This window comes from Eucalyptus grandis, chromosome 1 (assembly GCF_016545825.1).
Source record: "Eucalyptus grandis isolate ANBG69807.140 chromosome 1, ASM1654582v1, whole genome shotgun sequence".
Classification (NCBI taxonomy): domain Eukaryota; kingdom Viridiplantae; phylum Streptophyta; class Magnoliopsida; order Myrtales; family Myrtaceae; genus Eucalyptus; species Eucalyptus grandis.
In genome coordinates, this window is record NC_052612.1 from 42,442,026 (window position 1) to 42,556,195 (window position 114,170).

Sequence of the window (114,170 nt, forward strand, 5' to 3'; positions counted from 1 at the left end):
CGTACCATGCGTAGGGTTATTCTGTTGATAATTTAAGTTAGCCATGAACTGGTGATCGCAAGATCTGAACTTTAGATGAATATCAACTGCTGAATAGCAAATCCACCATAGTATTCATAGCCCACCAAAACACGCGCACAAAAATTGTCAAAAGCAATCGATGGCTCGAAGCGCGCTAGTAGCTGGTGTCTGGTTATGGATGCCGACCTACACGAACGATTCCTTGAGTAGAGTCTCTCACGTCCAACCACTTTCATGAACTTGGTAACCAAGCCTCCCTAAGAATCGATTCCATGTTCTTCAGTACAACCATTGCAAATTTAACTAGGAGTTTGATTTATTGGAACTCGTACAGATGATGCGGAAAGCGACTTCGACATGGGTAGATCGATAGAGAAGAAGAAAAGGAAAGAAAAAGCACACCCTCTTCGTTTCTTGGCTGAATCGACGACGAAAGGGAGTACGATGAGATGGTGCGCGCGAAAGACAGCTTTAGTTGGAAGAGATCACGACACGGATCGATTTCACGACTCGAGAGAATAAGTAGCTCAGTTCAAGTCGTAAATGGCAATAAAAGGCCTCATCACCGACGCAATCCATAACTTATCATCCCTCTCTTCAACTTCGCTGAGGAACTGCACGGTCTTCCCCTCCGCGTCTTCCACCACTTCCAGAATTTCTCCTTCCTCACCCAGCTTGATGGCGATGGCATCAGCTTTCCCTCCCACAACTAGCGAGTGCAGCTGCTGGAAGCTGATCGGCAGTCTTAGAGCGAAATTCCCAATGAGTGAACTGGAAAGAAAGAACCTACTGGCCGGTCCTTTCTTGGAGTGCAAGGCGACCCAGAACTCGCCTCTGGAGTTCCTCCTGATGTTGTCTGGGAAACCAGGCAACTCAGCAAAGATGTCCAACTTTCCTGCATTAGGGCCCTTAAGCCAAAGCCTCAAGATTCGGTAAGTAGCGGTTTCCACCACCAGCAGAAACAAACCGTCTTTGCTCAACGCTACTCCGTTGGGAAAAGTGAGCCCTCGCAATAGGACTTTCAGTTCCTTGCTCGACTTATCATACTTCATTAGCCGGCCAGTTTTGTCTCCACTTAGACATGCACTCAGGAATTGTCTGGAAACACGAATTAGCAGCGATAAGTAGCTTCTTGTATGCATACGGAGAACAGGTTACAGTATCGACTATTCAGTCATTATAATGAAAAGAAGTTGGGTGCTGCTGTGGAGGTGCGACTATGACACTGAAAATCAGTTGACTGAACCATGACACTAATACGAATAACTTCCATGTAACAATTGGTTATCTTGTTTTCACATCCTAAACATGTAAAACTCGATACAGATAGTTATCTTGTTGAACTATCCCACGTTATTATGGACATAAGAGCCCATCGATATCCAGACATCTTTTTCTTAGTATTGATGTTGTCCGTGCTTTACCTTCTTTGGAAAGTTGTGCTCGAGTCTGTGAAGTAAATCACATCTTCGCTTTCATCGATGTCCAGATCATTGGTGAGCCGGAAGGGTTTGCCTTCAGCTTCACTGGCCACCAGAGTAGCCAAACCACCATCTGGACCCACCACCATTAGCCCGAAGTACGCATCCGCAATATAGAGATCTCCAGTTTTCTTATCGAAACGTAGTCCTAGAGGCCTTCCACAGACATGCTCCAACTCCGGTGCAAATGGGCGAATGCAATCCTTCCTAGCAGCACAGCAAGTTGGTGACAGTCCGGACATTTCTTGACAACAATGGCGTCTAATGCTGAATATACTAAGAGCGCTCTAAAAATTAATATAATAAATGGCGGGGCTGACTGCATTTGAACAGATTGGTCATGTTCTCAGCCATGTTACTCAAATATATGAAATTTTGTGAATCAATATTCGCCAATGTACTGCGTGCCGGCTATGGAATGGAAGTAAAACCACGATGAGCAAACATGTCGACGATGAAGAGCGAAATCGCCATTCTATTGATTTAAATGTCGTACCTCCGTGAGGAAGTGAAAGCGAAGTCGACCCACCCACGCTCGTCGCCCTCCCACTTGAGGATCCGGCCGTCGGCGACGCCGGTGTACGGGCCACCGCCGCTCGGGTCGAAGGCGAGGCTCTCGGGCCCGAACGCTCCCGTGACGGGCACCACCCTGGAAGCGTGGAGGCAGTCGCGGGCTCCTGGGACAGGAGGCGGGTGGAGGAGGTGGGTCGGCGGGTTCAGAGCTAGGACGACGGCTGCGATTGCTAGTGCTATCCCGACTACCCCGAGCGTCGAAGCCATGGCCACTTTTGCTCAGGCTCGAGCTCGAGGCTTGTTAAGTGAGCGAGGCGAGTCAAACGAACTATTATCAAGCTGATGGGTCTTCGCAGAATGACAGAAGGAAGGAGGGGCCGGTGCTGCTAGACTGCTAGAGGGTAGACAACGATCATCTACTTCCCGTTGTTGAATAATTCATTGATCGTTAATCCCGGACGAGATTTCTTGGAATTTTTTAATTTTTTTTGCTCTGAGGACAAAAAATGGTTCATCTGTTATTTAGTATGTTTAATGAGCACTTTAGAGACACTCACTGGCATTTATCTAATTTATAAGTGATGATTGGTCGAACTCGTAATCGGGCTATATTTTCCTCCATCATCATCGGTGCTTTACAAGATGTAGACATTGCACATGCAAATCTAATTAGGATTAAAATCACGAGTGTCCTTTGTCCGTGTTCGTAACAAATCAATTGGAGACTGGGAGAGAGGTTTCCTCGAACAAGAGACGCAAGAAAACACGAGCCCTAGTGACAGTTGTGTATATGGAGTCTGTAAGTAGAAACCGCATGTGAAATGTGGGGGTGATGTTTGAGGAGGGATCACAAAGCTTCGACATCCATTGATGAGAGTTCTCGAAATCCGTCAAACAAGCCCCCTAAGTTGAAATTGAAGAAATTCGTGGCAACGAAAGGCACGAAAACTAAAAAGCACGTGGAAAAGACAACACCTTCAAATTGACAAATTTTCTTTATTGAGATGGGGACATTTGTCAACAAAAATTCTACTAAAAATTCATGTCTAAGACTTCTTCTTTTCCCTAATAGGTGGCGTTGTGTATCTTATGTAATTGCCAATTACCGCCCACTATCATATCAACAAAACTGGCCTCAAATTTCTCGTCATATGTCTGCCCACTAATTTGTCCTTTTTCTATGTTCATTGGAGTCCGATTGCCTTGTCTGCGTGTGTTTTTTTTTTTTTTTGATAATCTCCCTCGATTATTTATACATATATATATATATACAGTCCAATCCTTTTTGAGGGCTTGCAAATATTATATCATCATTGTCATAAAATATGGACCGTGAATTTGATAATACATACAGTGATAGGATCCCTTTTATGTCCTTAAACTTGTTATGTGTGCATTTTCACTGTCATTTTGCCATAACTTACTTTCTTTTGGGTAAATAAAGGACTAGTTCCACTAGTACATTCTTCACCTCGACAATTGCTTTAATTATGTTACCTTCAACAAAGTTAAGCGAGATATAAATATCAATTTATGAAATTTAACTTATAAAATGATACGACAAGACTCTTGTTGGATATATGAGCGTGACCAACTTATTATTATTAATTTTGGTCAAATACCAGCTTATTCAAATGCATGGTTGTAATCTAGCCTGTTACTTTGTAAATCGATTTCATGAACTGAACTTTACTATTCTCGACGCTGCTCCTGCTAATAATCTACGCAAGCCATTAGCCGGTGATGGCAAGATCTATGCTCTATATGAAAATCTACTGCTGGGCAGTTAATCTGTTAGTATTCTTAGCCCACCACAGCACGCGCCCCCGAATTGACAAGGCAATGGATAGCTCGTAATAAGTAGCTGGTGAGGGATGCCGACCTACTTGAACTGATACATTGAGAATAGAGTCGCCGTACAAACGTACTGCAACTTCTGCGAGGGAGTAGGTTTGGGGGACCTCGCACATCTAACCACATGCATAGACTAGGTAACCAATGGCCTGTTTGTTTATTTATATATATATTTTTTTCAGGAACAAATTTTTTTATTATTTTGTTTATGAAAAATAAATATAAAATAGAAACGCGTTCGTTTATATTTTTATTTTCGAGAATAAATTTGTAACAGAAATAAAAGTAGAAAAAACTTATTTCTTATTTTTTAGAACACTTTTGAGAAACACTTATGTTTTTTTTTTTTCATTTTTATTCTTCTTTTTTTCTTTGGTTGGTTGTCGGCCTCGGCCATGGCCGACGATCTCGTCGGAGCGTCGCAGAATTTGGGCAAGGCCGCTGGCCATGGCCGAGGCCAGCGATTGGCCAAAAGAAAGAAAGAAAAAAAAAGAAGAATGAAGAAAATGAAAATTATTTAAAAATTAAAAGAAATAAAAAAAATTATACAAGTTTACCAAACGCATTTCTGTTTTTAGAGTATAATTTTTTTGTAGTTATACTAAAAATTGTTCTCAAAACAAAAACAAAAAAAAACTATTTCTGTTCAAAAATTATTTTCCGGAATAGAAACATTATCAAACGCATTCCAAGCCTCCCTAACAATTCGTTCCAAGTCCTTTGGTACAACCATTGCAAATCTAACTAGGAGTTTGATATATTGAACGCTTACGGATAACACGAAAAACAACTTCGACATGACTAAGTCGATAGCGAAAGGAAAAACAAGGAATGCCCGCTTTGTTTCTCGGTTGAAATGACGATGAAAAGGAGTATGATGAGATTGTGCACACGATGGACGCTTTAGCTGGATGAGAACAGGACACGGATCAATTTTACAGCTCAATAGAATACGTAGCTCAATTCAAATCATAAATGCCGATAAGAGGCCTCGTCACCGACCCGATCCACAACTTTATCATCCCTCTCTTCAACTTCGCTGATGAACTGCACGGCCTTCCCCTCTTGTCTTGCGCTACTTCCAGAATTTCCCCCTCCTTGCCCAGCTTTACAGCGGTCGCTTCGGCTTTCCCTCCCACAAGCATCAAATGCAAGCGTTGGAGGCTAACCGGCAGTCCTAGAGCAAAATTACCAATGCGAGATTCGGAAAGAAGGAACCTCAGGAATGGTCCTTTCTTGCCATCCAAGGCGACCCAGAGCTCGCCTCCAGAGTTCCTTCTGATGCTGTCTGGGTAACTGGGCAACTCGGCAAAGATGTCCAACTTTCCTGCATTAGGTCCCTCAAGCCAAAGCCTCAAGATTCGGCCAGCAGCGCTTTCCGCCACCAACGGAAACAAACTGTCTTTGCTCAATGCTAAACAGCAACAATTCGAACAATATCGAATCAACACAACGGAATAAAATAATCTCTCATCTTGTGTAAACCTAATAGGAATCAATATAGTAGAGTAAAATAAATACCAAGCATGCGAATACAAGACAATTTTTTACGTGAAAAACCTCCTCGATGTGAGGAGATAAAAAAACCAGAGTCCGCCCAAAATTCTTCACTATCAGCAAAATTGTTCTTCTCTAGCAAATACTAAAGGTACATAGCAGCAAAGATCTCAAGAACATAATTCTTGGCAATACACATAAATTTCGCAAGAGATCAAGGATAAATCTGATCAAAAACGCAGGTTTAAAAACCTGATGTAGGGAGCTTCAAACAAAAACCAAACCGCTCATATTAATAAAATTGCGCCACGAACATGCTGACAAAATTTCAACTCAATCGGACCACGAGTCAACCTCCAACGCTAGCTTGATGTAAATCAGATATTGCCCCAAATCCCAGATTTTTTGCTTTCTCTTTTTCTCTTATTTCTGTTTCCTTATGCGGCTACCACTCTATATATATAGTAAGAAACCCTATATCATCATATAACTTATCGTATGAGCTCAAGTCCTTTTTAAGCTTGCAACTAATTGGGCCTCCTCCACATAGGACTTTTAGTTCCTTGCTCGACTTATTGTACTTCAATAGCCGGCCAGTTTTACCTCCACTTAGAAATGCATTCATGAAGTGTCTGGAAACATGAATTAGCAGCGATAAGTAGCTTCTTGCATGCATCAATAGACATCACTGAGAACAGATTAGAGTATTGATTATTCATTCATCATAAGAAAAAGAAGTTGAGTGCTGCAATGGAGGCATGACCATGACACTGAAAATCAATAGAGATAGTAATCGGACTGTAACACTGATACGAATAACTTCCATATAACGATTAGTTACCTTGTTTCCACGTCCTAACCACGTACAAATCAACAAAGATATTTATCGTGTTGAACTATCCCACATTATAATGGATATTGGACCCATAGATATCCAGCCATCCTTCTCTTACTATTGATGATGTCTATGTCTTTTTTACCTTCTATGGAAAGTGGTGCTTGAGTCTGTGAAGTAAATCAAATCTTCGCTCTTACCGATATCCAAATCATTCATGAACCGAAAGGGTTCGCCTTCAGCTTCATTGGCCACCAGAGTGGCCAAGCCACCATCTGGACCCACCGCCATTAGCCCAAAGTATGCATCTGCAACGTAGAGATCCCCAGTTTTCTTATCGAAATGTAATCCTAGAGGCCTTCCACAAACATGCTCCAACTCCGGTGCAAATGAGCGAACGCACTCCTTCATAGCAGCACAACACCAAGTTGGTGACATTCTGGGCAAAATAAGCAAAAGGAAGCACAATATTGCTGGGAATATAGTGGATGAATGCTGACACTAAAGTTGGTTTTTGTTCGGTGGCCCCGGCAACTCCTCAAATTAGGGATGTTAGCGCTCCTGTGCTCTGTCCCAATGTTATGGATTTTCACCAAAATTTAATGATTATAATACTTTCTGGAGAAATTAGCAGCGGCAGCAGAGCTTCCCATGCTGGGGCCTCTCAAATGTAATGCAAGTTACCATGAAACCCAAAAGGAACAAGCACTCAATCGAGCCAGAATTAGACCAGGGCTAATGTGGTCGGAACCATTTTCGTGTCATCCTTGTGCGGCAACTATTGATCTCTCGGGAGAGTCTAATCTGATAGCAACTTGATCAAGGACTCTATTCAAACAGAAAAAAGGTCATCAATCCAATCTAGAACGCTTTATGAACTGCATTTGTTTCTTGGACTGATAGTAATACGCACAAAAGCTGAAAAGCACACCCGTCGGAATCACTTGCCTGGCAAAAAATAACACAAGTCTGTAAGTGATTTGGTGTATGGATTAGAATGGTCAAACATGTCAACGATGAAGAGTAAAATCACTATTTTATTGGAAAAAAAAGGGAAAGAAAAACCAAGTCGAGCACGAGGTTGAACGTCCAGCCTCCGAGAGGAAGTAAAAGTGAAGTCGATCCACCCGCGCTCGTCGCCCTCCCACTTCAGGACCCGCCCTTCGGCGAGGCCGGTGTATGGGCCCCCGCCGCTCAGGTCAAAGGCGAGGCTCTCGGGCCCGTGCGCTCCGGCGACCGGCACCACCATGGAAGCGTGGAGGCAGTCGCGGGCTCCCCGGACGGGAGGCGGGCGGAGGAGATGGGCCGGCAGGTTCAGAGCTAGGACGACGGCCACGACTGCCAGCGCCATGGTGGCCGCTCCGAGCTTCGAAGCCATGGCCTCTTCTTGCACAGGCGATCGAGACGGAGCTGCTGCTGCTGCAAGCGAGACGGCTCGAGCTCCAGGCTTTTTCAAGGAAGCGAAAGGGAGTCAAACGTAGTAAAATCCAACCGACGTGTCTTTTCCAGAAGGACGGCAGGACTGATGATGAAGCTGGCGGGAGATCACCCATCTCCATATCGAATAACTGATCCGTCATTCATGCTGTTATAACTTTTTGTTAAACGTATAACTTTTACTCAAACTTCATGAAATCAGCAATCATCCAACCTTTCGCTAAACAGAAGTTAATCAATTAAATAAGCAAATATTTCCAAGAGATTTCAATTTTCGAAGCGCTAATCCTTTTTGCTGACGCAATATAATTAGCCAAGTACAGAAAAATTTGCTCCATAGAAAAATTGGATGTGATTTAATGTGAAAGAAAAAACTAATTCAGTTTGATGTGCAGCACAAAACTGAGTACAATGTTCGAGGTTGGGAGTCTAAACAAGATTCGACCAAGAGATTCGTTTAACTTATTCGGTTCCGCGGTCCTTGGAATATTCAAATTTGTCTGATTCGATTTTGAGTATAAAAAAATAGTTCCGAGCTTGAATGATTACATGTAAAATATGAAACAAAGTTAGATGAAGTTTCGTGAGCCTCTTCCCATCCGGGCTTGAAAGATTACATGTACCTGAGCTGAGAAATCGCACTCCAAAGAAGATATGAGCTCGACCCATCTTGCGGAAAACCTGCAACTTCAAAATAAAAATCTTGCACGTCTTCCCATCTGAAACCACCTTGAACTCCCTCCTCCATCGCCCACTAATGCATAGCAAACTCACAACCACCCCATTGATATTTCTCACCGGAAAACCCAATAAAATCCTTACAAATTTGGTTGCTTTTGTCCCCTTAATTTCACCTGATGATCCCAACACCCCCAAACTCTATCTTCAATCCATTCTCAATCCAAAGTCCTTTTCTCGTCATGTATCATACTCTTCCTCTTGCTCTGCCTCTGCCCTGGCCGTGCCAGAGCCGCTCTTACCGCCCCCCACTCCTTCCTGCACTGCTGCCCCCTACCTCTGGAACCTCTTGCCTCTCTTATGCTCCTGAGTAGGTGTCAAATGTGCTCTCGGTTGAGTGGTGGTCGAGCTACGAGTGCCCAGGATGGGCCTACGCGGTGAACAGTCAGTCGTATGCCGTCATCCGGCAACCTCGCCGAACTCCAGGCCCTTCGTCTCTCCAGTTCAAACTTGCTGCGGTGAGCTCGTTGGAGCGGAGCTTCCTCAGGGGTTGACGACCTAGAGGGAGGCGGTGCCAACGTCGGCGACGAAGAGGAGACCGATGAGATAGCGATCAAGGAGTGAGGGTGAAGATAGGAAGGAGAATAAGAGAGTGCTACAGTGCTTATGGCCATTTAGTGTGGGGTTTCAACTAAGTATACGGGAAACGTATTTTTGATCCCCGGAAAGGTTGTATTTTTCTTCACTTTTGTCATCCCTCTTATTGGTGATTAATAATATATAAATATCATACATGCGAACCTAACTAAAAATTTGGGTAATAGTTCTATTTGTAATCAACAAATTAAAAGCCTTTCTTCCGACAAGATGAAAGGGAAATATAACTACTTATAATAATCTTGCAGATTGAGTTTGTATGTGAAAAATAAAAATTTGGCCATTTAACATGTAAAATCTTCGCACATTGTCTTATCAACCAAGGGTATTAGGCCGACAAGTCGGTTAATAAGACAATATGCAACAGGTCAACCTAGTAGGAATCTAAAGCTTTCAATAAGGGTTTCTAGCAAGAGTTTGGTTTCTTGACATCTGGCCTAAATGCATTCCTTATTTTAATATATAACTAGATGGGAATACAAGAAGTGACATTAGGAACTCCCATCCCTCGGGGTTCTTCCCCTATTTCTTCTCCTTTAAGCCTTCTAAAGACCCACTCAGGTCCAACATATAAAGTTTGTATATGAAAAGTAAATATTTAGCCATTTAGCATGTAAAATGTGAGGTCACATTCGAGGAGGTTCACCATGCTTCATCCATCATTGGAGGTAGGTTCCCCAAATCCCTCAAACTCTTCCTAAGTCCTCAAATAAACTCATGAAACTGTGACATCTTGTGCTCAGTTCCTATTCGGTACCATCACTTAGGAGGGCCAAAAGAAGTAATTAATTCATCACGGATCTTCTAGTCCGGAGATGAATATCGCCTCTACCTTAGACGGGATCGGAAAAACAGATGTAGTTCGGTATGCGAAAATTAACTCGCGATGTCACGGTTCATCCCTGTCCAGCGAGATGCAGCAGCATGTTTTCTTTTTGCGTCCTTTGGTTCTTGTCTGTGCATGCATGCATGCACTCGGGGCCCACGAGAAGTCACAGCGAGCCCAAAATCCGAATCACCAGCCGACCCAATGGTCACTACCAAAAGCCCATAATCCTGCCATGTCTTTGTGAACATCCACTTTACCTGATCTTCATCGTTCTAATCGAGATAAACACATTTAGTTCTTCCCAATGTGAGTTTAATAAAGCAACAAGCACGCTTGTACTCCCAGTCCAATGACATGGGGTTCGAATCACTTCATTCGTGCATCCTTTCAAGGCCGAGGACTTGGATCTGTACGCTTTGATATTTATTCGATGCAAACAAAATTGAAATCTCGAGTTTGTCTTAAAACATTTGTTTCACCATTAAAACTTTTCATACCACCTCAAGCTACAGATGAGGATCCTCAATCTCGACAAGGCAAAATTACAATATGATTACTATTATATATAATTAAAAAAAAAAGGGGGGGAGGGGCCTCCCTTTTCTCACCTTTGAGAAAAGGGAGATAAATCTTCTTTAAGGGATTTTTACCCTGGCTATCCAAAATTACCAAGATAAAAATGGGACCTACGTAACTAGGCAAAGCAAAAAAACAAAAACCTTCAAAATTGAATCATCAAAAGGGCTAGAGAGAGAGAGAGAGAGAGAGAATGGGAAAACGATTTTAAATATAACTAGGAGTTCTACTGATTGAACTCTTACAGATAATGGGAAAACGACTTAGACAAGTGCAAATCGATAGAGAAGCTAAAGAACGAGAATACCCTCTGTTTCTTGGCAATGTCGACAACAAAAAAGAGTACAATCAGATTGTGCACATGACAGACGCTTTAGTTGGATGAGATCAGGACACGGATTGACTTTACAACTCGACAATACATAACTCAATTCAAATCGTAAATACCGAGAAAAGGCCTCATCACCGACGCAATCCACAGCTTATTATCCCTCTCTTCAACTTCACTGATGAACTGCAGGGTCTTTCCCTCCCTGTCTTCCAATACTTCCAGAATTTCTCCCTCCGTGCCCAGCTTGACAGCGGTGGCATCAGCTTTCCCTCCCACAAACAGCGAGTGCAGCTGTTGGAAGCTGATCGGCAGTCTTAGAGCAAAATTCCCAATGAGAGAATTGGAAAGAAGGAACCTCGCGACCGGTCCTCTCTTTGCGTGCAAGCCAACCCAAAATTCGCCTCTGGAGTTCCTCCTGATGTTGTCTGGGTAGCCAGGCAACTCGGCAAAGATGTCAAACTTTCCTGCGTTAGGTCCCTTAAGCCAAAACCTCAAGATTCGGCAAGTAGCAGTTTCCGCCATCAACAGAAACATGCCGTCTTTGCTTAACGCTACTCCATTGGCAAAAGCGATTCCTCGCAAAAGGACTTTCAGTTCCTTGCTCGACTTATCATATTTCATCAACCGGCCAGTTTTGTCTCCACTTAGACATGAATTCATGAATTGTCTGGAAACACAAATTATCAGCGATAAGTAGCTTCTTGTAGGCATCAATAGACATCACTAAAAACAGATTAAAGTATCGTTTGCTCAGTCATTGTAAGAAAAAGAAGTTGGATGCTGCAGTGGACATGTGCCTACACCGGAAATTAGTTAAACTGCACCATGACACTGAATGAATAACTTCCATATGACAATTGATTATCTTGTTTTCTCGTCCTAACCATGTAAAAATCAATAAAGATAGTTGTCATGTTGAACTATCCCACATTATTGAACACAAGACCCATCAATATCCAGACATCTTTCTCTTAGTATTGATGTCTGCGTCTTACTTACCTTCTGTGGAAATTTGTGCTCGAGTCTGTGAAGTAAATCACATCTTCGCTCTCATCGATATCCAGATCATTCGTGAACCAGAAGGGTTCGCCTTCAGCTTCATTGGCCACCAGAGTGGCCAAACCACCATCTGGACCCACCACCATAAGCCCGAAGTACGCATCTGCAATGTAGAGATCTCCAGTTTTCTTATCGAAACGTAAGCCTAGAGGCCTTCCACAAATATGCTCCAACTCCGGTGCAAATGGGCGAATGCATTCCTTCCTAGTAGCACCACACCAAGTTGGTGACATTCCAGGCAGAATATGCAAAAGGAAGCACAATATTACTGGAAATATAATGGATGAGTGCTGACACTTAAATTGGTTTTTGCTTGGTAGGCCCAACAACTTCTCCAATTAGGAGCGTTAGCACTCACATGCTCTGTTCCAATGTCATAAATTTTCACTGAAGTGTATGAAAATGAAACTTTCTAGAAAAATTTAGCAGCAGCAACGGAATATCCAATGTTGGGGCTCTCAAATTCAATGCAAGTTACCATGAAATCCAAAAGGAACAATTACTCAACAAGTCGGATTTCGATGATCGCTAATCTGGTCGGACCATTTATGCATCATCCTTTCGAGGGCCATGCTAATCTTCTCCATCATTCCAATACTATCAGATCTCTCTGGAGAGACTAATCTTGATGGCAACTTGATCAAAGACTCTAGTTAACTAGAAAAAGGTCATCAATCCAATCTAATGAGCACCTTATAACTGCATCTGTTACTTGGATTGAAAGAGATACACACCAAAGCTGGAAAGCACACATAGGGTTACTTTGATGTGATGGGCTGAAATGACAGAAATCTGTATACTTTCTTGTAGAGTCCACCATAAGTGACACTTGATTTGCAAATCATGATTAATCTAGTTTTCACATTTGCAGTAAACAAACCACAAAATCGTCAACCGGGCTTTGGACGACATTTATGTGCATGATCAAGAGTCCGGTCTGATTAAGCTTTCGCAAAGTGGCATAGAATCTCACCTCAAATAAAAACAGAAAAAACAAAGAGAGAGAAACTAACATGGATATTGCTTTAGATTTATCTCACATTTCTCCCCATTTCTCGCCAAAAGCAGTGAGTGATGCTTAGTATACTAAGATTGCTCTGCGAATTAGCATACTGAACAGCCTGGCTGATCGCATTAGAACAAATCGGCCGTGCTCTCTACCATGTCACTCCAAATATATGAAATTTTGTGAATCGATATCGCCAACATATAGCAAGCCAGCAATGGAGCAAGTCGAGCACGAGCAGAACAGTGGCTTAAACGTCCTACCTCTGGGAGGAAGTGAAAGCGAAGTCGACCCACCCGCGCTCGTCGCCCTCCCACTTCAGGATCCGGCCGTCGGCGACGCCGGTGTACGGGCCCCCGCCGCTCGGGTCGAAGGCGAGGCTCTCGGGCCCGAACGCTCCGGCGACCGGCACCACCCTGGAAGCGTGGAGGCGGTCGCGGGCTCCGGGGACGGGAGGCGGGTGGAGGAGATTGGTCGGTCGGTTCAGGGCTAGCACGACGGCCGCGACCGCTAGCGCCACCGCGGCTCCTCCGAGCTTCGTAGCCATGGCCTCCTTTTGCTCAGGCGATCGAGAACGGCGCCGCTGCCGTCGCACGTGAGAGGCTTGTTTAACGAAGTGAAGTAAAAGCTGATGGGTCTTCCCAGAAGGAAGTAAGGAAGGAGTAGGACTGATGCTGCACGACCGGCAACAGGTTAGATAACGAACGATCACCTACTTCTTCCCATCGTTGACCGGCAGATTAGGTTAAAAAAAATTCCATGATCTTCAATATTGTTTGCTTTTGTTATGTGTAATGATCTTTTGAAAAATAAATAGGTCGTTATTTAGTGTGCTTAATAAGTATCCCAAAAGCACTTGTCAACATGTTTCGATTTGTGAATAATGATTGGTTGAATTCGTTGTATTTTCCTCCATCTTTGCCATTCCTTTGGTGGTTGGTTTGGAAGATAACATACTTACAAGCTTAATTAAGAGTGTGTTTGTTTTATGAAAAACGTAACATTTTTTCAAAATATTTTTCGGAAAATCATTTTCTAGTATTTTTTTTGTTTGGTGATACGTGACTAAAAGTATTTTTTGATATTTGGATCGCATTTGAAAAATGATTAAATGGTATTTGACCTAACAGTTGACAATAGTGTGCCTCTTACTTCCAAATTAATTTGGTGAGTCCATATTACTTAATAAACGCATTTTTCTGGATCAGTTTAGTAAATCTAGCATTTTAACTTGCAAAATGAAAAGGAAATCTAAATTCATATACATAGTTATTTTTATTTTTTGAAAATGGACATGATTTCCAGTTACAAGAGCAAGTCAAAACAATCTCATTAATTGTTTCAATACATTTGGCTCTCTTCAAATGGATGCGCCTCTCGTGCGGCTTTCCGCAAGTTATCCTGAATTGCCCATGGACACCACAAAGGATGCTTCTAGTTTTGCCGAGCAACTCAAGTTGATAAGTTTTGCCCTTGTTAAAGCCGCCAAGCAAGTTCATGTTTCTCAGGCACAATGTCCCATGTAGTACATGAGCTAAACATTTCATAGTTTAGTACTAATGTCTCTATCTACCATGACACATTAGGATAAATTGTGCCACAAAAAGCTACTTGGATAGCTACTACAAGTTACCAAAGGTCCAATGTTCCGACAATATTAAGAACAAACATTCAGAGTCCGATGCTTATGCTTAGCTACTTGAATAGCTACTACAAGTAACCAAAGAACAAGTCTAATGTTCAGACAGTATCAAGAACAAACATTGAAAGTCATATGCTGGTCAATATCCACTTTCTCTTCTATTTAAGAAATCTTCAAGCCATAACTTTTTCAGTTTAATACTCTTGACAATGAATGCTTTTGCAACTCTTTCCTTGTCCACTAGATAATCAAAGGCATGTGCAAGGGTAGCTTCATCAAAACCTTCAACCTCCGTCACTTCTTTGTAGAGCTCAGCAACATCCAATTGATTTTGACACATCTTTTTCATTGCATTAGCAACCTCTCCAATTTGCTCCGAGAGCATTGCAAACCTATCATCCTTGTTAGTGGCATGACTTCGCTTTCTATTAAATCTTGAAGGATCTTCTATTCCTTCCGTAGTATTGTCATTACCATCATCTAGTTCAATTGAGAAGTCAATCGCCAAAAGAAGGTAAGTTGATGTCTCCAAATTGTTTTGCAAAGCATCCTGTGGCCATATCTTTTCTAGCCACCAAAGCGAGTTCATCATACATCTTGATTTTCTTGTTCAAGTACTTCTCATGGATAGGATGTGCCTACGAAAAATCACAAAAACACAAGTATATAAGTAGGTAGATTTGCCATTTATGATTACAACAATCCTTACAATCTCCTCGTCATCTATCTCTCTTAATTTTTTTTTTTAAATATGTAAGGAGCATATGACACATAAGCAAACAAAATTATTGTAGCCTCCAATTCCTACATATCTCAACATGCTGCATGTATAATAAAAATCTTCAATCAATGAATTTCTAGTTGCCTAAACAAACTGTAGCATACCAAGGTACATAAACTTAACCCACAATTTTTGGATATCAAATGCTAAGAGTATTAAGTTATATAGAAATCTGAAAAGCACATTACCATTATTTCTTCATCATAAACTTCCTTCCGAACAACTGTGATCATCTTCAAGTTATGGTCCCACTGAAATTCACTCTTAACCTGCAATTTTTGGATGGTAGCCCAATTGTTTTTAATAGTTTTAAGATAAATGTCCACATGATCAGGCTCACATTCAATCCTAAATTTCTCATTTATAGCTTGAGCAACTCGAACAAAGGAAGATGGTTTAAAGGTGGCCGAAGGTTTGTTCCCTCATCAGCTAGTATCTCTAAAAACATACGCTCCATAGGTCCTGACCATTTGAAATGCTTGGACTTCTCTTCTCTAGTCTTGCCCATTGCTACATTATCAAACATGTCCCACACAAGAAATTTTGATAAATAAAGAATAACACAATAACAGACATCATTTGACTATTGAGACAAAAAAAACATCAAAGTGATATAGAATAGTAAATCAAGTTCACATTTACAAGAACTCCAATCACAAAGTATTCATGTCACATCAAAAAACATCAGACAACTTCTAAGAAGATACAAATACTAAACATTCATTCTATGCCTACTATAGTCATCCCATATTAAACATGTGATACTATCTCTTTTTGCTGCCCACTCTCTGTGTTCCTCCCTCTCCTCTTTTTGTGTTTGTCGATGTCTTCTTTCTTGACTTTGAGATTCGATCTCTACATTTAGTTCTTGCATAAATGGATCATAAGGGTCAACTCCCATAATGAAGTTATGTAAAATACAACATGCTAAGACCACATCAACTTGAGTATCAAAATACCAAAAGGGTTTGTGTCTAATACACAAAAACGCCTTTTTAGGACCCTAAATGCCCTTTCTATTGCAAACCGTAAAGATGAATGGCGATGATTGAACAACTCTTTCTCGTTCTCAGGTGAGTGGTCACTAAACTCCCTCCTATGATATCGAACTCCACAATATGGAGAAATTATTCCCGGTTGGATGCCATATCCGACATCAGCAAGATAGTATTTACCTACCAATTTTATGTAAAGTTTCAACAACATGTTTCAAGAAAATAGGGTATAAATTTTATAGAAAATATTCCATATTTATACCTTCAGGAATTTTCATTCTTCGAGGCCTTGAAAGTGCATTTATAAGAATACGAGAGTCATGGGCCATGCCTTCCCAACTGGCCAACACATAAATGAATTTTAAATCATAAGTAACAGTTGCAAGAACATTTTGTGTTGTTTTCTCTTTTCGACCATGAAATTTTCCTTGAATTTTTGGGGGAACCGATGCACGGACATGGATATCATCAAGAGCTCCAATAGAATCCTAATGTACTTAATATGTAAGTAAATGTAACAACAGAGTAGGGCATTCAATTGGAAATATTCGATGTTCACCAAATAAGTAAAACATTTTTAAACAAGCAAACAAAAATTTCAATAGAAAATCACAAAACAGAAAAGAACTTACTGCAATTCTTCGGTAATCAAAGTGTGTCTGATCTCCACTTCCATATTTTGAGAGGAGCGCACAATTCTATCACCTCTCAAGATGTCGAGATCCTCCAAATGCCACTCCATAATAATTGTGAATGCTTGAGCTTGGGAAACCGTGTATATAAGTAGGAATTCTCCTTCACGCAATTTATCCAATAACAAATCCGGACCTACTTCCTCTCTACGAAGAACCACTCAAGTGGCATCGGCTTTGCCCTCCTTTACGGTAAAGTGAGCAACTCTTTTACGGTTTGATTGTACTCTATTTCTGCTTCTCTGGGTGCCCTCTCAACTTGTTGCGGACAAAAGGATAAAGGGCTAGTCGTGGCTTATAAGAGATGAACATAATTTCATCTTTAACCGATGAAGACCAAACTTAATCTAACTCAGATATCTAATGCGACAATGCAGGGTACAGATCTGTGAGCCATCAATGCATGCGTAGATTAACCAATGAAGATCAAACTTAAGCTAACTCAAATAGCTAAGGCCATAATGTAGGGTGCAAATTCATGAGCCATCAAATTCGAGGTTTTCAAGATATGTAATCCATGAAAATCGAGCAAAAGTTGGAGAGCGAGTCTCAACTAGTTCAACACGTGAAGAGAATAAGAAGGAGAGGGACTGAGAAACAAGAACAGAATGAACAGAGCTAGCAAACGTTGATGTCACTTGAGTGAATCTTCTTAGAGAGGAAGCATGTCTGGATTTGTTATTGAATGAATTAAGGGAAGGAAAATTCCTACTCATATACACGGTTTCCCAAGCTCAAGCATTCACAATTATTATGGAGCAACATTTGGAGGATCTCGACATCTTGAGAGGCGACAAAATTGTGCGCTCCTCTCAAAACATGGAGGTGGAGATCAGACACACCTTGTTCACCGGAGAATTACAATAAGTTCTTTTTCGTTTTATGATTTTTCATTGAAATTTCTGTTTGCTTATTTAAATATGTTTTACTTATTTGATGAATAACGAATATTTCCTACTGAATGCCATGTCTACTATTGCGAATAGGGTAGGGAATGAGCCTAACAAGAATCAAGAGGGTGGGCCTGTGGCTAGAAATTAGGAGGTTGATGGGAGAATTGTGGGGGCTGATGTGAGGATGGGTGGTCCTATAGTTGCTGCTAGGGTGGTTGATGTGGGGGCTGTTGAGGATGCTGATATGGGGCTATTGTAGGGGCTGCTGGGGGAATGTGTGGGTTGTTGGGGTGCTGAGATGGGGGCTGTCGTGGTGACTTGAGGGAGGTGGTGAATGCGAGGGCAAGTAAGGGAATTTTCATCAGGCACAAGCGGACATGGGTGTAACTAGGCTTTATTATAGAAGTAATTGTCATGGGTCAATCTACGAGCAGCCTTATTCACTCATATTCTCAATAATCATAATAACATAAACTCTAGATAAAAAACCTTTAAAATGTATTTTACTTATAAGATGGATACAAATGGAGAGATAAGGCTCATATATATATATATATATATATAAGTACAAGGCTAACCACAACCGTAGATTTCCAATTGATTTGATGGTAGAGATTACATGTGCTCATCTACCCAACTATCCGCATTTTATAAATTTACCATATTGTCCGCCTCCATGAGAATTCTAGAATACTCGAGAACTCTAGGATTTGAGTGACAATCGATGATCGCTCATTCATGAATCGATCATGGTCTTTCATATAGAAATCCTCTAAATTATGTCACTTTCTTGAACTGTGACATAATAGATAGAATGTTAATAGATAGAATAACCAAATTGTAACGGGACTGATTAGTAAATTAGAAGTTTGAAATATAGAGAATGAATTTCTCAAATGATTATCAAATTAACAAATCGTTGTTGTTGGGCTAGGTGAAGGTCTTTAATCTATTGGTGTAGCAATCACCTTAGCTCTACAATAGTATTATAGAATGTTAATATATTGAATAATCAAATAGTAGTGGGATTGATCGGCAAATTAGAGATTTGAAATATAGAGAATGAATTTATTATTTAGTCCGTGATTGTTTTTGTGACATCCATAATGCAACGCCTAGTAAGTGTTTGCGTCCTTGTTCTTCTAATCAAATTAGTTTTTGGAGTTAGGGCTTAAATTCGGAATTATGCGATATTCGAACCGTGGAGTTTGATTTTTGAATTGTTGAGCTATGAAACTTCATGGAATGATAATTTAGGGCATTGTGGAGCCGTAAGACTTTATGAAATTTGATTTGAGTTAACGGTTTGCTAGAAATAAATTTGAGTTGACGGTTTGCCAAAGTTTGTGACGTGTCTGGAAGTTTTGCGGAAATTATTACGTGTTTGCAAATCAAATTATTAAAGTCCTACTTTAAACTAATGAAAAGTCTAACATGACCCATTTAATATCCTAAGAAGTCGCCACCCTCTTTTGCCTTAATCCCAAAAGCTGCATGAGAGAAGGATTTGACTGAAAATATTAGCTGCAGCCATATTTGAATAGGATAATGATGCGACTCAGTTTATTGTTAAATTACCACTCGAACATATAACTTTGTTAGAATTGGAATATACATCACGAATCAGACATTTTAGCGCCAAGTCTTCTAGGGCACATACATAGAGTTTGTACGAGAAAACTACGCCATTTAGCATGTGATATGTGGGGGTGATATGTGGGGTGATGTTTGAGGAGGATCACAGAGCTTCAACAACCATGAGATGAGAGTTCTCCAAATCCATCAAACATACTTCACTAGCTAGACATCGAATACATTCATCATAATAAGTGGCACAAAAACTTGATGGCATGGCGAAAAGCAAAACGTCCGGATCTCCTTGATCGAGCGACCGTAATTTTACGCCCCATGAAATGTGAGGTCTTGTGCTCGGTGTCAACTCAGCGCAACCACTTAGGAACCGGGCCAGGAGGAAATAATTCATTTCGAATCTTCTGATCCAGCCACAAATATTGCCCGCCCTAGAATGGATCAGCTTTTATAAATTTAGCCCGGCATTCTAAAATCAACTCAGGATACAACGTTTGTCTCTGTCTAGTGAGATGCACCGGCGGCGTTACCTTTGCTTCCTTGGTTCTTTACTACGGATGCATTTATGGGCCCATAAGAAGCCACGTCAAGCCCAAAATCTGGACCACCAGCCAAGCCCACTTACTTCCAATTTCTTCCGATCCAACTAAACACGAAGCCCGTATCAAAAGCCCAATAAGCCCATGTCTTTTCACGTTCCTGTTTTACCTCCAGTTCATCTCATCTTCATCGTTCAGCCGATATTTAGGACATTCATTTTTTTCACAAGCGAGCTCGATAAAGCGATAAGCACGTTTCGCGAATCATGCCACTCACACATCCTTTCAATGCCGAGAGCACGAATCCGTATGCGCCGATAATTGCTCGGTCCATATAAGATCCGAAACTCGAGTTTCATCTGAAAATATTTGTTTCGCCATCTCTCCAATCTCATATCAAGTTAGAGATCGCAATCTTCAATCTTTATAGGGAATTATAACAATGTAATTGCAAGCCTCCTTTTTTCACCTTTAATAGGGACGACATAAATTTGACCGATTCCATTCTCTCCCTATAGACTTACTCCGCACATGATAAATTCACGAGCTATTATGTGTTTTTTAATCCCAATATGATAATAGAATTCATTAATCGAGAAGATTGAAAACTTCGAAGGAACCCTCTCTTCGAAACCCTCTCTCGCGTAGACTGAATTTTATTAGTTAGGCCAAGTTTAGTATTAGTGTCCTTAAACGATTTAATAAGTATTAGAATCTCTGGAATTGAGGAGAAGACAGCTTCAGATGCACTCCAAAAATCAAGACTCTCTGTCTCACATGCTTATCCATATCTAAATTTGTCAAAAAAAAAAAAAAAAGAACAAAATTCTTTTTGAATGGAGGTAGACTCTGACCCACAATGCCCGGCGAGAATCGCGACTTGGAAACTCAACAGCCTAAAAAAGAGGTTCCCTTGCTTCTGAACAACTAAATCTTTCTGGGAATAAGAGATTTACGTTTGCATATTTTATATTTTGGACCACCCTTATTTTGATTAGAAACCACTCTCATTTGCTAGTCATGTTGATTATACTCTGTCCTTGAATAACTCATTTTTTATGAAAAGATGTAGTTTTTCGTTCTTAAGTCGGTTGGGTTCTTCGTATCATATGAAAATTCATTTCCTATTATTTATTATGAGAAAATTACAACGTGATTTTGAGAAAAAGTGTTGAATGTAATCTAGATCTCGAATTTGGGGGCAAAGGTCTCGAGCCTAGCCTTGGGGACTCGGATTGGGCTCTTTGGGTCCCAAGCCTGGGCATGAGAGCAAGGATCCCTAGGCCAACTGTCGGTGACTAGGTTAATTGTTTTGGGGTTCATTCCCAGTCTTCGAAAACTAGGAACGGGCCTCAAGAGATCGGAGCGCAAGAACCGGTGAATCGAGCACAAGACCTCGGTACTTCGGCTCCACCAATGGGATCTTGAACTCAATCTCGAGGTTCCATATGAGCTCAAACTCAAGGAATTAGGCTCGAGTGCTAGGGTCCAATGGTATTTTTGGAAAATTACATTTGATATTTTTAAAGGGAAAGTCCTTTTATAGAGTTTGAGTATAGGCTTTCGTCAACTATACAAAAAATAAATTTTGTTGACTATTCCTAAGTGATCCAAGCATCGGAAGATGAGGAAAGTATCTTTAACTATAAATTTTCCATCCTCAGGTTCACTATAGTAAAAAGCAAAAGATAGTAGGATTGGTGTGTGTTGTCTTGTCGAACAAATTTCTTAAACCAAACTTGAATATAACAGTGAGAGGGGACAAAATAAACCTAGTTGGCTACAAATACTAAAAGAAAAACACACATTATGTTCTTCACGTGATTGACATTCTAAACCTAGCTTAGTTACTGTAATTTAATTTTGCCATGCCTAACAGCTGCTTTCCAAATTTAGATTTTCACCTAACCTTTTCTTACCTCGCATCACGAGAAGTTATTGCTTCATCTAATCCGAGAAACGAAGCCAATCACACACCACAAACAGACAAATACCCTTTTTGGATTCCAAGAAAACAGTAACACCTGTTCCATTCATGCATTACAATTACCGCTGTTCATCACATCACGGAGCCTCGAGTTTCTATATTATACTCTTTTCTTTTTCTTTTTCTTTTTCTTTTTCTTTTTCATATGTAGGGGCACAAGTGCACAAGTCCAGTAATTCGATCGCCTATGAAATGCCCTGCAAATCTCATCAGCCGATTACGTCTAGGCATTTGGTCCGTACCGGTGGCCCTAACTATAATCGGTATATAATTAGTGGAATTGATCGTACGATCTTCAATTCCCAAGCTGAAAATTCTCCCCGACGCCCTAATAGCGCCGACACAGATGGATTATGTTAACGAGTGCCCTTTGGATATTTGTCAAGCAAACAATTAAGGAAATTCTCCAGTTTTTCAATGAACTAGTTGTCGCCACTTTATGCACCGTGAGCGAAAAATCGAATTATTGCAAATAAAGTGTAATTTAACAAGTGTCTGTGCAAGGAATAATTATTGGTTCAATAGGCAAATAATTATTGCCACTCCACTAAAGCAAACTCGTCAATCAATCGATACTACAGATTAATTAGTTATGCGATGATCACCTTTCTCGAATCCCACGAAGTGCACTTTCCTTGCCGGGAATAGCAAGGATGGCTGGCCCACAAAAAATGGCACGGAAATGGGTCCAGAAAGTTTCCAACAATGGCAACTTGGATTAGGGCTCTTGCATTATTATTATTATTATCATCGTCCCTACTTTTAGGTTGGACAAAGCCACTTTATTTGGTGTCCAATGTGCAAGATTATCCTTCCACCCATCTTGCTTTTCCAATAACTTATAAGAAAAACTCGTGATAATCTCCCTCCTACTTTCAATCTCTCTATCTCTCTTTTGTTTGTAGTAATTAAGAGGTACTCGGACCAGATTTCTCGTACCAAATCAAGTGCACCTCCTTGATCTAATCGGCGCAAATCATTCATGTGGCGATTAGGAAATTCCTTGAAACTTTAGTAATATTTTCGGCGCCCGAGATGTCGACCGCGTTATTACTAGACCAAATTAAATGAAGCCAAGCTTTTTAATGAATTGCCTGCATTATTAATCAGTAAGACTTGTGGGAAGAACGTAAGATAGGTGAAAAGCACGCAGAAGTGGAGACAAGTGTTTCTGGGCCGGCCCGCGACAGTTGAAATAAAAAAAAAAAAAAAAAAAAAGAAGAAGCACGATACCCCATCGTCAGTGATTTACAAGTTTAATCACCGCGAATCAGAGCATAATCATAGGATGCTTCAAGACATCATCTGAATAAACCTCCTCAGAAAGACAGCAAGAATCCGTATCTTTTTTCCAGACGCGCTCGAGATCGCTATGGATTTCCAGCTTGAATTCATCCATATTTTATAAGATCCTGTGACCAGGTTTATCCCGCTAGAAATGATCGGTCGGTACATCGTACTCTCCAGCTGACTCCTCAGCCGTCGAATGCCGAGAGAAAAAAAAAAAGAAGAAGAAGAAGAGAAAAACTCATTAGAAAACTGATTAGCAGTAGAGCAGAGACAAAGGTGATCCGCTGGCTTTAATAATGCACAGCATCAAACCAGATCTCACTGCATAACTAGCGTATCTCCTAGAATAATGTCCGAACGGTGGGCGATTCAGTGTATTTCAGCTAACCCCGATGCTCCTGACCTTTTATAAATCTATCCCGAGCTCCTTCTGGGATCGGTTGTACCTGCGGTTGCAGCATTCGAGATAGGCTTCTTCTCTTCTTATTTTGTTCAACAACAAAAAGAAAAGAAACAAAAATCGATCTCGGTATTCTGTTCCATACGAGATGGTATATGCGGGCAAGTCAAAAGGAATTATAATACACGGAAGATGATTCTTCTGTTGACTCGGAACTGATTCTCAACGGGTTCCTTGAATTTGTGAAAATTTCTGCAATATCATAACGTTAGTCAAACCCCTAGTTGCACCAACGTCTCCTCGATGCCTTATCGTTCCTACTTCCACCTAACAAGTGGACTCAAACTATAGTGTTTCATATTCTAGTTTGATTTAATATTTGCTCGAGCTATGTACAAAATTCATGCATATAGACAGGTTAGATGACTCGGGAATCACGGCGGTGGGGAAGTCCTTGAGTAATTTTTTGCTCAGAAGTTAAATTTTCAATTGACAAGGCCTAGATTCTAAGTCTAATACCAAATTTCTAAAACTTCACGAAATGAAAATGGAAGAAATTGTTCCATTGGGCATATGAATTGCCTTTTGGTCAATGTTTCATGCTCGCAAGGACAAAAAAGAAAATTTCTGATGCAGCAGAAAGCCCCCTGGCTGGGATCCTTTTACATCACCATGAAAATGACATTTCAATTGCCAAAAACTAGTTTTTTGGGGGGTCGAGTTAAAAAAAGTCCACGGATACGTGTCTTGTCTTGATTAATTAGCTATCATAAATATGTTTAATTTCAACAATTTTGGGAGTTGATTTGACCACGCACCCCGTTCTCATATTAACTTTGAAATCGTCGTTTTCGTTGACATTCGGACAACTGACTATTGAATTGAAAGTCAAGCAATTAAATTAACAAATCAAATCAGATAGTATCGGCGACTTTTACGTACATTACGTGACTGATATGAAGGTCGCACGTTTTCTCTGGCCAAAAAAAAAAGTTGATTGGGCAAGGAATCACAAGAAAATTTGGTTTTCGTGGGTTTTGTTGGGGGGTAAAAATGAACCGCAAAAATCATCCACTATCATTGAGCAATAATGATGAATTATCGTTTTTAACTAAGATATATATATATATATATATATATAATCCAAATTTTCGTAATTAAGTGGTGGAATTAATCTTAGAAGATAATGGTTTTAAGCTGGATCTAACTCAAATCCTCAAAGGAAAAAAACCCCAAAGACATGACGAGTCATATCATGAGAACAAATAAGCCAATGGGAATTATATTGAAAAATGAATTAGGGTACAAACCATTAAATTATCCCACATTGCTTATTTACATAATTTATATACTCTTTATATACATGTGATCTTTTTCGGTAATAAATTAGAAATACAAATATGGTATCGGAGTCGGGTTCCATCTTAATTTGTTTTGCATAGTGTATGATGTATTAATTTAAACTTCTGGATATAAGCTTTCAAAGTGGCAAAGTGTTGTGTAATTTTCTCGATAACATGGAAAGTTGACGCACGATTTTATCTTTGCTGCTAGAAATAAATACGATATATTAGTGAAAAGGCCACCCTCCCATCTCTATCAAGATTGGTCCAAACCACTTTTAGTGTTTTGGCTCTTGGTCCAGACTTCTGTTTCCTCTTTCTTTTCTTCTTGCTTTTTTTTTTGGGGGGGGTCGATCTTTTCTCCTTACTTTAGGCGGCATCAAATGTATGGGTAATAGAAAATTGTTACCTTTGTCCCTTTATTTCTTTAATCTATGTTTATTAGGTGCTTAAGATAGTCTCGCTTGAAAAAGATCTAGACGTGGTCCATACATAAGTGAATGGTTGCTATCAATGTGCAAGGTTCCTGGGCGTGTACTGATAGGGTATTAGTATTACTCTATGCCAGAACCTCCACTATGCATCCCAATTCTGAATCCTATAGGATCATGATGTCATCCTGAAATCCGTCAGTTTCACGGGTTTCAAGGTACCGTGTATTACTCTGTCTTTTCCTCTCTCTTTTTTTGTGGAAAATAAAAATTCACCAATCGAAAAGTTGTAACGATTTAGGTTACTAACACATTGAATATTCAACACCCAAAAACACTTGAATTGCAGGTTAATGTACATGCCCATGTCTAGTGATAACTTAATCATGTTACAGTAAAACATACAAAAAAATAGAAATAAATCAGCTTCTACCCATCATTTAAATTTATGAGTTTACATGAAACCCCACAACACCCTACCAAGAGCATGAACAAAAATGGATATGATTATATGACATAGCCAAGCTGGTGAGAAAGACAGAGGGGATATATTTGTCAAATAGAGTTGGAGATTGTTTCACGTATTAATTTAATGCGAAACTTTGATTTGAAAAATGACAAAGTCATAAATAATCAAAATGGTTAAGTCTGATAAAAAAAAATGATGATCTTTCACCATTATAAATTGGGTAAATTGAATCGGAAACTTTCCTTAAAAATTAAGACACCCCAGGTTGCATGGAATCCAAAGCTATTATCGATACAATGAGAAATAACTAAATAACCCGAGTAAATTTGAAGTTGAAAGAAAAAATGACATTCCACGTTTAACTTTCGCCCCCTTTTTTATTTTTATTAGATATTATCATGGATCGAGCAGCTTAAGGGTGCGTTTGGAAAGACTTTTGGGGAAAGTCTTTAGGAAAATGCAAAGATCTTTGAGTTAAATGTGTTTTCCAAAATGCAAACTGTGTTTAGTAAATTATAATTTAAAAGCCCTTTGTGAAGTACCTTTGAGCAAAATAGCGTTTGGGGGCAAATGACTTTTGTAAAAAAAAATATCAAAAGAAGAATAAAAAAAAAATGAAAACCAAAGAAAGGCGGGCGGCATTCCACGATCAAGCGGCGACCCCCGGCGACCTCCGGCGACCTCCGGCGACCCCGGATCTGGGCCGGCGACCCACCGCGCCGCAGAGGTCGCCGGCGACCCATCTGGTCGCGCGTGAAGGTTGCGGCCGGCGTGGTCGCGACCAGATCTGCGACCAGATGGGTCGCGCGAAGGTCGCGACCTCCGCGGAGGTCGCCTGAAGCACGGCCGGCGACGCAGATCTGCGTCGCGACCTCTCGCGAAGGTCGCCCGGGTCGCGGCCGGCGACCCATCTGGTCGCAGCGCGAAGGTCGCGGCCGGCGACCAGATCTGCGACCAAATGGGTCGCGGTCGCGACCTTCGCGGCGACCTCTCGAGCGGGGTCACGCGACCCTCGCCGAAGGGTCGCCGGCGAGGGTGGTGCTGGCGCGGTCGAGGGCTGGCGTCGCAGTGGTCGGCGGCTCGGGTGCCGGTGCGGGTGGTGCTTTGCGCGGTCGAGGGCCGCCACCACGGTGGCCGGGCGCGAGCAAGGTCTCCCGAAGAAGATGAACAGTACCCAAAAAGAAGAAGACGATGAGAGGGCAAAACCGGAAAAACGAAGAAACAACAAGGATAATTTGGGAAGAAAATTTTTTTTTAGCCCCTCGCCCTCAGCATTTTCGGCATGCTGAAAGCCCAAGGCAGCCTCCCACCTGCCTTGGGCTTTCAGCCTTCACAAGGCTGACATTTTGCAAAGGGGCCTTGAAAATTCTTTGCCAAACACCCCATACTTGGCTCAAAGATCCTTGGGGCTTCAAAGTAGCCTTGAGAAGCTACTCCCAAACGCAGCCTAAGTCCTTGAAAACGTGCTGAATAATGATGTCTAAATAGGTCCATGAGTGGCCAAACATGTCCTTCGGACATTGATGGGGTCAAAGCAAGCCATCACGAAATTTCCGAAGGCTTCTTTTGAGCAGACATGCACACTGTGTGGAAAAAAGGTTGATTTTTCCTTCAAATTGAATTACAAAACAAGAAATGGAAATAACATTACCATTCGATGCATACTTGTTAGATGTAAATTTACTCGAACAAGCACCATCTAATCGATTTGTAGCACTCCAAGTCGACACGAGGGGAGCACATGATCGCGATTGTTGAATTGGGATTTCGAGTTTGATCACAAAAAAAAAAAGAAATGGCTATGTTTGGTTATTGTGATTTGGATCAATTGAATCAAGTAAATTTTTTTCAAAATTACGACATTTGAATTTGTGCGACGTTGAAAGCTATTTTCGAGAGTAAAAAAGAAAAAGTATCCCCAGTGATTTTAAGGTTGAAAGAAAGGACGAGTAGGCAACTAGACATATTATAGGTCGCACACCTTAAAACCTCGAAAAACGTGCTGATAATGATGTTTGCAGTCGTCATATTTTCTTCTTTATTATTTGGTAAATAGCAACGTTTTGACAGAAAAAGCTCAAAAAAGAGCCTTTTGCTTTTTACTCACCGACCCGCCATATTAAGTTATAAGAAAACATCAGAAAGAAATTTGAACATTTAATTCGACTCTTCGTTTGGTCAAACTCTAAAGATCGCATCATTAAAATTCTAAAGATGACATTATAAAGTTAACCAAAATCGAGGAACTATTCGTATTGTTATCTCGGGTGATAATTATCGTGAATTTATCAAATAATCGACATTTTTTTTACTATGCTCAAATGGAAGAGCGAGTTGGGGGAAACTACTTTGCCTTTTACGGGACGAGGCAACAGAACAACGACCGGATTCGAGGATTGACGGACGACGACGACGACGACGATGATGATGATGGATCGGGCGTGTAGCGGGGAGCATCGTAGCGTGCGGTGGAGGCGAGCGAGATCTCCACGGAGGCGCGTGGGCCCCGCGAGATCAGCCTTTTCTTTGGTGGTGGTGGGGGGAAGGGGAAGGGGGATATCTTTGGGAGCGTGGATCATACGTGACAGGCTGTCCCCATGCACCTCAAAAGTCTGTCGGGGAATCTTCTCCTTCCCCTCTCTCCTCCCTCCCCAAGGACACCCCCCCCCGTCTCGCCGGATTACCTGTTCGACAGCGTTTCCCTCCCATCGATTTCAAGGGGGGGTAAAAGTCCATGGCGTCCTTGGAATCTTTCGCCCTTCATTTACTTGAGCTAGACCATTCACATTTTTTTGCTTATCGATCTAACGGCGAAAACCCCAAGACAGACGCGATGCCTCTTCAAATTTTATGTACGTTGTTTGATTCTGTCTCGTGAAAATTGGAATGAAGCTTGCACATTTTTGATATTTTCTTCTTCGTCCTTTTTTTCAAATTGATCGACTGGGTTTTCGAACTTTTCTTTATGTGCGATGAAATACTTGAAATCTAATTTTTTTTGTTCGGCTTGGTCTATTTGTCTTGAGTGAGGCTACATGTGCTCGCATGGTAACTGACATAGTCGCTTATGGCATGATGTGGACCTTATTATGAGGTGTTCTAGAAGCATGTCGACTCCGCTCATCTCGACTTAATATCAGGTGTGAAATTTCATTACTTATGGACGAAGGAATACTTGAATATGATGGTTGGAATTCAAAGAGGAACCATGGTGCTCCATCACTCTATCCAATCTGGGGATTTCATTATGTCCAAAGGACATCGATTTTCTTTTTCTTCCCTCCCGTCAATTTTGATGGCAGTAAAAGTTTGCAGTGTCCTTATAATCTTTCACTGTTCATTATTTGAGCTAGACTGTCAATATTTTTTGTTTATCAATCTAACGGCAAAAACCCCAAGATAGACACGGTACCTCTTCAAATTTCATGCACAAAAACAAAAGATGTCTTACCTCATATGATTTTGTCTTGTGAAAATTTGGAATGAACCTTGCACATCCTCAACACTTTCTTCTTCTTCTTCTTCTTCTTCTTCTTTTGTCAAATTGTTCCATTGGGTTTTTAAACTTTTCCTTTCGTGTGATTAAGTACTTGAGATCTAAGTTTTTTGTTCGGCTTGGTCTATTTGTATTGAGTCAGTAGATGGAATTGCCGGCATCGCTTACTGAGTGAGGCTACATGTGCCAGCATGGCTTGCTAACATTGTCACTTACGGTATGATGTGGACCTCGTTTTGAGGTTTTTTAGGAGCGTGTTAGCTCCACCCATCTCAACTTAACATCAGGTGTGAAATTTCATTAATTAAAAAAAGCAGTTTCTACATGTAACTTCGAAAGAATACTTGAATATAATGAGTGAGCGGGGGATTTGTCTACTTTAGAAATTTGTAAAATTTTATCTAATACAGCTTGCATATCCCTTATGTTTTTTCCTTTTTAAAAATTGTTTGATTGGGTTCGTAAACTTTTCTTTTCTAGGCAATGAAGTGCTTACACATGGAGTTGTCGGCGTCGCTTACTGAGCAAGGTTGAATGTGCCGGCGTGACGTTTGTTTACAATATGACGCGGATCTCATTTTGAGCTGTTTCGTGAGCATTGCTCAATTCAAAGTTGACGTAATTCATTAATTACACATGTAATTTATATGCATGACTTCAAAAGAATCGCTGAAGATATTGGTGGGAATTCAAAGAGGAATCACGGCTCTCCGTCACTGTATCTAATCCAGGGATTTCATTACGCCAAAAGCCCATCGATTTTCTCTTTCTTTCGTCCCTTCCCTTCCCTCCCTCCCTCCCCTGCTTTTTCACAGCGCTCTCTCCACCTGCTCATGGGCATGGCGAAAGGCCGTAACAGCTCCGCCACCACCGCCGCCGGCACACATGCCGGCGGTCCAGGCGAGGGGACGATGACGCCATCTGTATCTGTTTGGAGGATTTTGGCGGGCCCCACTTCCACCCCCTCCCTCTCTCTCTCTCTCTCGCCCTGCTCTTTCGGCTTTTGCCTTCGCTTCCATCCAAACTCTCTCTCTCTCTCTCTCAGTAATCTCCTCCTCTCGTCATATAAAATCAACCCACCCCCACTTTGCACACCTCAAATCTACTCATTCTCTCTCTCTCTCTCTCTCTCTCTCACTCATCGCATTGCCTTTCCTTTTACCAAATCTTCACGCCCCTCGCATTGCTCTCTCCGTTTCTGTAAAGGAATCGGCCCGGGAGAGCGTTGCTTCGGGGGAATGAAGAAATATGGTCGGATCTTGCTCTGATGGATGTGGGTTCTGCTGGGTCTTCTTCGCATGACGACCCCGTGCTCCCCCTCCTCCCCTGTCGTAGCAGCAGAGGAAGAAGGCGCCGTACCCTCGTGAGAAAGTTTCTGCTCTCGGATCTCTCGCATTTCTCTCCATTCCCGCAAATGAGCAGTGCCGCAGAGTCTCAGTTCCACGTCTTGGCCGTCGACGACAGCCTCATCGATAGGAAGCTCATCGAGCGGCTCCTCAAGATTTCCTCTTACCAAGGCAGGCACTTTTCTCTCCCCCTCTCTGTCCTTTGTGTTTTCTTGTATGAAACGAAGAATGGGTTCTTCAAGAAGTTGGCTTAGTTCTTCTTGTTGCTTTGCTTTGTTTTTTTTTTGTTCTTTTTTTGGGCGCTTTCATTTCTCATTCTCTCTCTTTTTTCTTCTTTTCTTTTCTGATTTTGTTCGATTCTTTCACGTTGCCATTTGCAGTGACTACCGTTGATTCTGGTAGTAAAGCTCTGGAGTTCCTGGGTTCCCGTGTTAACGATGACCGAAGCAGCTCCGATTCTCTCCCGTCCGTTTCGCCGAGCGATCATCAAGTAATAATGCGTCCTCCAGTTTCAGCATTTCTCCGTCTTTCTTTCCCTCGGGAACTTTCTTTTTCCTGCCATTTTTCGATATTCTGGGGTTCTGTTGCGCGACTCATTTTGATTTCCTATGGACTAATTAACAGGGAGTGGAGGTGAATCTCATCATCACAGACTACTGTATGCCCGGAATGACTGGCTACGACTTGCTCAAGAAAATCAAGGTACGGCCTATCCCCTCTTTTCACGATTACAGATATTCTTTCTTTCCCGTTTGCCCTTTCCTTTTCGTTCCTTTTCTCCTCTCGGTCGTCTTGTAGGCATCGTTTTTCCTTTCCGGGAAAATTTGGCCCCAGCCGTGTCTCGCCAGATTGATTGTTTTGCGTTCCATAGATCGACAAAGTCAGAAAGTGGCTAACATGCATGATTCTGAATGTTTCTGGTCGTGGGTCCTTCCATTTTTATCGCTTTTCCCCCCTCTTCCCCGCCCACTTGCTCGGGAATTTCCATGAGTAATAATCTCCAAGAATATATTCCCTACCCATCTTCGAGTAATAGTAAGGCTGACTGATCAGATCTGTCAAGCCAAGAGAACAAAGAAAAGCTGAACAGAGTAGGGCAATCTGGTGTAATTTACAGGAACCTTTCCTTTTGGCAACCCCCTTTTCTCCTTTCAGATTTCTAGTGTCCCCTCGAAATTGAATTTTTTATAACTCATAGATAGCATCTCCTTTTCTTTTCTTGTGCAGATTGATAGTACACACTTTTACTTAATCCCTAGAGAGTACCGGAAAGAACTGGTGTACGCAAATCTCATATGACTTATGTTCTTTCGCAGGAATCTTCGTCTCTGAGAGACATCCCGGTGGTCATTATGTCATCCGAGAATGTCCCTTCAAGGATCACCAGGTGAGAGCAGCACATAATACTGTTAGGAAAAGAGAACCTCCTCAATGTTTGTGCTCAGATGTTACGACTTTCAGGAGGATGATGGATGGTGTTTTGTTAACGGGGTGTGTTTGATTTGGGACGACGCAGATGCTTGGAAGAAGGTGCGGAGGAATTCATCCTGAAGCCGGTGCGATTAGCGGACGTGAACAAGCTCAGACCCCACATGATGAGAACCAAGAAGCTCAAGGGTCAGGAACAGGAACAGGAATTGCAAGAAGAGTCGGTGACACATTGTGAGGTTCGATCACAACCACCGCGCCAACATGAACTCGAGATCGAACAGAGTCAACAAGATCAATCCCAGCAGATTCAACAACACCAGCAACAGAAATCCGGCAATAATAACAAGAGAAAGGCCCTCGACGTCGAAGAAGGCCTTTCGCCCGACAGAACGAGAAGCAGATACAATGGAGTCGCCACTTTCTGATGAATCATCATCACACACACCCTTCGATTTTTTTTTTTTTTTTTTTTTGGTGACCATGTATCTTTTCACTAATTTTCTCTTTCACACCCCATTCCTGCTCACTGCTGGCGCATACAGATTAGAGAGAAGCGCTGGAGATTTGTTCTTTTCTTTTTCCCTCTTCTTTTCGGTTGCTTTTTTTTTTTTTTTTTTTTTTTTTTTTCTGGTATATAGATCTTAAATGAAGTAGTTAATTGACAGTAACTCTTTCTCATTTTGTCCGATCTCAATGCAAGGAAAACGAGAGTAATAGAAGGAAGAAAACGTGGGATGTATGGGAACAAGGGGGCAAAGAAAATTGGGGAGGAAAATGATGCTACAAAGTTCAGAAATTTCCCCCCAAAATTTATCTCACGGGAATTCTTAATTTCTACCCAAATTAGGTTTTTAAGCAACATTTCTCTAGATTTTTTAGCTGGGTTACCTCGAATTAACATGCACCAGAGCAAACGATAGTTTGCATCAGGACATCTCTACTCAAATGATGATGTGTTGATCCTTAAATATGCCACTTGACTCTTAAAAAAGCATTGTTCTCATTTTTAAGTACAACAAAAGATTTGGAATGCAACTCGTGAATGAGTGTAATGTCGCAAGGGAAATCATCCTTACCTTTAAATGCAGCGATGAGGTACGTCAATAGAGAAACTCTTCAATGGCCATCGCTTTTCTCAAAAAAGAAAAAAGAAAGAAAACCATCGCTGAAATGCTTGCAATGGTTATCTCTTGTCTAGTCCAATCCTATATATATATATATATATATATATAAAACTAAAAAAATTTGCAAAGAGCCTAAATTTACTGCACTTTTATCGATTTAGTTATAAACTTTTTAATTTTGTCAACTCAGTATTATATTTTTTCACATTTTGCTAATCGAGTCCATCCATTTAATTTTGATAAGAAGTCGCTAACATAGATGCCGAACATCATACATGGCACAAACTTTTAATAATATTTTAGTAGTTTTTTTTTTAATTTTTAATTTTTAATTTTCTTCTCTTTTTCTTCTTTTTTCCCTTCCCATATTCCTCTTCTAGCTAGTTGCCAAGCCTTGACGATGGCTAACGATTAGCTAGAGATGAGGGCTAGTGAGGTTGACCTCAATGGCCTCGGGCGGGGAAGCCTCACCTAGCCACTGATGAGGCTCCTTACTAGGGGCAGGTGAGGCTTGCCCTTGCCAATGGTCGATGAGGGTGAGTTTCGCTAGAGGTTGGCAAGGTCAATCTAATTGGCCCTTGCCTATGGCCATCGCCGAGGCCTAACGACTAGCTAGAGGAAAAAGAAAAGAAGAAAAAAAGAGGAATAAATAAATAAATCCAAACAATTATTAAAATATTATTAAAAATTATTTATGTTAGCATCGATTATATCACTCGGAACCCGATGCTCAAGTTAGTAATTTCGGAAAAATTGGTTATATGAATTTAATCGACAAAATGTGAAAAGATTTAGAATTTAATTGAAAAAATTAAGAAAATTTAGGATTGAATTGGCAATAGTGCAATAGATTTATAATTTTTTTTTTACAACTTTTGCTATATAAAATTGCATAAACTGTCAAAAGAAATACCAGCCAGGGATGCATATTCATTCCAATTTAACTCGAGAACCATATCGAATTGACCTTATCTAACAGTTTGCACGTAGTTGCCTTGACTGGTCTAATTCTTGATTTAGAATCTTGAATTTAATTTGAGGTGAAATTTGGATTGAACCAATTTTGATTGACTCGCAAGCTTCTTAAGTTGTCATGTTTGGTTCTTTCTAGTTTCTAGTAATGGGGTCATTTTAGACATGCTTTGTTTTTGTTTTGTGAATGCTGTCGGACTGTGATTGCTTCCAAAACTTGATCAAATTGCTGATGAACAATTAATTTCCTTCTAAAACTTGGTCGATTATAATACTTTATTATTCATTTGACTTGTAAACATCTATCTTTGATCGTAATAAATCAATGTGTACATAAATCATCGCACTTTGTTATTGTCCGATACAACATGCAAAAATAAAATTCAATATCGATGAAAACAATCCGATTATTTTGAAATAATTTAACTTAATTTTTTTTTTTTTTTTTTTTGGATAAAAGTTAAAATTTTCAATTTGCACCACTGGCTCAGGTGGCTTTGCTGGGTAGGCTCCAGACCTCCACGGGGAGGTTGGGAGTTCGAAACCCCTGCAACGTTGCAGGGAGGCTTGTGGATCATTAAGCGATTTAAGCGTAGCGTCACTGGGGTTTACGGCACTGTCCATGAGCCCTTAATTGGAAAAAAAAAAATTCTATAAAAAAAGTGATTATGGAAATATATTCTATTAACTAAAGAAGGCGTTCCGCAGAAGATTTAACTTTGACCTAACTTCCGCCGCCCAGCAATAGCATCGCACGGAATGGATAATGACAATTACCCCAGGGGACGCTGCGTTGACCTAATTTGACCCCGATCTCCCACGAGGGCCCCACTCATTCCTCCACGTCCGTCCGACGCGTCCCGCCCCTCCACGCTCCAATATGCGACTCTCTTTTATTTATTTTATTTTTATTTCAATTGGACGGGGAAAATAAAATTTTAAAAATTATAAAAAGCAGCAAAAACACGCCAGAAGCGGACAAAAGACAACAAGAACCGAACCCCTCCAATTGCGTCACCGAAAGAAAGCTCGATCGCCCCCTCAAAAGAAAAAAGAAAAAATTCTCTCTCTCTCTCTCCCCAATCGCGGCCGAAATCCGAATTCCGAAATTCCGAAATTCCTCTCCTCCGTCGCGGATTCCCTCCGAGATCGTCCTTCAGGTGAGCTCCGATCCCGCCTCCTCCCTCGCTCCGATTCGGCGCCTGTTTCTCTCTCGATGATCCCGCCGTCCTCCTCGCCGCGGTGAATCGGACGTGCTCCTCGTCGGTGGGTTTCCGGCGCTTCATGCATGGCGTTGTCGGTGGTTTTCTATTTCTCTCGTCCTCGTGTCTGCTTTTCCCGGCCGCCGGCGCTAGGGTTTTAGGGGAATCGGCGTCGCCGTGGGGGGCGATCGCGCGTTTTTCGGCCGCCGTGATCGGGCGCGGTCCCGCTCCCCCTCGCGAAACCCTAGGGCTCCCGTTTCCCGTGTCGGGGAGTCGTGCGGCTCCGCGATCGGATTCCGTTTTGGCTGAGTAGTAGGGAAAAGTAGTCGGAACGACGGTTTCTTGAGTAGTTCTGGTTTTGTGTGAGGCGTTTTGTAGCTAGATGGAAGCGGATGATCCCGTGGGAATCGGAGACCGTTAGTGATGGTTTTTCTCGGTGTGGTGACGGTCTTACGGCTTTTTCAGGGTTTGGAGATTCTATTCATGATGTAAGGTTGCATGAGTTATGGGATTCTAGGCGGGGTGGCAGAGGCCAATTACGGAAATTACGGAAATTACGTTTTCTCACTTTCTCGCGAGAGGAGATATCTATATCTCATCCGTAGAGAGTACATACGCACTTAATAATGTCGTGATCGCGACTTAGCTCTCCAAGTTAAATTAAAAACTTTGCTTTTTACACGTCGACGATAATTTTAAGATAACAATTTATTGCTGGCGATATGTTTAAGGCTAATACCATTTCTAATACAGGATCGAATGCAATGGGACGGCAGAGGGTTCAGTCCACTTAGAAGGATAAGGTTGTTTTTTTTATGTAATTTGTTATTTGAAAAGAGTTCTCTGTGATTTTGGATGCTTGACTGACAGAATCATGCCAATGACCCAAATGAGTTTCAGCATAAGAAGAAATAAACCATTAGAATGATTCTCTTGACCTCAACTTCTTGAGTATATTTGTTCACACGGTGCACGCGAAATGTCTGGAAAACAGGAAGCCCTACAATCAGCAGTTACTACAACTAAAAGATTAAAAAAAAAAAAAAACCTTTATTTCAATTTCTGTTTTCTCACTTCTAAGTTAATCATGTCTTTATGTACCATATTTGTACTTTTTTCTGTTTTAGTGGAGGAGTTTCCTGTGAAGTTGCCTTTGTTGCGATCTGTGATGGTCTAGATCATTTGCTTCTCCGTTCAATGAATCTTTCCTGGAGGATAACTTTTTCTATGATTAGATGAAATTTCTAAAAGTTTGGATGATTTTGCTGCCTTAGTTATTACATTCAAGAAGCAATTGATGTCCCCTTGCACTTCATATTCCACATTCTGCTTATGATTTGTTACTGATTCTGTGGGTGTTTTTTTTGCTTTCCTGCATTTGGTTGCAGTTTTCTACTTGCTGACATATTGTAATCCTAACATGAAGATCTGAACTTTGTCCGTCTTTCAATGTGGCTCTAGCAGACAATTTCTGCAATCTACACTTTACTTTCCACCAGTAACCATAGAACCTTCAAGCATGTCAAGTGGAGCGGTTAGAAGAGTCTCACGTCAAGATATACAACTGGTAAGCCGGAAAATGAGTTTTTAACTCTACGTGATCTATTTGTCAATTTTTCATATCATTCAGAGACTCTTGATGTAGAAGTCTGATATTTTTCTGCCTGATGTTTCTCTTTGACAGGTTCAAAACCTGATTGAACGATGTCTACAGCTTTACATGAACCAGAAGGAAGTTGTGGATACACTGTTGGCGCAGGCAAAAATTGATCCTGGTTTTACTGAACTTGGTACCCAACCTATTTTACTTTTTACTGATTGTTGCATCGACATTTGTTTTACCTGAGTCATGTAGGCATCGTGTAAAGACATCACGCTATGCCAGTCACCGGCATTTTGTTGATATGTTGGAGGCATTTATAGCGTATCCTGAGAGCATTAGGTAATATGTTGGAGGCATTTGTAGTGTATCCTGAACACAATCAGATGTGTTTGCATGTGGAAAATTCTTCATGGCTATTAGTTTGAAATGATGTAAAGGTTAGACTTAGACCTTAAGTTCCATCAAGATCGAAGGTGCTGACGTGTTATTTTTTTCTTTATGGAGAATTGTTTGGAGAAATAATGTGAACAATCTGAGATGCTTCTAAACATCCCAAGACATTTCTACTCATTTCCTATATGCACTTAGAGGAAACCCCTTGTTTCCCAAGAATTTTCAGCATCCTGTGTGAGAATTTTAACGGATGAATGTCACCATTGAAGTTGAAGTCGAAAGCATGTGATTATTAGGGATTATCTTTCCTCATGAAAGCTCTTTCGTTTCTTTCCGCAGCAGGCGATATGTTATTTCTTGGTTTTTTTTGGGGGCGGGGTATGTAACTAAATGTCCTTCTGTCCTTTACTGCTTATTTCCAAGCCTGCTCCCTGACTGAAAGAGAACCTGGCAAATAAATAGTGGGGCTTGCATGGGGAAGTTTCCTGAGTTATCGCTTTAAGAGAATTGCAAGTGATGGCTCCTGTTGCTTCAATATGAAGATGACAATATATAGACATGGCCAAGATCCTCTCCTTTTGCTTATCTGTAGTTGAGGAATCCCTATGTGCTTTCTGGGGAATGAAGACCAATTTAGACAGCTTTTCTGTTTTCTTCCCTGAAAATTAGGGCAGAGGAAGATACTTTTTTCCTGAGGTATCTGGCCTCTCATAAAGTACTTTTCTATGTTTGCTTGAGAATATTGAATTTGACCAAATCTCCGACTGCCTAGTCCTGAACTTTAGCGTTCACAATTTAACTTGGGGCTGTACAGCAGAATAAAGATTTTAAGCAATGTCCCTCTTTCATATCGTGGATATTGTTTTTGAGCTGATAATCCAGTAGATGTGGTATCCTATTAAGATAGGAAGCAGCAGAACAGACCAACTCCATCTCTGGCAGGGAAAACTGTATTGGAAATTTCAGTTTGTCCCTACATCACCAATGGTCTTGTCATTGAAATGCAGAAATTGGGCATTTTTCTTAATTGGGTATAATCTAATGCATTTTGAATCCGTCAGCATATTTACAAGGCTTAGATATTTATGGATTATGGATTTGAGACCTAGCCATGATGATTGATCTTCAGAGTTTTCTCTCAAGCTTTATTTTCTTTTTTTATTGGTTTATCTATTCAAGGAGACATCATGAAAATGTAACATCACTATCTTCTTATTCTGTGTGGTCTGAGAAATTGAGTTCTTAAAACTTGAGAACATCAAAGGGTTAGTAGTCTAATTATTTCTATATCTACTTGATGTAACATAATTTCCCAAAAGCAGTTATGGCCAGATGAAAATATCTAGCTGTATAATGGTTGGACAAAACAACTGAGTAGAGCAACAGTGATGTCATGTTTGTAGTTTTAGTATTCAATCATGCGTTTCCTAATGAGTATTTGCTTATTATCTGCTTTTTCGGTGGCTGCTAACTTTTAAAATTTGAGTTTTATGACATTCGGAAAAGGCATACTGTTCTGGTTGCAAGAGTCCTATTCAGATAGGTCTTTCAATAGTAAAATACTATTTGTTGATTTTTTTCAGTCTGGCAAAAGCTGGAGGAGGAGAACCGAGATTTTTTCAACGCCTATTACTTGAGATTGATGGTAAAACAGCAGATATTGGAATTCAACAAGTTGCTTGAGCAACAGGTTCAATTGATGCGGCAGATGCAATCTAGTGGAGCGTCTGCTCTTCCAACTTCTAATGGAACTCATATGCCAACATGTAAGATTGCATCTACTATGGTTTTGTTTCTGTTGACTGTGATGAACACTTTCCGTGGTTACCGTGATATTCAGGATAAGTTTGTTGTCTACCCTCAAATAATATGTTTATTTTTATGGTCAAACAAATGATATTTGAAGTGTGCAAATTTGCATTTGAAACTCTTATTCTGTTGTTATCTTATAGTATTATTACCGAGGTTAGTGGTTTTTTTTTTTAAGTATTATTTTTTAAATAAATAAAATTATTTATTTATTTATTTAAATTTTGTTGTCGTTGTTGGTCGTGCATATGGTCTCATATGGGTGAATCCGAGGAACAAATGTTGTTTTATGAGGTGAACCTTTTAAATGTCTCTGCTTATTGGCTTAGAACTTTTAATGTAGATTGTTCTCTCCCTTTGTTTCTGCTCTTTTTGTGGGGGAAAGAAGCAGATAATTTAAAAGAGAAAAACTGTTGAAATGGAAAGAGCAGATGTTTATTCACGGCTAAATTCCGTTCACATTGATCATTTCTGCTTTTTACATCTTCTGGGTTTTACATCTTGCAAGTTCCACTCCCCAACCCGCCCGCAGCCCACCCTCCTTTTCCGTTGTTTAATTCATACCTTACTCTACTAATATTACTTGGCAATGCGTTTAACAGTGCCTCAGAATCCAGCATGCTATGCGACAGGACCAGCATTGGGTGCGGAAAACATTCAGCGACCCCTTGCTTCTGGTTTAACTAATGCATTCACCAATGGTGGCCCACCACTACCTACAAGTTTGCACGCTGCAATGCAAATGTCTGCTCATGCCAGTAGGATTGATGCTCCACCTAATATGCTTTCTAGTCAGACCTCAAACATGGGGGGTCTGGTGCAAGGGATTAATGGGGGAATGATTAAAACTGAAGCTGGCTATTCTGGTGCTTCACCGTACATGTTTGGCTCTGATCACAGTGTCCTGGAAACACGCCCACCTATTGGCGACACATCTGTTGCATCTTTCAGTAGTGTAGACTCTACATCGCAACCCATCAATGAAGCCCTTTTGGATGCAGACAGTTCTTCATTTGGTTTTTTGGGTCAAATCCCCAGAAATTTCAGTCTATCAGACCTGACAGCGGACTTCTCTCAAAGTTCTGGTTTGTCCGGTTTGTCCTTTTCTCTTTCCATGTGTGGCTAGATTTGATCTTACATCATCCTTTTGGCATATTAATGTCCACTGAGATCCAACTTTTCCTAGACTTGAGAATTGTTAGTCTCGCTACATATGTGTCAATAGTTTGCTTTGCAATAGCCTCATGAATAACACTTCTGGCTCTAAATTTGTTCAGATATACTGGAGAGCTATCCTCGTTCACCTTTCTTAGCAACAGATAATGAGAACTTTCTGGATTCTCGTGAAAGGGGAGAACAAGGTAAGTATCCTCTGGCTCTATTTTAGGATTTGGTGCCATCCTGCAAAGACCTATTCAGATAATATGTTGGTGTTACAGGAGACAACAGGCGGTTGGACCCTATATCAGAAAGCTTGAATTATGGAGATTTTGGCAGTGAATAGCAACTATTTGAACGGTACGTTGTTGCTGATCATGCTGTATATAGGGTCCTTGTTTTTTGGATGGATGAGAGCATGTTACCCTGAGCTGGAACTCTTTTTCCTAAGCTCGTGTCACTTGTTTTGTGTTTACAAGCAGGTATATCGTCATCGTAGGAGAAGAGAGTGTGTACATAGTCACTTAGGAGGAAGATGCTTAAGACTTGGTCCTCAAAGACATCGATTGTTTTGTAAAAAAAGAATTGCTGACTGACATCCCGGAGTAGTGATGATGACGATGGGAGCACACTTGTCCTCGAAGAAACAGAGATGAATAATGTGGGAACATGGACCCATATATGACTCCGGAATTCTCATCGAGATGAATTATCTAGGCTTGTACTAGGATTCATTTACTGTGCTGCGTTTGGTGTGTTGAAGGCTTAGCGTCTGTGATTTGACTGCTTCTTTTAGGTATACTCACACAGGTTTTGATGTGACTGATGGTTTGCATTTCCTTTTGTGCTCCCTGTTGGCATTTTGTAATTGTTTGATATGGTGTCAAATGTATATATCAGTTTGGTACTTTTGGGGAGAGATTTAAACAGGTGGTTTTGTTGTTCTTCCGTTGCTTCCCTCCGTGTTCTTTTCATTCACCTGAGGCATGGTTCCTGCATGAGCTTTCGTTTTCTTCCAAGCGTCGAAGGAGTTGGGGCTCTTGACTAGGCTGGGAAGCGCATGCGTCGGCCTACTTTTTGATGTGATTTAGAAATCAAAGTAAATCAAACCGTATCGTAATTAGGAACAAAAACAAAATTAGTTTTTGCAATTGATTTCATTGGAAAACGAACTGAACCATTTTTCTTTGTTTTTTTTTTTTTTTTTTTTTTTTTTTTTGTTTTTAATTCGCCATACTAGCTTAGGAGCATTTACTTCAAGAACAAACCGAAAGTCTGCACTTAACAATACATAAATTGGCAACAAATGGAAGTAAAACCTCCTTCGAATTTAAAAACAATTAGACTCTTCATAGGGAAGTGGGCAAAGCACTCGAGATTAACAGGTCATACATTTTAAGTTATAAAAATTTGGGCCAGTTTGGTTTAGTTTGTGAACCATTTTCTCGAAAACGTCCTCTTCAGCCAAACCAAATAGCAGAAAACAGTGCTTCGGTTTGGTTAAATGGTTCGAAACGTTTTCTGCTAACCCATACCCACGATCATGTACCGGAGAGGAGTTAAATAAGAGTTCTCGGTAGATCAAGCCATGTCTTGTTGGAAAGAATTGTCTTGAAACCTTCCGTTGCTCCCCCAGAGTGGTAAAACAACCACCCAGAGGTGAACACTACTTTTACCAAAAAGAAAATATGGCGAGAACCGGAAGCAATAGCTTACATAGACAAATCCTGCTCCCTCTCTCGTACTCGTGGCTAAACTCATTTTCTTTGTGGTAGAGAGCAACGGCCAAAGTAAGAATCACTGGGAAGCAGGGAACCATAACTTTGACATCATTTTCAGAGTTATTACACTAGGAATAGAAGCCAGGGCCCAGGACAGGGCAAAGCACCTACGAGATTTCCCAATTTGGGGCAAGCAACTAAGCTGGTCCAGTCCTAAGAGCAGTGTCCAAATCAGATATCAGATCACTCACGTCCTCGATTCCCACAGATATTCGAATGAGATCCTCTGTCAGGCCCCGAGCTTCACGGACCATGGCCGGTATGCTGGCATGGGACATAAAGCATGGCATGCTGATGAGGGACTTCACGCTCCCTGTCAATCAAATTCAACAAGTGAAAATTCAAGTTACCCCCAACGGTGGTTGTGAGCACCGGTTGGCACAGTCCACACACAATCCAATTAAAGCATTCAAAATGTTCATTTCATGTGTGCATAACTAAGACATGACATGTTCCAAATTTTCGATCCACTTAGTTTAGGAAACAGATTCTTCTGCAATTTTAATCAACTGAAAGGTGACTGCAGGTGACTGCATCACATTTCTATGGATTTTTTATTTTTTATTTTTTTTACTTTACTGAATGGGGACTGAATTGGGACTAGCTAGATCCCATAAGTATTAACCATAAATCTGTTAAGGACCAGCTGCCAATGATATTTTGAACTTGAGGTTATATAAGATGAGAAAGAACTAAGCCAGACTCACTCTAAGAAGCAGATTACAAACACCGAGTTGTGTATGTTGCTTCACAAATGTTATGTTGAAAGACAAAGTAGCGCAATATTTTACTATGCTATCTTTACGATGAAAGGAACTAACTACACAGAATGGTAAGAATTTAATGCAATTGTCCACCATATTTACTGCAAAAATCCACCAAGTTCACTTAAAGATGAAACTGCTAGAGTTTGGAGCAAGTTTAGTTCAGGGAAATTACCAAAACTAACAGTTATACTGAAGTACTTGGTGGTCTCAACAATATGCTTTGACAGTGCCACTGATCCTGTTAAAAAGCTAAACACAGATCCAGCACCCTTAGCCTGCAATGACAATTAAGGTCAATATGGATTCTTCAGCACCAAAGTGGAAGTCTCAGTTCCACTGAGTACCTGAGTGTAGTGCAAGGCACGCCCAGGATGATCAGGGAGACCAGCATAATTGACTTTCTTTACTCGGGGATGGGAAGATAGAAACTCGGCTATTTTCTGTGCATTCTCCTGCCCAAAGATGTATATTGGTTTCAAGATTAAATTTCTAGGCATGCTTAGATTAGCATACTGGATGCTAATTCAAATGAAAGTGGGAAAAGCACAATCAACAGAAAAAGCAGGTATAGTCTTAAAGCAGACTCGAAGCTGCACCTGTTGCTTCTCAATCCGTAGAGCCATGGTCTTAATACCTCGCAAGCAGATCCAACAGTCAAATGGAGCTAGACCAGAACCTTCGGCATTTTGGAGGAAATATAGCTGTTTTGCCAAGCTGGAACACATGAAAACAGGGAAATAAAACAAGAAAAATTTTGTAAGGGTTGACAGGGGCAAAAGTCAGCAACAACCAAATGTCAGAAGGTAAATAAATCTAAGAAAAGCATTTTGACACCAAGCTAACATCATCCAGTGGACTATGGCATATTTATGCAACTCCCCACATGAGGATGTGTTCCATTGGAAAGATAAGAATTTCATGCAATCCAAATTTGATAATGCAAATACCATATGGAACATAATAGGTGCTTTCACCAAGAGACTGGTTGGAGAATAAACTGAAATTACACCAGCAATACCAAAGGCAAGAGACTTGGAATGAAACACATGATGCCAGAGATCCAGATAGAAATGGTGCCAAGCAATATAAAAAACATGTGCAACAAATGAAGTTTCAAGTTCAGTTAACTCTGGGATATTATCTTAAAACTTAAAGTTCAGATAACCAATTACTGAAAAGCCCATCCAGAAAGGGAAATCATGGTAACTAAGTACTTAATTATCCGAACATTGAACTTTCATACAGAAGACCAATACATGGAAAGCTTGTATTAAAGTGCAAATCTGGTAATACAGTTTTTTCCTTTTTGCCAGACTATTAAGCAAAGTTAAAGCATGTAAACAGATAATTGTCTGCATCAAGGACTTCAAAAGGGGTTTTGCAAGAAGCAATTTAGGGACTTGAAGAAAACCGATGTTGAAGCCGCTAACTTTTCACATCTAACAGTAGCACCTAACAGTAATCAAGATTAAAAAATTGACTTCCAGATCTACAGCCGTACAGATACCGAGGTGGGTTTCCTCTATTCATAACTATTTGCATATGCCTTCTCAAGAGAACTAGTTTCGTGTTTGCAGTTCTTACCTTTCCCCTTTCACCGCAAGCACACCCGCCATGACATCACTATGCCCAGATATGAATTTAGTGGCAGAATGCATTACAATATCTGAAAGAAAGGACACATACAAATAAGCAACATGCAATTTGCATTGGGTACATATTCATATAACATCTACTGCAAAATCTGGCCACCTGCTCCCAGTTCCAGTGGTTGTGATAATACAGGTGACATGATACTATTATCCACCAATACAAGGGCACCATGAGCATGAGCTATCTCCGCTATTTTCTAGAAGGCACAAAAAAAAGAAGCATTTTTCCATCAGAGATATGCAACAGGACAGTACTCTCAAAGAAACAAGAAATCAAGTAAAGAGCCAGAAAAATATGCTGTATAAATTGTAAATGCATCCACAGTCTGCATTACATACCATGCGTGATAAGGATTTTGCCATTTGTTAACAAGAAAACATTCCTATTTGTTTACGGGTAAGAGGAGTATTTTTCGAAGACAGAATTGATATTCCTTGACCTCATTGCAAAAGACCTACTAATAGAAACTTTACGGGCATAACGAATGTTAACTTTACAAATTACTAACAGCACTGACAGTATGAAGCAAGGGCTCTAGTGTATGAATAGGACCTCAATATCCACATTATTTATGAACATGCACATATTTTATCCAATGTTTGCATTAGAATTTACACGAGTTCAACCACCTTTTCTCATATATAAGTCGCTTGACAAAGATTAGAACTCATGCTGCTACTTAAGAATTTTCAAGCAAATTTTCAGAAAAAAGACAACAATTTTGTGGGGAAAACTTAAAATGAATGCAAACAAGCACTCGCATAGAAGTGCACATGGATGTGTATTCTAAAAGTACTTCTGCTATCCTGATATGCAAAGAAATCTGTGATGAAGGAGAGCACTTACTCGTATATCCGAAATTTGTTGCCGTGGATTGGTGGGACTTTCTAACCAGACAAGCTTGGTGGAGGGACCAACAGCAGATGCCACCTCATGTAGATCACTTGTATTTACCCGCCTAAAACATTAATTTGGCAATTAAAATAGGTAAATTGTATTCAGAAGAAATGAACAAAAGTAGAAATGAAACTGACTTCACCACAACTCCAGATTTTGGAGTTACTTGGGACAACAGACGATCGGAACCACCATAAAGGTCATCTCCAGCAACAATTTCCTCACCTGCACATTTTTTTTGCCCACCCTGCTAATTGGCACATGAAACAACAAAAAACATCTTCCAAGCAACCACAGAAAAGAAGGGAGAAAGAATGCCTTTGCACATATCCCAAAATTCATTTTCATCAAGCTGAGTACTTAGAAAAGAGAAGCGAAACATATAAAACAAAGCATGCAAAGAGTAACTACCATTTGAAAGGAGATGAGTGACGGCGGCCAAAGCAGCCATTCCACTAGTGAAGCAAAATGCTCTATCGGCTTTGTCCAGCTTTGCGAGGAGGCTAAGGAATCCAAACATCCCTTAAACATAAGTAAGCTCAAGAAGAAAACAGAAGACTGCGAGATGCTTTGTCATAGCAAGTTGCGAATCTAGAAGCATCAAGCATGATCATACCTCTCTAGCGCATCCCGAGTGGGATTTCCACTCCTGGTGTAATCATAGGGACCATTTTCTGTGGCTGAAGGCTGCAAATTTTAGCTAGTTGAAAGTCATATAAGAAAGAATTCACTGCAGTATTTGCAATGTTACACGTACACACCAATACATTCCCCTTTCGAAAAAATTTCAATTTCATATTTCTTGGCTAAGCCCAATCAAATAGGAACAAGAAGGAGGCATCGATCACAGCAAGTTCCGACCGAATCTTACTTGCTTAAACGTAGCCGTTTGGTAAATCGGCGTGCTGATCGCCCCGTAAGGATCGAATTTGTTCTCGAAATTCATCAACAGCGTCGACACGCCGGGCTCCTTCACTTCGATTTCTGAAAGCACAACAGAACATCAGGCAAAAAAAAACAAAAGAGCAGGAGTCGCAGCTAAAAGACAATCAGACAGAGGGAGGGAGGGAGGGAGGGAGGGAGGGAGAACACACCGGGAGAGCACTCGGCGACGCCATCGGCGACGGCGGAAGCGCTCACGTCCATGTCCCTATCAATACAACACCTCAATCCCGGCTTCCTCGCCCGCGACACCAATCGCTTCCCCTTCCCCGCCGAACTCGCTCTCTCCTCGAATCGGAAGCTCAAAGGGAGCCTCGCCGCCGTCGCAAAACCCTGCGAAAAGCCAACCACCATCAGAGCCGCAATAAAACCAGCCGAGAACCGCGCGCCTCTATCCAACGCCATTTCGGTCGCGGAAACTCGGGGAGAGAGAGAGAGAGAGAGAGAGAGAGAGAGAGAGAACCGTGAAACGAATGGGAAGAAGAGAGATCGGGGGATCGGTAATGACTCACGCGATCGTCGAGCTCGGACGAGAGCGGGCTAAATGCGGCGGACCTCAGCGAAATGGAGGACAGAGACATTGTCGAGCGAGGGAGGTAGAAAGGGCGAGAGGGTTTTGGCGACACGACGAGAGAGAAGACGAAGAAGACGACGGCAAGCGTGCGAGCGCTGACGTTGTTGTTGAGGTCGGTCGGACAGGGTTTTTCGGCGCGACATAGGCGCCCGGCTGCGCCAGCGACGGAGGGTCTCTTCCAGCAACGTGCTTCGAGTGCGGACCGTACTGAAAATAAACACGACATATTTTCAATAATTCCATTTTCTTTACCCCAAAATAAATTAATTTATTTTTAGTACGTGGAAAGCCGGACTCGGAAATCACGGGTCAATCTTTTCCCAATTTGATTCTTATTCATATATATAGAACTCGAAATTCATCTTTTAAGTGATATGGAAACGCATTTTTTAGGGTGAACTTGGTTTTTTTCTTACAAAAGTCATCTTCATTATTATCGTGGATTTAGTTAATTAATTAATAGCTGCAAGTATAGTTTTCTATAATTTATAACAATGGGGACGGGTCTCATTTCATTTAATTCATTGTCCATCGCTATTAAAAAACGGTCTTGTCATTAGGCAGAATTTGATAGTCTTGTGCCAAAAAAAAAACACGGATCTTCTTCCTTATTGGTATATGTAAGAGCTAGCGATTAATGGTGCTTGTGAGAAAAATAAATATGACATAGTAAATAATAACAAAAATTGATAGATCTAAAAAAATGACCAAATGAACATTTCCAAATAACTAAAAATGAGAGCTGATAATCAAAAATCAATTAGTAATTTAGTCAAAAATAAAATTGATCAGTCACTCAAAGAAAGATAGGCAAGTTCACATAAAAGTTTATAAATTTAAGGCGTTGTTAAGAAAGACAAACAAAAAATGATAAAAAAAAAAAAGAAAAGCCAGCAATTTGCTCACCATAAACAAGAGTCGTAATATCATAAAAGTGTCAATAAATTAATAAAAAATTAGATTGACCACTAAATTTATATTTATTTTAATAGGATCAATTTCTTCATAGATTTGCTAATACGAAGAAAGTCCTTTTTACATGGCAGCTGCAAATGCCATTAAAAGGCTCAGCTCCCCGAACGGGTTATAATTAGTAAGTCAACTCACATATATTATCTCACATGTTCTTTTGTTGGCTAGTTCACTATCTCGCTTGGGGGAGAGAGAGAGAGAGAGAGAGCAATCAAAGATGGAGCAGTAAAACCAATCGTTTTACATTCTCTTAGTTCTTTGGATAATCTCAATATCAAAGGGAAACATCTCATGTATACATACAGATACAGGCTACGCAGTCGCATTGTAACAAATATTCAAAAAGAGGTGTCGCCACAAAGATGATGGCTTCCCTCCCTCTGAATTGACCGATGGTGAAATGCTCCAATCAATTTACAACTCTTCTTTTGACCTGCAGATTTGAAAGCACATTAGGTTGGCAGTATAGTTGTAAAAAAAAAAACAGTCATGGCTTGATTTCCTTGACTATAGGAAATGAGAAGGAAATGAGCCAAGCCAGCTCTCTAAAAATCACTGCCTCTAGCCTTCCACATGAAACTTACAGGATTCGGAAAAGGCATAAATTGACAGCACATCAGAAAAGAGCTACAAGATAGGAAGTCCATATGATTGCTCCCCTTTTGTGCCCAAAGACTAATGAATTATCACCATTTCAATGATATTAATTTTGGTTAAACAATAAGTTCATTAGATTCGAACAATTCATGTGGGTATAAGCTGTGACTATCACGAATAAGTACTTGCAGAAATGCAGGGACAAGAACTGAAAGAGTGCAACTCTACCTTCGCTTTACCCTGAGATTCTTTCTTGTGGATGTGGAAGCATTGCTACTTTCACCCCTAGTTTTGGCTTCTTGGCTCTGGATTTGGACCCTGTACGTGGCACGTATATACATCCAATTGAAAGTTAAAGACGAAGTACACGGCTTATGTTCTTGCAGGCAAATTACAAACAAATTTAACTGAAAGCCAGATAAATTGCAGTACCTCTCACGACAACTTTTGGCGATTGAATTTCCATGTCTCCTGATTCTGATTCTATTACCTCACTGGAAGCACCCGAAGATTCTTCTGATTCAATGGTAGAATTCGGATTACCACTGAGAGATCCCTTGGTATCTTCTATTGATGCGTTAGTAATTTCTCCCTCTGTGCATAATATAACAAAATCAGAAGTTATTTCCATATACAACTGTGCAGCAAAGCATCCAACTCATGTTAACACCATTTATTCCCACTAGCGGGGTCATTGGGACAAGAAACACATCATTTGTCCCAGTCATGAGATTTTCATGTATACAACGCTGCAAGATTACAAACAACAGTGATGTATGGAACTATAGAAATGCTTAGAATCATATGCACATTCATGGCATTCATTTTTTTTTTTTTTCTTGGTTGCATTACTGAGACTGACATTGTCGATGTAGCAGAAACAAAACTTCGAGTTACAAACCATATCTCACCTGGCTGAGTTACTACCAAATGATAATTGACAGGTTGACTTGTCCCACCTTCTCATGATTTTGCCTCAACTAGGGAAGAACAGAAAACCATATGCTAACTTCAATCATTCGTTAGACAACATGGTCATCTGGCAACGGCCTCCATATTGTTCAATAATCTAGATTAGACTTTATGAAATTTTAGGGCGTTTGATTCTGGTCAACTGCAGCCATGACACTTTACTAGGAGAACACACAAAGACAGGTGATCCGTTGAAACTTCTCTATCTCGGGCTTATTCAGCCTTTCACAACAACACTAACATAGAAGATGCGTCAAGCTTAACAATATTATCCTGAACTAGTATGACAAAAATCTGACCAAACTCATACGATGCAGATGCTTCCATCTAACTTGTGAGCCTAGAAAACAACAAGCACACGTCCTAGATGTCCAAACACCAACCTTCAGTTGAGTCAACTTCCACACCTTCCACTCCAGAACTACAAGATGACGTAAAGGTTTCCAAGCTACCCATCTTCTCTTGATGAGCCTGAGCATTTTTTGCAGTAACTTCTTGTTCCTTCTTCTCGGCATGGACTTTATTAAGTTTCTCTTCAAACTCCTCGAGGCATGTTTTCAATTCTGGTTTGGCAAACTTCTTCCCCTGCTTCAAGCAAAGTGTACAAAGATATGAATAGCCAAACAGGAAAGTATCATACTAGAAGCAGATATTTTACTAATAAGTACCTTGCTTAAAATGCTTTTAAAATGATCCATGACGGAGTCCTCCACGAGCGTATGTTCATAAGTCTTAGATAATTCAATGAGCTTTTTGAGTCCCTTTTCAGTAAAACCCAGCTGAGAAAGACAATAAGAGATGCATTCCCATTGCCTGATATCTGCATTGGAACCACAGAGAATGATAAAAAGTTATCATGTAATAAGAAATTTAAAACTCCTCCCATCACCTATTTAAGTGCAAAGAAAATCAAGTTCCAAGTGATCTACTCCAAGAGCAGAACTGAGAGCGGGGAGAAGTTTCTCAAAAAGATAAAATGAGTCTCCACAACCTCCATGTCTCTCTTGCCCAAATTAGGGATTCAACTGGTCAAATCATGCCACGAGGAACTCCAAAGGTGGAATACAAAAGAACATACAATTATAATTCAACACTTTACCCAAAGGCCGATAAAGATTACAATATACCACATCATCACATACCCAGCCACCGTCTTATGGCTGAGGTGATGTTGATTCAGTGACGCTTTTCATGCCATAAATTTACAAATAAAAAGCAAGTTGTTTGGCACCCACCTGTCACTCCCCCAAACCTGTGGCATAGCTTCTCGACAAGAGCTTCCATTTGCTTGTCCTAAAATTTCGAAAGATGATAAATTCGATGTTTTGATTAAAGAGAATTTTCTAGAAGAATTAGGCAAAGCAAACCTTCTTGATGGAACTGATCAAGAACTGCATAATGTTGCAGAAAGACTCTCTCTTCAAATTCTGGCTGGATAATTTGCCCAATATATCCGGAAGTAGATTGTATATCGGGTTGCTTCCTGCACCATGAAGAGAAAAATTATCAGAAGAAATTAAAAGGGAGTGACCATGTAAATCTTCATAATTATAATACATTTTATCACATGTATACCATATTTTACCTTTTTAGACAATTCATTAAAAAATAGTTTAGCCAAACTTGAAATCCTGTCATCTTCATCTTCCAATCGCGCAGCCATTTCATTTATGTAACCTTTCACCTGGACAAGCAATGGCATTTCCAATCATGATGAATCTGATAATACTTATATCATTGTAGATATTCCAGGATCTGTCCATTTACCTTCATCATATCATTCAATATGAGATGGGAGAGCACAAGAACAGCATTCTTCCTAACAGATAGAGAAGGATCCCGTAACCGAGCATAGACATTTTCAGTCCATGGTTCTAGTAAATTAGGAAACCGAACTGCCAAATCGCCAAGTGCTATGGTGCAGTTGGAACGAACAATCTCATATGGTGAATTTTCAATGACGGTAAATAGAAGCTGGAGATTGGCATCACTGGAATCATCATAAACAAAAGATGTCAGACATAAGTGCATTTCTCTAGACAAGCACACATGACCAAGGACCACTTATAGACCATGGACAGGTGATCTTGAGTGAGAGAGAGAGAGAGAGAGTCCATACCAAAAACTTGAATCTATTATCATAAACCGACATAAAGCAAGCATTCCGGATGCTTGTAATTCAGGACACTGAAAAAATAGAAAGGTTTAGTGAGTTTCCGGGCGATTAGTAGACAAAATGCACGATTCAAATGTTAAGCATGCAATAAAACCTCATGAGGCATTCCAGTCCAGTCGAGCAATGGAGAAAAGGAAGTAATTACAGTCCCCACTTGAAAGTGGGGTAAGCACAATAAGTCATTGTTTAATTTAATCCATTCTCAAGTGATTAGAGAAAGTTATGCTTGCAATAGAACAACCCAACCCGAATATTAAATCTTAGTGATTCATAGAGCACGGAGAACCTCTGCTGCATATGATTTAATAGAGTTTTCATCAAATAAACAGAAACGGATATAAAAAAATTATCAAGCACCTTTTGCATCAAACCAAAGTTTCTACAGAGCTTCGATAGGAAAGATGCACAGCTTCCAATCAAATTTTTCACGGAGGAACTGCTAGAAATGATTTCTGACTCTGCTCCTTCTGCTAGTGAATCAAGGAATGCATCCTCAGAAGCTGCCAGACCAAGTTCAGCACTAATACCATTTTCCTGGAGGAGACAAATGAGAAGCTCTCAATCACAAAAATTTGAGGTTACGAGTGTACATTCAGTATTATCACCATCCAATTCTTCAAAATCACATCTGCAGTGTATCTCACCTTAGGTTTCTCTCCAAGTGCCACACCATCAGCTTCAGCTTTCTCCTTTTTGGATCTCTGTTTTCGGATTTTCCGAGCACAGAATTCAATATATAACAGTTGGTTCATGGCAACGTGACTGACAACGAAAAGAAATTTACTTAGCTTGGCTACTTGAATCGTTGTAAGTTCACTTGTGCTACAATTCTCAATATCTTTCTGTATTTCATCCCCTCCATTCACATCAAACACAGAATTGAGAGATTTTTTGACCAGTTCAGCTGCCAAAGTTTCTGGTGATGAGTGAAGTGTATATATGGCACCTATTGCTTTATCAGCAGCAGCGTACCATATGTCCTCTGGTAGCCAAAAACCAGTGACCAAACTTTCCAAAATACCAAACAACCTACTACCATTACTCATCATGAGTCTTCTCTTGTCTTCTTCAGACAATCTTTGAATAGCTATGCATGCTGTTCTTGCAAGTAAAGGATCCACTTTTGCCCAGCGTCCAAATCCAATATCAATGATGTCTTGAATGTGAGAGCTGAGGATGCCAGCAGACGACTTTGCTGCCATGCAAAGCACAGATAAAGCACCGCGACTTTGTTCTGCAGTAGTTCCATTGACATTAAAGCAAAAGAAATCCCACAAAGCAGAAACCTGCAAGTAGGTCTCATTAATTTATAATTCCTTAAGGGGAAGGGATCGAAGATAAGATAGTCTCACATTAGAATTTTTCAAGCAAGGCAATTGAACAACACAATGGCCATTTTACTTTCCACATTCAATCACTAGTCTCTTTTTACAGAATTATAACCAAACATTACTCAAAACTCCCACAAGCGAATAAAAGACAGTTTTTATGACAGAGAAAATAAAAAGCCTTCTTTAACCAGTTGGAAATGGTAACTTCAAGTCAATAACGGAATCTGTAGCTGCAAAGGAGATGCAATGAAAATTTAAAGCCAATACTTAAACGAACCAAAGCCTAAAAAATGGCCAGTCTTTTCTTTTCCTTTCTTAATATATATGGCCAATCTGCTTCCTGCCTTTATTCAGATTCTGATTCCAGAAAAGGATACATAGCTAGAGGGCTCAAATCCCTAAACTATTGCTAGATACCAAAAGTATATTGCATTAACAATCAACTGTTGTTACTATAAGGTGCCAATCACCATCACGTCTTTTTACTCCACCTAAAATTAATTCAAATTAGCATAAAAGAGTACATCAAAATGGTCACACTGGTCCTAATGCTAATTATCATGCAGTATTACATTTGCGAACTATGATATGGACCTAGAGTGTAGACTTTTGTTAAGCTTGTAACTCTTAAACAAATTGTTAACTATACTGCTTCCTGAGACAATCAATTCATAAGATACGTGAACATTCTACGCAGTGTCCAAATAATGGAATAATCTACATATGCCACAGTAAGAAAGCAGAAGTTCAGGGGAAAACTTTAAAAGCCCATTGTGCTGCAGATGGCTAATCAAAAGTTTATTCGCTATCCATCCATGAGAACGAGAAAAAAGAAGAAGGAACAAGTAACAGTATGTGACTAAGCAACTCCACATGCTAACATCGAGTCATAAGCCTGATGTATACTTAGCAGTTACAATAAAATTGATAAATAACCATAACAATACTAGTAGTAGTAATAGTAGTAGTAAAAGTATAACGATGATGATGATAAAAAGAACTCCAACACCGTATCCTGTTATTGCTATAAAGGTTCTTCTAGGGTTCGGCTACAACCATTTCACTAGTCCAAATGAATCTTAATGATCTATCATAAGCAGCCACAAATTTATAAACTGATTAATTTAACTAGAAGACAGGATAACTGCCTCTAGTTTTCATGACAAAAGGAGTGGAATTGATTTGTAATAACAAAGTAATTCTCAACTGCTTAATAAAAAATCTATAGAGCTGAGAGAATGAACATACCATTGTGGTTGTTATATCTCCTTTTGATACCAGGGCGCCAATAATGGATTCCAGAGCAGCTAGATCACCTATGTTAGAGTCAACAGCTAGATCGACTAAATTTTTAGCTGTCTCTACTGGGTTTTTCCTTATGTAAATTGTAATAAAGGCATTCTCCACAGCTTCATAGATGGATTTGTCTGGAGAAAACACCTACAAGAGTATAAGATTATAAATGCCAAGTTCATCAAAAAGCTGGTTCCACATTATTTATGCCAAACCACCAGCTTTTCCATAATTTCAAAACAATGATGAGGATAGAAGTTTACCAATGGCAACATCTTACGCAAGCAGGCTTCTGAGCCATCAATCTGGAACTGTCTGCACCTCATCAACAACAGAATAGTGTTCTCGACATCAGTGGCAGAGGATGAAGCCATCAGTTGTATGAGATTCGGCATTGTGGCTGATACACACTTAGAAAATCTCAATCCAGCTTCAAGAGATGCAACCAAGGCTCTGGTCTGTTCCAAGTTGCCAACATCTGGCACAGAACTATCTTTATTAGCGACCGCATCTTCTGTATGGGGTAAACAACTATCAGGTAAGCTATTTTGTTGTTCCTGAGACATAGTTTCAGCATTGCAATCTTCAATTTCTCCATCGGCATTGCACAAATCTTCAGGTGATAAACCATTAATTACACTATTTTCGTGGGTAGTGGGTTCAAGCTCATCTAGCTTCTTCTTGTAGTTCTCCAGTGTAGTTTCAAATGAAGCAATTCTAAGCTGTGGACCAAAAGGGTTATGCTGCAACATTGTGATAAGTAGGTTTAATGCTGATTTTCTGACAATGGCACTCTTATCCTCCAATCTTCCAGCAGCAACAGTTGCAACCTCATTCCATACTCCGATTGAGACAGAATGCTCTTCACAGAGCTCAGCCCAGACCTGAAGAACTCGACTTCGAGTGTAAGCCGAGACATCCCTACACCTTTCCAGCAAGATTTCCAACATAGCTTGCTTTGCTCGAAGGCGAACAGATTTAGAACTAACCTCACCCTCAACATCTTTAAAAGCTTTTGCAACCAGCTTTCCTAGAACTCCAACAAGAGCATTTCTTATTTTATAAGATTCCCCACCAAAATGTGATACAAGCACACCAATGTTGGTCGATATCAACTTGGGTATCCTGTCAGCCAGTTCAACTAGAAAACGTCCAACATTTTCAGCTCCTACAGTGTCCTTAACATAGTCTTTTGGATTGGTCCTTCCAATCTCTCTTATTAGAGAACTGGCCAAGCTACCATCAGCATATTTTCTCTCAGCCCCTGCAACAGCCTCGGCCATGTGGGTGACAACAAAATCATATTTGTGAATCAGATGCGTGATCGAAGCACATGATTGTGCTAAGTAATGGTATTTGCTGGCACAACTCCCAATGATACGACAGAGAGCATCTTTCGTCTCGAGGTCTTTTAAGAGCGAAGCATTTTCAAACATTGAGAATACATTTCTGCAGTGACCAGAAACAAAGGTCAATCCATAAGAGAAACCTAAAAGACAAACTCAAAGGAATTAACTTGGCCAATTTCAGCACATACTTTGCAATAAAAGAGAGGTAATTTTCATCTGGATCCGATGACCCAAAGAGCAACGAAAGGTTGACCTCTAAGGAGTTAGCAATTAGATTTAGCACCCGTCCCCTCTGTTGTTCCCAGTTCCAAGAGTTCAGAGGCTGTTTCTTCCTTGCGGTTGCTGCCACCTGAACCCACGATCCAAAACCTCACTGAAACTCTCACATGATAATTATCCAATTTACAAGCAAAATAACATACATGTTTATATGACACCAATGGCGATATCTGACAACCTTCTTGTACATGAGTGGAATGGGCAGCAAGCCAATTAGGTTAAACAGGAACTTCAAATGGATAACCATGAAATATGGTGAAAAGGAATGCGCCAATTCAATTAAAGTAAGCAGAGACGCTTAATCGGCTCGACGTGCTTGCCCTTCCGATGTCATCATCTAAATCAAAAAGACGAGCTCAATACCTTCGAACTGTTGCCGGAGCCAATACTCGCTTCCTCATCGCGCACGATGCTGAGCAGGAAGAACGTGTATACCTTAAAGGCGTTGCGGTGCGAGCCGATGCGGTCCAGGATCATGCCGTCGTCGTCCTGTCGCGCGAGGGAGTCGATGTTCGGGAGCAGCACGCTGAGGTTCGACCTGAGGCTCTCCACGACGTTGAGCTTGCAGGGCGGGGCGAGGCCGGAGAAGCTGCGGACCAGCGAGTACACGCGGTCGAACACGTCCTGCTCCTCCACGCAGAACAGCTCCTTGTCGGAGAGATCGAACGACAGGCCTGCGAGAGAGCCACGGGGACACCAACCTCAGCGAAAAACAAAACATTTTCGCGAAAAAACTCATCGTCGATTGCGGCGGTGTGCGCGCGGGTTGAAGCGGACCTTTGACGAATTCCTCGATTTCGGAGGAGCGGAGGGAGGCGATGTCGACGGGGCTCTGCGCGTAGAGGCGGTTGTCCTCGGGGTCCTCTTCGAGAGCCTGGAGATTCGGAGGGAAGACGAAGGGAGGAGCCATCTGTCGCCGCGCCGCCGGAGGAGAAATTGAGAGAGCGTTTTCTCTTCCTCGTCGCTGCTGTCGTTTGCTGAGATTTGTTCACCGGTCGTCCACGGCCGAACCTGCAACTTTCAAAATGAAGGGGGGATTTGAGAGGAGCGGGAAACGGAACGGATGCGGGTCGGGTCGGTTCGGTTCGGGCGATCCGCTTGTCATGGACCGTGGGCTCTCTCCCGTGGGCCTTTATAGAATTTCGGTTTTGGAGTGCGCAACGGTTTAAGAATCGCGTGTTGCGCAGTTTAAGAATCGCGTGCGCAACGGTTTAAGAATCGCATTATATATAAAATCAAAATTTATGATCCGGTCCGGTCGCACACCGCAGCACCCTTCTTCTCCTCCTCCTCGCCGCGCGACGCCTTTCCTCTCCTCTTCCTCTCGATCTCTGCTTGCTCTCGGTCACCGCCTCGCCTCCAGCCCTTCCTCCCTCGCAACTACAGCCTCGTCGCCGATTATTGCAGCATCACACAGAGTGGCGGCCCTCACCTCGGTCTCCGCTCTTCCTCTGGCCGTCTCTTGCCGTCGCGGGCTCGCCTTCGCTCCCGGCCTCGTCTTACATGCACTCAGGTTTAGTTGTTCGTTTTTCATTTCAACTCCTGTTGGGCTCCATGCTCCACTAAAAATCGATGCTTTTTCAGGGAATTAGTCAGACTTCCCCAAATCAACTCAGATATATTTTAAGAAAACACTACGAAAAACACGGGCTCTCCTTGGTTCTCTGGATTAGGAGGTGCGTTAAAACTACAGATGAAGAACAGTTGTCTGAGGTAAGGGATCTCGTGGAAGCGCGCAGTAGGGATCTTTCTTTGCATCTGCTGTCACTTACGGTGAGCCTGAATCAGAGGAAGAGAGGTGGGAAAGTGATCTTGCCCATCTTCTATGATGTGGATGCATCAGATCTTAAGCTCAGAACTGGATCTGGCAAAATTGTGGCCAAGCAGTGGGAGGAGGCCCTAAAAGAGGTCGCTGCAATCAAGGGATTGAACTTAAAAGATCTCCGGTAATTAACAATTTCTATACTTTCATTTCTAAATTTATTTGGTCATTGTTTTCACCCTACTTAATGTGCCATTACTTAATGTGCCATTTGGTCTGTTTTCACCCTTTGTCATGCTAGAAGGGTGGCACGAGCCAAAAAAATTTGTCTGGTTCATGCGCTTGGCTGTTGAGCTAGTTTTGGTGGCCAAATCGCACGTTAGAACCTTCGCCGATTTGACCATCTGAAAGCTCTTCAAAACTGCACCCCACATCAAATTCCAAATATTGTTATATTGGGTTGGAAATCCCACTTCTGGAGCTCCCCAGACCCTCCCCTGTTTTACAAGCCATAGCTTACAATCAGAAAGAATTCTCCATATAGGGTATTAGATAGAACTAAGCAACCTATTGACCCCGTGATTCAGAAAGACATTCAGTAGACTCAAAACTATTGACATTCAAAATGTGAATTCAGAGCCAGAATTTACAACTGACCAACGAACTACTGAAACCACAATAAACAAAAAGCTGACTGTTTAGCAAAACCACAAAGCACACATCAGTAAAACCAAGTCTAAAGTAAGCTGTTGTGAGCTATGATAGGCATCCAACCAGACATACTGAATGGTTACAGAAAAATTCTATGGCATTAAAAAGAACTACAGTCATGGTAAGAGACAGAGAGAGAAAGAACCTTCTTTCCATCCCATCTTAGACGGAAGTTTGTGGCCAACATTGTCAGCCTGAATTTTAGCCTTCTCAGCAGCCTCTCTAGCTGCTTTCTGTGCAGCTACATCATTACAGTTTGATAGGAACTTTTCAAGCTCTTCTAGAGGAATGTAATCGCCCATGTGATGACCCCTTTTTGCAGGAGCTACAATGGAAAACATGACATGAGCTGAAAATTGATAAAAACCATGCAGAATAGACACTTAAAAGAAAATTACCCAGAGTTAGAAAACATATGTTATAAGAGACAATACCAACCTTGGAGGGAAGCAGGTGGAGGCATCTCATCTTTTGACTGTTTAGGTTTCTTCCTCCTTCCTCTTGAGCAGCTTTTTTCATGTAAAATTCCATCATTGCTACAGGATCTGCATCTGCCACACACAAGCAAGGATCCAATTATTATAAATGACTGTCTAGTTAAGCAAGTAAAAGTAGAAACCTGCAAAAGCAATTACCATGTTAAAATGGTAAAAGAGGGCTGAATAGAAGAAGAAGATTATGGTACAACATTGCCTTGTATTTTCTATATATTTCAAGAGAATATCTTCTATGCACTTATTGCTATACAACACAATGAATATATATAGGCTAAGCACTAGGTTTACAAGAGACACGATTCTGTGGGATACAATCTTTAGAGAATTATTTGTCTTGAGGAGCAAGTGGTGGAGGAATTGTAGATGTATTCTTGGAAGGAAATGATTTGACTTGATGACCAAATCGTGGAGGAATTGTAATAGTTCCATGATGCTAAAGGGATTTCTTGTTATGGAAATCCCTTATAATTCTTCTCAGTTTACAAAATTCTTCTCAGTTTGGGTAGGATTGAATTTGAAATGAACTGCTCGTCTATGCTTGATTTTAACAATCAAAGTTTTTGGTTTCACATATTTATGCTTCTGCGCATGTTTGTAGTTTCTCAAACTGAGACCGTTGCATTATTTATATGGCAGCCAAGATAAACTTATAGCCGTTGCTCTGGAAGAAGTTTTCAGTAAGTTGACACCTATGCAGAGAAATTGGTGTGATGATTTGGTGGGAATTCACAATCAGATGGAAGCCGTTATCAAGTTGTTAGGCCTAGGCACTCTTGCGGTGATTCACGGTATGGGGGGTATTGGCAAAATAATTCTTGCTAAGGCTATCTTTGAACGTATCTCTTCCCAGTTCCAAAGTTGCAGCTTTCTTTTAGATATCCGTGGAAATGACATTTTAAGTTTGCGAAAGAAATTGTCACGTGACATCCTTGGTATTCAACATTCAAAAGTTATTGATGCTTATGAGCGGAGGGACATGATCGAAGAAAGACTCCATGATAAGAAAGTCATCCTCATTCTTCAGCTCATGAAGCTAGCTGGTGAGTCTAGTTGGTTTGGGCCGGGAAGCAGAATTATTATCACAACTAGGAACACCCATTTCTTAACTCTCCAAACTGACTACCAAGATGACAATATCATCCCATTTAATCACCAAGATTTCTATTTTTATGAAATGAAGATAATGGAGTTAGGCCACGCTCTTCAACTATTCAGCAAGCACTCCTTCAACAGTGATTCACCTCCACGTGATTACGTCAGTATTTCATATGAATTTGTCAATACTAGTGGAAGACTACCATTGGCACTTGAGGTCATAGGTTCATTTCTTCATTTAAGAAGCATGAGAACTTGGAAAGACACATTGAAGAAGTTGAAAACAATACCCAACAAGGAAGTCAAGAAAAAGTTGTTGATAAGTTATGAAGAATTGGACTTCTCGCAACAACAAATTTTTCTCAATAGTGCATGTCACTTCATTGGTGAAGAAAAAATCCATGCATATTACATGTGGAAAGCTTGTAATTTTTTTCCACATACTGGACTCAATGTCCTCATTCATTTGTCTTTGATGGATGCACAATCAACTCAGAGATCTTGGAAGAGAGATTGTCGAGCAAGAATGCGTTACGAATCCTGAGGAGCGCAGTAGGCTGTGGTATCCGAAGACCGCCTCAAATGTGGTTCAGAATAACTTGGTATGCCTAGAAAAACTGAACATGCAATTATGTGTATTTAGAGTTCATTTTCATCCAAAATGTTAGCTCATTTTTGTACACAGGACATTGATGATTTTGCATAATTTGAGAGAAATGAACAACATTCCAAAAGAACTAATTTTTACCATTATGACTCCCATCTAAATGGGAAAGATAATGATTCAGGAAAATTGCCCCATTTTGTATAAGATAATATCTATGTGCCTCATTTTTTTGCTGGTTCACTCGTGTTTACTATTAGTTGAATTTAGATACATGCTCCCTATTTTGATATTCAGCACTTACTCTGAATGGTTCAATCATGTTGCTAACGTGTTGCTCTGAAAATATGAGGGAACAAAAAACATTGTAGCACTCAAACTCACAAGACTTGATTGTGGGCATAATTTTACGAGTGGCAAATTTTCCAGGCTGCCAAGTTTAAGGTTCCTTGAAATTAAGGTTCCTTGAATTGGATGGAGGAAGCTTTGTCGGAGACTTCAAAAATCTTCTCTCTAATCTAACATGGCTCTGTTGGCGTCATTGCCCTTCAGAACTACATGCCACCGGTTTACTTAGCTTGGCTACTTGAATCGTTGTAAGGCCACTTGTGCTACAATTCTCAATATCTTTCTGTATTTCATCCCCTCCATTCACATCAAACACAGAATTGAGAGATTTTTGACCAGTTCAGCTGCCAAAGTTTCTGGTGATGAGTGAAGTGTATATATGGCACCTATTACTTTATCAGCAGCAGCGTACCATATGTCCTCTGGTAGCCAAAAACCAGTGACCAAACTTTCCAAAATACCAAACAACCTACTACCATTACTCATCATGAGTCTTCTCTTGTCTTCTTCAGACAATCTTTGAATAGCTATGCATGCTGTTCTTGCAAGTAAAGGATCCACTTTTGCCCAGCGTCCAAATCCAATATCAATGATGTCTTGAATGTGAGAGCTGAGGATGCCAGCAGACGACTTTGCTGCCATGCAAAGCACAGATAAAGCACCGCGACTTTGTTCTGCAGTAGTTCCATTGACATTAAAGCAAAAGAAATCCCACAAAGCAGAAACCTGCAAGTAGGTCTCATTAATTTATAATTCCTTAAGGGGAAGGGATCGCAGATAAGATAGTCTCACATTAGGATTTTTCAAGCAAGGCAATTGAACAACACAATGGCCATTTTACTTTCCACATTCAATCACTAGTCTCTTTTTACAGAATTATAACCAAACATTACTCAAAACTCCCACAAGCAAATAAAAGACAGTTTTTATGACAGAGAAAATAAAAAGCCATCTTTAACCAGTTGGAAATGGTAACTTCAAGTCAATAACGGAATCTGTAGCTGCAAAGGAGATGCAATGAAAATTTAAAGCCAATACCTAAACGAACCAAAGCCTAAAAAATGGCCAGTCTTTTCTTTTCCTTTCTTAATATATATGGCCAATCTGCTTCCTGCCTGTATTCAGATTCTGATTCCAGAAAAGGATACATAGCTAGAGGGCTCAAATCCCTAAACTATTGCTAGATACCGAAAGTATATTGCATTAACAATCAACTGTTGTAACTATAAGGTGCCAATCACCATCGCGTCTTTTTACTCCACCTAAAATTAATTCAAATTAGCATAAAAGAGTACATCAAAATGGTCACGCTGGTCCTAATGCTAATTATCATGCAGTATTACATTTGCAAACTATGCTATGGACCTAGAGTGTAGACTTTTGTTAAGCTTGTAACTCTTAAACAAATTGTTAACTATACTGCTTCCTGTGACAATCAATTCATAAGATACATGAACATTCTACGGTGTCCAAATAATGGAATAATCTACATATGCCACAGTAAGAAAGCAGAAGTTCAGGGAAAAACTTTAAAAGCCCATCGTGCTGCAGATGGCTAATCAAAAGTTTATTCGTTATCCCATCCATGATAACGAGAAAAAGGAAGAAGGAACAAGTAACAGTATGTGACTAAGCAACTCTACATGCTAACATCGAGTCATAAGCTTGATGTATACTTAGCAGTTACAATAATATTGATAAATAACCATAACAATACTAGTAGTAGTAATAGTAGTAGTAAAAGTATAACGATGATGATGATAAAAAGAACTCCAACACCGTATCCTGTTATTGCTATAAAGGTTCTTCTAGGGTTCGGCTACAACCATTTCACTAGTCCAAATGAATCTATATGATCTATCATAAGCAGCCACAAATTTATAAACTGATTAATTTAACTAGAAGACAGGATAACTGCCTCTAGTTTTCCTTTGCCCTCATCGACGCACGTCCACATCGCTCTTAGACAGCGTTGACATCTCCGACCGTGGGTGTATTTTGGAGACCATCTGCCCGAAGTCTTTACATTAGTGCAAATAATTTTAGGCAAAAGAATTTCCACCAAGTGCAAATAATATTTGCATAACGTTTATATCCATTACACTTGTAAAACGGTTTTAATTAAATAAAAAGAACCATAAATGGAAACTAGGGATCCTCAACAGCATAGGCGGAGCTGGAAGCCACGGCAACGGCCATTGCCCAGGTCGCGCCACCCCATGCCAACATCCCTTCAACTCCTTTGTGAATCCCAGCCACCGTTCTTGACTTGTCCGCAAATCTTAGATTTGCAAAATCGAGACTTAGGCGAGGGTTGCCAAGGTCGCACAACCCTTCAGACCCTTGATGACCATCCAAACATTATGTGATGAAGGATGCTGAGAGGCGATTGACATGCGATGGCGCATTGGGGTTGTTGTAGTTGATGATGGAGGTGACATTATAATCCAAAAGTAGTCAATCTATTGGCGCCATTACGTGGAGAAAGAAGATTAGACGAGAGAGAATGGGGGGTTTTGGGCCTGGTTAGGGGTACTTTTGTCTTTTCAATTTGTGCATTTCAGTTTAGATTTACACATTATATAATTAAAAAATCACACATCCAACCATGAAAAGTTGAATGGAGAAATTGTCCAATCAAGTGTAGAATATGATTGGAACATTAAGTCAATCTTAATTTCTTTAATTTTGTCAAATTATATTCTAATATTTTTTACACAAAAGTCGCCACATCAATAGCGAAAGTTCCTGCAAAAGATTTAAAACTTAATCCACCCAATTGAAAAAAATCAAGACCGAATGACAACCACTGAACAGATTAAAAATTAATCAGATTCGAGGCCCGGACCAGTAGAGCGAGGCCCAATCTCAAAATCACCCGCTCACCTCGATAGCGGCGAACCACTTCTCCAGTTTCAACTTTCAACGACCACGACTGCGACTGGCCTGCCGCACTGAATACTTGAAGCTTCAAAGCTGCTGCTGCATCTTCTTCTTCTTCTTCTTCTTCTTCTTCACCTGTGCCTCGCCGGACGTCCTTGCGGAGAGGACCGATCGCTCCGCCCGCCGGTCCCCTGCCCCGAAGAAGCTGGAGAGCCGAGGATCGCCATGGCGGTGCCATGGGGTACGACTCTGTGGGTGGCGAGGCTGGTGTGGATAGCCCTCAGGGGCTGGCTCTCCTCCTGCCTCACCGTCGCCGACGACGTCGCCGCCTCCATCCGCACCGGCGACATCGGCCCCTTCCACGTCGGCTGATCCCGATTCCCGCGGGGCGGGTCCCTGGTTCGTCTCCCGAAACCCGCCGATCGCTTTGTTCCTTTCCTTTCTAATCAGGCTCGTGCGGTCGTCTCTGCTGTCGGGGTCCATGTTCGCTGGTTTCTGGTCGAGTTGGACCGGCGACTTGCTCGTTAACTCGACGCTCAAATCCATCATCATCGTTATCATCATCACGTGAGCTATGCGTGTGAACTGTGCAGGATGCACGTTGAGTAATTTCGACGTTAAGGATGAATTTTGCACAGTGTCGGCAATGTAAACGGGATCGTATTGGTTGTTGCTGTGTTTATTTGCTCGATCAGTGTAATCTTCTCTCGTGCTGATCGCGATTCTATCTCCATTTTCCCCTGCGGGAGGGCGGGGGGAAGGGTTAGCGCTGTGAATAATTTTCTTTTTAAGGATGAATTTCGTCAATGTTAATGGTATCGTATTAGTTGTCGCTGTAATTATTTGCTTGATCAGTGTAATCTTCCCTCGAGCTGGTTGCGATTCCATCGCCATTTTCCTGGTTTGGGTTGGGGGGGTGCGCTTTGGGTAATTTTGATGTTAAGGATGAATTTTGCGCAGTGTTGTCAATGTCAACGGTATCGTATTAGTTGTTATTGTGGTAATTTGCTTGATCGATGTAATTTTAACTCAAGTTGGTTGTGATTCCGGTGGGTTTTGGGGGGGGGGGAATCACATACTGGTAGATCATGGTACAAGTGGGAGGATAATCTCCTTTTCAGGGGTTGGAGTGGTAAATGATGCTTAGGAGTTTTATCAGCTTTTTAGAGATCAGAAAACGGAATATGTTGGAAGCAGAACGAGAAACTGAAGATCGCCTCCATTTCCTGGCCCCAGTGAAGACACAATTCAGCATTCCTGCCATCAAGCAAGGCCATATTTTCTCTTTGATTATCACAGCATCCACACAAAAGTGTCCAGACAAATGGAGAATGAAAGACTCGTAGAATAAGAACGGCTCTTTTCATGATATGTAGACAGTTCCTTTTTCAGCTTAGGGATCAAATGGGGGAAGAATGAGGTGGTTAGTACAGCTTTTGGTTTGCTACATCTGAGTCTGACATAGTAAGTAGCTTAGAAGTAACACGACTCGTTGAGAATCAGTCTTGTCTGATTGTGATTATGAGGGAGAATGTTCTTATTAAAGTGATTGAAGGAAATGAAAAAGATGGAAGAAAAAGGATAGGCCACGAGATATTACCTAAAGTACACATTGCCTAAGTGAGTGGTTCAGGCTTTGACGCTCCTTTTGTTACCTGGTCATTTGAAGATTATAGGATATTCTCACTGGCATGTCCAAATGAATTTCTATTAAGTTATTACTTAGACTGTAGCATTACTGGATGTACTGTCTGCTTCTTGTGCTTCTCTTTCTACCCAACAATCTCTACTGTGCTTAGCCATTCTACGTGGTAAATTGGTTTTCTTAAGAGAGGTTGACACCTACCCTGGACTTTCCATTTTTGTCTAAATTGCGGAGTAAATGGGCTTCTAGATGCGGTATTTCGTTAGTGATCCTTTCGGGTCCTTGGCTTGTCACATGAGTCTGAATTTCATATTTCCGTATGTGAAAAGAAGTATAAATATCTTCATATACCAGACGCTTGCTAATGAGTACTGCATCTTCAAAATTGTAACCTTCCCATGGCAGATAAGCTACTAATACATTTTTACCCAAAGCGAGTTCGCCACCAACTGTAGCGGCACCATCCGCTAAAATTTGTCCTTTTTTTTAATCCATTTACATCTCTGAACATTTTCTTGCAGTCCGTTGGTGTTGTATACATTTGCTTGAGAACCTTGTTCACATGTGAGCACAATACGAGGCGATGCTTGCCTTTTTCAGCCTTGTGAATATTTGCTGACTCTCGGGAACCCATATTAGCCAGTAAACATGGGAAACAAAGTGAGGCAGTGGGAGTTTTAAATTTTCACAACTCTTCATTGGAAAGTCTTGAGGACTGGGTCATTAATTGGTAGTCAAACAGTTCATATGATATGCTTCTGAAAAAAAAGAAAAGGAAGAGTTGTCGTGCAAGTTAATTGCCTAATGTGGTTCTACTTTTGGTGCTTATAATGTGTAAAAGATAGATTTTCTATGGGCCTAACCTACATCTGTAACAAAGAGTATTAGTTCCCAGTCCTTTTAATTTGCCCTGGCATTCCCTTTTCATTTTCTTCTTCTCTTCTCTTGGAGGAAGAAATGTATTTAACAAGATTCACTTACTGGTCTGGTTAAGTGCAGTAGTGCTCTGGCCGTCTTAATAGAAGAGTTTCTGGTTTGCACAAAGTGATTGTACTATAAGGATTACAAGTCTTCTTTATCTGTGCCTAAAAAGATTTGCTCACACACCAAAAGTCTCTGACTATGATATTGCAAACTGAGGCCTTTGTTAGAATTTTGCCTGTGGTTTAAAAAGAAAAAATGTTCTTTATTTGGTTGTGCAGTGAATTTTATGTAGCTGATTTTCTACTCTGATTTTGCAGATTAAACTTTATAAAAAGGACGACGATATGCCGTAAGAATGTGGATAAGTGAAATGCCAGAGACTTCAGAGAATGACTTCGCCTGTAGCTCCTGCAAAGTGGGTGTGGTTGAGATTGGAAGCAGTTGACGAGTGACTTATAATTGGATAGGTGTTTCATATTTTGATTGTGTTGGTTCAGATGGCTCGTGTAACTGGTTCTGTTATGGTTTTGTTCCAGTGTTTCATCGCTAGCTAGATCGTTATGTTGCTTCAGCACTTAGCATCTTTCGAAATTGAAAGTTGCTCTATCTGATGTGGCTTTCCATCTGATGTGGTCCCATAGGCAGTGGACAAAGTTTTTGATTGTACATAGGGTGAGATTTTGATGAATTCTGGAAGTAAATGAACTTTATTCTCCACCTTATTCTACTTTATTCCCTTGAAGTTTGATATCTCCATATTTCTCTAAGGCTTACTAGAGTTTTCTTCTGACATTTTGGTTTCCTTTCTATGATACAAAAAGGAAAACTATATATATATATATATATATATATATATATATATATATATATATATATATCTTCATACAACCATATGCAGAAGATGTACCACCCATGAAATGCTTCGTTCACTGTTCATATGTTTACACACGGAATTATGTTGTCTGCTGTGATTTATGGGCTCGTCCATTGTCTTGCGATCCTGATTTTGTGCATTTATTGATTCCTTGAAATCAAGAATAAAAGATTTTATAAAATGAATGTTATATCAAGTAAAAGATTATCTTTTAGGAGCAGACATTAGCAGTTGATTACTGGGCTTAATATCTGGACTGCATTTTCGCAATGTGAATGCGTGACTTGCAAATTGGCAGGACTATTGCCTAATTGATGACAATTTGAAGGGGAAGTGAGTTAGAGAGTGGCAAAGGTTGCACAAATAGAAGTTAGTGACCGGAACAGTTCAATAATACATTCTCCATTGCCTTCTCACCTCCCATTCCCTCAAATGTCAATGTTTTCTCTGAGATCGAATGCGACCTCATGCATGTTGTCACATGGTATAACATGCAGCTTTCCCCCATTGCCAGGGAGATGACAACCATCCGTCTTCGTCATACGACCAGTGCACCATATGCCCCATCACATCAAAGTTTGTTTTCTTTTGAAGTCGGGGGTGTGGGGGCCCTCATCATCACAAAAAGGTAGAGCCATCCTTTATCAGTTATAACCAGAATACGGCCCGGATAAAAGATCAAGTTGGCATCGTGCGATCTTATCGGGCACTTTGGACCAATTTGTCACATGATTATGCACGCAAAGATGCAGATCTTTAGTGATTGGAAGAATCACGGCACGTTTTCTCTTTTGTGGGCATTAGCACCAACTCGTCGAGAGTAGTTGTGAAGTTCCTTACAGTTGGGTGACAACCATTTCTGTTCAAACTGAGAGCTATGTATAACCTACCAATAGCGACTTAACCACGATAACTACCAAAGAGAAAAACAAACTCCCCCTGAAGTCCTCCAGTCCAATCAAATAATACATAATCCAGCCATCATTTGCACATACTAAGTATTTGGGTTGCTTCTACTCTGATCTAGAAGGTCGCATGCAATTAGTGAAAGCGCCCAATTGAATAGACCAATATCCAATTTCCCTATTTGCAAAACCCTCCAATAACTAACCTTAAAAGCATACCGAATTAGCAAGGTTTCTGGGGAGTGCCCATACCCAACTTCAGCAATGATTCAAGCAAACTTCAAGAACCCCATTTTCAATGTCTACCAGCTTTAGTTTATCATCCTCCTTCAACGATTCTTGAAAGGTCCCTCTCACCAACAAATTCACCTATCTCTCTCCACTCTCGACAAACTCTTCTAAGCCTCACATTAGCACTGATGCTCTCCCAGTGCTTCTTTCTCGAGAAGCAAGCACAGCTCAGAAGAACCAGAAATTCCAGTGAGAGAACCAAAAGGCATAGTTGAGAGAGAGAGAGAGAGAGAGAGAGAGCAAGAAAAAAAAGAAGGTAGACACTTCACCATTTCTGGCAACCATTCATGGGATGCATTGTCTCAAGATCCGACACACCCCCTGCGGTAAACCCAGAACTCCCCCATCTCTCTCCGTTTGATTCTGCATTTTCTCCAAATTCTTCACCATTACCAGCCAAAGCAAGAACTGTTTCTCTTGCAACTCCTCTTGTCCACCACCCGCCAATCAAGAAAGGTGACACCCACCATTTGGTCTCTTTGACGTCCAGCACCTATGGTTCCCTCCTCCTCATTGACCCCCAGAACACCAGATTGAACATCCAAAATCTGTCTGAGCAGATGCGTCTACCACATCCGCAGACTCCCAAAAAAATGGCTGAGCCTCAAACTCATGTGGAAGATAAGAATGACGCCCCGTCACCGGATACGGTCATCAACACCTGGGAACTCATGGATGGTCTAGATGACTTCGATTCTGATGGTGAGAAGAACTTCAGGATGTCTGTTTCTTCCATTTCACGCAGGCCTTCGGACTACAATGGCTGTGAGAAGGAAACAGTTGACTCTCCAAAATCAAATGAAATTCCAAATAAGATCAGTGGCGATGATGAAATGACAGTCGCTCCAATGGTGGGACTCAAGGATCATTCTCCACCATCCAATGACAAGAATTCTTCTTTAGGCAGAGAGGATAGGGTAGTTCTGTACTTCACCAGCTTGAGAGGCATCAGAAAGACTTACGAGGACTGTCGTGCGGTTAAAATGATATTCAGGGGCTTGAGAGTGGCTTTAGATGAGAGGGACATTTCGATGGACTCTTCATACAGAAAGGAATTGCAAAGCAAGCTCAAAGACAAGGCAGCGACTCTGCCTCAGGTCTTCATAAGAGGAAACCACATTGGAGGTGCGGAGGAGATCAGGCAGCTCAATGAGAATGGAGATTTGGCGAAGCTTTTGGAGGGACTTGATGCGAGTGATATCGGGCTCGTGTGCAGGACATGCGGGGAAGCCAGGTTCGTGCCCTGCCCTAGTTGTAGTGGGAGCAGGAAGGTGTTTGACAAGGACGATGACAGGTTCAGAAGGTGCATGGATTGCAATGAGAATGGGTTGATTCACTGCCCTAGCTGCTGCCCATGAAAGCAGAATTCTGGAATCTTTTGCTATGGCGAGACTAGCAACTTTCTTGTGCTGTGACATTCGTGTTTCTTGTGCAGTAGGATTCATGCCAACGAGTTCCCTCAGATGGGGTTCCTCTTCTTCGAAAAGTTGCTGTTTTGAACTGTCTTGTCTGCATTTATTACTTTCCTCCATGAATAAAAGTGAAATAAACGAAAGATTCTTTGCGTTCATGATAAAGCTAATTTCACATTCTGACTTCTTTTCCTAGGACTGCATCGCTTTCTTTGCCGAAGTCTCCATTGATCACGTATATAGGTCCACGATGCATATCCATTCACCTTTTCTTTTCAGCTGTCTTGCTTTGGTCGCCTAGCGAAGAAGCTGCGAATCTTCCATGCTCACAGCTATGGGACAAATTACTAGGCTTATGAACCAAAACAGGGAAATGCTTGATGTTCTTTTTCTGACCTCCTCTTGAACCGATTAAAATCAAAATTCGACACATGCAAGAAGTTTCGGCTCAGCACTTCCAGACTCCAGAGAACTCAAAAGAAGGTCAGGCTGCATTTGCACCAGTTGCTTGGCTGCTGTGAACGAACGCAATGTCAATTTCCTCTGCAATGGAAATTGATTCGCGCTGTGAATCGCCATCGGCCTTTCGCTTCTACAAGAGCAAATGAACAAGCGAGAGTTCCTCAGACTTTAGTTCTCAGAATCAGTTTTTCCTCCAACCACTTTCTCGGAATTCAGACTTTCTATCGTTCTTGCTCGGTTTGCCCAACAAGCGCCAGGGACCGATTTCCATTGGCGAAAAAGAGAAGGTGCCAAAAGCCGAGCCGACAACCTTAAAAACCATCTTCTCAAGTCATTGCGATATTTAGACAGCGTCAATATTACCAATCTAGCGCGCTAGCATGTAATTATCTGTAGTACAGAATTTTACATTTAGCCGTCGGTTAAATGAACTGAAGGTTCTCAAGCATCACTTCAAGACCGCATGTTGATCAGTACTTATCACCACCACACGGTACAATGAACATTCTGTGTTCACTTAAAACCAGAGGTCCCGAACATAAACGAGATATCAATGGCCAGGACACCTGTGGCTCGTGGAAGCCACACATGAATATCTTCAATGGTGGCCACCATCATTATCCCAGCCTTAATACCACCGTGCCTTTCGATATCTAACTCAAAAATGTTTTTTTTTTTGTAAAAAGGTTTCGAAGGCGAGACTAATATTATTGACTGCACGAGACCCTCGAAATCTATGAAATATTTGATTTGACTCGAAACTTCTCGATATCACCGAGTATGATAAAACATGTAGGTGAGATATAGCTCCACCAGCATGTTAGCAACGAGCAACGGAAAAATTGTTAAAAAAATCCTAAATCTATTACAATTTTGCTAATTAATTCTAAACCTTTTAATTGTGTTAATTAAATCATAATTTTTTTTACGTTTTGCCAATTGAATTTATTTAGCCAATTCAACGATTTCAAGTTAAAATTGATCGAATGAATTCAATTGACAAAGCGTGAAAATATTTAGAACTTAATTGGCATAACTAAAAAAAAAATTAGAAATTAATTGATAAGAGTATAATAAATTTATGATATTTTAGATAATTTTTTCATGAATAACTCTCTCTCTCACGTGATGCAACTCAGTGAAGCTATGAGCACAAATTGACCAAAGATTCGCCTGTGACGTGGTCCGAATTTTCCGAACTCGCGAAAGTCAGAAAGAAGAGAAAGAGGGCACGAGACCACTGAGCTTAGCCCTGAGCCGACCGTGCTACGTGACATCTTAGACATATGTTTTACTGCTGGCAGGTTCTATTCAAAATTACGTGGTGGGACTCTCTCTTACCGAGTTGAGACCCACCTCTCCCCGTCGCCGAGGACGGACCACACGAGCGTTACCTCTGCAAAAATCTCTTGGCTGTGCTCTTCCCACCACCGTTTCTGGCCTCCCAAAATGCCACGCTTCGTCCTCGCAACAATCTCCCCCTATCTCTCCGCGAAACTGCGGTTCGGTAAGTCATAGCACGCCCGAAAGCTTTCGTTCTCGATGAGCTAGTTTTAGTCGGAAAGCGCTGCAAGAAATGGCAAGACCCTCTTGTTCCGTTCTTGCAATTGTTCTTCTCCGTAGTTTCGGTTGTTCTGCAAGACTCGCGTTGGTTCCGCGATAAGGGGGTCGTTGATTGAGTCGGTTAGGTCGAAATTGGGTTTGCTTTCTGTAGAGCCGCTTGAAGATATGGATAGGATGTTGATGGATACAGTGCTGAAAACGCATAATCAGCACGGGTTCTTGCGCCCGGTTTGTGGGTTCTCGGAAACTGTTAGCATTTTGAGCTCATCCAAGCTTCAAAACCAGGAGCTCAGGCTTAGTTCGAGAAAGGGTCATTTGAGAAGGGGTAAGAATGGGTGTATTAGGGCGAGCAGTGCTGCTCTTTTGGAGCTTGTCCCGGAAACCAAGAAGGAGAACCTCGAATTCGAGCTTCCCATGTATGACCCGTCGAAGGGCCTTGTGGTGGACCTAGCCGTGGTGGGAGGTGGTCCTGCAGGGCTCGCTGTGGCTCAGCAGGTTTCGGAGGCAGGACTCACGGTTTGCTCCATCGACCCGTCCCCCAAGTTGATTTGGCCCAACAATTACGGCGTGTGGGTGGATGAGTTTGAAGCCATGGACTTGCTGGATTGCCTAGACACTACCTGGTCTGGGGCAGTCGTGTTCATTGATGACCAAACGAAGAAGGATCTTGGAAGGCCGTATGGCCGAGTTAATAGGAAGCAACTCAAGTCCAAGATGCTCCAGAAGTGCATATCGAATGGTGTTAAGTTTCACCAAGCCAAAGTGATCAAAGTCATTCATGAAGAGGCCAAGTCTTTGCTCATATGCAATGATGGTGTCACAATCCAAGCCACAGTGGTTCTTGATGCCACTGGTTTCTCCAGATGTCTCGTTCAATATGACAAACCCTACAATCCTGGTTACCAAGTGGCATATGGGATACTAGCAGAAGTGGAAGAACACCCCTTTGATGTGGATAAGATGGTTTTCATGGACTGGAGAGACTCACACCTAAAGGGCAATATGGATTTGAAAGAACGAAATAGCAGGATCCCTACTTTTTTGTACGCAATGCCATTCTCTTCGAACAAGATATTTCTGGAAGAAACTTCCCTAGTAGCTCGGCCTGGATTAGCAATGGAAGATATTCAGCAAAGAATGGTGGCTAGATTAAAGCACCTGGGGATAAAGGTGAAGGCTATCGAAGAAGATGAGAGATGCGTCATCCCGATGGGTGGGCCCCTTCCTGTGATCCCTCAGAGAGTTGTTGGTATAGGTGGTACAGCTGGAATGGTGCATCCTTCCACGGGTTATATGGTAGCGAGAACGCTAGCAGCAGCTCCAATTGTCGCAAATTCCATAGTAAGTTATCTTGGTTCCGAAGGGGGTGTTTCAGGCAATGAATTATCCGCAAAGGTTTGGAAAAATTTGTGGCCCATAGAAAGGAGGAGACAGAGGGAGTTCTTCTGCTTCGGCATGGATGTTTTGCTCAAGCTTGATTTAACGGGTACAAGGAGATTCTTCAATGCGTTCTTCAATTTAGAACCTCATTACTGGCACGGGTTCTTGTCGTCTCGACTTTTTCTGCCAGAGCTCATCTTTTTTGGACTCTCGTTGTTTTCGCATGCTTCCAATATGTCAAGGGCAGAGATTATGGCGAAGGGAACATTACCACTGGTAAAAATGATTGGCAATTTGATACAGGACAGAGAATTCGATGACTAAAGTCTGGCAATTTGATACAGGACAGAGAATTCGATGACTAAAGTCTAAATTTAGTGCAATCCTTGCTGTATGCCTCGATGCACACACATACATCTTCATGTTAACTTACAGGTACTGCAGAATATGTCAATACGAGTACCACGAGCAAGCTATTAGACTAGCTGATATCTGCATTTGGTCACACTTTCAGTGTAATATTTTTTCCTTTGCATGAAACAGGTGCTCTCAAGTATCCAGAGATTCATGGATTAATACTTGTGAATATCTGTGTACTGGAGCTTCTGTATCGCTTTGGCATTTATGATAGAAATGTTCACTGGCTAATAATCTATCTTCTGCATTCACATGATGTTATGTTATGCTTAGCAGGTAATAGCTATAATGCAGTATTTGTAGAGTGTGTTTTTTGTTCATACAATTCAAGAATTAAAAGGGTCTGCGAAAACTCTCTGCTTTGCACAAACTAGTCGAACTGATACCGAGAGACAGCATCTTGACCCTGCAGTTGCATCTGATGGATTTTCATTGTCATTGGAATGTCTCTTGAGGTTCTTTCATCTATTAACTTCAAATTCGAATTACTCGACTTCGCGAAGTTAAAGATTGTTTGCATTCACCACTAAAAGTCTTTTATTTCATGACAGTGAGCAGGCTGTGTTGTATTTTAGATGTTACTGCTTCTTTCTGTGTTGAGTTGAGTGATCTCAGTTTGATAATTAGACAGGTATTGATGAATGAATGATAACTGATGTTTGGGCTGTGGACGATCAACACGATGTTCATGCTGGGCCAAAGTGTCAAATTTGCATTTACTTCCATCCTTTGCAGCAAATTTTGTATCCGCAATGGTTCATTTTGAAAAGAAATGATCTGTATCCAACCTGCAACTCTGTCAGATTTTAACGAAATCGTCAATAAGTAATTTTTAAATTAAAAGAAATCAAAATAAAGCGGTCGTTGTCCACTCACAATATTCAATAAATAACTACTTTTGGGATAAATTACTTTTTTCCATTCCCCTGTTTTGGTCAAATTACTTGTACGCTTCCCTTAATTTATATAATAACTCTCACCATCCAGTAATTTTGTTCAGACCGTATTACATGGGACTTTCTAAACTCCCTTGAAAGACTGATCTACCGTCTCAAAAATATTGTATCATGGTACATTTTATTGTACTCCTTACATAGAAAGCTGTATCTCATGAGTATTTCAAAGGTTCTTTATAAATGATTGGAATTTTTTTACTTTTGTGATCTAATAATGATCATCAATCTTTGAGGATTGGATCCTTAGAGATTTGTTGAGATGCCCCGGATTGCAAACAACCCGAGAAGCCTTGGTATATCATAAAACTACTTTTGTGTCACATTACTAGATATTGAAAAATAAAGAATATTGACGTGGCAAGTCTTGCTATCTTTTTAAATCAAAACATTTATGTTTGATCTTTAAAGTGGGTTTCTATATTTCACAAGTGCATATATTATTCCAGAGTAAACTCGCAATGTTTACTAAATTCCACTTCTGATATTTATTAAAAAAGAATTTCGGACTGATTTATGAAAATAAGAGATTATCAATATAATTCATGAAAATATAGAGGTCCTCAATGATTCGATTGAGACCAAAGAGGCCTAAGGCATTTCGGCCTTACTTTGATTATCCTATTAACACTACCGTCATTTTTAAAGTGCGAAGCATTTATTTAAAAAGATATAGAGACATTTTAGAAAGATTATGTTTGAAATTGAGAACTGAATGCGATCGATTATAGTGTCGAATTTTTTTTAGTTCAAGTTGAATATTACATGTTTGATTCGCATTAATTACATGCGAACCGCTTAAATCAATATCACATTTCGACAAAAAAAAAAGGAAAAAAAAAAAAAGATCATATGTTTAGGACCAAAAACATAGGCTTCTTTAATTGATGAGACTTGGGGATATTCTACTATAAAAAGCATAGGCTTATCCTCGCCTTCATCAAATTCCCCCGTTCTACTTTCTCTTCCAAACATAGCGCCAAAAATCTCTAGAGAGCGAATCTAGAGAGAGAAACCCGATGGCCAGCTCCTCGTCGTCGGATGACTTCTCCGTTGTGGTGCTGGCCTCCGACCTCGGGATCGACGCCCGTCCGTTCCTGCTGAAGGAGCCGGCGGGCTCGCCACCGGAGGTCGCGGAGGGAGACGACGGTGGCGGCGGCGACGACGACTGGCACGATTGCTCTCAGGATCTCTCCCGCCACGACGACTTCTCCGACCTCGAATTCCTCCAGTTCTTCGGGCTCCAGGGCTCGGACAAGGCCGGCAACCGGATTTTCCGCATCGTCGGCAAGCACTTCCCCGGTGAGTGGAACCTTCTTTGTTCTGAAGATTCCCGATTGAATCTGGCGCGGCTTTATTGGGCTGATGGTGTTAGGGTTTGATCTGGGTTGAGGGGTTTGGCGTCTTAGGCTCGTGATGGTGGAGAGACGATTCCTTTTTCTTCGTTTTAGCCAGACGGAGCTGATTTTGTTAACCGATCACGTGCCGTGCACCGTCTGGATGCTGAAAAATTGTCATCTTTTAGTGTCGGGGAGTATCTGGCCACCGTAACTTTGCCTTTTAAGAACTATTAAATGGTGGGATTCTCAATTTCTAGCTGAATTTCAGGGCATTATCGAATTTTTTATTCACAGGTGAAGATCTGGGAATGTCATTTAAATGTTAAGTGAGAGTTCAGTTCTTGAATGCGAGCCCCCTTTCAAACTAACCATAGCCACTGCTCACTGTTCATTTCATAGTAAGTCACTTGCGGAACCCTTCGTCTCTTGATAGAATGACCTACCTTGTATCTAAAAGGCTGCATCTTTCGGGTTAATTAATACTTAGAGGTGAAACTCCATATTCCTGGTCACTCGTGAGGTGTTTGTGCTGAATGCGTTTTGCATTCTGTCATGCTCTATTATCAATCTGGAATCATGTTTGTAAAGAAGGGCAACTAAATTTTCTTATTGTTGGTTGTATTGTTTCCAGCTCCAGTTGTGAGTGATGTTGGATAAGAAGACAATAGAATTTTTTTTTTTTTTTTGAAACACTGTTGCTTTGTTGGTTTGCAGCTCTTGTGGTGAGTGGAGAGCGGCTCCGGAAGTATGTATTTCATAAGATATGCAGTGATCTTCCAGAAGGGCCATTTTGTATTGTTTACATGCATAGTACTGTGCAAAAGGAGGATAATTCCCCGGGCATATCTATCTTGAGGTGGATTTATGAAGATCTCCCTACAGAAATCAAGGAGAGACTTCAAATTGTCTATTTTGTCCACCCTGGAATTCGTTCAAGGCTGGTCTTTGCCACCCTTGGTCGATTGTTCTTAAGTGGAGGGTAAGCTGATTTTTACTAATTACTGGGGTTGCTTCCGGTCATCAATCCTGGATTTGGTGTGGTTCCCCCTTCTTCATCTTCATCTTCATCTTCTTCTTCTTCTTCTTCTTCTTCTTCTTCTTCGTGGTATTGGTACGTTAGGTTTGGACCATCTGCCTGGTCCAGCGATGCAGTTTTGCTGATGCGGTTACTTCTTGGGGCTTATCTTGTGATTATATGACTCAGAAAAGTAAACAGTCTGTAATTAAGCTTAATCTTCGTTTGGTTTTTTCAGTTGGTCCATTCCACTTAGCGGGAAAAAACTCTTCTGTTGCTACTGTTGTTTCTTCTCAGATGTCGAAGCTAAGACTGGTTTATTCTGATGCTTTGACTTCACTTGCTTAGTTAGATTCTGAAATTGTATTGTTTTTAGCCCTCACAATTTCAATAGAATAGTTACAGATAATAGAATTATTTGTTATGAGGAAGGAGAGGAACTCTGTCAAATGTATTTAGGATCATAGAACTAGCTAGCAGGAGGAAATTAGTCTAGGTTGCCATTAGTCTGTTGGGCGAGTGATCTTTTTGTTTGAAGTTGTATACAAATCCTTGAGTTGGAATATTGTTGTTTGCTTCCGTACTAAAGGACTGCTATCGTTGATCACTTCGATCTTTGCCATTGCAGATGGCATTTCTCTATGTAATTTTCATGAGTCATGCTCCGACTTTAGCAAATGTTGATGATCTCTATGTACGTCTGGTTCTCTTAGGCTTTTTGGCAAGTGAATGTGTACTTTCTGGTTGGCAGAGAAGACATGTGGGTGATTCCTTTGTTCAATTCTGTTTTCCTCCTAAATGTGCTTTTGGTTTGTTACTTGTTATGCAGGTTATATTGGAAAATTAAGTATGTAAGCCGCCTGCAGTACCTGTGGGATGATATAAAAAAGGGAGAGATAGAAATCCCTGACTTTGTCCAAGAGCATGATGACATTCTCGAGCATAGACCGCTCACAGATTATGGGATTGAGCCCGACCCTCTTCATTTGACTGAGTTGCCTCACTCAGCCTACTCATTTGGGAGGTATGAAGACAGATGGGCAGCAAGGGAGTACGCGTCTCGATATTCATGAAAAATTAAGCAGCAATTGCAAGCCGATGCTAGCTGGGTATGGGTAATCGTCTCCAGTTTTGTACAGAATAACTCTTGTCTGGTCACTCGAACTCATACTTTGTAATCCTTTAGCCTCATCTCGTGGGACTAGTAATACTGCGAGTTGTGAAAGCATTATGAATTTTCCATTCCGTAAATGGAGATTTGCTAAAATACCTTGCAACGTATTCCCCTCTGGTCCTGTAAACTTATCTGCCTGGACATATGATGCTTATATGTTTGTCTATAAGCTGCATCTATGTTAAGCAGAACCAGTTGCATATGCTGTCTTACTGCCTTTACCCTTTTTAGAATGATGATTCTTCTTTCTAGCTTAAGTCCCAACTGTACAACCTCATAAGCTGTCGCCTTCCTTACGTGAAAAGAATCTCCATGACGTAGCATGTGTTTGTAGTGCTGTTTCACTCGTTTCTCTCGGCGAAAACTCCTCAGCTTTTATTGATGTTGGTGACTATGAGTCTATGACATGGGCTTGATTGGCCAATTTACTGTAACTTTTGATTGAAAGACATAATTTATTCGTTTGTGATTTGAATCCTTGAAGCTGGATGGGCACGAGATCAGCTTCTACGGTCTTTCGTCTTTTGTGGCAGTACTGGGACCCCATCTGATGGTGGGTATGTTTCGAACGGATAAAGATTGAGAGCAAGACTAAAATGGAAGATGCTATAAGCTTTGGCAACAGGTTTATCAAGAGCTGATTGTATGTCGTCTCAAGTCCCAACTACAGGTGCGGTGGTACACAAGAGGAACTTTCCTCCATTTTGTCTCTTTATTTAGCTTGATCCACGCGCTTTTGCGGACCAATAGAAAGATGAAACATTAAGTCATGTCTCAAACTTTACTCTGGCTTAAGACGCTAAATCCGACAATGCCGCACCATTATTCATAATGAATAAAAGAAACATTAAGATGGATATACCAGATTAATTTACAAGCTCAAAATACCAAATTCATTTCAAAAACTTAAATAGACTCTCTAATTATATAATCAACTTTATAAGCTTATTTATCATTCATGCTAAAGAATGGGTTCGAACTTATGAGGTCGAGGTCTAATAGTCATTTCCATTGTCTGGGATGAGATCTACCAAATGAACGATTGATTTTTTCATATGCTCTATATGAAATATGATCTGGACATAATTTTCTCTTGTTTGGGATCAAGAATAAACTACATTAGCCAAAAAAGGTTGAAGTGATAATGATTTTCCCTAAGAAATGAGACAAATGTCAAAAATAGGAGGACAACATTAAAATTCAAATAGAATAAGAACGTGGGGGTGGCGACCACGTTTTTATATTTAATCTATATTGATAAGGGTTTTATTTCAATCATCACATCATAATCGAAACTTTTCAGGTCTTTTAATCTTGATATTTTTATAAAATATAAATTAGAATTAGTGATTTCAGCTCACATTCTATATTTAATTTTGTTTAATTATACATTCGTGAATGCATGGTCCCATGAACGAAAGAAAAAGTCAGGACAAAGGAGTAATTTGAATCTCTACCAGCAGATGGAGCAACAGCAACACGCCGATTCCATCTCCAAATGAAGAGGGGGATCAAACCCAATTAGACCACAGTCCGCTCTCTTTCCTCCTCCTCCTCCGCCGCCGCCGCCGCCGCTCTCCGGCCAAAACCATGTTGGCGTCACTCTCTCTCCGACGCTCCCTCCACTCCCTCCGCCCCCGCCACCGCCACCTCATAGTCCTCTCTTCCTCCTCCGCCGTCCCCCGCGCCTTCTGCTCCGACGCCGCCGCCGCCGGCACCGCCACCACCTCGTCCTCGTCCTCCGAGGTCCGCAAGTACCTGGGCTACACCGCCCTCGTCCTCTTCTGCGGCGCCGCGACCTACTACTCCTTCCCCTTCTCGGACAACGCCAAGCACAAGAAGGCCCAACTCTTCCGCTACGCCCCGCTCCCCGAGGACCTCCACACCGTCTCCAACTGGAGCGGCACCCACGAGGTGCAGACCCGCGTCTTCCACCAGCCCGAGAGCTTGGCCCAGCTCGAGGAGGTCGTCCGGGAGGCCGACGCCAAGAGGGCGCGGATCAGGCCCGTCGGGTCGGGTCTGTCCCCGAACGGGATCGGGTTGTCCCGGGCGGGGATGGTGAACCTGGCGCTCATGGACCGGGTGTTGGCGGTGGACAAGGAGAGGAAGACGGTGAGGGTGGAGGCCGGGATAAGAGTGCAGCAGCTGGTGGATGGGATTAAGGAGCACGGCCTCACTCTCCAGAACTTCGCTTCCATTAGGGAGCAGCAGATCGGTGGCATTGTCCAGGTTGGTTGGTATGTCGTGCGTGTTGGGTTTTTCTTTGAGATCTCAGGCTTGTGGGTGGGTCAATGCTTTGGTTTTGGAAGTTGGAGGTTTGAGTTTGTTTTGTTTGGGAAGGATGTCGTTTCTGAAAGATCAGGACCTGTTGACGTTTGTGTGGTTTCAAGATTAGAGAGATTGGATTGCATCATGGAGTTCTTGTCTTTTGGATTTGGTGGATTGGTGTTATGTTTTGAATTCCTTGTTGGTTTTATTGATGATTGTGGTCTAGACTCTTAGGATGAGATGATGGCACTTGTTCAATTGCATTTTATTATTTGGGCCTGATTGATACATGACCATGATCCATGAATGTTAAGGGGAGGTAAAAAGGTAGTACTCGAAGAATAAGTAGCATCGGCATTGTGTATCTTTTGGCTTATTGTTTGGTTAATTCCTTGTGTATAGGTTGGCGCACATGGCACTGGTGCCAGATTGCCTCCCATTGATGAGCAGGTCACCAGTATGAAATTGGTTACTCCTGCCAAGGGTACAATTGAGGTTTCAAAAGAGAAGGACCCAGAACTCTTCTATCTGGCTAGGTGTGGTCTTGGGGCCCTCGGTGTGGTTGCTGAAGTAACCCTGCAATGTGTTGACAGACAAGAGCTTGTGGAGCATACAACTGTGTCAACCATGCAAGAAATCAAGAAAAATCACAAGTACTGATTAATTTATGTTACATGTAAAATTTGCCTATTTAGTTGAACCTGTTCTTTGAATGACCTCATCTTTTAGCGTGGAGGCTCGAATTGGTGATCCATGTACAATGTATAAATAATAGGTCCTGCAATAACTATATATGTTGTTATGCTGAGATGCCATTCTTTTGGTAGAAATGTAACCATTCTTCTACTTTCACAGGAAATTGTTGTCTGAGAATAAACATGTAAAGTATCTGTATATTCCTTATACAGATACTGTTGTGGTTGTGACCTGCAATCCTGTCTCAAAATGGAAAGGTCCACCTAAATTCAAACCCAAGTATACAGTGGACGAAGCTTTGCAGCATGTGCGGCAACTCTACCAGGAGTCACTTCAGAAGTATCGGTAACTTGCTCTCCTTTGGCATATGACTTCTCATAGCTTAGATGAAACCAAAAGATTGTGGCCGAGTTTAGAGCTGTTTGTCATTATTGGCCTGGCTATAAGATAGAAACCCAGTATGTCTCCAAACATTTCTTAACAACTTCTGGCTGTGTAATCTTCTTCTTCTTCTTGGCATTTGATGAGGAGTCATTTTAATAGCTTTTGAAGGTGAGGTACTGAAATTGATATATCCCTGTGAAGCAGAAAGAGGGATGTTGAATATACACTGATGTCAAACTATGGCATTTGCTCAGATTATTTTTAGAATTGCCCACTGTGTTACTAGATTCTTTTACTTTTTCTTACAAGAGGTGGTTGCTGCGACTCCTGTCATATAATAGGAATTGCTTATCTGTATGAAAACATTTTTGAGTCCAAAAATATTATAATCTGCTAGTGGAATCATCTAACTCGATAACACATTCTTGAAGTCGTGAGATAATTTTTGTACTGAATAAGCTTTCTCAAGTTTGTAAATATAATTATGTAGGTGCTGGTTGATAAGGACATTTAGCTACTTGGGTTGACCAGATCCATCTCGGGCCATGAAAATTTATACTCTTTTCTTCTGTTGGTGGGTATTAAGTTGTATTTACAATGCTCTACCGCTAGAGATCAGAGGCATTCAGGCTCTGAAGTTTGATATGAACTCTTTATTCAGAATGCTTTCCCTTTGATTTTGCTTATCCACCTACTCCTCGTGGTTTCTTACTGTTAGTGAGCCATCGCATCTTGATAGCTGCTATGCAGTAATAATCTTAGTTAAAGGGGTTGCTAAATTCTTGATTTACTTGCCGCAGCCCTGAGGTTAAATCCTCCAATGATGATGAACCAGACATAAATGAGCTCTCTTTCACAGAGCTGAGAGATAAACTGCTTGCCCTGGATCCTCTCAATAAGGACCATATCATAAAGGTTAATCAAGCTGAGGCTGATTTCTGGAAGAAGTCAGAGGGATATAGGGTGGGTTGGAGCGATGAAATATTAGGCTTCGACTGTGGTGGCCAGCAGTGGGTCTCAGAGACTTGTTTTCCTGCCGGAACTCTATCTAAGCCAAGCATGAAAGATCTTGAATATATAGAAGAGCTGAAGCGGCTTATAGAGAAGGAGGATATACCTGCACCTGCTCCTATAGAGCAACGATGGACAGCTTGTAGCAAGAGTCCCATGAGTCTAGCATCAAGTCCAGCAGAAGACGACATATTCTCTTGGGTACATATGTTGCACATCTTTTACCTCCTTATGGCTGTGTGTGCTTGCACCGGCACAGTCGCATTCTCAGCATAAAGCATTTGATACTAGAGCATACTGGTGATAAAGTTGGGAACTGGACTGGTCAGTTTTGGAACTACTGGTCCTGAACCGGCTGGCTGGCTCGTTCCTGTTCTACCTGAGAACCGGCCCATTCTCATGTTTTGGTTAAAAATTCAAATTTTTATAATACAAAAATTTAACCATATCATTACAAAGACATTCCTTGGTCAAGTGGTTATGTGATCGTCTCGTCATATGGAAGACCACGATTCAAATGTTGATGGTTGTTAAAGTTAAGTTTTTTTCCCAAAAGACGCTTCAAAACAAGTTCAAAACCGGTTCAACCTGGTAACCAGCATGGCAGGACTGGTTTCCGGGGTAGAACTGGCAATTGACCAGCCTGGTTCCCAGATTGAACCATGCCTGGTGCTTACCCTTACTAGAGACAATGTGCTTAGATTGCTGCATTCGCAGCAGATCTGCTTTTTCAGTGTCATTATATTGGGAGATAGGAGTGAGAAATTTGAGCATTTCCATTAGGTTCCCACCATCATAGGTACCATCAATATGCATGTCTTGTATGTTCAAGTGTGTAAATCCTATATTTCATTGGTCAGGTTTTAAGAAGCCTGGTTATTAGTGACATGTACACTGTTTTTTGTGGTCTATTCTACTGTTTTTATACTCTTGCCCTCTCAGCTTTGGCAAATAGTGACTTCTGATATGGGCAACCGTTTTCTCAAAATTTCCTCTTGCTTGAATTTGATTTTTTGATATTTTAGGCAGATTGATAGTATCCATTTGCTGCATGGACCATAATTATCAACATCTGAATTACCTTACCATTGATAAAGCAAATTTTACCTAACTTGCTACTACAACACAAAGTAATGAGCTTAGACAGAGAGATCCACAAGTAAGCCCTGTTTGTTCTGTATATTTACTTAGGATTGATAATTTTCAAAAGTTCTTCAAGGGTGCAGCAAATTACTTTTTTTTTTTCTCTTTTGTGGTATGTTTGTGAGCATGTTCAACCTTTTATAAAGGAAAGGTCTTTATAGTTCATGATTCTCAGTTTTAAAGTGGTGTTGCATCTCTCAGGTTGGGATTATTATGTACCTTCCAACAAGCGATGCTCGTCAGAGAAAGGAGATAACTGAAGAATTTTTCCACTATAGGCGTCTGACACAGGAACGGTTGTGGGATCGGTATTCTGCTTATGAGCACTGGGCTAAGATCGAGGTAATTGTTACTAGTAGATATATTGAATTGTCTTTTTCCCATTGTTTTGCATCAAGTGCTTTGGCCAATGTTTTCCTCATGCGAAGGTATTGTTTCAGGCCTAGAGTTTACTGTCAGTCTACCTATTTTCCTCTCCCAGCTTTTCACGTTAAAAGATCTAAACTTAAGCTCAACTGTGAAAACGAAAATTATGCACATCTTCATTATTTGTATTTTCTGTTGCTTACCTTGAATTTCCTATAAAGAAATTGTTCAGATGCTATTATACAGGAAAAAACTCATCAACTCATTGGATTCCTAACTTATTTAAGCTCCATCCAAATATACAGGTTCCAAAAGACAATGAAGAGCTTGCTGCCCTGCAAGCAAGACTAAGGAAACGCTTTCCGGTAGATGCGTACAACAAAGCACGGAGAGAGTTGGACCCCAACAAGATCCTTTGTAATAATAAACTGGAGAAATTGTTTCCTCCATCAGAATCCCCGTGAAAATCAGCCTGGAATTGGTTAGTCAATAATTTTGATACGGCTCTACTTTCTTCTGTCATCAATTCTTATGCAGTCATTTAAGAAAGTAGGATTCCATAAGATGTTGGCTGTTGAATAAATTGGAGCTCTATGTATTTGCATGATAAAGAGCGGCACACTGTGTTGGGAATAAACCCATGTTCAGCGTCGACATCTACTCCAGCATCCTCTTTGATTAGGCATCATGTGGCCTCAAAACTGAGATCTTTTGGTCTTTTTTGCAGTATTCCTGGGAAAATGACCGTTGAAAAAATGTTCGCTTGCTGGGCTGTAAAGTGATTTGATTATTCGAGCTTTAGATTATACTCATCAAATTTATGTCTATTCCTTATTCCTTTCTTTGCTTCATGCTTTTTATTTATTTAGGCTTCCTTTTTGGAGGGCTTTGTGGTTAAGGAGTAAAGGAAATGATGATGGTAATTTTTTTATATTCTTGGAACAAAATCGATTAGGACAAAAGAATATCGAAATGAACGAGGTAGAGTACAGATCGTCGCAAGTTATTACCGCATATGACCTCACAAATTCAGTACAACACGACAGCCAAATACATATTGTATATAGATATCAATTCCTCTGAGAAAACCCATAGTTTAGCAGCAACATTCTTCACAGATCCAGCAACAGCATAGAGCAAACAGGCTGCAAAATCGAACATCGTAGAGAGGATTAGAGAAAATATATAGGAAAGAAAGAGCTGAAGGAATCAAAGATGGGGGCAACGGATAAGAGTGATATTTGGCTTACCATCCTTCAATGAAGCCCCTCTCTCCCCTCTTCTTTGAACGAACGAACCACTTCTTCTTGCCCCCCGTGGTAGGTGGGTTCTCGGTTGGGTAGCCTTTGGCACAAGAGCAGAGCAAAACAGAGTCAGTTCACGAAGACACCGTTCAGCTTTAGCAGAGGACTAGGAACAAAACCCAAAAGCAGGCAGAGAGAGAGAGAGAGAGATCGTGAGTACCAGGAGGAGGCAGATTCTGCTCGGGTTGTGGCGTTGCCATCGTGGAATCAAAGGACAGAAGGAACTGGGTCTGATGGAGTTCTCTGAGCGGTGTCTTTCAAGGGATCGATGGATTCAAATCTTTTATGTGAGAACAATGAGAATGTGGTGTCTTATGGTTGGTGATGCCAACCTCTCAGGCCGTGGGGAATATATATAGACAGGGGAGGCATCTTTAAAATGGATGAATGGTCGGCTTGAGGAATTTGTTACCAGGGGAGGTGGATCAAGAGTGTCCCTTCGTTTTATACAAAGCACCACTTGTCATCTTTTTCAACCGCCTTCCCATTAAATAAAAGAAGAAGAGAATATCACGATCTGCTCTAAGATGCTTACTTAGCAAAGAGGAGAAAGCAAAAGGTGGACCCGGAGCCGCGAAAGAGAGAAAAAAAACAAAGAAGCTGCCGGAATCAATTAGAAAGTCCCAACAAAGCATCGTCATCAACGTGGAATCGACAAAAGACACAACTGACGCGGAGTTGAAAACAGTGGGTTTTCACACGAACCTCCCGAGGTTTTCGAAGGGATGAATATCCAATCTGAACGTGTGCATGTACTCACTCCACCATCTTTAGAATATATTCCATGCTATTGGTCCACTATTTGGCCCTCTTTACTTGAATTTTCTATCGACCATCTTCTTTTTTTCCTCGTTCTTGTTCCATCCAAATTCATATTAATTTTTAGTATTTTCAATCCTTCTTAGTCGAGGGTCGGCAGGCAATCAAGGTGGGAAGGGGGGCCGGTTTACGTTATCCAAGAGGGGACGCGCGAGGCCTCGAATGACGGCGAAGTCGTGTTTCCCCTCCAGCTGACGCGTGTCTTTCCTTTGCGTCTGGAGCGAGATTGGCGACACGTCTGGTGATTAATTCACGTAATCAGGCAGGGAAAGGTCCACATGAGCCCCAACGCGAAGAAACAAAAACCGAAGAAATCGTCGCGTCGTTCTCGTTTTGTCTATCTCTAAAACACGGATCCAAGTGTGAATGGGTCTTTTCACCAGCAGGATCGGCTTTTTTCTTCCTGTTGTATTTCCTCTTTACTCAGTCGTCAGACGTCAGGATTAGGTTTGAGTCATTTCAGAGAGAGCGAGAGCGAGAGAGAGAGAGAGAGAGAGAGAGAGAGAGAGAGAGGAGGAGGAGGAAGAGGAGGAGGAGAAACTGCTGATGCCAAGCCCGAGCATAAGAAGAGCACGGTGTCATGGGCCTGAAGGGTTACAACAAATGGAACGTGGGCTTGCACGAAAACTGTTGAGAACTCCAGAAGTCGTATGCCGTTTGTGAACAAGGACGGCTCATCATCCTTGAAGGGATGGACCGACTTTATGATCTAGAAGATGGCCTTGCTTCTGATATATCATACATCACCGGATCTGGGTGAAATTGCTGGTAGCGACAGCCTCGGCTAAGGATGAAGCGCTTGGCACGCCGGGCCCGGCTATATCTGGGAAATCGAATTGGATACCGTGGCTTTAGAAACCCTTGATGCCGATGATCCGGTGGTCCCGAGATAGAATCTAGCATGTAGATCGAGATTCCTATGGATGCATTGCAGATGGGGTGGGATCGAGGCCGAAGCTATTCGATAGACAGCATTCCCATGACCATTAGAGGCCATTCGCTACAACCAACTTTCTCAGGGCTGGTTAGGCTATGAAATGAAGTGCTATCATTTTTACAAGGTATTTGGCAAAGATATCTCATGGCCGTAACATGCACAAAAACCATAGTAATCTTCAGGAAGCTACTCATCTTGCTTAAGTGGCATGGTAACATTAAAATATATATGATGCCAATTATATACAGGGCTAACATCATTAAGAGTTTTTTGACTATAAAAAATCCAAACTAATATAAATGCAACAATTTTAAACAAGAACTAATTTTTTTACCATAAAAAATCCTAATTGATACACTTGTGACAAATTTATTCTCCGTTAGTTTTTATTAAATTAGATTAATATCAAGAAAAACCACAAATCGATACTACTGTAACAAATGAATAATAAAACCTCAAATTTGTATGCTCGTGAACTGTTGCATATTTATCTAATTTAATAAGTACACTAATTTAAGGATTTTCGGGACATTAATCCTCACATAAATCAAAAACTCCTTTATAGCTCAGTTACAAAACATCTTTTCAGATTGCAGGAACCTCAATCATGCATGGCTCCTAATCCCTTCCAAGTGGTTCCAGCAGGACACACCGGGGGGCTCACATCCCTCGTGTACTAAGCCAATAGAAACACTGTCCGCCCTGTAGCCTTTGGGACTGGGAGTAAATGCCTAATATTTACTAGTGTCCCCTACAAAACAGACATCATTATTGTTCGCTTATCCCAATTAGACACAATAATCGTCCCCCTCATTAGTTAGTGATGCTGACTGGGCTTAGCAACGTTTGGCCCTTCGCGCTCTCCAGATCCCCCGGTGACTTTTCTTCTCTCCCTCACTGTTGACCTAATTCTCATGTTCAATCTTCGGGTGTTGCCTTCGGTCCCCTTCTCATATATCACTGTCTGCATATGGAATTTGCCAGAAAGATCACTCCTCAATTCCCCTTCTCTCTCTTCGACCAAAAAAAAGAAAAAAAAAAAAAGAAATTCACCTTCTCTCTCTAGCTGGGGCTCATTTATTTCGTTAAAAATGAAAGATTTTAAAAATATTTTCATGAAAATTATCGTTTATACCACTTAAAATGATTAGTCAATGAAAAATATATTTGTTACCGACGATAATTCATATCTGAACACTTTCCGAACAAGAAAAATATTTTTCATAGTATTTATAGAAAAAAATATTTTCCAAATCTTTTGTTTCCTACGAAACCAACGCATCCTAAATAGCCATTAACTCTCCCAAAGTTGTTGCAGTTGATTGAGGCATTGAAAAATTGGAGGCTATTTGTTCGAATTTCACTAGCTACGTGTAACTTGCTCTGATTCAATATCAACTATATAGGTTAAAAGTATAAACTTAACGACTCGTGGAGTTTATAATATGTTTCTTAGGTCTCTGGGCAATAGATCCTTTGCACTTGTGTTCCTGTATCAGCAGAAAATAATAGAAGAAATTACCCTTCTCATACTATGGGTTTTGTTGAAGATTTTGTTGAAGATTGCTTCAGCGCACTTTTAAAGTGGCCATTTATAGTTTCCAGTACAATGGCTTATGGTAACGCTTTCATAATTGAAATGTTCTCTATTAGATATGTTTAATTGGTGGTCTGATGGGATGGTAGTCGTTAATAGACTTAGGATTACTACCTTGTGATCCTGTGCATCATATGAATATGATCATTCTTCTTATCTGCAAGGAACTGTAGCTATTTTTTTTTTCTTTCAATTCTCATCCGGTGAAGGAATGTGTTATCATCTTCACCTTTAAATTTTTCACTAATTCTTAATACCACGATGCTTTCCTTATACTTGCCAACACCATAATCTTTCACATGGAAATCTTTACTAAAATGTGAGTCAAAGTAAGAGAGTATATATTGTTAAGTGATCGTATGAGAAAACTCAAGATATTGATGTTTCTTAGTGATGTATTTAATTATTAAGTACTTTGAAAGTTAGCTATATAAATGATGCGAAATGAAAATGCCTTGACTAGATAGATGTTATTCGATTATAGTACTTTGAAGGGTTAATACCATAAAAAACCTCAAAATGGTATGTTTATGACAAATTTACCAAAAATTAATTTTTTTACCATCAGGAATCCCAAACTAGTACATTTGTAATAAATTTACCTTAAGCTAGTTTTTGCTAAAATTTACCGTCAAATTGCTAAGTAACACATGGTGGTTGATGGTGTACCAATTTAGGTTTTACCCTTCATTTGTCAGATGTGTATTAGTTTGTAGTTTTTCGTGGTATTAATTCAATTTAACGGAAGTTAACTTAGGGTAAATTTGTCATAGTTTGAGATTTTTTATGATAAAAAAATCTCAAATGATAAATTTGTCATATGTGTATAATAATTTGTGATTTTTCGTAATATTAACCCTACTTTGAAGTAGGTCGAAGTAACTTTTAAAAAATTTACTGTAAGGTGCTTCAACTTTTTCAAGAATTTGTAAAATAAAACTAAAGTTACCTTACATTGAAGTTGTGGTCACACACGATCATACCAGACACCATCTTCTGCACTATCGAATTGGCTCTGACAACCCCCATCTCTCTCCTATCTCCCTCTCTCTCTCTCATGGCGTGCTTCTAAGACGATGATAATGAAGCATCATCATTAGCACCAAATTAACTGTAATTATGAAGGTCAAATAATGTTACTAAAATACATATATGCAGACATATACTATGTATATATGTATGTTTGTATGTATGTATTCTCTAACCTATTTGGTTGTAGTATCTCCTTCAAATAGCATTGTATGTAACTGATGCACCACATCTTATTGATAATGGAGTCATGTTAAAGGAGGGAATATTGTTCAATCACTTCTTAACTTATTGTAAAGATGCCGATTTAATCATAAATTTTCTGATTTCATCAATTGAGTCATAAACATTTGTGCAAAATTCTGATGTAGTCACTCTAGCCAATTTTCAATAGAAATCGCTGACATGGCGGTGTGCCATGTGGCATGGCTAGTGATGATTGGACTGCCGCATTATTGATTTTTGATGAAAATTGATAAGAATGATTATATTGGAATTTTATACAAATATTTATGACTCAATTGGCAAATTTGAAAAATTTATAATTAAATTGGTATTCTTACAATAATAGTTTTAGAACCGATTAGGTAATTTTCCTTGTTAAAGGATGTCACATGGAACTCATTAAGTATGTTCATGTTGGGAGCACGCAACAAAATCTGATACCTATACCTTAAGAGATCGTTAAGAGGTAACTCATGTTTGAGCCCATCAACATATTTAATTAGACATACCTTCCCTTGAAAACTTAACCTAATAAGTTATGAGTCAACTAGAATGTTGACAGCATGCAGCAGAAGCCCAATACTTACACTTGCGGAGATTTCTTAGAGGGAGCCCAAGTTCTAGTCCATTAACATATTTAGTTGAACTCGAAATTTAAGCCAATGAATCATAAACCAATCAGAATATATTAACTACTCCACTCCACACCACACCACATCACACTAATTCTCTAATATGGAACTTATCTAACACAACTTGCACGTGCATCCTAATAGTTCATAGGTAATATTTCAATTTTTAGAGCATAATAGAGCAATAATAGCCGGTACACCCAAAACTGCAAATAAGTCTTGTCATTTGATTGTTTTACAAATGTCTCGAGGTCACTTGTTGCTAAAATCCTTGACAATAAATTAAGGATTCTCAAATACTAGTCTTCTATGCTAGTAGTATAATGCTAAACTGATAAAATTCCTGCCTAGGAAACTTGCCTCGTCTGAGCATGTAAGGTGGAAGACATAAACAACCGCTTATGACTAGTATAAGGAAACTTCTATAAACGATTGAAGCATGTGCATAGAAGAAATCACTGAATCCACTTATCGACTTCAAGTTTAGGGTAATCGGTGACTGATTGGGAGATACATGTGCATAACACGAAAGAATGAGAATTTTCAAGAATGACGAACAGAAGTCCCCCTTGATTGTTCCCCAGATAAATGATCTGGAAAAGATCAGTCGTCTTCGCAGTGATCAAGACATTGTTTGAGCATTGATCGCGGTTTCCTTTTTGCTCGGCGAATAACAATTCCTGGCATACTTTCTCTTAGCCGTTCATAAAATCGAGAGATGCGGTCTTGAGCAGCAGTCTCACTTATTGTGAAAAGGAGAACGTAGGGCTGAATCTTTGTTAGTCCAACGAAAATGACACCTTGAAACAACACTTCAAGAGTTAATTTCCCTGCTGGATAATCATGCAAAACTCGCAATTAGTAACTTGCAAACTGTGCGAGTTCCAGAAGATATTTGATAGAAAAATGATATACTAGAATTTGCGCTTTCCATTAACGTTAAAACACCTAGGTTTTTTGCCTTGGGATCATGAATTAGCAAACTAGTTGAAAGAATCACCATATTCATGCCAGATATATAAAAATTTATAAAAAAAAAAATGCCAAATACAGTGTAACTCGGGATATGACAATTCAGAAGTCAAAGGAATAAGAGAACTGCGTCGACTGCATAAGGCGATATTCTCACTATGTCAGCAATTTTCTGCTCAAAGATGTGAATAATTTATGTGATGTAAATAATCCATAACAGCATAAAAGGAAAATATTCCAGTGAAATGAAACATTCAAAGTCGCCAATGTGTTACCGATGCCAAAAATTGACTGAAAACATACATGCATGAAGGAATTTATGGCTGAAATACAGCCATCAAACTTGATTGCCCTTTTAATAAGGTTCGATAGGCACTTTTCACTCGACCTTTGTAAGCCTGATGACAGCCTAAATTACAAACTATCGAGAATGAACAGCATGACACATGACAGCTACACTGAAGTGTGAAAATTATTGTTTATAAACCAGCCTCAAGTGAAGAAGTTGTGATGAATCAATCGTTAAGATCATGAAGTAAGGAATCATAGATATATAGTTCTCCCAGAGTTTTTATGGCGGGAAATGAAGCAGAGTGCAAGACTCTTTCAACAAGATGCAATGAGAACAATCAGAAAAAAAACATTGACATTTGAATGATATTACTTATTTGAGGTTCATTATTCTACAATCATCTTGCAAACAGCAGGCGCATGTTTAGCCTTCAAACAACAATTGCTCCGGAAGACTGCTAATTCTCATTGACAGCTAATAATGGCGAAAGGTATAACTCGTAATCACAGTATATTAGTAGCTGCCACCAGAGGAGAATGCATCACGACTTAAAACCTGAGCGCCTATGATGCAATTACATGCCACATTGGATCAATCAACGAACAAATTATCAGCAAACTTCTATTGTCAAAATGAAGAACCTGCAAAGCTTTGAGAGCTGCGTACTTACTGGGGATAAAAGCTAGCTATACCGAATATCTAACCTTAAATAGCTATCGAAAGTTTACCCACTTACGTAAATTAAAGTAGCAAGAACTACGCCGAACACAAGAACAAAGGGTCAGATCTGTGAACACGACTTTGGAGAAATAATGACAGCACACACCTGTGAAGAAGATACAGTTTTCATCTTTCTTGCTGATTTCCATTTATCCCAGGTGCAAATCAGACTCAAAATAAACATACATACATACCCATTTGCACTTAAAATTAGCATAAGCCATAGGTTCTAGGGTTTTTGCCATGAAAATGTTCCTGGGAATAAGCAGGAGCAAGAAAAAGGCCAAAAAAGGCAAAGGAGGACAAAAAAGAGGATTACAAGGACGGAAACCTAGATTTGGGTATTAACCAATTAAATTAAGAGCGTGTCCTTTTTGGTCACACTCATTAGTTGCTTTCGTGCATGACAACACACCGAACAAATTGTCTATATTCAAATGATTTTGTTTAAATTCACTAGACACATCTATGGCCAATCGGACTTCCCCTCCCCCTCAAATGCCCCATGTGTGGGGAGGGAGGGGAAAAAAAGCAGTAATAAAAAAAAAAAAAAGGCAAATGACAGCTCATTTCCCTCGTTAGAATAAAAGGTACCCATGTCCTAATAAAGCCCTATATCTTAAAAAAAAAAAAAACTACATCTTGAAAGAGGAATAAACCCCACAAGCCTGTTCTGGTTATCTCAATATTATATATATATATATATATATATATATATATATATATAGTTATTTTGTGCTATATAAGAATCGGGCTATGTACGTATATAGAAAATGAGAAGGTAGGTGGGGAGAACAAGAAAATGGAAAAAGCTCGAGCAATGAATAGGGACAAAAACTAATTCAGATAGATGTACCATCTACCAATAAAAACACGAGAGCGTCGATCACAGACCGGGGCTTGAAAAGATTGACCTTCGTCTCTCTCTAGCCTCTCATTCTCTCTATCCGACCGATCTCTTCTTCAACATTTGCAAGAACTCAGATTCTCTCCCCTTGTCCCATCTGACTGATCGACGACATCACGTCCCATCTATGAAATGGCACTTCCCTCTCTCTTCTTGATGTTAACATGATCATCCAAAGAAACCCTACAAGAACGAAGAAGCACAAACACCGCACGAGAGAGAGAGAGAGAGAGAGAGAGAGAGAGAGAGAGAGCGAATGAAATTCTATGAATCAGAAAATGAGCGTCTAATTGGAACTCTATGATATACTATTATATATGGATTTAAAGAAGATAATCTTTCAGTGTTTTTTGTTGTTGGAGATTAGAGCTAAAACTCTGGACGGTGGTGGTGGTACAATGAGGAAGGGTCACAACCCACTTGCTGTGTCCTTTGCCTTTGCCTGTGACGGCCGGTCTCGGCTTCCTCACCGCAGTCCACTCCTGACCCCATTTGAGCAGCACCAAGATTGAGATAAACCATTCTTGAATCAACGTTCACATTGGACATGTTCCCTCCACTGCTTCCACTGCTATGCCCTTCACTCATTGGCGGGTTATAGATGCTGTTATTCGAATGTGAGGATGCGTTGGCGTTCCCTTCCTCACGCGAGATGACAAGAGCCGCTGACTGGACGAGCTCGAGGCAGAGCCGGAGCTTGTTGGGCTCGATGTGGGCCAGCCCCGGTACGGCACCCTTGAAGAGGAAGTCGGAGGTGAGGGCACGGAGCACATCGAGCGGGGTGACACCATCGACAGTCCGGACGTTGGGGTCCGCATGGTGGTCAAGGAGGACCGCCACCATATCTGGGGACACCATCTCGGCTGCGACATGGAGTGGGGTCTTCCCTGCCGGCCCCGCAGGGCAGTTCACATTGGCAGCCCCGAGCTCAAGCAGTGCCTTCACCACCTCCCGGCTGCAGTTTTCGACTGCGTAGTGAAGGGCCAGTGCGTCATCCAGGTTGAGACCCTCCCCCATCACCATGAGCTTCACGAGCTCGACATCGGACGAGTCAAGGGCGCGCCGCATCCGCCGTATCTTTTGGTCCTCGAGGTCGGCGCCAGCGGCTGCGACAAGGTCATGGTGACCAGGATGGTGGGCGTGGGGGTGAGGCATGAGGGATTGGCGGGCGAGGGAAGACTTGAGGCGTAGCTCTTCGATCTTGGTGACCACGTCGATGGGGAGGTGTTTAGCTAGTACTTCAGGTGGGAGGCCAGATTTGGCGACCAGGTGAGAGCAGGTGGTCCACAGTGGTTGCATTTCGTGCTTCCTTGAGGCTATTAGCACTTTCATTACGTCCTCTATCGAGGCCTTCTGGACCATGCTTGCCAATTGCTTCTGCGTACAATCAAATAAGCGACGAATCGAATAAACATGATGCGCAAAGATTGATGATTTTATTGGATCGAACTAATCAACATAACGTGAAAGAAAAACATAAGACTAATTATCTAACCTGTGCTCAATGGAAGATTATAGGGGAGCTATTGTGCAGAATTATGCTTGACAACTTTTTCCTTTTCCTTTTCTTTTTTTTTCTTTTTTTTTTCTTTTTTTTTTCCTTTTGTTTTGAAATACTTATATCAGAATGGAGAATTTGAACACCCAAATAGAGAAAGTGAATGTTTTGGGAAAAGTTGGGTTTGGTAAGCTTTTAACTGTGTGGAATGACAAGACAATGAAGAGATCGATCCAAAAACCTAAAAATGGGAAAATTCTTAAGTTCTAACAACGGAATTAGGGCGAACCATTTGAAGAGACTCCATGTTCGTACATAAAATCAAACTCGCGGGGAAGCAAGAACACCTTACATAAAAAGAAAAAAAAAGGTCACAGGAATTTGGTCTTTGAGGGATTAAAAGACACAGACATTAGAAGTACTTAGGATTCCTTCAATGTCTCAAAGGAGAGTCTGGTTGGTGAGTGTTTTCAGTGTCCCTCAATCACACAGAAAGTGAAGCCAAAAAATGAAAAACCCAACTGAAGCACAGAAAAGCAAAAGCCCCTCCAATCATCAACAAGAAACGTCAGCAACCAAATCCTCAACAGCAAAATCTAATCTTACCTCCCCAGAAAAGGCCATACCAATCAACGCACTAGCGGGGGGAGGGGATGGGGAGAGAGAGGGGAGAGAGAGAGAGAGAGAGAGAGGGCGAGAGGAGAAGGATATGAGAATTGAGACCTGAGTGAGCAATGCGAGCTGCTCGACGCCGAAGGATCGGGCGGCGGCGAGGGTGTCGAGGGCGAGGTCGACGGCGGAGGTGCAATGCGTGTGCCAGCAGCCGCGCTCCCCGCAGTCAGGCCGGGGCTCGTGCTTCTGCGGCACGATTGAGACCTGCCCACTGTACAGGAACTGCAGCAGCAGCAGGAACACCTCGTATCCCACCGAGCTGACCGGGATCACCGCGGCCCGCGCGGCCCTCGAGCCCGACCCGGAGGATGGATCCGAGGAGGGCCCCCCGGGGGACTCGGATCCGCAGAAGAACTTGCGGAAGAAGAGGCTGCGGGCGGCGAGGATGCAGCGGTGGGCGTGGACGAGGCGGCCCTCCACGCTGAAGGTGACGTCGCTGAAGGCCTGCCCGTTGATCAGGAGGTTGAGGTAGTCCAGCGACAGGGATCTCAGCGAGTCCTCGATCGACATCTTCTCGTTCTTGATTTCCCGTCCAAGAAGTGACCGCGTTGCTGTTTCTTCCTTGTTTAGGGTTGAGAGAGAGAGAGGGAGAGAGAGAAGATGGGGACAGAGAAGGGTCAAGAGGAGGAGGTGGAAGTATTCATGTGGGGTTTGCGAGTTCTGTTGGGAGTGTGATCAGAGGAAGAGGTGAGATTCTTCCATGGAGATGGAGATGAAGATGGAGATGGAGAGCGGAGGTGTGTGTTGATAGATATTTTGGTGGAGAGAGAGAGAAGAGAGAGAGGAGAGAGAGAAGAGAGATTGAGTGAAGCAACTTGGGTGGGCATTCTGGGCGGCTGAGCTTATTAAAAGGGCGAGTTTATTTTATTTATTTTTGCAATAAACATTTGGCAAAAGATCAGAAAATAGAAAATAAACGAGAATACTGTCAGGCATGCCTTCATGGGTTTATAAAGTAATGTGACCGATACTTCATAAATACTGGATAAAATCCACCTGTCGAAACATTCACCCGCATAATTTTTTTCAAGAACCGTAATATCTTGCATTTCTCGTATAGACAACGACCTATGTATATATATATAGCAGGATAAGCTGACCCGGAAGAGAGAAAATTACCGGGAATACGGGGGGGAGGAGGAAATTATTTGTCCGAACGCTTTTTATTGACCAAGGGAAGGGGTGATGTTTTGTCCTAGCCCTGAGGGTTTGACTAATGACATACTCGTGTTCGTGCCCTAGTTTTGAAAATTGAATTCCTAAAATAGAAAACACGAACTTTAACTCATATACATATACATACATACATATATGTGTGTGTGAGTATGATATCAGCATGTGTAAAAGGGGGATTGCACAATTTTCATTTTTTTTTTTTTATGTTTTTGTTTGGTTTTGACTATAGGCAACTAAACCGTGTGTTTATTTGTGAGTGGACGTAAAGCTACAAGGCAAACCAACACACGGTTGCCTTAGCTTTACGTCCACTCACAAAAGAAAGACCCCCCGTCTTTTGCACTTAGTCCTCTTTTGTTAAATTTACTTCATGCCCTCTCAAAAGAAACATACTCCTCCTCATCATGTCGTGGTATATTTTTCTCTCTTCATTTCTCTCGTCTTTTGTCGCCTTAGAGTACGTTAAATGAATGCTTACGGGATCTTTGCACTATTACCCCTAAATTCTGATGATTACTGCCTCGATCACTCAATAATTAAGATGTTGATTTCTAGGCATCACTAGGCGATTAGCCATGGAAGTTTCACATGTGTTGCTAAATTAGACTATGATTCAGTAACTAGAGGAAAAAGCTTAAAATTCTATTCACAGTACAAGTTCAAAAAGGAAAATATATCTTTCAAATAACTTTATTTTACGCACTATAATCTCATAATGAAAGGATTAGTAATATTATATTGTGCCTTCGATAATCCAAATTCTATAGTACTTCATCGGATTCTTTTTTATGTGCTTATATATGTTTAAGCTTGATATTTTTAGTATATATTTACAAATAATCAACTGCACATAAAATCAAACGGATTGTTGAAATCAGCGTTCAAAAAGACTTGGAAGACATGAATGAGAAAACATATAAAAATTCAGTACATTGGCTTTAAAAGAGTATGGACAAAGAGCCACTAAAAACTCTAAACTATACTTATTGTGACACATTTATTCTAATATTTTTCCTATGATACCAAAAAAACCCAAACTTGTGATGCATTTATCTTCTATCAAAATTTTGTTAGCGAGAACAGTTAAAAATCTGCTTACATGGATTCCAAAAAGCAAATAGTATTGACATGGTGCTCATGTGATTTTTTAGCAATAGCATATTGTTCCGTGGAGTTGTTGTTTTGGTTGAAAAATTATCTAATTAAACCTAGGTAGATCTAGTTTTAAGTTTGCTAGTTATTGATTCTTTGTAACCTCGAACAACAATCATGGTCATGGATTTTCCTTCCCTGTATCGGTTGATGGTCTCTTGTAATCTCAAGTTGAAAGGCAAAAATAATGTAACATTTACAGATTTCCCTGGATTTATTTCTGTTTTTTTTTTTCCATTTAAATATTGCCACTTATGCACTTCGATTTAAAAAGAAAAAAAAATCCAAAACTCTTAAGACTTTCACAACACTCAAATATCAACATGTAGATCCACACATCAATTTCTAATAATTTCTGAAATTCGGGTGACATTTTAAAGAATTTTTTTGGCCAAATAAAAAATTTACCTTTTTTTTTTGTGTGATCGAGAAAATAAAAACTAAATAAGGAATTTAATCTGAATTGAGTCACATCAAGTCCCTCCAAAAAGAACAGTGGAGAAAACAAAACGCCATCTTCTACGTGCACCTCATCGACCCTCGGGGAATTGAATGGTGCTCTAACCTAATTATTGTTGTTTCCCCAATTCTCAAGGAGGATAATTAGGGACTATTAGCAAAATGCACGACCATGCATTCAATTCTGAGCATGTGCATCATCGATGTCTCCATTATTTTAAATGTAAGCTGCTTTGGACAGATGGGATGTTGCTCACTAACTGATCGTGCATTTAATACTCAAAGGATGAGAAGTTAACGCACAGTGATCTGCTTTTCATCAGATCATAATGACCTAATCCATATAAAAAAAAAGTTTGTCCCTCTTGTTCAAAATCACATGAAACCATCCAAATCAAAATCCCTTTGACAGGTTCTAATCTCCTGCATTTTTCAACGAGTAGAGAGTAATGTTAAACATTTGGATTAAATGGGCATGCTAACTAAAATGATATAATAGAATTATATTTTACCGACATACAAACATTATTAAGTAAGATTGATTTTACATAACATCTATATCGTTCAAAAGGCCTTCCGTGCGCATGTGCATATGCTTCTGACTCATGTGATAATCGTCGATTTCATTTTGATTAGTACCCATAAAAAAAAAACCCCCAAACGAATTGCATGAGAGTTTGATTCATCTTTCACTAACCCCCGGGGAGGGGGGGTTATGGGGACAAGGCAAGGGGTCGCGTGCACGTGAGGAAGGGCCCGGCACGTGCGGGGGATGGGCCGAAAGACATTGGCTCAGGGTTTTTAGATTAGTGGTCGTAAAGCCACAAAACTTGTCAGTTGAGTGGCAGTGGGGAGCAGGGAGAGGAGAGAGAGAGAGAGAGAGATCAGGGAGGGTTTTGGTCATTCCTCCCCTGCCTTCCCTTCCAATTCGTGACCGGACCCCGAAACAAATCCCATCGATTGACAACACATCACTGACTGTCGTTTGATTTCAAAGACCTCCGATTTGACGTTTGACTTGTCTTGTCACCTGCCCCCACGCACACTCAAATTGCATCCCCCAGGCCCTGGCGCGACGGATAGCTACGAGATCAGTGCTCGTATCCCTGTATACTTTTCTTGATATTTATTCGATGAATTTTTTCACTTCTTCAAGTTGGAAAGCCGAGTGATCATCCTGGTGAATAAAATAGGAACAAAAATGTGAATTCATAATCATGTATCGAGTAGTACATAATACTATATTATACTATATATGATAATCGTCGTGCCCTTTCACATATACATATATTATGAAATCGAAAAATATATTATTTGATAGATGATGATGTTGATGATCATTGCCGGCTTGGGTCCCATGGGGGCTTGGAATGATTCCCCATTTTGGGGTCTTCTGCCTAACCCCCCACATGCACGCAACATACATTGCGGACAGTACTTAAGATCTATGCCAAAAATATCACCACATGCAGCACTTTTTTTAGACTCAGCTGTTCTTCTAATAGTATTAGAATCGCTACAAAATATTTCGTTGCACCGTAGGTCTTGGTGAATAAACATCAGAACGAGATAGTGATGGGCCTGGAATTTCAACTCAAGCGGTTGAAATAAGAACTCGAACAATATCTCGATCTAAAAAGGAGGTGCGGTGTAATTAATATAATGCAACAGTTTTATAGAAAATGGTAGATGTTAACGAAAAAAAATATATTTGACAGCTAGTGATCGAGGAGGAGGAGGCAGCGGCCGCTGGCGGTGGCCGCTGCCCCTCCCAAATGGGCCCTTGGGTAGTTACTGGAAATGGCGCGCGCACACTCTTTACTGCATCAATTTCTTTGTAAAAGGAAATCTGAGCAACAAGATTTATTACACTTACCCCTAAACAAGAATCATGTCCGATACCCATTATAGTTTTCCAAGGCCAGAACAGTTGCCATATGTTCGATCTCTTCAATTTTCAGGAATGATCAAATAGTACACTCGCGTTAGTTTCCGTACATTAGATTAAATCCACCTTAAAGATAAGCCACTAATGTTTATTTTTATTTTTATTTTGGAAACATGGGCTATTTATACTAGGACGTAGCGAAATCAAATGACTCACTTTCTAGAGATCGATCAAGATCTCATCTTTATAAAGCACAGAACTAAGTTTTTACATAGATTTATCTATTCTGATACGTTAGTGCTTTTGTGATGATTTTAATAAAAGAATAATACTTAAAACTCTCGATATACGAAAAGAAATTTTGTCGACCAATGTTTTAGGGCACTTACTCAGCAATCGAATCATAAATAGTTGCAATATCATTAGAATATGGTATCTACTCTCAAGTGTCGGAATTTAGGGTTTGACCCAGAAAAAGGAGGGTTGATCTGATCCATAACGCTATAACACAGAATAATTTCTTTTTCTCGAGGATGTGGACATATAAATAATCAAACTAATGGAGTCTAACCTGCGTAGCACGTTAAAAAAGAAATAAGATAATCAGGTGCCTCAATTTCCAAGAAAAGCTACGAGGAAAGGATCTCAATAACATTTATTCTCTTCATGTACACACACACACACACACACATATATATTATGTACGAAGATGCTCGCAAGATTCCATGAAATTACTTTTTCGTAGCGGGGTTCTTTTTAGGGTAATATGATTAATTCATATTGCAATTGAAACAATATTTTCCTTAGATATAATCCAAGTTGGTACAAAAGCATGTGAACATTTGTTCCCTATGGGGATCAATTCCTCCACCATAGTCGCTGCACTAGGGCACAATCCTCCAATTGCATTCTTAATTCCTCGCCCATGATTCAAAATATCATCGATTGTTTAATTGTCCCGATTTCTGTCTCTTTTATAAGTAAAAGTTATAAGGCATGTTATCTGTGTTTTTTGAACCCATGAAACCCGATTCTAGTAGGTTTCTTAGTTTAAGCAGTTTAAAAGGCTATTATACTATGGCTAATCTAGCTTACTACTATCCTAAACATCAGCAAAAGCCAAGAAACATAGTATGCTGCCAGTCCATATGAAGGCAACTCTCTTGGGCTATGCAAGGGCGTATGATCTCGATAACTAGTCCACAAGTAACGATGGAATTATTAAATCAATTTTCTAAACCCGTCTTAGTAGATTTAGCATTTCTCTTAATTCGTTAGGATTGTGTCTAACAAGAAGAATACCCAACATCATTTTAAATAAATGAAAAATAAAAACAGAAAGCCAAGAAGCCAGCTGGCTTCTCCTGCCAAACACCTAGTTTGGCAAGAGCATTAGCCAGAGACTTCACATCCAGCTTGTTTCCCAACCTCTTAAATATGCAACCTTTTGCATTATTGCCTTATGTTATACGCGTGACATAAAATTGGAAGAAAAAAAAAGTGGAACATACGTACTTATTATATCATCACATAAGTTGGATTTTCTGATCGACATCTTTCTTTCTTAGAAGACCCCTAGAAGTCAAATAAAAGCCATGTGCCCCTTAATTTATCCTCTCGTGATATGTCATCTACTGCCTCGATAGATGGGTCTAAATGATTCGATTTGTTCAAAACCCTCCATTGACCACGAAGTCTTTGGAAGATACCAGTCGCTTGGCAGCTGACAATGAACTCATGAAAAATTAGCTATGGCCAATATTTTCTTCATCAATCATTGACACGACGGCTCCAAATTTCGAATTGAAAATTCAAACACTCAGGCCCAACTTTTGCTTGTCCTCCGAGAAGTCTCTTGTCGATTCCTGACCTAGCACTTCACTTCCCACACATATTTATCTATGTGATGCTTTTTGACTAGCACAAAGGAAAGGCCACGTTACGGGTTCCTTATAGTGGAACTCCCAGGTTGAAATAATAATGGGAAGAAGAGATAATTTGAGGATGTTGAAGGGGAGCAAAAACACAAATGCATGGTGAGATGTCCAACCGATTCATTCATGTCATTTGAATGGCTACAATCATGGGGATGGGGTTGACTTTTGACTTCTTTCTTTTTCGTTTTGAACTTTGGACTTTGGGGAGGCCATGAAAATTGTAGGACCCCACCCTCAATTCTCTCCTAAAATTAATGGTTGCTGAGTTGGTGATTAGATGTATATCAAGCTGGCTTGAAAGGATGGCCAATTCCTTATACGGGAAGTGGGCGTGAGATTGAGAGAACATATCACTCAAGGTTGTTGGTGTTGGGGGGTGAGTGATTGTAGGGTCAAAATGCCCACGTTCAAATGTTGTTATTTCCCATTTTGTGGTTGTGGAATGGAGTTGGAGTCAAGCTCAAAAAGAAATTGCACGATTCCACCAATTAAGGTCCTCCTAGCAGATCTTCTCTTTCATCTATCTCCCCAAACTCTCACATGTAAAAGGCCAAAAAAAAAAAAAAAAAAAAAAAAAAAAAACCATGGAAAGTAGAAACCCTAATGGGTCTAAAGAGGTGACATGTGGGAGGTGGCACACTCTCTCACTCCCTATGGAAGGTTGGCAAGCTTTGACCCTTGGTGAAGTGACCGGTTGACCTTAATGTGACAAACACACTTTGAACAAGAAAGATATGAGAAGAAACCTCATGATCTGATATGCGGAATAGAAAGATGGCATTGGCCTTTGTGGGATTCGTCTTTGTTAGAATGATTAGACTTTGACTGATCATGTGAATGACCATCTATTTTCAATTGTCGCGTCTCTCTCTCTCTCTCCATATAACCCTTTAACTCCTTGCTTCATGGGGGCATATATACCGAGCACAAATGGGTATTTGCTTCCACATGTTATATTTTTCCTTATTGGTGAGATCAAAATCATTCCTGACCATTAAGCCAAGTACTCAATTAGCTCATTGATAGAAATGAAACCACTGAAAATTCCATGAAATGATATGTTTCATTCTATTTCTTCGATGGGGAGGACAAAGTGAAAATAAAGAACGGGGAAAAATATGATAAACCCATGTATAGTAAATAAAATTTGGCAACATATGATTATTGTCACCTCATGTCCTTGAGATTTTGTTTTGCTCGCTAGCACGAGTTTTTTTGTACAACCATGTGTATCGTTGCATTTTCTTCAGCTCCATTATATAAAATTGGACGAAAGTTGGATCACACCCTCCCAAGATAATTCTGCACACACTACTTCCAAAACTCACCTATCTTGGAACCCTATCTCAAGCACATTAGTTTATACCATACGTGGATTCGAAGCATTAAATAAAGTTGCATAAGACAAAACTGAGAAGGGAAACGATCCGTCTTCTGTAGGTGACATGAATGATATGGAGTGCCAAGAAGCTGGTCCGCGCATATATGTGGTGGACATTAGGAAAAGGCCTAATAAACAATCTCCAAGCAAACAAATTGAACTCTGTCATTTCTGATCCATCGCCTGGCCAAGCAGCTAAAGATGCGGAAATTAAAATGTTAAAAAGTTGTTTTTTGTTCGTTGATTTTCACAGATTCTGCAATTACAAAGAGTCTTCTTGTCGCTTTCACCCAATTAAGGAAAAAAAATTTAGGACTTAATTTATTTTTAATCAACTTTTTCGTTGTCGGCATCAATGGTTCCATATTGATTGGAGAACTGATGAGTACTAGATTCTTTTAATGATGCGCGCTTAATGTGGCATGATACTAGTTTTTAAAGCTTTCCTCGTACTAAAAACCAGCAGTAATCTTTCTTAGTGATGTCTAATGACGAAGGCCTTATTTCAAATTATGTATTTTGTTTATAAGAGCGAGGTTTTCGTTTTATATCCTTTTTCCCTCCCTCGAAGATGTTGAATTAATGTATATGTAGAGTGATATTTATGGTAATCTATTTCATCAATATGCATCCGAGATCTGCATTTATTAGTCGCAGGTACTTTATTTGAGATGGTTACTGATCAAAGAGAGATTAAAGAAAATAATCAATCAAGCATTTGCTCTGAAATTCATATCCCGAGCGAGTGGGACCTTGGAGGGATGAGACTTCTTTGCTTCGTTGATAGCCTATATATTACAAATTAACTGCCGCTTTGGGTTGAAACCCAGGATTTATCAAACTCTTATTTTAAATGTCTGATTGATCATACATATGGTAGATATTTAAGATAAAAGGTATGAAATGAAAATTTAGGCATAAGGTCCTAATCTTTTGGCCAAACGGAACGTGACAATTCTTTTTTTACTTAAATTGGGTCATCGGAACATCAATCTAGTCCTAAAATAAGTACGACTCAAACCCTTTGACCTTTACCAAATTAAGGCAAGAGTTCCATCTCATGGAGGACCAAACTATGTACGAAAGAGAACAACCCCACCACATGGAATTTTGGGGCAGGATCACTCAATTAGATTGGCAAGATTGTGAGAACTCTCTTTGCGCACGCGCGCACGTTATTTCAATTGATTATAGATGGTCGTGGAATTGATACCTAAGTCTGCCATGATCACTCAATCGTTGTTAGTTTCATAATTGAATGCGGCTGTTCATGGGAAGTATTCCTAGCCTCACATGAGCCGAGACAAAATCATTCTTTACAAACAAGCAACTCTCTCTCTCTCTCTCTCTCTCTCTCTCTCTTTCTCTCTCTTCTTTTCTCGTCATCCTTTTCACTGATTGTACAAATCACCTTTGACCAAGACTTGGAAATCAAGAAAACGCATTGGGTCCAATAAGAAAGTACGATTAAAAACATATTTAGGTGCCCAAATTAACATTTGCTATTCAGTAGGCTTTCTAACTTTGTCCATGACACGGAGTTCTTCTTCAACCAGATGTTTGTGGGACTATGGCTTTTGGTTTGTTGCCTTCTCTCTGACTTTTAGCATTTGCTATAAAAATAAATAAAGCCTTCAACATTATATGAATATTGTCTCGTTCACTCTTTCTATAATCTTTAGGAAAGTAAACAATTCTCTAAGTTCCTTGAAAGTAAAAAGCATCCATAAAGCCTCCTAGGAGAGCACCTTGGATTTCTTTAAGTAGATTAAGATCGGTTTTGAAGAATTCCTACTGAGTGTTAAGGTGAGCTTTTTATTTTCATAATATGGAGTATCTAAATTGAATAATTTCCATAAATATGCGAACCGCTTAATTCAAGTGCATGGGTAAGACAAGACCCGCCATAAGGCATCAGTGGTCCTCGAAATTATTCTGAGTGGGAGATGGTGAGGTTCGATAAAGAGATCTGTTGCATCTAAAAGTAAGCTAAGACCCGATCATTCCCTTTCGGGGCCAACTTGATAGGCTTTTATTAGGTCTAAAATAAGACCAACTTTGTATAAATGCCCATTTGCAATCCATCACATATCAATTTTGTTAACCAATCTCGATGGATGTAATCATTTTGTTTCAAATGTGGAAGTAAAGCTAATGGAGCATTCTTGTCTGTCCTAAGTTCATAGAAGCATGATCAAGACATAAGCTCTAGAACGTAAAATAAGTCGGATTTCGTATATGGATTAGTAGATGAAGATTCACTTTATTTGGGTTCAGAAGACCAAAAAGTTACAATATACATGTGTATTAATTTATAAGATTATGTTGAAATAGTTTGTTATCATGAAAAGATGTGATTCTTAAATATGAGAAAAAATGATTGTTGACATTAAAAGTGGTGATGGTGGGGAGAAGGTATCTACTCCTATGAGATGTATTGATTGGTTATCTATAAATAGAATTAAATTATATATGTTCAACGCAACTATTCAAAATAACTTCTTCTTTATAACTCTCTCTTCTTCTCTTTTTACACACTCAACCATGATAAAACATTTAAGGTGAAATTTCAAAAGAGAAATTGAGTAATTGTTGAACTCATTTATATTCGGTTTTGGTGTATATTCTGGAGGTTATTCGTTCTAAACCGGGTAGCAACAATAGTAGAGGCAAATAATACCTAAATGATAGAGATCACCAATGCATATTAAAGATCATAACCACTGCTCTATTTTTGTTAGCAATCAAAATTTCCTAATAGACTATAATGACATTACATTTTAATAGGCTAATTTTTTCACCTGTGCATAAGTTTTTGTTTATATAACTGCAATTTTTTGCTGTTATTTGATAACACATTACGATTGGAAACCAGATGACATAGCTTCTTAATAGTTGTTATTAACTATTGCAATTGTGGAAATGTCATATCTATGAGGAATTTGTCAATTAACATCCCTTTTACAATCACAAACGTTACTAGAAATTCATATCGAATAGATCCTAAATATGCTTTTGAAACTCTTGTTAAATGACTTGCTGGGGCAATATGGTGACGCAAGTTCTTCATTCTTAAATTGAACTTTATTATCGATAAGAACTATCTAACTACCATATTATGTTCATGTTGGATTCAAATATTCAAATGTCATCCTTACAAATCAAAGAATGACTAATCAAATTGAAGAATAATTGCATATGCAAAATCATTTCAATGCTATTCAGGATAAAATTGAATGGCCTTTTTTCAAAAGAAATCATTTAATCATAATGTTTACATGCGTTTCCATTTTGCCAATGGAAAGGAATCTAATAATGCATTCCCTAAATCAAATTGTGCTAGAGTTTACATCTCTCTAAATTGATAAGGAACTTTGACAATATATTCTTTTCAATGAAATTAACTTCGCATTGTCCTCCTGGTCAAAGTAAAATGTCTAGCTAACTGGCCACGTAAAACATCGCTGGGTTAATCATTTAATCTTTACTTAGTTACAGAGAAATGCAGTAATTTGTAAAGTGGGTCGCAAAAAATGTCTCTGAAAAGTACACTAGAATAATTGTAACATTTGAGATTGGCGGGCAACGAGCGTTAATTGGGGAATCCACTTGATTTGACAAGACGGGAGTTAGTGCAGGTGACGAAGTTGATGTAGACAGATGACCAGACTCTTTCAGCACCCTCTCTTCTTAAAAAAAAAAAAAAATCAAATTCTATCAATTATTTATTTTTTCTTATCACATATTAATTTTAGATGGCCTTTTGTACCGAACTAAATCTAACTTTTCAGTTCTATCAAATGGAAGAGGTGATGTAGCTTGCCACTCGACCGATTTTCTGAGCTCCTGACAAATTCGGTGAAAAGGCTGTATCATGGTACCGATTTTTTTTCGTCGGATCATGGAACCAAATCAAAAGGTGAGAAATAATGCTTAAAGTGAGACAAATGGCTAAATGGGTGTAATCAATTTCAAGATACGTAGATATTAAATTAAAAATCTAAAACCTATCATATCAACGTCATTTCTTAATTTTTGAAATCAATCCTATTAGCAGTAAAAAAAAATTATCCTATTAACTTTGGAATTGATGAGGGTATTTTTTTTCTTTTGTTCCATTTTATTATATGTACATGTTAAATATGAATATAATTCTTTGTACTCAACTATGATTTGTCAAATATATTCGATTTCAATAAATATCTTCCATTTTCAAAAAAAGAGTGAAAGAATTTACTAGAGGATAGTCTTTACCAAAAAAAAAAAAAAAACTAGAAAATAGGGGTAAATCAATTTAAAATTAGTTTGGTTACTGTTTCAATTGTATGTTTCAAATTACGGGTTCTCGAATAAAGTCTACCGATTGAAAGTATAGGATTTGGAGTTGAATTAGTTAAAATTGATTAGTAATTTTTGAGATTGGGAATTAGATCGGACCCCTTTGAATTGGGACGATTCTCGAATTGAACCAGCCCGATCGTGCATCTCTAATTGCAAGAGATTTATATCAACAAGCGTTCATAGCAGGCTTGGTTTTGCCAGAGAGGCAGAGGGGAAGCATGCTAAGAGCGACGAGGGGGATAAGGAACGGCCGAGGCTTTCTGGGAAGGCGACACGTATGTCCCATGAACAGTCACCGTCGACTTCCCCTCCCTGTCTCCACAGTCCACAGTAGGGTTTTGCCTGTTCGACGTAATGACGCCTCCTCAGTCAATCCTCTGCACTGATTCTCATAAAAGGGCAAAAGAAAATGAAAAAAAAATATGAACAACCCATCTCTCTCTTTTTCTCTCTCTCTCTCTCTGTCTCTCTCTAATGGATGTTCTTGTTTTTTTGTCACTCAAGAGCCGAGGCTCAAAACTCAGAGCCTGGCTCATTCTTTTTGCTTAGCTTGTCGTCGAATCGTCTTCTCCTTTCTCTCTTCTGCTTCTGATGGCGTCTGAGTTTTCTGAGGTTCAATTTTCGTGTATCTAAGAGGACTGATCACACTGAGTCAGTGCAGTGTCGATAAACTCGAGTTAGGGTTGGCTTTCTGACTGACAAGTGGGGTTCATCAAGTGACATGATACGAAACGAGTACAGAGCGAGTGGCGTTTCCGTCACTTCGAATTCAAAGCTGCCTGACATGACATTGCTTGGACTTTGACCGGTTCATCCGCAGATCCGCCAAAGCGTCCAATCTCTTTCAAGCCAAGGCCAAAAAGAAGATGGTAGTGATAAAAATTAAAAAATAGTCGGCAGGAATTCAGTTCTTGGCGTTACTCAGACGGAAACTTCACGGAAAATTGTGAACCCCAAGTGGAAAGAAAAACCAGAGTTGAAGAAAGAATGGTGGTGCTATGAAGTCATGTTATATATGATTCTGTACCCAAAAAAGGTTAATTGATTTCACTGGCTAATGTGCTTGCATTTTGATCACACGTGTAATCGACAATCATGCATGAAGTTCAAAAAATCGTATGAAATTATGGCAATTGCGATATGTTGTGATCGTCGTATTTTTTTACCTTTGATTCAACCATTAGGTTAAGAATCGTGTTCAAATTATCGACGTGGTAATCTTTTCTTTGTAAAGGAGTACTTTCCATTCATTTATGCGATTTGCCATGTGCGAGTATCTTTTTGAGATACATTTCTAATTTTACTTTTTTTTTTTTGGTCTTTTATAAGTTAAAACAATATAAGCTCAATTCCTCCACACGATTCCTTTAACCTGATTTTGTGAACTAAGCAAGGCCTATCTAAGTCAATCTTATAAGGTTGCATTTGGCAGTCGGGATAAAATTCGATATATGATATGATTTATCCTATCCTACGTTTGATGCTCGCTCAAACAAAATAAAGTCGGATATAAGGAGGATATAAATATGATAAATTTATTTCATGGGAGAGATAAGATAAAGGTAGATATGATTTCTAATGTCCATAGTATAAAAGTTATTTTTATCAAATAACAAACTTATTAAATTAAAAAATTGAAATTATATTTCAATATAAATAATATTTGAATTCTAATTTAAGAAATAAAAATAAAACTAAAAAATATTTTTAATTAATCTTATTTTAATTTATATATTCAACTTTAATTCTATTTTATAATAAAATTCAATATATAAATTAAATATTTATATTTATTATATATTTTAGGTATTTTTGTATTTTAGATATGTTGGTACAATTTACTATTTGATAAAATTTTATTAAAGAATGATGAAAGGGAAAAAAAGAAATAATAAAGAAAATAATATAAAAAGAGAGAGATTTTCGCCATCTCCATTTATGAATATTTATTCATAATAGGTTAATTTATAATGATATGTCGTTTATATATAAAAAAATATACATTGTATGATGTGAACATATTCGACTTTAATACTTGCGATTCACCAAATAATGGATAAGATATAAAAAAATAATAGGAAATCATATCCTATCATATCTAGTCCTATCCTAATTAAAAATCCGAACGATCAAACATAGCCTAACGCTTTATCAGATAACACATGTGATCGGGCTTATGAGGCTCACAAGTTCAAGCTTGGCGCACCTAGGTAGTGCCCTGCAAAATTTGAGTTTGGGTAGGCTGACTCCAACCCTTTTAGCCCTAGCCCGTGAACTCGACTTATTTGTATTTAGTGTGGTCATTTGAATGACATTTTTAAGATAAAGGAAAATAAATGAGGTTCAACCAAATTTAAGTGGCAATCACTTTCCTCCATACCCATTATTCGTTTCGCATTATATTATGAATGAGGATGTAACTTTTTTGGGTTTTGCTTCTATGACCCATCCAAGATGAACCTTTATTAGGGTAGCTTATGATAGGATTGAGGGAACATAATTAATCTGGTCGGGTTCTTTGGATTTCATGGATTAGTTACGAAACGATTATCTTTCCTTTTCCCTAACTTTAGAGGAGCAGAACTAGGACCGGAAATAGTGAACGCCCTTTTTATGTCGACGAGATCCCAAAAGGAGCAATTTATAATACTTTAGCTAGTTGGATTAATTATATGCTCGCTTTTCTTGATGGGGACTCAAGGAATATTTAATTTGTTTATCTGATTATAAAAATTGCAACAAATTGTGTCATAAAGTGCGTAGGTCTAGCTAAGCATTCTTCCAATTTCGAGACAATATTAATTAACCACTCTCGTTAAGGAAAAATAGAAAAATCAGCGGTCCAATCTTAAACTTATCTCCGACCCAAAAAAAAAAGAATCTTAAACTTATATCCTCATTATTCTACGCAAATCACAGATCCAACAAAATTGAACTCCTTTCTTTACCAAAAAAAAAAAAAAAAAAAAAACAAAACAAAATTGAACTTCCTCGAAAACTACAATGTCAATAATTTTAACCAATAAAGAAGGTTTTGCACCAAAATCATAATTTCTTTTTTTCTTTTTTTGCATTGCTCAAGAAAGTAAGGTGAAGAAATTATTGCAACACTTGAAATGGCTTCCTGCTTTGCATCATAGAACGTGCAAAAGTGCCCAAATTCTCCACGTCACTCGATGATTTTAGTCACGTATCGGAGACCGGATTCTTGGGCCAACCCTTTGCTCGCCTCAAAATGGCAAGTTCTTGGATTTGTTCCTCAAAACGGAACTTAAATATGTTGCTCCTTTTCCCCCCACATTATAAAATAGGGTAATTTGGGAATAGTTTAATTTTCAATTACAGAATTAGCAAGTGGAAGTGGTGGCGGATCTGGCAAAAAGCTCCAAAAGCATGATTATCCTTTTGCTTTAAAAGGACATATTTAGAGAGAGAGAGAGAGAGAGAGAGAGATTTGTGCTAAAAGTTTCAAGTTTACAAGATAATAACATACTTTATTAATAGTAGCAATTAAAGATGCATGCTCCTCCAGCTAGAAAGGGTTGGCATATCTCAAAATCTTATCAACTTTTAACAGCTGAGATTGTACCCCCTTGCCGCTTAAAATAATTTAGGCTAGTCATTTCGATTTCGCAACAATGGAATACATCATCATCATTGTATTGATTTATATAGTTTTCTCGAATATTGCTAAAAAAGTTTGAATAACGCACTTTTTAAAGAGAAAAAGAATAAATTATCGAGGGTTGTTCAATTGGAGACATCATCCACCGGCGTGCAATTGATCACGCTAGACACAACTATTTTAAGATAATTTCGAAGAGAAAAGAAATAAGTATGATAAGGACACAAGATTTGTACATACATACGGTCATGTTGTCTTGGAAAGTTATGGAAGAGAAAGTAGAGGTACTCAGTCCCCACGCCATGAAACACACGACAAGCTTTCATGACAAGATTAGCATCCAATGAAAGAAACCCTATTTTAATCTCTCTCTCTCTCTCTCTCTCTCTCTCTCTCTCTCTCTCTCTCTGCTCAAAAGAGAGACACAATTCATCATCTTTTCCTCCACATCACTTTCACCATTTTTCCCGAACTTTCCCGGACTAGATCTCTCAAGTGATAGGGCGAATCATAAGGAAGATGTTTCCGTATGATATATAAGTAATTAATAATTAGGCCGAAATATGGATATTTTAATGTAATTATATATAAATATGTTATTGTTATCATTTGAGGTTCAATGAATGGACCTCCAAAGGAAAATGAAGGAGACTATAGTTGAAGGAGCAAGCACTTTTTCCTTTTCAAGAGGAGTAGATTTGAGAAGCCATTCATTGGTGAAATTTCTTTTTATCTATGGTATCTTAAAAAGTAGATGGCAACCATACACTAATGATGAAGTCTTCACGAATGTTCCACTTAATTCTTTTTCTTTTCTGACCCTAGAAAACATTTTTGTGTCCCCATTTTCAACAAGCTGGAAATAGTTTCTACTTTTCGGTATAAAGTGGAATAAACCAAGAAAGTGGTCTATAAATTCCTTTAAAATCAGAGGTCGAGGAACTTGAATTGGCTGTGTTATGTTAGAATATGTATAAATAAATCACACCTTCATTTTGTTAGGCTAAACTTTTTGAATAATTGGCAATGATTCCACAAAATTTTACATAATATCTAAATAAACTAGTCAAGTGGATGGGCTAGGTTGAAAATAGCCTGACTCAAATTTATTCATGTCTATACAATTACTTATACTCGATCCTACACATATTGCTTAAACATTTCTATATTTAAAATTCATACTTAAATTGAGATGAAAGCGCGGAATGAGTAAGTGTGAAATCAAGTAAGGGCGAGATAAAGTGATGAGAGAGTTATAGAGATGTATTGGGTCCAAGTAAATTATGATCTCTTTTAACATCCGTATTATTTTGAGCTTTATTATTTTAAATACATTTATGACCTATTTACTGAACATAACTAATCCATATAACAACTTAGTCTATCAAACATGGATTAAGAAATAGATTTATGATCCATTTTGACATGCCTATATCTAACTAGGTTTGGAGTTCAAATCCTTCAAGACATCTTATTTTACCTTCCTTATTATATATTTTCATGCTTAGTTTCCTATGTGCAAGGGTTGATAATGGTCCTCAGAAAATCTTTATTGATTAATTTCTATTTTCAAATTTTGTCTCGATTTGACCAAAGACCAATTTGTATTAAAACAATGTGCCTCGCATTGCCATAGATGAGGCTTGGGCTCTCTCTCTCTCTCTCTCAAGACAACTTTAGCCAGCACACAAGTATGCTGACTTTTCGATTATCTCTAAATAATGGGTTGTCCCTCAGAAGATTTTCAGCTAATGTCATCATTTTGCTTTACACTAGAGAACGGCCAATTACTAGCATAAACTGACGGCATTAAAATCTAAAAAATAATGCGGACATGAAACGCGAAGGCTAATCAAATTGTGTGAACAATCAAATTCCACCACATGAAATGTCGACCGTAAAAACAAAATCAGATAAAAGAAATCGTGTCATATTAGATGAGCAAGCGCCTATAATTCTCACTCGCAGTAATGGCTTGCTTAAGACAACAACTATGGAACCGAATTGATTGGGAAAGACTAAGACAGATGCATTGTCGATTGGTTTTCGCACGACCGGGCATCGCGTGAAAAGAAAGCGACACATTCGATACAATCAAGACTCCATATTCTGAATGATTGATAGGTGTCATTGGTAGTTCAGATGAACCTGACGCGTCATAGACACGACAAATAATGGAATCAAAAACTTTCTTAGACGCGGTGCGAAAAGAGATAAGGTTTTGGCGGATAAAATTGATTGATCGTCTAGGGTTTGGTGTGTACTTTGAAGTTTTTTGGGGTGTGCATGCATGGGGGGGTTCATTATTGATGGACCATGAGGAACAAGCAACCTTAAAGCCCGGAAGGAGAGGGGCACACACCTTTGAAGGGGGAGAGAGGGAGAGAAATAATGGGTGGCAAGTGAGTGAAATGTGTGTTTGTAGGTGTGCGTGTGGGACAAATTAAAAGCCGACAAGCGTGGGGATTGTATTGTCATGTCAAGAGCCCTTTCTTTTGAAAGTGTGGGGTTCTCTTCCCATCTCTCTCCTTTGTACAACCT

At 40.2% G+C, this 114,170-nt stretch overlaps 11 protein-coding genes, 2 long non-coding RNA genes, 1 other non-coding gene and 1 pseudogene across 22 annotated transcripts; 8 read left to right on the forward strand and 7 right to left on the reverse strand.

The window, feature by feature from the left end:
- Positions 1-219: 219 nt before the first annotated feature.
- On the reverse strand, positions 220-2,351 carry LOC104431450 (protein STRICTOSIDINE SYNTHASE-LIKE 10-like). Its single transcript, XM_010044083.3, has 3 exons — positions 1,999-2,351; positions 1,446-1,709; positions 220-1,119 (listed from the first exon to the last, which is right to left on the reverse strand). The coding sequence occupies exons 1-3, from the start codon at positions 2,280-2,282 to the stop codon at positions 549-551; spliced, it is 1,119 nt and encodes a 372-aa protein (XP_010042385.1). The 5' UTR covers positions 2,283-2,351; the 3' UTR covers positions 220-548.
- A 2,477-nt stretch (positions 2,352-4,828) lies between these two features.
- On the reverse strand, positions 4,829-7,579 carry LOC104431451 (annotated as a pseudogene).
- A 2,990-nt stretch (positions 7,580-10,569) lies between these two features.
- LOC104444216 (protein STRICTOSIDINE SYNTHASE-LIKE 10) lies at positions 10,570-13,449 on the reverse strand. The gene is made up of 3 exons (XM_039314742.1): positions 13,038-13,449; positions 11,709-11,972; positions 10,570-11,376 (listed from the first exon to the last, which is right to left on the reverse strand). Exons 1-3 carry the CDS (start codon positions 13,319-13,321, stop codon positions 10,806-10,808), a joined length of 1,119 nt encoding a protein of 372 aa, XP_039170676.1. The 5' UTR covers positions 13,322-13,449; the 3' UTR covers positions 10,570-10,805.
- A 16,804-nt stretch (positions 13,450-30,253) lies between these two features.
- On the forward strand, positions 30,254-32,736 carry LOC108957730 (two-component response regulator ARR9). The gene is made up of 5 exons (XM_039307997.1): positions 30,254-30,839; positions 31,049-31,158; positions 31,293-31,370; positions 31,985-32,055; positions 32,185-32,736. Exons 1-5 carry the CDS (start codon positions 30,590-30,592, stop codon positions 32,522-32,524), a joined length of 849 nt encoding a protein of 282 aa, XP_039163931.1. The 5' UTR covers positions 30,254-30,589; the 3' UTR covers positions 32,525-32,736.
- A 2,451-nt stretch (positions 32,737-35,187) lies between these two features.
- Positions 35,188-41,308, forward strand: LOC104444225. 7 transcript variants are annotated; one of them, XM_039314830.1, is made up of 9 exons: positions 35,188-35,355; positions 36,151-36,200; positions 36,786-36,964; positions 37,082-37,187; positions 38,977-39,159; positions 39,805-40,296; positions 40,480-40,563; positions 40,642-40,720; positions 40,843-41,308. In XM_039314830.1, exons 3-8 carry the CDS (start codon positions 36,917-36,919, stop codon positions 40,704-40,706), a joined length of 978 nt encoding a protein of 325 aa, XP_039170764.1. In that variant the 5' UTR covers positions 35,188-35,355; positions 36,151-36,200; positions 36,786-36,916; the 3' UTR covers positions 40,707-40,720; positions 40,843-41,308. The 7 variants fall into 7 exon arrangements, with proteins under 7 accessions (XP_039170764.1, XP_039170770.1, XP_010056174.1 ...); XM_039314836.1 differs by having other exon boundaries at positions 36,824-36,964; XM_010057872.3 differs by having other exon boundaries at positions 36,859-36,964.
- Positions 41,309-41,966: 658 nt separating this feature from the next.
- Positions 41,967-47,160, reverse strand: LOC104444253 (cystathionine beta-lyase, chloroplastic). Of its 2 annotated transcripts, none has more exons than XM_010057903.3 (13): positions 46,913-47,160; positions 46,553-46,733; positions 46,330-46,442; positions 46,075-46,145; positions 45,870-45,961; positions 45,596-45,683; positions 45,408-45,519; positions 44,661-44,757; positions 44,493-44,574; positions 43,505-43,622; positions 43,253-43,360; positions 43,081-43,183; positions 41,967-42,454 (listed from the first exon to the last, which is right to left on the reverse strand). In XM_010057903.3, the coding sequence occupies exons 1-13, from the start codon at positions 46,979-46,981 to the stop codon at positions 42,279-42,281; spliced, it is 1,410 nt and encodes a 469-aa protein (XP_010056205.1). In that variant the 5' UTR covers positions 46,982-47,160; the 3' UTR covers positions 41,967-42,278. The 2 variants fall into 2 exon arrangements, with proteins under 2 accessions (XP_010056205.1, XP_010056212.1); XM_010057910.2 differs by having other exon boundaries at positions 46,864-47,159.
- A 1,097-nt stretch (positions 47,161-48,257) lies between these two features.
- LOC104444278 (condensin complex subunit 1) lies at positions 48,258-56,963 on the reverse strand. Its single transcript, XM_039318159.1, has 17 exons — positions 56,721-56,963; positions 56,307-56,617; positions 55,853-56,013; positions 54,579-55,764; positions 54,271-54,462; positions 52,336-52,977; positions 52,049-52,225; positions 51,635-51,702; positions 51,283-51,505; positions 51,091-51,199; positions 50,883-50,998; positions 50,751-50,808; positions 50,184-50,335; positions 49,899-50,100; positions 48,976-49,137; positions 48,772-48,861; positions 48,258-48,379 (listed from the first exon to the last, which is right to left on the reverse strand). The coding sequence occupies exons 1-16, from the start codon at positions 56,851-56,853 to the stop codon at positions 48,779-48,781; spliced, it is 3,975 nt and encodes a 1,324-aa protein (XP_039174093.1). The 5' UTR covers positions 56,854-56,963; the 3' UTR covers positions 48,258-48,379; positions 48,772-48,778.
- A 2,975-nt stretch (positions 56,964-59,938) lies between these two features.
- Positions 59,939-61,298, forward strand: LOC104414408. Its single transcript, XR_005550494.1, has 2 exons — positions 59,939-60,610; positions 60,965-61,298. It is a non-coding gene; the product is annotated as an uncharacterized LOC104414408 (long non-coding RNA).
- Positions 61,299-63,875: 2,577 nt separating this feature from the next.
- On the forward strand, positions 63,876-67,154 carry LOC104444287. Its single transcript, XR_001988756.2, has 2 exons — positions 63,876-64,242; positions 66,730-67,154. It is a non-coding gene; the product is annotated as an uncharacterized LOC104444287 (transcript).
- A 1,259-nt stretch (positions 67,155-68,413) lies between these two features.
- On the forward strand, positions 68,414-70,059 carry LOC104444297 (uncharacterized protein At5g39865). The gene has a single exon (XM_010057957.3). It carries the CDS (start codon positions 68,770-68,772, stop codon positions 69,838-69,840), a length of 1,071 nt encoding a protein of 356 aa, XP_010056259.2. The 5' UTR covers positions 68,414-68,769; the 3' UTR covers positions 69,841-70,059.
- A 1,612-nt stretch (positions 70,060-71,671) lies between these two features.
- On the forward strand, positions 71,672-73,972 carry LOC104444307 (lycopene beta cyclase, chloroplastic/chromoplastic). Its single transcript, XM_039315693.1, has one exon. The coding sequence runs from the start codon at positions 72,085-72,087 to the stop codon at positions 73,621-73,623; it is 1,539 nt and encodes a 512-aa protein (XP_039171627.1). The 5' UTR covers positions 71,672-72,084; the 3' UTR covers positions 73,624-73,972.
- A 1,628-nt stretch (positions 73,973-75,600) lies between these two features.
- On the forward strand, positions 75,601-78,400 carry LOC104444319 (ganglioside-induced differentiation-associated protein 2). The gene is made up of 3 exons (XM_010057975.3): positions 75,601-75,971; positions 76,724-76,988; positions 77,854-78,400. Exons 1-3 carry the CDS (start codon positions 75,689-75,691, stop codon positions 78,095-78,097), a joined length of 792 nt encoding a protein of 263 aa, XP_010056277.2. The 5' UTR covers positions 75,601-75,688; the 3' UTR covers positions 78,098-78,400.
- Positions 78,401-79,647: 1,247 nt separating this feature from the next.
- LOC104444330 (L-galactono-1,4-lactone dehydrogenase, mitochondrial) lies at positions 79,648-84,893 on the forward strand. 2 transcript variants are annotated; one of them, XM_039314770.1, is made up of 7 exons: positions 79,648-80,427; positions 80,869-81,119; positions 81,322-81,507; positions 82,347-82,758; positions 83,902-84,042; positions 84,372-84,548; positions 84,679-84,893. In XM_039314770.1, exons 1-6 carry the CDS (start codon positions 79,789-79,791, stop codon positions 84,528-84,530), a joined length of 1,788 nt encoding a protein of 595 aa, XP_039170704.1. In that variant the 5' UTR covers positions 79,648-79,788; the 3' UTR covers positions 84,531-84,548; positions 84,679-84,893. The 2 variants fall into 2 exon arrangements, with proteins under 2 accessions (XP_039170704.1, XP_010056286.2); XM_010057984.3 differs by having other exon boundaries at positions 84,372-84,887.
- A 124-nt stretch (positions 84,894-85,017) lies between these two features.
- Positions 85,018-85,747, reverse strand: LOC104444345. The gene is made up of 3 exons (XR_725391.3): positions 85,531-85,747; positions 85,317-85,410; positions 85,018-85,211 (listed from the first exon to the last, which is right to left on the reverse strand). It is a non-coding gene; the product is annotated as an uncharacterized LOC104444345 (long non-coding RNA).
- Positions 85,748-93,747: 8,000 nt separating this feature from the next.
- Positions 93,748-96,491, reverse strand: LOC104444350 (BTB/POZ domain and ankyrin repeat-containing protein NOOT2). Its single transcript, XM_010058011.3, has 2 exons — positions 95,722-96,491; positions 93,748-94,877 (listed from the first exon to the last, which is right to left on the reverse strand). Exons 1-2 carry the CDS (start codon positions 96,178-96,180, stop codon positions 93,870-93,872), a joined length of 1,467 nt encoding a protein of 488 aa, XP_010056313.1. The 5' UTR covers positions 96,181-96,491; the 3' UTR covers positions 93,748-93,869.
- Positions 96,492-114,170: the final 17,679 nt, after the last annotated feature.

Bases quoted from the DNA above. Each gene is read 5' to 3' on its own strand.
- LOC104444307 (XM_039315693.1), top strand. From the start codon at position 72,085: ATGGATAGGATGTTGATGGATACAGTGCTGAAAACGCATAATCAGCAC.
- LOC104444350 (XM_010058011.3), bottom strand. From the start codon at position 96,180: ATGTCGATCGAGGACTCGCTGAGATCCCTGTCGCTGGACTACCTCAAC. The intron at 94,878-95,721 runs GTCTCAATTCTC...GATTGTACGCAG, and splicing joins AGCTCGCATTGCTCACTCAG to AAGCAATTGGCAAGCATGGT.
- LOC108957730 (XM_039307997.1), top strand. From the start codon at position 30,590: ATGGATGTGGGTTCTGCTGGGTCTTCTTCGCATGACGACCCCGTGCTC. The intron at 30,840-31,048 runs GCAGGCACTTTT...TGCCATTTGCAG, and splicing joins CAAGATTTCCTCTTACCAAG to TGACTACCGTTGATTCTGGT. The intron at 31,159-31,292 runs GTAATAATGCGT...ACTAATTAACAG, and splicing joins TTTCGCCGAGCGATCATCAA to GGAGTGGAGGTGAATCTCAT.
- LOC104444216 (XM_039314742.1), bottom strand. From the start codon at position 13,321: ATGGCTACGAAGCTCGGAGGAGCCGCGGTGGCGCTAGCGGTCGCGGCC. The intron at 11,973-13,037 runs GTAGGACGTTTA...TGGTGCTACTAG, and splicing joins GCTTTCACTTCCTCCCAGAG to GAAGGAATGCATTCGCCCAT. The intron at 11,377-11,708 runs GTAAGTAAGACG...TTGTGTTTCCAG, and splicing joins AGCACAAATTTCCACAGAAG to ACAATTCATGAATTCATGTC.
- LOC104444278 (XM_039318159.1), bottom strand. From the start codon at position 56,853: ATGGCTCCTCCCTTCGTCTTCCCTCCGAATCTCCAGGCTCTCGAAGAG. The intron at 50,101-50,183 runs GTACTTATTAGT...TGCTTGAAGCAG, and splicing joins TTAAAAGCATTTTAAGCAAG to GGGAAGAAGTTTGCCAAACC. The intron at 49,138-49,898 runs GTTGGTGTTTGG...TATTATGCACAG, and splicing joins GGAAGTTGACTCAACTGAAG to AGGGAGAAATTACTAACGCA.
- LOC104444319 (XM_010057975.3), top strand. From the start codon at position 75,689: ATGGCCAGCTCCTCGTCGTCGGATGACTTCTCCGTTGTGGTGCTGGCC. The intron at 75,972-76,723 runs GTGAGTGGAACC...GTTGGTTTGCAG, and splicing joins CGTCGGCAAGCACTTCCCCG to CTCTTGTGGTGAGTGGAGAG. The intron at 76,989-77,853 runs GTAAGCTGATTT...CTTGTTATGCAG, and splicing joins CGATTGTTCTTAAGTGGAGG to GTTATATTGGAAAATTAAGT.
- LOC104444297 (XM_010057957.3), top strand. From the start codon at position 68,770: ATGGGATGCATTGTCTCAAGATCCGACACACCCCCTGCGGTAAACCCA.
- LOC104444253 (XM_010057903.3), bottom strand. From the start codon at position 46,981: ATGTCTCTGTCCTCCATTTCGCTGAGGTCCGCCGCATTTAGCCCGCTC. The intron at 44,575-44,660 runs GTGGCCAGATTT...CCTTTCTTTCAG, and splicing joins ACCACTGGAACTGGGAGCAG to ATATTGTAATGCATTCTGCC. The intron at 43,361-43,504 runs GTGCAGCTTCGA...ATCTTTGGGCAG, and splicing joins TACGGATTGAGAAGCAACAG to GAGAATGCACAGAAAATAGC.
- LOC104431450 (XM_010044083.3), bottom strand. From the start codon at position 2,282: ATGGCTTCGACGCTCGGGGTAGTCGGGATAGCACTAGCAATCGCAGCC. The intron at 1,710-1,998 runs GTACGACATTTA...CTGTGCTGCTAG, and splicing joins GCTTTCACTTCCTCACGGAG to GAAGGATTGCATTCGCCCAT. The intron at 1,120-1,445 runs GTAAAGCACGGA...TCGTGTTTCCAG, and splicing joins AGCACAACTTTCCAAAGAAG to ACAATTCCTGAGTGCATGTC.
- LOC104444225 (XM_010057872.3), top strand. From the start codon at position 36,157: ATGCAATGGGACGGCAGAGGGTTCAGTCCACTTAGAAGGATAAG. The intron at 36,965-37,081 runs GTAAGCCGGAAA...TCTCTTTGACAG, and splicing joins CACGTCAAGATATACAACTG to GTTCAAAACCTGATTGAACG. The intron at 39,160-39,804 runs GTAAGATTGCAT...TGCGTTTAACAG, and splicing joins TGGAACTCATATGCCAACAT to TGCCTCAGAATCCAGCATGC.
- LOC104444330 (XM_039314770.1), top strand. From the start codon at position 79,789: ATGTTGGCGTCACTCTCTCTCCGACGCTCCCTCCACTCCCTCCGCCCC. The intron at 80,428-80,868 runs GTTGGTTGGTAT...CCTTGTGTATAG, and splicing joins AGATCGGTGGCATTGTCCAG to GTTGGCGCACATGGCACTGG. The intron at 84,043-84,371 runs GTAATTGTTACT...CCAAATATACAG, and splicing joins AGCACTGGGCTAAGATCGAG to GTTCCAAAAGACAATGAAGA.